Here is a 139,928-nt window from a genome sequence, read left to right as displayed (position 1 = left end):
GAGGGGAAAGTTGACTTGTGGGAATAATAGACATTCCTAGGGAACGATTTAACCTGGCAGGAAAAGAGGCGACTTCCAGCCTCTCACATCCCTGCGTGATATTGGAGATGACAATAGCAACAAGGCAAGGGGGGGACAGGGGACGTGGGGTGGGAGCGGTGCTGGAGAGCGATGCAGGACCCCGGTGCCTGGGCTGAGCCCCCATCCAGCCCCGTGTGCCCTCACCAGCCTGGGCACCCCACGATGGCATCGGCCAGAGCTCCGTGTCCCAGCCACATCCCAGGCTCCCACAGCAGCAGGATGCAAGAGCTTTGGTTGCTGCAGTGCCTGTGGAGGTGGAAGGAGCTTTCCAGCCCTTGTCCCCCTCCGGCAGCAAAGTGGGACATTGGCTGGTGTCCTGATGGTGGATGCTGGCTGGAGCTGAAGGTCAGTGTGTGACTCACAGGGTCCAAGGTGAGGGTTTAAACCAGTTCATGTCCCCAGCATGGGGACAATCTGGCCAGTGTTGGAAAGCCTGGACAAGCTGGCTGCTGCTCCTGCCTGGTGGCGAGCCCCAGCCACACTCCCTGCTCTTGCACCAGCCAGGAGCAGGTGGTTCCTTCTCTACTCTCCAGAGGGAAACAGAGCTTCCAGCCCTGCTCCTGTCACCCAAAATAAGGTGGGTGACATCCCTGGGCACTGTCCAGACCTCACAATCCAGAATTTGCTGAGGGGACAGGGATGGTGCTGGGAGAGGATCCTGGATGGGACAAGAGAATCTCTCTGGGAAAGAAGTGTTTCTGGGCTGGTGTCCTCATTGCCAGGGCAGCTCCCACAGCTTTCAGCCAGATGTGCTTGGCCAGGGTGCTGGGCACTCACTGAGCTGTGCAGAGGATGTTTCACCCAAGGGCTTGTGCACCAGGGACGGGGCTTGTTGGCAGGGCTGGCACGGTGCTGATGGTCCCAGGCAGCCAAGGTGAGGGTGGAGCCAGCAGGGACAGGCAGGTACCAGCCCCTCAGGGGGCTCTCCCCTGTGTCCTAAGCACCTGCCACATGCAGCTGTGCGATACTCGGGGTGTGGGTACCCCTTAGGTGCAGATGCAGCTCCCCCCAGATGCCCAGCTGTGGCCAGCCTGGCCGAGCATCTCCCCGTGCTTGGCACCACACGGGCACCAAATCCATGAGAACGTGTTCTCTGGCTGATAATGATCTGGCCAGTTTGGGTACCTGGATGTTTTTATAACCCTTCCTGGGCCCCTGGGTCGGCTGCAACACGTGTTTGGCTACCCTGGAAGCGCAGGCAGCTGACAAAATTCTCTCTCAAGGCACGGCCACGCTGCACCCCCGTGCCCTGGCCCAAATGCAGTTTTCCAAAGCTGGGAATGCCTCTGGCAGCACTGCCGGGTCAGGGCAGCCCTTTGGCGATGCTCCTTGGCACCCGCCCTCCCGCAGCATCCTTTGCCAGGGCGAGGAAGAGGAGGAGGCGTCTGCAGTTCCTCCCTCGGGTCAGAGGACACAGGAACTGTCACAGTGAGCTCATGGGCACTCTGTGCCCCCTTCCCCGGGACCCTGTGACTCTGATCAAGATATCGCTGGACCCTCCTTCCTGCCCCAACGGGAGAGCCAGGGAAGCCCACCCTGCCCAAAGTCTGTACAGACCCCTGACATTTCCTGTTCGTGCTCTTGTGCCCCGCTCTCCCCTTGGACACCACAGAATAAAGAGAGCCGAACCAACATATCTGGGGTAAGAGCCTCTTTTGGAAATCTTTGCCATCTCCTGATATTCCTCCCCTCACAGCCTCGGATCTCTGGGCCAGCTGATATTCAGGGGCTGTGCGAGGGGGGAACGTCAAGGAGCAGCCCCGGCAGCGCCGCTCGGAGCTCAGCCACATTCTGGTGGCGTTTGGTATTTGGGGTAACGGGAAGGAAGCTCCATTGTTCCTCTTTTATTGTTTAGTGTTTCCTAAGCGGGATCGGCACCCTCCTCCCACGCTCTGCCCGGCTGTGGAGCGGATCCAGCCCTGCCAAAGCCAAGGCTGCGCCGGAGGCCGCCGAGTCCCGGGCGAAGGGAAACGCGGGGACAATGCTCCTTGCTCCAGCACAGACACGTGCAGGGCTGCGAGATGATGCTTCTACCCCTCTCAGCCCCTAAATTATCAGGCTAGCCCAGAGATACGAGGCCTTGAGGGGAGGAACATCAGGAGATGGGCAAAGATTTCCAACAGAGGCTCTCAGCCCGATGTGGTTGTCCAGCTCTTTATTCCATGAGGTCTGGGGGAAAGAGTGAGCAGGAAATGTCGGGGGTTTATCCAGGCTCAGGACAGGGAGGGCTCTTCTGGGTCTCTGCCAACCCCGTTGGGGCATGAAGGAGGGGACCAGGGTTGTCTGATCAGAGTCACAGGGGTCTGGGGAATGGGGAAAAGCACAGCCCGAGCGCTCTGTAGCAGCGAGAGGCAGGGCCAGGGCTGATCCCAGCGCCCTCCTGCCCTGCTCTTGCCCTGCTCCCGGGTCTCGGGGTGCTTTTGGCAGCTCGCACCAGCTGCAGTGGTGGTGGAACTCAAAAGGTCCCTCAGACATTTTTGGATGTTCTGGATCCAGGTCAGAAGCATTTGAGACCCTGGCAGGCAGCTGGAAACAGCTGTGATTTTGGGTTTGAACCATGGAATGATTTACCAACCTTGCAGGAAGAGCAAGAAGTCACAAAAGTTTAGATGTTATAGTAGAAGTAGTCACAAAGTAGAGGGAAGAATTTTTTGGTATTGTACCAGGGGGTTTTAACAGCTGTACGGGGGAAGGTTTGTTCTGTACATTGGGGTCAGAGGTTTTAAGATGGAGGAATTTTGGCCAGTCCTGTCCTCCCTCTTTCTTCTTCCTTACCTCCATGTTCTTGGTGATGTTGACACTCACAGGTTGGTTTAGAGTAGAAAAGCACCATTTAATATAGGTAATAGGCACTGGGGAAAAACTGTAAACATGTAACACGTAATGTACCATATAAAAGATAGAAAGGCACCATTTAATATAGGTAATAGGCATTGGGGAAAAACTGTGAACATGTAACACGTAATGTACCATATAAAAGATAGAAAATCACCATTTAATATAGGTAATAGGCATTGGGGAAAACTGTAACCATGTAACACGTAATGTGCCATATAAAAGAGAGCAGCAGCCCTGGCGGGGAGAGAAGAAGCAGTCGGGGTCAGAGAGGATGTCAGGGTGTGTGTGTGCCTCTGCCTGAGCTGTGAGCAAACCACAGCAGCCCCAGAAGAAAATCTTTTAGATAACTTGCAATAAACTGCCTTGAGACCAAGCAACAGAGACTGCTGAGTTTTACTTTGAAGCTCGGGTTGGAGGAGGGATTTTTCCACCACATGGAGCCCCTGAACCAGGCCGGGGTTCCGGCACAGTGGGAAGGGCTGATCCAGTCCCAAGGAAGGAGGGTGACATTGGCCACGCCACCACTCCCAGCCCCACGGTGTGACATTCACATTCTCTAGACAGAGACATAATTCTATCTCTCAAGAGAAACATGTAAAGAAGAAAAGAATCTTTATCACTATTCCTTTGTTTTCCCCAAATAAAAATTATTTACCTAAAAGAATTACTTAATTAAATTCTAGTAAAAGTTGTTTAAGTTCAATAACCAATCCAACTGTATCTCAAACTCTCAACAATCACAAGTTTATTAGTTAGTTAATAAATAAATAAAAAGTAAATATGTAAAACAAGACAATTTCTCTTTAAATAATATAGTAATATAATATAATATAGTTTTAATAAAACTATCCTTCAACATTCTAATCTAAAACTAAACATGATAATTTTTTCCCAGTTTGGGGTCCCTTTTTTACTATACCATGGCACGACACAGTGAGAACACCAGTGCTTTCCCCGTGTGGGGCAGTCCAGTCTCCCATACCTCATTCCACCCCAAACCCCAATAACTCCAACCACAGCTCCACTGTCCCACCAGCAGCACCTTCATTCCCCTCTGAAGCCATCCCCAGCTGCTGGAGGTGCAGGATGTGAGATATGCTTGTTTTCTTTTAAAATAGTTTTAATTGTGGCTTCTGAGTAAGGGAGCCTCTGGAATGGTCTCTCTTTCCCTGAGCCTGTGGTGAATGAGGGATTTGGGGCTGAATCTCTGGTAAAAGCAGGTTTGATATCATTTTGTCACTCTATTTCTTATGGTGTAGATAAATCACACCAAGAAAAATACGATTTTAAAAAGTCTACAATGAATTAGGTGGAAATGGGAAGAGAAAAAGGAAGGGAGGAAAAAGTCAGGAATGCAAAGGGGTAAGGGACACTCCCAAGCTGAGTCACCAGGCACAGAGAGGATCCCCTTACTAATTTTAGCCTCAGATTGGATCAATGGATTAAGTCTAAAGGATTTACCAACACTTAATCATAACAATACCTCATTAACACAGCAATAGCAGCACTTGATTAATTGAATAATTTAACTCATACAAAATGACTCAAATGTGATTTTCTATAACTGTCAGTATAATTGAATTATAAATATAAAGTAGCAACATCCGTAACGTGCACACGGATATATCATGTGGCTATTAAGAGCCTGCACGAAGGAACAGGCCTGTGAGAAATTCCCCTCCAGATCAGCAGAATACTCACACTGATGCATCTTCTCAAGGGTGGAAGGTGGGGTGGGGGATACCAGCCCAGGCTCCATCATCATCATTGGTCCTCTGGGTGTCACAGGCAGGATGAGCTCCACGAGGAATTCTGCTCTGAGGGAGATCCTCTTGCTTTTTGACAAAATTCTGCTCTGAGGCACAGCTGCTGCAGCCCAGGAGAGCTCAAGGAGGTCACTCAGGACCACTGGCTGCAGGGTTGTGAGAGGACTGATTTCAGGCATCTGTGGATTCCCATCCTAGGCACAATCCCAATTGGTAGCTATGGGAATTTTCCTCGAAGTGTCCAATAACTAAAATATGATTCCACTCAGGCTGTTTTTCAGCAGAAAAAAAAAAAAAGTCTTGAGGCTGTTTGTGAGAGAAAACAGGAGCTCCTGAGAGATCAGGAATTCTGGGAGCAGAGTGGGTTTCTGATAAGCTTAAGGGGAGCCACCTGCCCAGAAAACATTAATTAAAATGGATACCTAATGAGCCAGGCTGTCCCTGATCCCATCCCACCCCCCAACCCAAATCCCATCCCCAGCCCCATCCTGTCCCTGCATGGCAAGTGGCTTACCACAAGCAGGACTGAACCAGATGCCTGGATGGCCAGGGATGGCTGCAGCCAAGACTTCCAAACAGTCCAGTTAATAGAGAAATGAGAAAACAATTTGAGAATTTAAAACCAATCCCCTCCCTGAATGAAGCAAAGCCCCAGACGTTCCTTGCCAGCCCCAGGATCCCGTTGGCTTCTCCCTGCCCGTCACACAGACACAGGAGCTGACTCGGGAAAAGTGCTCGCCAGAACAATGTCTCTTTTTTACAGCAAAAAAATATTGATTTTATTTTAATTAGCGCTAGCGCTGACACCCCAGAGCTCAGGGAGAAGCTGCCAGGCACTGGGCTGGCTCTGCCCTGGGCTGTGGCTCCTTGTCCCTGTCCCATGGCAGGCGCAGAGCCCGCACTGCTGCCCGCGTGCCCGGCTGGAGCCGGCGCCTGCCCGGGGCTGCCCCGGCGCTGTGGCTCTTGCCCAAGCTCTGTGCCAGGGCTGCCACTGCTCCCCCAGCCCCGCGGCGCCAAGCCATTGCTGGGAAAACTCTTGAGCAAGATGCCACCGAGGAGCTGGAGGGTGTTCCCTGCCGAGGGGAGAAATCCAGCGGCTTCCTCGAGCGTGGAACGCTGGAATGACCTGGTGGCACCTCTGCTTGCCTCGTGCTGAGGAGCCTGGAGGCGACACGAAGGCTGCCCCGGCCTCCCCTGCTCCTGCATCCTTCACTCCAGGGTTGAGCATCCCTCCGTGCCACACTCCTGCATCCCCAGGCTGTGCATCCCGGTCGGGCAGGGCGCACAGCCCGTGCCCTGGGTGCTGGCTGGCTGGGAGCCGGGGAACCGAGCGTTAACCGGGGCATTCCGGGGAGCAGAGCCCCAGGAATGAGGAAGTCGGAGCGGGTACCGTAGTGGAAAGGGCTTGGCACGGGCTGTGGAAAATGGAGGCCTAGAGAAATGTGACAGCAGGCTGGCCTGGCCGGCAGTACCACACAGGCGTAGTTAAGCCTTCAAGCCTGCCATTGTTCTCCCCTAATTATTCCCACTCCCTGAGTATTACACCCCATAATTCAGGAAAGCTGAGTAATGGAAGAAACAACAGCAATTTTAATCTCTCAGTACCGGTGGTCTCCACCAAAAAAATGCTTTCAAGAGCTCTGCGGTCGCGACTTCCTCGGTTTGGTGGGCAGTGCAGGGGAGGGGGAGCACGGCCACCGGCCTGAGGTGCTCGGCTGAGACCAGGAGCCAGCAGGGATGGCACCAGGGCTTGCTCCAGGTGATGGGAGGTAAAGGCAGAGGAACACGCTGGATGCTGGGAGCATCCCACCAGGTACCACAGGAGCCCCATGCTGGCAGCTGGGGTGATTCCAGCTGGGAATTCCAGCCCCTCGTCCCCTGCACGAGGGGTCCTGGTGTCCTTGGTGAGGAGCACCAGGGCTGGGCAAGGCACTCTCACTGCCGACACTGTGTCTTCTGTTCTCAGCTAAACCACACAGAACTGGGCATCAGTTTCTGGTCAAAACATGTTTTCCTTCCAGGGAGCTGGCTTTCAGGAAAGGAAATTCTGAACTCCCTAGAAATGCTCTTGCTTTTTGACAAAAGCCACCGTGGGTTTGTTCCCTAAGGAGCAAGTTCTGGGTAAACACATTCCCACTCCTGCAAAGAATGAGACCAGGAGTCAGCACTGGCAGCACCAGGGTGCTCTGGAGGCCCCCACATGGGCAGGAGGGACCCCCAACCCTGTCTGTGCCCCTCTGCCCACTCCAGCACCCCTGGCTGAGTCCAAGCACCTGCAGCATCTCTCCAGCCCTGTTCCCACTGTGACTCTGAGCATGAGTATGTGATTAGTGGGTCCAAATGAGCCTTTGTCTGATTTAGCATCACCTGCTCATCAGTTCTTGGGGAGCAGGAAGAGAAGGATGGGCAGCAGTGCCCTCAGTGGGGCCAGAACAGACACACTGAGCTGGGACCAGGCATCTCTCGGGAGCAACTCGAGGTCAGGGTGTCTGCAAGCCTCCATCTATCCTTCCATCCCTCCCTCCTCCTCTGAGATGCAGTAAAAGCACCAAAATAAGCAGAGATCTGCCCTGCTGCAGCTGCTGTAGGCACAGCATTCACCTGCTGTAACTACCATGGCCATTTTCCCTCCTCTTGGAAGTTTGGGCAATAGCAGTGCTCACTGAAACAGTGAAGTGACAGAGCCAGGCAGGGACCTGGCCCACTGAGGAGCCCCTCGGGGCTGTGCAGGGATTGTGCTGGAGCCCAGGGGACAAAGCCACTGGTTTTGAGACACGGTCCAGCATCACCTCCCAGCAGCTGCTCTGAACTTTGGCTGCAGGGTGCTCGGGTCTCTGTTAAATTCATCAAAACAGTGTCAGGCCACATCCCTCACCTCAGACACAAGCTGGGGCGATGTCAGTGCCACCCTGAGAGCCACATGAAAAGCCACCAGTCCTAGGGGACAGATCACCCCACTGCCACCCCTTAGGGTTGACCCTAATGACACTGCAGCTCAACCTGCCGTGGCCCCGAGTGCTGCCCCTCGGTCACCAGCCCCTGAGGGGACCAAGCAGGGCAGGAGGGGTGGGACAGGGTGGGACGGGGTGGGACAGGGTGGCTGAAGGTGGCGGTGGCGGTGGGTGCTGTGTCTGTGTGGTCTGAGCCATCTGGATGCACTTACAGCAAAGTGCAGCAATTGCAGAGAGATCAAAACTCTTCAGGCCGACCTTGATTCCCGGTGCATTTTTGGCATTTTTGAGGACTCAGAGTCTATAACCTGACAGCGGGAGGGGTGGTGCCTGCACAGCCCTGGAGCTCTCAGCACGCTGCTGCCACGTTCTGGGAGTGATGCCTGGGGGCAGATTCTGGGAGTGATGCCTGGGGCAGATTCTGGGAGTGATGCCTGGGGCAGATTTTGGGAATGATGCCTGGGGCAGAATCTAGGAGTGATGCCCGGGGCAGATTCTGGGAGTGATGCCTGGTTTGGGAGTGATGCCCTGGGCAGATTCTGGGAGTGATGCCTGGGGCAGATTTTGGGAATGATGCCTGGGGCAGAATCTAGGAGTGATGCCTGGTTTGGGAGTGATGCCCGGGGCAGATTCTGGGAGTGATCCCTGGGCTGCCCCAACACCGATCCCTGGGAATGTCCCTGACCAAATGGTGTTGGGTTTTTGGCCCTGGGAATGTCCCCGACCAAATGGTGTTGGGTTTTTGCCCACCCCCAGCACTCAGAGCAGGCACTGCCTCTGCTGAGGGGTCAAATCCCTGAGCAGGGCCCTGCTGAGCCCCACTGCACCCCAGGGTGCTCACAGTGACAGGAGGGGGCATTCCAGGTGTCCCCATCCATTCCTGGGGGCAGGGGAGATGCCAAGGAGCAAATGACACCCACACCTGGCTTGGAGAACAGGACAGTCCCATCCATCCCCACCTCCCTCCTGGGCTTCCCTTTGAGCTCAGAGGGGGAAACTTGACCCAACACCCAACATGGGGCATAAAGTGTTTGAGACTGTGACACCTTTGGGTGGTTTTGCTGTGCTGCTATGCCTGGGGATGTCCTGGGGACAGCCACGGGGAGTGGTTTGGGCACTGGTGCTGGCCTGGACATGCTGGAGCTCCACGGTCACCTCTGAGGCAGGGGATGCCCTGCAGCCCATGATGGAAGCCGTGCTGGGGCAGCCTGTGGCCCTGAGCAGCTCCTCTGAGAGCTGCCAGCCCTGCTAATTAATCATTAGCTGGGCCCTTAATGACCTGCCAGGGCAATGGAGAGGGCACAGGGGTGACAGAGGGGGCACAGGGGAGGCAGGTCCTGCTCCCATGCCAGTCCTGCCCGTGCTGACTGACTGCTTCACTCATTAGCAGCAGTGGGGCCGTTTGGCTTTTCCCTTCCCCTCCTGGAAAGGGGCCACTTACTGTTTTACAACTAAAATAACAAATTATTTCATAGAGGCCAGAGCTGCCGGGAGCTCTTGAGCCATGGTGCTGCACTGGGGCAGACACAGGCCCCCAGACCCCAGACATGCCACGTCCCAGGGTCCCCAAAATGGGCCTGTGTGAAGCACACAGCTCCCACCAGCACGGGCAAAGGGGGCACAGGGGATGGGGAATGGAAAAGGGAGCAGCAGGGCAACATCTGGCATGTCCCCAGGATTGTCTGTCACAGGTGATGCTCATCCTCATCCCTCCATGGGGACACCTGTCAGAATCTGAGGCATTGATGATCCCGAGATTGTAGAAAGTCTCTGTCTGTCAGCCCCCTGCCAAAGCAGAAGCCATAATTGGTCTGTGCTGGTTTCCAGGTTGTTTATTCTGTTTATCTCTCACATGTTCTGCTGCCCTGCCCAGCTCTGTCCTGCAGGGCAGCGTGTGGGGCTCTGCCCTCAGTGGGATGTGACAAACATTAAATACCAGAAACTCCCTGGGCTGCATTTACAAGAACGTGCCAATATCTGTCACCTACGTTGGACAGTGTGTCCCCAGCCTGAACCAACAGAAAAATGCCAACACCACAGTGAGACATGGAGGGCATGAAGAAGGAGAAAAAGGACAAGGCACACCAAATTTCCTCCATCTCGTCCCCTTTGGACCCCTCATCTAGAAACCTAAAATTTTACTTTTGCACCCGTGCCACACTTAATTATTACTGATATCAAACACTCAGAGCTGGTAATTCATCCTGTAAGATTGAAAACTCTTTTCCATGGGCAGAGATCACAGCCAGTGTCTCTGGGGGCTCTGTCCAGGGGGGTTCCTGACCCCTGCCAGGGTCCCAGACCTGCCAGGGCGGCCAGAGGGAAGCCCTGGATTCCCACAGCCACCGTTCCTGGAGGTGCCCAGGGACCCTCAGCCCTGCATTCAGCTCTCCAGCAGCACCCCAGCCCCCCAGGATGGCATCTGCATCCTGTGGCAAGGCCACATCCCAAGCCCTTGGCTTCCTCTGGGAAAGGGATGCTGGGCTGTGCCCCAGCTTCCTCTCCCAGGGAAGGAGGATGGGAACCAGCCCTGGTGCCCGCTCCCTGCCCTCCCCTCTGGCCCTGCACACAGATCTCAGGGTGCCTCAGGATGCAGCACCCATCAAACAGGGCCCCAAATGCCCGTCCCCAGGCGAGCTGCCGACAGCCCCAACAATAGCACAGCTGATAAAACCCCACAGCCACACCTTCCCTTCCCCTGTGGGCCCAGTGCCAGCCTGGTGCTGGGAGATGGATGGGGGCTGGAGGAGCTGGGCTGGGGGTGCCAGGAGCCTGGAGCCCACCAAGACCTGGCCTGATGTCTCTGCTCTGCCAGCCTGATCCCCTTAGAGAATGACCCCCATAAAATGAAGCAGCAGCTATTTGGTGGATAATAAAATGTTTTGGTTTTTTTTTTTTTTCTGTTTTACAGCTGCTTTACTGCCTGGATGTTTCAGCAGCTCAGCAGAGCACCAAGGCAGCAAATTTCCTCTGAGTGTTCTGGGCAGCTCCAAGACAGGCTGTAGGACCCTGCCCTCATCCCTTGGGTACTCAGGGGAGCACCCAGCCCAGCCACCAGTGCAGGAATGGCACAGGGAGGGGGGAAACAAACTGGGAGGGTGACAGCAGCTGGGTGAGCCTGCTCCTGACAGCCCCTTTCTTGAGCTCCCTCCTTTCAGAGACAGCTGGGGGCTGTGGGGTCACCCAGCTCCAGATTGGAGCAGCCCCCAGCACCCAGGGACTCCATTCATGCACCAGCTCTGGAGGCAGATTTACTAGCTCGCAGCCAGGGGTGTTTATGGTGGGCTGGAATGTGCGTCCCCAGCACGTGATGAATTTACAACGTGCCAACGAGTGGATTTATTCCAACCCCACTGTCAGTGAATTAATCACAGCAGCCACGGGAAGGCTGGAGGTGCAGGTGGGGAGAGATGCCCGGACAGGGGGGTGCTGGGGGCACATGGGGGCATCGCAGGGAGACGCTCCTGCCTCTGGTTGTGTTGAGCTGCGATGAGCTCCGGGGCTGCCCTGGGGAGAGATTGAAACTTCAGCTTCCAATTCCACGTGCCATTTCCAAACAGAGGTCCGGGGGCTGCCAGCTCCCACCTGGGCTGGTGCTCTGCAGACAGGGGAGCCCTGGAAACCGTAGGTGAGTGCAGTTTTTCCATGCATATGTATATAGGAGCAGAGTCAGCTGCCAAAGTAAATACAACCCTTCCCTTTCCAAAAATGTCCTCCAGGAATTGTAAAGGATCCTGGAGCAAGAATTCTGTCTCAGATCCTTTTTGCCTTCTGCTGGGGGAAGTGTATAAACTCGCTCCGACTCAGGCCGAGCAAAGGCAACGTGAGAGTGTTTTTTTATGGCATGCACCAAAGGTGCTGGGAGCCGGAGCCACCATGTGTACCCCGGGCAGGGCTCACGCAGGAAAACAATCCCAGTAAAGAGCTTTACAGCCACCGAGGAATGTGGAACCTCCACCAGCCCGGCCGAGCCTTGCAAAGCTAATTGCTTTGGGATTTGCTCTTTGGGGGGGTTGAGTCTCCATGGCTGCTGCCTCAAAGGGTCCCAGCTGCCCTTGCGGTTCATTAGGATGCTGAGCGGGGAACTGGAGATGCTTTTAGGAGGCTGCAGCGGTTGTGGGGTAAGGGAAGGAGCCCTGCGGTTCCCAGCTGCAGCCCTGCCTTCTCCCGTTACAGCCGGGGACCCTTCCTGCCCCACGGGCTCCGCGTGGCAGCCGGAGGTGGCACCCACAGCTGCTGGGCCGGGCGCTGTCCCCGAGCCCAGCGGGACCATCCCCTTCAGTCTGACCCAGCGGGACCCATCCCGGGCTGATTGCTCAGCAAGAGACACAGGGATGTTTTCTGAGCCATGCAGCCTCGTGTCTCCCAGGGTGAGGGCTGCAGTGGCTGCTGGTGGCGTGGCGCTGCCACCGCAGCCCGTCCCTTCAGGCCCCGTCTGCTCGCGTGTTTTCTTAGCTGATCTTTTCTTGCTCATTTAAGTGACTTTGGAAAATGGGATTTTGGCTCTTAAATCGTTCAGGGGCTTTTGAAAATTTGACTCTAAATATTTTCCGAAGTGCATTTGTATGAAGTAATTCTCTCCAACCTCCCACAGTGGTAGTCAGATTGCATTTAATCCATCACTGAATGTTCCCGAAGGCTGGGATCTGGCACCGTGCTCCACACGGAGCCGTGGCTCGCCCCTCACTGCTGCTCCCTGCCCGGTGTCCTCCTGCCCGGGCCACCTCTCACCTGCACATCACTGCTGGCACAGCCAGGGTGATGCCCCCAGCCCCTTTTCCGTCCTTGTCACCCCGTGCCAGTGCCCTCAGTGGGCACAGCAGCACACCCCGGCTCTGCTAGGCACTGCCAGTCCACCCCCATGGCACATTTTCCCACTGAGCACCAAGGGCTGCTTTTCTGAGCACAATTATCCATCTTTGTGGAAACATGGAAACGATATTCCAACGCACGGGGCTGATTCAATTATGTCCGTGACCCACTGAAATTAAGTTAAGGCATTTTTCAGCCCCAGATTGAATTATGTCTCCTCCCTCTCTCTTCTTCCTCCTGTGAGGAGCAGCTGGATGGCTGGGACGGGGATTTTGGGAAGCAGTGAGCAGGGATTTTGGAGCAGTGAGAATGTCCTGGGATTCTCCTGGGATTTTCTCTTTGGGACCCTGAGGTGCCAGCGGTGCCCAGGGCTGCTGTGGCACCAGAGCTTTCAGTGTGGCCCTGGCAGGGCCAGAGCAAAGCTGGGGACACCGCGGAGCCCTGGCACAGCAGTGGGTGCAGAGCTGCCAGGAGATAAAGGCAGCAGAGCCACTAAATCCCACTCCAAGCCTGGCTTCCCTCTCCCGCTGGGAAGGAAAACCACCAACAGTGGCACAGCACAGTGCTGAGAGGTATCAGTTGTTTAGCTCAAATAAATACATTTTAAGTAGGATGAGTTACTCAGAGTTATGGCACTGGGTGAGTTGGGATGTTGTTCTCTTTCCTTGCTCAGCTTGGGATTGCTGCAGCCTTGGGCTGAGAGATGGGACCTCACACCTGGAGATTTTTTGGGCTGGAACAGAACTAATTTGATAGAATTTTTCCCAACAGCTGGGGGAAAATTCTATGAAATTAAAAAAGAGGGAAAAGAAAGAAATCTCAGCACTGGTACAGAGACGGGTTTTGCCTCTAGTATAAGAATATTGATGGGTCAGGTGTTGCTTGGTAATGTTTATTCAAGTCCTACACAATTTTCAGTTCCTTGTTCTCTGACAGTGAACAGGTGCACCAACACCCAAACCAGAGGATCAGTCAGAAGCAACTATAACTCCACAAGATATAAAATAAAAGAAAGAACCCAGTGAGGGGTTAGGAGACTCCAGAGCAAAAACGACCCAAAAAATTACTGGGCAGCAGGAAGAAGCCTGTGCACGGCCAGAAGCAGCCTGAGTGGCACAGCACAGCCAAGGTGGCATGGCCAGGGTGCCACGGCTGCAGCCCAGGCTCCATCCTGGGGAAGGGACAGGCCTGGGGAGGAAGGAGCTGGCACAGGAGCGATGGCAGGAGGCAGAGGCCGGCACGGAGCGGGGCTGCAGCCGATGGTTTGCTCTGTGGGACAGAGGAATGTCTGTGCTGGCAAATGAGCCTCCGTGCAGAGGAAATGCTTTGCCAGTGAGAGCTGTGGTTAAACAAGGCTGGTTCGTTTCTGCGGGAGCTGCCGTGCCAATGGAGGCCCCTCCACGCTCTGCCCTGTGCCCGGGTGCTGCAGGTGGGACAAGGGCGTGGGCAGGAGAGCTGATACTGCCAGGGCACTGCTGTCGTGGTGCTGGGGAGGTGGCAGAGCAGTGGCTGCCAGCAGCCATCCTGCTGGCTCCCCGAGCAGTCCCCGTGTGCCGTGCTCCAGCCCCGGCCTGGAGCAGCCCTGGGGATGCTCTGCGCTGCTCACCCCGGGCTGCGGTGGGGACTGTGGTAAAGGACCAGCCGCGGGTGGACCCCCAGCCCCGGGCACGGGGGGGACCCCAGCCCCGTCTGCCCGCACCGGGCACAGCACATCAGCATTCCTGGGAGCAGGGTCCGGCCCCACGGCGGCTGCTCTCCGGGGGAAGGCATTGAGGGGGGATTAGCTGTCTGATGCCCCCCTTGCTCAGGCGCTTAATACAGAAAACAAACACCCTTGTGCACCCAGCGGCCTCCATCCCGACGGGCTTTCTCCGTGCCCGTTGCCTCAGCAACCCTAATCTGCCTCCCGGGGCACACCGGGGCCCTGCACCCCCGCGCACCCCGGCAGCTGCGGCGGTGCCGGCGGTGTCCCGGTGTGCCTGGCACGCGGCTGCCAGCGGGATGCCACTGGGATGCCAGGGATGCTCCTCCGCCCTGGCCATGGCCAGCACACGGGAAAGGCAGGAGGTGGGAGCTGCCGGCACCCCGATCTCCTGGGATTGGGGCACCTCTGTGCTGTGTGTGATTTAAAACTCTGCCAAGAGGCAGCAGGACCCGGCTGCGCTGGCACCACGTTTCCAAACTGTTCTGCTCAGGCCAACAAGATTTTTAGGGTGGCAGAGATGCCCCACCACGGAAGTGGGGATCATCTCCTGCTGTCCACAAAGGACATTGGGTGAGCATGGGGGCAACGCTGCTCCAGCCCTGGGCTGTCATACGGGCCAAGAAGGGGAAGGAAAGTTGAACCCCATTGCACCCCATCCCAGGGGCAGGCAGCACCCAGTCCTGGGGGCTCTGCAGATGGAGGCGGCTCTTTTCCCACCCTGCGGCTGCTATTGCTGGCATCAGCTTCCCCGGGGCACAGGGCATCCCTGCTGGGGTCTGGGGGGGCCGTGCCCACGGGCCCCTGTCCCGCGTGGGGTGGCGAGGAGGGGCCGGGGGGGCGGGCGCAGGGGCCGCGCTCTCGGGGTGCGGTGCGCGCAGTCTCCCTCCTGCGCCGGAGGAACGAGCAGCGCGGCCGGGCTGGGACCGCCGAGGGGAGAGAGGGAAAAAGAGGGAAAAGAGAGAAATCTCAGCAGCCGCTCCCTCGCGGCCCCGCTCCGCACCCCCGGTCCCGCTCTGCATCCCCCGCACCCCCGATCCCGCTCCGCATCCCTCTCTCCGCATCGCCCCGTCCCGCTTCGCATCTCCCCGCGCCCCCGGCCCCGCTCCGCATCCCCCGCACCTCCCGCGCCCCCGGCCCCGCTCCGCATCCCCCGCACCTCCCGCGCCCCCGGCCCCGCTCCGCATCCCCCCGCACCTCCCGCGCCCCCGGCCCCGCTCCGCATCCCCCCGCACCTCCCGCGCCCCCGGCCCCGCTCCGCCCTCCCGCCCGCCCCGCTCCGCCCCGCGGGGTGCCCGGCCCGGCCCGGCCCGGCCCGCCGCTCCCGCCAGCGGCCGCCCGTGCCCGCCGCTCCGCCGCGCTCCGCCGCGCTCCGCCGCGCCGACGGCAGCTGAGGTAAGGTCCGCGCCGCTCCGCCGGGACGGGGCCGGGGCTCCGCCGCTCCCGGGGCCGCTCCCGGTCCCGCTCGCCCGCGCGTCCCGCGGGTTGCGCCGGGCTTGGGCAGGAGTTGATCCCGTGGATTTCCCAGTCACGAGTCCCGCTGTTCTGGTGCCTTTTCCCCGAGGAACACCGCAGGACTCTCCAACCATCCCTCTTCGGGCAGGTCTGAGCCCGCTTTCCTCTACTTTACTTTTTCTCATCCTTTCTCCCTCCTCTGACCCACCTCGGTCACATCCCGTTCCCAGGGAATCCTCCTCAGAGCCTCTGCCGTCTCCCAGTGCCCAGCCCCTTCTTTCTGCTGCTAGGAAATGTTTGTGAGAACAAAAGTGTTTTGGGGAAAGTGCCGTGACCTTTGGGACAGCCACTGCTGGCGCTCGCTGCTCCAGCCCTGTCTGGAGTCTTGTCCCCTCCCGCAGCTCCAACATCTGCACCCGGGTACCGGCACCATTCCTGTGTACTGGCACTGTGATGCCTTCCACAAAAACCTTGGGAAACACCAGGTGCTTATTTTTTTGAGAGTGTTGCTGTTAACTGGCTCCTGAGCTACCAGGTTCTCCAGCTTTGAACATTCCCAATAAGCCAGGAAAGATCCCCCCTGTACGGTAGCCCCAGGCCAGGCAATAACCTACCGGAGATATTTCTCATCTATGGGCAGCTTTGCTATAAGGAACATGTTTAATAAATCATAAGGCCGGTGAATTCCTGGGATTTTTATTGCTTCTGTAAAAATGCAGTTTTGATCCGTCTGCGAGGGATATTGGGAAACAAAGCGGCTCCTTTCAGAGCCGGATCCTACGAATTTAGGACACAGATCTGGCAGCAGGGCTGGTGGCTGCGAGCTCCCTGGGCAGGGGCAGTGCTGTGGTGGGGCACAGGGGCTGTCCCGTCCCTGCTCTTTTAGGAACCAATGTGACCCAGGTGCCTGAAGCCCCATCTTGGCTTTCCTCACTCCTCTGGGGCTCTGGACACAACCGCGTGTGTGGAGCCGAGGCAGCGATGCCAGGGGAAATATCACAGCTGGAAACGCAGCGGGGCAGCTCCAGGCTTCCAGTTACATTTTTCCTCCTTGCCCTGTTGCCCAAAGGGAAAAGAAGCAGCAAAACCCAAAGTGCTAAAAAATGGGAGAGGTTCTTGCAGGAAGACTCGCCTGGTTTCCGTCAGCCCAGCTGACCCGATCTCCCAGCAGTGGGGATTGTCCCAGCTCCCAGATTGGGCAGAGGAATGGCAATAAAGCAATTTTCTTTGCCTGTTCCAATCTGAAAACTGGGGTTTAGAAGCCGGAGCAGAGCCAAAACGCAAACAGCACACAGAGATGTGAATCCAGCAGCTGTCAGGGGCTCACTGGGATTTCGGAAACCACGAGTGCTGTGGCCAGGGCAGTTGGTTGTGGGTTGAAATGGGTGGTGGAGGCTCTGCCCCACTGCATTGGGCCAAACTGAGAGGCCAGGCTGCCCTTGTCCAAGGAGGCAGCAGTTTGGTATCGGGATTTGTCCCGTCTCCTGCCATGCCTTTGTTTTAGGCTGTGCAGAGCCCGGCCGCAGAGGCGGGGAGGGAGCGTTTCTTTGTACAGGGAAGCATTTAAATTCTTTGCAGTGATTCATATATTCCATTCATATGAAACACAGTCCTGCCGAGTGTGAATGGGGACTGCGGGGGGAATTTTTTTAAGGCAATAAGCCCTAGAAGTGTCAAAAGTTATTCACACCTTGGTGAAATCAAGGATATTTCTGTCCGTGGCTCTTGGCAGGGGCTCAGCACAGCTCGCCTTGCGTTGGGTTTTTGGTTTCCCACTTGGACATGGAGCAGGGGGAGCATAGGGGCAGCGCTCCCATTCCCTGTGCCCAGTGCTGGAAGAGTTCCTGGTGCCTGGCATGGGCTGTGCCCGGGGGTTGTGGCTCAGACTCCCTGGGGTCACACACCCAGAAAGCCCCAGGCTGGTGAGCAGCCACCTTTCGGTGAGCCCATGGCTGGCTGAGGTGCTGTCCCTCACCCAGTGATGGTCACCAAGGCTGTGGCCACAGCTACAGAGCAGCTGTCCCCATCGGGGACAATGCCCTGCTTGTCCTCAGCACAGGGCACAGGAACAGCCCAGAGAGGGGGTGCTGCGACCTTGGTGGGGGGCTCCTGGGGTCAGGCATGACCCTGGGGTCACTGACCTGCTCTGGGGGGCTGCCAAGTCCTTTTTGAGGTAGTTTGGGGGGAATCAAGTGGAGTGGCTGGGGGCCAAGATATGGGGGCATCACCCCGATGCCACAAGGTGCCCCAGGTGTGGGGGCAGCACCCGCCGGGAGCTCTGGCCTCTGCCAGCTGCTCCAGGATGCTTTGAAGCACTGTAAATCGTCTCCGAAGGAACTGGGAAGACAGTTTTATGGCAGATTAGCAGGGTGTTGTTTTCAGTGCTGATCCATCACGGGACGCGGGCGCTGCGTGGTGCTGCTGGCGGGCGGCGCAGCCTCTCTCCCGGGGAGGTGGAGGTGAAACCACCTGCTTTTAATGCTCTGTCTGCTCTCTGGGTCTGTGATGTGAGGGACAAAACCTCCTCCTGGGCACCGGGCACCATGGCTGGCAGTGGCTGGGCTCCTCACACCCTGCCACAAGGGTGGATGAAGGGGATTTGGGCAGTGGCACCTGCAGAAGGCATTAGCCCGGTGGGGAGGGCGTGGGGCCGGTCCCGTCTGTCCCCACACACCCCTCTGTCATTGTCTCCTATTTCATCTTTGTCCACAGCCCAGGAAGGAGCAGAGTTTCCATTCCTCTGCACTAAAGAAAATATCTGTGACAATAAAATCTCATCGTGCAGAAGAGGGAGGGATAAAGACACCGAATTGCATTTGTCTTCCCTCAGTTTCCCAATCCCACGTTTTTCCCTCTGGGAGAGGGTGCAGGCCATCTACTCTGTTGGGCACGTGCTGGACTCTGAGCACCCCCAGTCCCCCATGTACTTTGTCACAGCTAATTAGACAGGGTAATTAACTGGTTTAACAAAGGCAGGGTGAGGAGGGGGGACACTGAGACATGCCCGTTCCCTCTTTTGCGCTCCCTGTGCTGGACATGTGGGGAGCAGGGCAGGGTGCTGCTGGAACCTGGCTGTGTCCTGGTGGGATTGGGACCCTCGGGGTGGCTGGTGAGGCAGGGGTGGCACCCCACCCCACCAGCCCCCAGCTCTCCCCTTCTCCTCAGGGCTCAGCTGCACATTGCTTCCCTGCGTTGGCGACTTGGACGCCGGCACAGACATAATAAACCGCTTTTCCTTTTCCCCCTGTCACCGGAGCCGTTCCTGAGTCACATCCCTGGCTGCCTGGCTCTTCCCCAGGGCTGTCTGCTCTGGCTGCATAACCCTGAGCATCGGCTGCAGACTTCAAAGCAACGGGATCCATCCCGGCCGGGAAGGGCTGGAGGGATGGCAGCACTCCGGGAAACATCTGCACGGGGCCGGGGGGCCAGGGGCTGGAGTGGCTGGTGGGATGTGATGCTCTGCTCCCCAAAAGCCTGGCTCACCCCTGGCCATTGCTTGTCTGCCCCAGAGAGCTTCAGGAGCTGGACTTCTCACCAAAACCACATCCTGCCTTGTTCTCCTGTGTTGTCACAGGAGCATCCCAGGAGCAGGAACCCCACAGCTCCTGATGGCTGCAATGCTGCCAAGCTTGGCTGGGGGATGCAGGTGGGAGATGGATCCTAAAATGTACCAAAGGTGGCAGTGTGAGGGTGTCTGCTGTCCCCTCAGCCCAGTGCTCCCATGGCCTCTGGCCCCAGTGTCAGCCGAGTTCACGGAGCGAAGCTCCAGCTCAGAGACAGCAACTGCAGCCAAAATCTGCAGTCTGGGCTCTGTGACCTTCCCTGGGGCTGAGCCGGTCCTGCTGGCCCATCTGGAGATGTTTGTCCTCAGAGGCTCTTCCAGGCGCCTCCATCCAGGACAGGGCTTGGCAGGGAGCAGTCAAGGAGGAGGACAACGACTTCAGTATCCACCTGCTGTGGATGCAGTGGCCGATGCAATGCCTTGCCCAGCTTGGCTGTTTTGCACCAAAAACCTGAGTACTTATTTCCTGCAGTACTCCCATCCCAAATTCTGCCTTCCCAGGCAGGATGTGGCCCCAGAAATTGCCCCAAGCCAGCAGATTTCTGCAAACCTGCTGCACACTGGAGCAGCCAGGCAATGCTGGACCCCTGGGAGCTCACAGCGCTCCTGTGCCTGCCCCACAGAGCTCTGGCTGTCGCTGAGAGCCTCTTTATTGTTCTGGTGCAGGGTTTTGTTTCACTGCTGCCTTCCAAGTTCCCAGGGATCTAAATTCTAAAGAGGGGTCTTGTAAAGAGCCCTGTCCAGATGGGCGAGATGATATTGCCATATCAGATGAGAACTATCCCTGTCTTTATCCACAGACAATGCAGCAGTGGGAGCAAACAAGGATAGAGCCTTTCTTCAGAGGCACATTAGCCAAATAAGAGCCTTCACTTTGTTCTGTACCGAAACCCAAGGCCCTTGAGGCCAGACCACCCCAGGGAACTGCCCCCAACCCTGCAGCCACATGAGGATTTGCCCCTTTCCCTGTGCCCATTTTCCTGGCAGGGCAGGGCAGGGCAGCAGGTCCTGCCCATCTCATTGCTGGGCTGTTCCCTGTCCTGTCCCCACTGTCAGAGTGGTGTCCGTGCCCCCAGGGCTGGGAAGGTCTCAGCAGTGCTGCAGGGATTGGGCAGCACTCAGGCCTCTCCTGTCCTTGGATAGCACAGAAGGTGGAAGATGGGGTTGTGTCCCATCATTGTGGGATAGTTGAACCCACTCAGACAAGACTCAGGGCAGCTGAGGCTTCTCTGTGCACTCACTTGTGCTGATGCACAAACCCTGTGGCCAATTCACCTGCTTTCAGATTTCATTACAAGACCCAGAATTCAGCCCAGGTTTGTTTTAAGAAGTTACCGGAGGCTGAGAGAGCCTGGGACTGATTTATGGCTTCCCATCAAAATCATGTGGTTTCACCATGAAACTTGGAAGCTCTGGCTGCATTTTTCCTTTGGAGATTTTGGCTTCATTCCAGGGCTGGGAGTGTGAATCCAGGGTGTGCATCAGGGCTGGAGCGTTTGGGTGCTGTGACTGAAATGGAGGAGATATGGATCACCACAAGGAGAATATTTAATGTCAGGACAACACAGCCATGGTTCTCAGGGAAGAACCGATAAGGCAGCGGGAGGCTTGGCACGGCACAGGGCTGCAGCAGGTCCTTTGCTCTCACTGTAGCTTTCATTTCAACACTCAACACTTATCACCCTCACATCCTGCTCCGTGGCAGTGGCCAGAGCAGCATCTCCCGAGCTGCTGTGCCCAGGCAGGCTGGAAAGTTCCTCTGCCCTCCCTGAAGCTCTGCTCCAGATTCACAGGGTGAGCTGCCAGTGCCCACCAGGGTTAAATGTGTGGGCTTTTGCCAGAGAAGCATATTTCCAGCCTCAAACATGCATTGTCAATGACTGCAGAAAGGTATTTCTCACTGCTCCCTGTACTGTGAGCCAGCGGACAAGAACAAGACGACTTTTATTGCTATTTCTTCATATTTCCTGATACTGCCAGTCTGGCACTCACAACCCACAGGCAGATCCTGACCTGGACCTGGGTTTGGATTACAGCAGCGATACCTTTGTCTTTGCTTTGCCTTTAATTTCAGCTGCTTTGGGCCCTGGAGGGCAGAGCTCACAGACCCAGGGAGGGCAGCTTGGGTCAAGGGCAGAACCCGAACCAAGCCCGTGCCCAGGCACACACAATCATTAAGACTGGAAAAGCCCTTCAAGACCATCAAGTCCAACCTTCAACCAAATACCCCATGCCCACTAAGCCGTGCTGTGAAGTGCCATGTCTGTTTTTTGAACTCTTTCAGGATTCTGACTCCATCACATCCCTGGGGAGCCTTTTCCAAAGTTGGACCCGGGCCAACCCCCTGCCCCTCACAGCAGCTCAAGGACCCCAAAGCCCAGTGATTGCCATGGGCCCACAGACCCCTGAGGGTCACATTGTGGGGGTGTCAGCCTCTGGCTCAGGGCAGTGCATGAACAGAGGAAAAAAGCCCTGTGTTACATAAATAACAAGGCCAAACCCTGCGAGCTGCTCCTGCCGCGCGCGTCCTGCCGAGCATCCCCCGGCGCGGGGGCCGGCGGGACAGCGGAGTCGCTTCAGGGCTTGGGTGCCTTTATGGTTTCAATTTAATGGCTTTTTAAAGTCAAGATGAAAGGGAGAGCCGGGCAGGGCCGCAGCAGTTCCCCTGTCTGCATCCGAAGGAAGCTGGTGGGGCCGCGCCGAGCGCCAGTGGCTCCGTGCCCGCTTCCCCATCCTCCTCTTGCTGCTTCCCACCGCCGGCACAGACACATCCTCACCACGAACAGACGCTGTCCCTGCCAACGCTGCGCCCTGCTGGGAAGTGCCAGCTCGTGTGGCAGCGTGAGATGACCCCTCAAGGTCTGGTGTGGCACACTCAGGTGTCCGGCGCTGCTCCGACAGCCTGGCACGGCTGGTGCTGATGGTCTCTTCCATTGCACCTCCCATAGCCACTCATTAAAGACCACACCTGATGTGGTCATCGCCAGCCATCAGCTACAGGCCAGGACAAGACCCCAGCGCTCCTCGAGCAGCCGTAAATTGAGCTGTACGAGGAGTCTGTAATTATTTTATGCCAAGCCTGGTATTTTCCTCCCCCCAGGGAGGCACTAGAGCGAACAAGAGCAGGCCTGTGCCAAACCATGCCCAGGCAGTGCTTTTATGAAATCTTGGGTTCGTCAGAATTAATTTCATTTAAAACATTCTTCTCGTTTTTCATAAAGCACAGCAAATCCGCGGTACTTAGGGCAGGAATGCAGCCAGAATTACCCGCGGCAGATGGGCCGTGACGGCGGGGTCGCCCACGGTCCGGAGCCGCACCGGCCTCTCTTCCTGGGGGCATCCAGCTGGGAAGAGATGCTGGACAAACAGCCAGGCATGGAGCTCCAGCTTCCCACCCCGTCCTGTGCTCCCGGGGGATGTGGCAGTCCAGGTGTTTTGTCCCCAGAGCTCCGTGAATGGTGTGGCTGTGGCCGTGACCATTCCCATGCCAGCGCTGTCCCTGCACCTGTGGGATGGGGGCATCACACACCGACTGCTTGAGTCCCCTGGCTGGTAGCAGCTGGCCCAGGGGTGGAACCTGGTCCAAAACCAGAGCAAAATTGCTCAGACTGTCAATAATTCAAGTGATTTTTGGGGCTGGGATACCTGACTGGGGCTGGGGGCAGAAGCAGTGTGGGAACAAGGGTTGGGAGCTGGTGCTCCTGCTTTGCATGAGAAAGTGTGAAGACCAGAGCCATGGGAGAAGCAAACTTCTGTCCACTACTGCTGGGACATGGCAGGGGCACCTTCCCAAAGGCAGGATCTCTGCAGGGCTGCTGCTGGAGGGCTCTTGGCTTGGGAGGGAGTTTAGTCCCTGGGGTCCAATCCCAACAGGAGAAATATCTCAAAAATCCCATAATTCTGGAGACCTGACCCACTGGGAAGGGCTGCAACTCCCCTCCCTTCAATCTTCCCCTTCTTGCAGCCTCCCAGGACAGGACCCGGGCAGCACTGGCAGAACAAGAGGACACAGTCTCAAGCTACATCAGGGAAGGTTTAGGTTGGATATTAGGAAAAAAAAATTCACTGAAAGAATAATAAAATACTGGAATTGTCTTCCTAGGGAGGTGGTGGAATCCCCATCTCTGGATATGTTTAAAAAAAGACTGGACTTGGCACTTGGTGCTATGCTCTCGTTGTGGTGTTAGGGCACAGGTTGGACTTGATGACCTTGGAGGTCTCTTCCAACCTCATTATTCTGGGATTCTGGGATTCTGGGATTCTGGGATTCTGGGATTCTGTGACCCAGGTGAGCACCTCAGCTGCTGTGTCCTCCTAGGATGTGAACGGGAGCTCGTGACCTTGGGTGACCCCGGGGCAATGAGAGGAGACACAGGACATCCCTGTGGGAGTTGGAAACCAGAGGGAGCCAGTGGGTCCATCCAGCTGGTCCTGCTGCAGGCTGGGATCATCCCTGCCATGCTGGGAACCTTGTTTGCTCCACACTTCCACCTCCTGCCAGGCCAGTGGGCTCCAGCCTGCCAGGAAGCTGGCAGGGGTGAGGGGAGGGATTCGAGGGTTTAGCAGGTGTCTACACTCACCTTTCATCCTGCTGCAGGAAATCCATGGCTTCGTCTTCCCTGTTCCTGCACGAGCCCTGCCCTTTCCCTCCATGCTAACTGGGATGGACTGGGAGATGGAACAGCCCCGGGGTCTGCACCATGGCCAGAGCTTTCTGAGCAGCAGCCAGCTCAGTTTTGGCTGGATGGCATCCCAGAGGAGTGGCCAGCAGCTCCAGCACCGTGTGGCACAGCCGGGTGCCCGGCCGATGGCGTTTGCCAGCGCAGGGTTGGGTTGATCCGTGTCACTCCGTAGTTTGCCGTGGAGCGTGAGAGCACAGGGCTGGGCGTGCTGTTTATTTTGGTTAAATTGAGTTTTCTCTGGGAGATTGGGGGGACGCGGGAGGCCTCCAGACAAGGGGCTTTTGTGAGCTGAGCTGCAAGCCGATCCCCTTTTGTGGTTTTGCTTTTTTGGATGATACAATTTGTTATTCCAAGAACTACCCAGCAAATGGACCCCATTAGCCGAGTCCCCAGAGCAGCTGGAGCTGGAGCTGGCGCTTGCAGTGCCTTTGTCTGCATCCACCTTGGGCCCACTAGGACAGTGGGGCCACGGCACTGCTGTGCCCCTGGATGGTGCCTGGGGGAGATGTGGGGGCAGGAGATGCTGTCTCTCCTTGCTGGCTGTGCTGCCAGGGCATCTCATGGGATTAGCCTGGGCTGGGACCAGCAGAAAGCACTGGGTTTGTTGAATTCCCTGTCACACTCATGTCCTTGGCACACGCTGACAATAACCCAGTTGTTGCCACGCTGATGGGGGTTGGAGCCAGTGCTGGGGCAATCCATCCAGGGGCAGCCCTTTTAGCCCCTCACACAGGGCTGGACCTCACCCTCATGCTTGATGGGAGCTGTGGGAATTCACATCCCTCTCTACCTTTGGGCACGAGCAGCATCCCCCGCACTGGGGGCAGCATTTGGGATCCCACTGGCATCCCTTCACCTGCTCCAAAGGGCAGCAGTGGGAATGCCATGGCAGCCTGTGCTGCTGGAGCCCGGCCCCGGGGCCGTGGTGCTGGGGCACCTCTGGCCACCAGGGCTGGAGCATCCTTGGCTGTGCAGGGATGATGCTGCCTCTGTTTGTCTTGGCTCTGTTGGGCTTTTTCCTGCATGTGAGAAGCTGGAGCTGCGCAGGCGCTGGTGGGTTTGTAAATAAAAGCGTCGGACACTGTTGCTAATAGGAATAAGTGTGGTTTTAGTAGCAGTACCCTGTATACCTCAGAGTGTGCAGAAAATAGTGGTCATCAATATTTAGTATCTCAAGTTGTTCAACAGAACGGGGGAGATGTTGGAAAGGATGGATAAATATAATTGCCTGGCAAAAGATTTACGATAGTACAGCCAGGATGAAAACAATCCCCCCTACTGGCTGGACAATGCCCTTACCTACAGATAAGTCCGAAAGTCAAATGGACTGTTTCATCTCACCCCAAATGGACTGTTTGATCTCACCCCAATGTATGGTTCATCCCACACCTGTAACCCTCCCCTGAAGCATCAGGTGTCTGTGACCCCATTGGCCCAAGTCTTGCTCCAGCCCACCTTGAAGCCCCCTGATAAGGGGTCTCTGAGGGACCAGACGCCCTCTTGGAACTTCCCCCCTCTTAGAACTTCCACCCTCTCCTGGAGCATCCTCTCTACCCCTTGTCTCTCCCCTCCCCATCCCCTCAAGCCTTGCCCCGTGCTGCGTCTAGCAGCTCCAAGCAAGGCCTTTCTCCATCCCTAATAAACCTGATATTCTAAGAGCAGCTTCAGAGATCTCTCATGTCCATCCATCAAAGCCATCCTGGAGCGCAGCTTTCCCTACAGGACACCTCAGTGGGTGGTGCTGAAAGCTCCTGAATTAGCCCCACCGCCTGACACAGGAAATGTGGCTGCTGCGTTCGGCACCCGCTCCCCGACCCCATCCCATGTCCCCCCCCAGCCCCACTTGCACCCACCCCTCCTGAAGTGCTGGGACACGCTGCCCTGGCCAGCTGGGATGGATCCCTGCTCCCTCCAACCTGCGAACAGGACCTGTTCCCCAGAGCTGGCTGCCCACAGCGAGGAGGGCTGCCCAGAGGCGCGCAGCAGACGCCAGCCATGCCCGGAGATGAGTTTGCCACAGGGGCCGGGTGCGGGAGCATCCCTGGGGCACGGCGTGTGCTGGCACCACAGAGGGGTCATTGGCTGCCACCGAGTAGCCCCTCGGCCATCCCTGATTGCTGAAGGACGGGAGGAGAGGAACAATTCCACCTCCCGCGCTGCCCGGCCGCACACGGTGTTGGCGCTGGGCGGGAGTGGCCAAAGGCCGTGGGACACCGGCCGTGCACAGAATTTGTGCACGGAATTTGTGCACGGAATTTGTGCACGGAATTTGCTTTCCATTGGCTCACCAGGGCCATGGTCCGGCCCTGGCAAAGCCCCGCGGGGGCCGTGGGAAGGGGCATCCCGAAGTTCCCAACAAAAGGAGCCCGGCAGTGGGCAGGAGACAGCGCCGGGAGCCAAGGGCAGGGGCAGGACCCCGTCCAGGGCTCCTGGAAGCAGCCGGGGGATGGAGGCAGCCCTGGTGCCTCCCTCGGGGCAAAGGCCAGCACAGACGGGGGCTCCTGGCACCCAGCCCCGACCACAGCCCTCCTCCCACCGCGCCCCCGCCATTCCACCCAGGGCCTGACATTTCAACGTGCCGAGCCTTCGGAAAACAGCATTTTAATGCTTTTGCTGTAAAAGCGCTGGAAAATGTCCGTGGGCTTGTGCAGGAAGGCTCCCGGGAGCTGGCCACGCCGTGGGCGTGCCGGGCGCTGGCTGAGCCCTGCCAGGGCTGCTGGGGTGGGGTGGGATCCTGGGGAGCCCCATGTCTCTCAGACACCCCAGCAATCGCAGCCAGCTCTGCTCACCCCGGTGATTTCTGCAGCAGGAGTGAGGCTGGTGCTGCCTGTCCCAGAGGGGACACGGAGGGGGTGTCACCTCACCCTCCCCAGTCATTCCCTCCTGCCATGCCTGCCCTCCTCCCTGTGCTCTTCCCACACCAACTCCAGGCTGAAGGCTCAAGGCTTCCTTGGGCATCTTTTCTGTATTTTGGGTTTTATTTATGACTGTCCTCTAGAAAAAAATGGACTGAATAGATCAATTTAATTTTCTCTCCATATTTCATTGCTCAGAAATGCCAGGCCAGTGTGGCAGTGTGGCACCTGCAGCAGATGCCCAGTGCCTGCCCAAACTGGGGCTCCTATGTGCCCACCACTTCCTAGAAGGCAACAACAAGCCCCAGGTTGGGTCTGATCCCTGGATCAGGTCTGATCCCCAGGTCTGGGTCTATTCCCAGCTCTGGGTCTGTTTCCAGGATCTGGGGCTGCTGCTAACACGGGGAAATGTTTGGCATAACACTTGGGGTCCCTTGGGCGCAGTAACTGTGCCAGCCCCCTCCTGAGCACCTTGGCAGCCTCCTGGCCCCTCTGCCCAAACAAGGGGGTTCTGCCAAGGCAGGGGGTTCTGGCCGGGCTCAGCAGCGTGCCACTGGCAGGGGGAGACCCTCTGGGCAGTGGGTCCCGAGTGGAGACTGAGGGAGGTTCCCACATGGCACAGCCTGGAGCAGAACTCGGAGGGAGCCGAGTGCTTTTCCAGCTCCAAGCCTAAACAAAAGGTTTTGTAATAAATGTCTCCCTGTCCCCGGGTTCAGGGCCCGGCTTTGTGCCCCGGTGCTTCCGAATGGGAACATTTGAATGCACCAGATGGGAGGGCAGGGGTGCAAAACCAGGGACTGACCCTGAGGGACCACACTTCATCCCATTCCCAGTCCCCTGGGACACTGCAGGGACACAGAGACAGCCCTGAGTGCCACTGGCTGCGTGTCCACCCAGGGCCAGCATCTCTTATAGAAACAAATGAGTCCTACTGAGAAAATATTCCATATATTCTGCACTGCTTTCCACTGGTGCTGGAGCTCCAAGTCCCCAGTTTTGCTTGGCAAAGGGTCAATGGTAACAGCGACGCCCAAGGCAGATGCTCTGGAGCCATGAAGGTCACCAGCTCCTCTGGGCCTTTCTTAGCAGTTCCCAGCACTGCCCCAGCTTCTCCTTTCTCCATCCTGGGTCCAGAAGTGGTTTTTCCTCTGGGATGATTTGGGATAAATGAAATCCATTCCATTTCCCTCTGGGCTGCCCTGTCCAGGTCTGGTTGCTCTGCAGGTGCTGCGTGCCCTGGGCAGAGCTGCCCCATGGTGTCACACTGGGAGGAGAGCAGTGGGAGATGAACACAATTTTGGGGGCAGGGGTCCAGGTAAGAGGTGTGGTCTGGAACCCTTTGAAGCAAAATCAACGGGATGCTTGATTGAACTGGAAATTTGGAGCCTGGAAATGAGAGTGTGGCTTTGGGTCATGGCAAGTTGGTGCTAAGTGATGTTGAAAGAGGGATAACAACAGTGATGGTGCACATGGGGACACTGAGTGGCACCTCATGGTCCCCAGGACATGTCACCCCCTGTCTGGGTGTAGTGCTGTCCTGTGGGACGCTGCTGCCTCTGCACGGGGTCCTGGGGCATGGGGTTGGTATGATCCTCAGAAAAGCAGGGCCACTGGAATTCCCTGTGAGGTTGTTGATGCCCAGACAAAAGAAATGTGGAAATTTAAAAAAAAAAAAAAAGAAAAATTAAAATTGAAAAATCAAAGCAGCTGATTCAGCAATGGTGAAACATCTTGTGACAGCATCAGGCACATTATTTCCAAACAAAATTCTGGGAAAAAATCAGCTTGATTTTGCACAACCCACAAGTGTCCCAATGGAAAGGCACGTGGGGGTTGTCCATTGGGATGGGGGCATGGAGAGTCACAGTGCTGTGGGGCACCAGGAGCACAGCCTGGCAGACAGGATGCCCCTAAAATGGGGATTATAGGGCACAGGGGAAATCTGAAATCCAGCCAGGAGCATGAGGCTGTGCCAGATGGGAGCATGGGATACAGGAGCGTCTTGTCAGAGTTTCCACTGAACACCTCGGGCTGGCTGGGGTCTCGCATCAGCTCACAGAAATTAAATTAAATTAAATAACATAAACACTGTCTGAAACGTGCACTCATCCCCTTCCCTGGGTGTGGAAATGGGGAAGCAGCTGCGCATGGCTGCCGTGCCAGGAGTGCTCCTTCATGGTGCATGGCTGTGGGGCAGCAGGGGACGGGGACGGGGATGGGGACGGGGATGGGGATGGGATGGGGATGGGGATGGGGATGGGGATGGGATGGGGATGGGATGGGATGGGGATGGGATGGGGATGGGATGGGGATGGGGATGGGGATGGGGATGGGGATGGGGGTGAGGATAGGGATGGGATGGGGATGGGATGGGGATGGGGATGGGATGGGGATGGGGATGGGATGGGGATGGGGATGGGGATGGGGATGGGGGTGAGGATAGGGATGGGATGGGGATGGGATGGGGATGGGGATGGGATGGGGATGGGGATGGGGATGGGGATGGGGATGGGGATGGGATGGGGATGGGGATGGGATGGGATGGGGATGGGATGGGGATGGGATGGGGATGGGGATGGGGATGGGGATGGGGATGGGGATGGGGATGGGGATGGGGATGGGGATGGGGATGGGGATGGGGATGGGGATGGGGATGGGGATGGAGAAGCCGATGCTGGCGGGGGCCGCGATTTACCGAGGCCATGCAGGACCGAGGCACCGCCCCGGCAGGTAACCCCATCCCCCAGCGCCGCCCGCCAGGGAGGGACGCAGCCCAGGCTCCTGCTCCTGAAATTTATTTTAATGTAAACCTAGCTGTAAGGCAGCTTTTTCTCATTTTTAAACTATTTCATATCAATCCTTGGCCTGACATTTGTTTTCTTTGAGTGCGGTGGGGAGCGCGGTCGGCATTGCTGAGGATATCTCCTCTGGAATCTTGGCAGAGGCGGCTCCTATCTTTGAAGAAACGGCAAATGCAAAACAGAAGGCCGATATTAGAGAAGCATAAACAATATTTTTTCCCCCCGTTAACCCCAGGAGCGGCGCAGGGGCCGGCTCGGCGACACGGCGGCGGGGGGACAGTGACCCTCCCCGGCCACAGCGGGCTGACCCCCGGCAGGGACACCCCAGCATCGCTCCGGGCAGGTTCTGTCACCCGCGGCCACGCCGCTGTCCCCAGGGGCTGGGACCGGGGTTGGCCGCACCGGGAGGGTTTTTGCAGTGGTTGGGGAGGGGCTGGTGCAGCCAGGGGTGCCCCAGCCGGGGTCTTGCCCCGTTGGGGGTCAGGAGCTGAGCTCTGGGGTGTCCCCCGAGGAGATGCAGCTCCGAGGGTGAAGCGGGTCCCACCGGGTGATTTGTCAGAGGGGTTTTGTGCGGGATAAACGCGCGGAGGATGTGCGGGAGCAGGGCAGGGCAGGCACAGGCAGCAGTGCTGGCACCAGCCAGGCTCACCTGGGGGGTTGCTAAAAAGCCGTAAGAGGAGAGGAAATGGAGATCAAAGGACCCAACAAAACCAAGGAGACAGAATTTCAAACTCTGACGTTAAAATAAAATTACTGTGAGGATAAACACTGCGAGGCAGGTTCCTGTCTGAGTATCTGGGGCAGGGATGGGGACGTTCCTGGTGTTTTAGACAGGAGGGGATGTTTTCACAGCAATTCACACATCTGCTGTCGTACCTGGGCAGGTGCTGAGGGAGGAGTGGAGAGCTCATGTGGGGATGCTGTGCCAGGGACTGAGCTGCTGACCAGTAGCACCGACTGTCCTGGGGCACTGGGAGCTTATGAGCTGTCTCGGTGCTCTGGAGCTTGTATTTACCATGGTGCAAGGCCAGCACGTCTTTTCCTTGGGAGGACAGGTGCTGCTGAGGCTCCTTGCTGCACCGGGGCCACTGTGGGCTCCCCAAGTGCTCCGACGGGCTCCCACTGCACCTCCCTTAGCAGGGGTCCCCTTCCCGTGGGATGGGTGGGCAGGGCTGGAACTGGCACAGCATTGCTGCCCCACATGTCCCACCCTGCAGCCCCCCAGAGGGAGCTGCCCTGAGCACCCTGCCCCAGAAGGCTCATTAGAATGAAGCCAGTGACCCCAGCACGAGGCTGGAAGTTTAAATGTCTGCGGTTGATGGCCTCTTGCCTGCAAATTCCCTGAGATGGGAATCGCTCTCTGCGGGTCCCTCCAGGCTTAGCAGATTTCTTTGCAAAACACTCGTTGCCTTAGAAAACATTATTTCTGCAAGGAGCAAGGTGGGTCTGACCTGCAGACCTCAAGAAAACTCCAACTGCTTCCCACTGCTCCCACCAGGACCTACCTGTCCCTGGCCCAGCCAGCGCAGGGTCCTTGCAGAGTGACCCCCAATGCTCCAGGAGCTCCCTGGGGCTCGCAGCCCCTGTCCTTCCCCACATCCCACACCAGGATCCGGGCACAAGTGTCTGTGCTTGATCACGGCGTGAGCCTGTGTTCACAGAGCAGTTTGGACCCTGCACAGCCCCTGTGCAGTCCCCTGAAAGAGCTCCAGCCGAGGGGATGGAGCCCTCCAACACCCTCAGCACCCTCATCCCTACTGCAGCCCAGCTCTGGCACTTGGCTACTGCTCTGCTCCTGCAGCCCTCAGGGACAGCAGGCCACCATCCCACTGGGAAGAGGAGGAGGAGGAGGAGGAGGAGAGGGGAAGAAGAAGGGAAGAAAAAATTGAATCCCCACAAAAATGTCTTCATAACAGGAAACGTCTCATAAAATACCTGTGGTTTGGCATGTGTGATTCGACTGGTCAAACTATGCACCTGGCAGGGAACCCTGCTATTAATGCTGCAGCTCTGGTATTTCGGTGGAGTAGAGGCTGGCTTGGGGGGGGGGGGGGACGGGAGATTTGGGGTGCAGAAACCCTCCACTGGGGCCAGAGAAAGGAGGGACATGTCCCTTGGGTCTCACTCACCTCTGTGGACGATTTCCCAGCTGTACATCGGTGAGAGAACTGCAGCAGCGCAGGGATGCGTGAGCCAGGCTGGCCCTTGCCCCAGGCAGGAGCTTGGTGTTCCTGCAGCTCCGGGCCAGGGTTTTCCACCCAGGGCTTCCAGTGCCCACCCGGGGGTGCCCGCCTGGCTCTTGGGTGCCCACCCTTTCTCAGGGACGGCCCCAGCCCTCGGGCAGCGAGGAGTTTTGACACTGGAGGTGAGGATTAAGCCCTGAGCACACGCCTGGGGTCACTAATCCGCTTGGGCCGAGCCTGACCCGGCGGCCGCGGGGTCGAGCAGTGCCACCGCCCCGGTGCTGGCACCGCTGCCGACCCCCGGCCCCGGCCCCGGGCAGCGTGAGCCACGGCAGCCTGCACCCACAGCTGTGCCGTGCCGTGCCGTGATGTACCGTGCCATGCTGTGCCATGCTGTGCCATGCTGTACCGTGCCATGCTGTGCCGTGCCATGCTGTGCCATGCCGTGTCATGATGTACCATGCCATGCCATGCCGTGATGTACCGTGCCATGCTGTGCCATGCCATGCCATGATGCCATGATGCACCATGCCATGCCGTGCCATGAAGTACCATGCCATGCCATGACGTGCCATGCTGCGCCATGATGTACTATGCCATGCTGTGCCATGCCATGCCATGATGCACCATGCAATGCCATGCCGTGCCATGCCATGCCATGCCATGCTGTGCCCATCCCGCTCCGTTCAGGGTGAGAGGGAGCAGGTCCCTGCAGATGGGGTGGGGTGTTTTTTCTTCGTCAAGGAAAATGTTTTCTTGTTCCCTGGGCTGCTGGCGGCCGAGGCTCCGGCTCCGGGTCCGGCAGCGCGTACAGCAGCCTTGGACGGGATCAGGTGTCATGCAGCTAAGGACAGGCTGGTGCCAAGTCTCCCCCGTGCTCCGGCGCTGCTCAGCCGAGCTGCTCCCTGATGCCTTTGGCTTTCGCAGCCCGGCCTGCGGAAACAACGTGCTGTTCTCCCCTCTTCATAGCTCGCTTTTCGTTTTTGACTCGGTTTATTATTATTTTTAAAGCATGTGTAACGCAAAGCAAATCATCGACCTCCCGCTGGACCCGGGCCAGCCCCGTGTTGGGCTTGGAAATCCTCCCTGCTTTATTTTTTATTGTAAATGACCGGAGGATGGAGCGGCTGGATGGGACACGGCGGCGGCCAAGCCTGCCTGCTCCAGCCCACCCACACGCTGCTCCCGGTGCTTCCCTTTCCCTGCGTCCCCCGGCCCGGGCGAGTGCGAGGAGCTTCCCACGGCTCCCCCAGCCCGGGGCCAGCTTCTGCCACGGCTTCCAGAGGTGGTGGCTGTGCCTTGTGATCCCCGGAGAATGGGGACGGGTTGGGCATGGGGAAGACGATGGGGATAGCAGTGGGCATGGGGACAGGGATCAGGATGGGATGAGGCTTCACCGGCGAGCCTGGGCGTGCAGTTGAAGTGCATCAAATCCCCCATCCTGCCTCATCCTTGAGCCCCTCTGTGGGGCTGGCGTAGCCTGGGATGGATGTGGGGCCGGAGCTGGGGTGAGTGCCAGAAAGCACATGCTGTGCCCCAAGCTGACCACGCTTTGACTGCCGGGTTTAAACAAGTTCCCCGTTGTGCCGACCTTCAGTCACAATGGCAGATCCCCCGTGGATCACATATATTGACTTAAAAAATAATTAGCCTCAAAGGGAGCAGGCACAGGGCCGGCCAGGCCCTTCATTAATATTTAAGTACCAGGGGCCATAAATCAGCTGCAGCTCAGCCAACAGCCCTGGCCGTGTCCGTGGGGAAGCGAGGCCATGGTGTTCACAGGAACATTGCCCAGTCCAGAGGCATGGGAGTGCTGACATGGGCTCTGTGGGGAGAGTGGGACAGTGTGGGGGGCAGCAGCCCTCTTCCACTGGGAATGGCCAGGAGCACGCCAGGAACACACTGGGAGCTCACCAGGCTGCCCAGCACAAGCCACGAGCGGTTCCGGAGCGACGGAGGCAGCACGGGCTGGTTGTTTTCCTGCGAGAACAAGGTGACATTTCTTGTCTCTTTTCTCATGGTTTAAGTGTGAGATTTTTTCCCTGTTCCCAGTGCTTTCATGGCGTGCCAAGGGTTTTTAACACGTCTGCTCGCCGCCTGCCAGGGGAGCCGACACTCGCACCGTCAGCGTGGCGGCGGCGGCTCTGAAGCCGTGCCAGGGGTCTCGGTGCTGGGTCGGGGCCCTGCTCCCCCCAGAGAAGAGCAGTGTGGGGTTGCTGGGCCCCATCCTGCTCCAGCATCCCCAGAGAACAGCATGCACCCCTCAAGTGCTGCCCCTGTATGAACCCTCGTGGCTCGGCAGCTCCTGCTGGGCTTGGCTTTGCGTCAAGGCATGGTTTTGGTTGTACTGGAGTGTGCCAGGGGGCTGCAGCTGCAGCAGTGCCCAGCCTGGTGGCTGCAGTGCCCAGGCAGAATGGAGTGAGCCAGGAGGGGCTACAATTGGGACCCCCCAAAGCATCTCCCCTGCTCCAAGTGGGAAAAAAAAAATAATCTCATGGGATTTCTTCTGGCCATACAAGAACAGGTTCTTAACCCCAGGCCCCAGGAGGACAGGCAGGTGACCCTCAGGAGGATGGGCAGGTGACCCCTGTCTGTCCGTAGCCACCCCCACACATGATGGATCTGCCACCATTCACGACCTGCCAGGCGAGGTGGGAGCGTCGTGTGGCTGCTCCGTGTGATTAATTATCAGTTCATAACACAGGAGATTTCAAGCATGAAAGAGCCTCTCCACAAGCACGTTGTGCACACTTTATCCATCATATGAGACTCCAGATGTTTCCATTTTATTGTTATTAAATCACTGCCTGGAGAGTGCGGGTAGCAGGAGGCCTCCTGCCCCAGCGCCGGGCACGGCTCGGGGGGACAGCACAGCAGCAGAGACCCCTTTGCTGAGGGACATGGACCTGGGGGGCTCAGGCCAGGCTCCCCCTGTTGCTCTGCAGAGACTGGGGCAGTTGGAATGACCCAGCTGGATCAAGGGGGTGCCAGGACACAGAGCAGGGAACTCGGTTTCACATCCAGCACACAATGAAACCGTGGTCAGATTCCCTTGTCCTCCCTCTCCCTTCCCTCTGGCTCTGCTTTCCCTGCATCCCACATCTCTCTGAGAGCTGAGGTCTCACAGAAGGACAATTGCAGTGCCCAGCAGCAAGGGGCTGAACCACCCCAGGGTGCTGCTATCATGGCAGCATCCTGAGAAAACAACCCAGTGGATGGGAGGAGCAGAGGGGAATCCAGCCCAGGTGGGAGAGGAGAGAGTCATGAAGGGAGGGAGGTAGAGACAGAGGCACAGGGGTCATACCAGGTAAGGAAAACAAGTAAATAGCTGATTCAGGGGTTTGTTCTCCTCTTTTATTTAACAGAAACTGTATTTTTACAGCTGCAATCCCTTAAAATGGGATTCTTTTCCCCTTAAACAAATCCTTGTAAAATAATGCTTCATAAAAAGAAGCGTTCCTCTCCTCGACCCTGAAGACAGAAAAACAATAATGCCAGCAAGGCCCTGGCTGTGCTGCCAAGGAGGCTGGGGGTGGCTGTCACCCGTGTCCCTGGCAGTGCCACCCGCCCCACGGCTGCGGGGGTCTCAGTGGGAATGGCACCGCCCCGGGCCCGTGGCTCTGCTGGGATGGGCAGAGCAGAGCTCCTCTCCCAGCATCTGCCACAGCCACCTGCATCCCCACTGGGTCCATCGTGCTGCTAATGGCAGGGCCATCCCTGTCCCCTCCAGCCCTCAGCTGACTCCCAGACCATTTTCCAGGCACAAGAGCAGCTGTCAAGGCTGCCTCGTCCCTGGAGATTCCAAAAACCTGCCAAGCCCTTGTGGCATCAGGAACAATCCTATGCCAGGGCTCCCCGCTCTCTTGACTTAATTTGCTTTAATTTTGTTTTAATTTGGGTTGTTTTTTCTCTAGGCTGCAGCTTTTTATTTCACTGCTGCTTCAGCAAAAGCGATTCAGGAAATTCCGATGAAATCCCGGCATGCAGCAGCCCTGCCCCTGTTCCCAGGCCGGACAGGCCAGGAGCTTAATTCTCATTAATAACCACCACAGGTCAATTATTGCAAGAAAGAGGAAAAGCAGCAAAAAGCACTTTGGCGTCACGTGTTGTTTAAGCTTCCGAAAATAAATGTTCTTTGCAAATCAATCTGTTTGCAGCTCCGCACGTGGAGCTGACAGGGAGAATTTCTGGAGGAAGAGAGTATTTATAAGGGGGGTTTATTTTAAATAAACAGGCACTTAAGGCTGAGGCTGCTGCTCTCGTGTCCCATCCCTCATCCTCTGCACGAGTTCCCGGCGCTGCCCGCGAAGCGCCGCAGCTGAGCCACAAACACGGCAGGTCTGGCTCCCACACCGTGGGCTTGGCCCTGCACCCACTCGGGAGGCTCAGCACCCACTCGGGAGGCTCAGCACCCACTCGGGAGGCTCAGCACCTGTGGGAACCCAGGGCTTCCCTCTGGCTGCCCCGGCAGGTCTGGGACCCTGGCAGGGGTCAGGAACCCCCCTGGACAGAGCCCCCAGAGACACTGGCTGTGATCTCTGCCCATGGAAAAGAGTTTTCAATCTTACAGGATGAATTACAAGCTCTGAGGGTTTGATATAAGTAATAATTAAGTGTGGCACGGGTGCAGAAGTAAAATTTTAGGATTCTAGATAAGGGGTCCAAAGGGGACAAGATGGAGGAAATTGGGTGTGCCTTGTCCTTTTTCTCCTTCTTCATGCCCTCCATGTCTCACTGTGGTGTTGGCATTTTTCTGTTGGTTCAGGCTGGGGACACACTGTCCAACGTAGGTGACAGATATTGGCACGTTCTTGTAAATGCAGCCCAGGGAGTTTCTGGTATTTTATGTTTGTCACATCCCACTGAGGGCAGAGCCCCACACGCTGCCCTGCAGGACAGAGCTGGGCAGGGCAGCAGAACATGTTAGAGATAAACAGAATAAACAACCTGGAAACCAGCACAGACCAATTCTGGCTTCTGCTTTGGCAGTGGGGCTGACAGACAGAGACTTTCTACAATCTTGGGATCATCAATACCACAGATTCCGACAAGCACCCACTCAGGAGGCTCAGCACCCACTCAGGAGGCTCAGCACCCACCAGCTGCCCCCAGGGAAAGGCAGGGCTTGGCATTGGCAGCCTGTGCCTCCTACAGGCTCTTGTGAGAGGAGCCCCACCTCACTTGAGGGATGTGACAGCAATGCTGGTCTCAGTGGGCTGCAGGTCTCATCTGCCCGTTTCCCCCCCTCTTATTGTTGTTAAAAATGTATAAGGGATGTGAGAGTTACCACAGACACTCAGGGCAGCTTCTGTAAGACTCCAGTGGGCACCCCTGTGGCTGGTTACAGTGCAAGATGAGAGAAGAGCCTAGAGTTGTGCCAGGGGAGGTTCAGCTTGGACATCAGAAAGAATTTCTCTTTGGAAAGAGCTGTCAGGCATTGGAAGGGGCTGCCAGGGAAGCGGTGGAGTCCCAATCCCTGGAGGTGTCTGAGGAACAACTGGACATGGCACTCAGTGCTCTGGGCTAGCGGCAAGGTGGGGATCAGTCACAGGTTGGGCTCAGTGGTCTTGGAGGTCCTTTCCAACCTCAGGAATTCTGGGATTCTATTCTATAAACTGTATTTCCCATGCATCTCCCAGCTGTGGTGCATCAGGACGGGCAAGATGCTCAGGATATCTGCTCCACAAAAAGCCAAATTCAAGGGAGGCCCACTCCCACGGGGATCGTTCTCAGGCTCCCAGCTGGTCCCTGTGAGGTGGGGTGTGTACCCAATGTCACTGTTGCTTTGTCTGCAGGAGCCGTGGGAGCAGGATGCTGCTGGACGTCGTGGCGCTGCTGCTGAAGCTGGGCACGGTGGTGATGGTGATGGGCCCGGGCTCGGCCGCGGGAGGCGGCGTGGGGGGCTACGCTCAAGTCAAGTACATGCAGCCCATGGTGAAGGGACCCCTGGGACCCCCGTTCCGTGAAGGCAAAGGGCAGTACCTGGGTAAGGGATGCACTCTGGGGGACTGTGTGAGGACACGGGGCAGTGGGAAGGGGACGTGGCATCTCACAGCCACTGGGGACCTGTCACCCTCTTCCCTTCAGGGTCAGAGCTCTCGGAAGCCGCCTGGCACAGCCGAGAGTGCTGCTGTCCAAAACACTTTTGGCCAAGCATGGCCAGCTCATTTGGGTCTCTAACCCAAGACAGGGTGGGCACGGGTAGAGGCTCAGCAGGGAAGTGAAGCCCTTTGCTAGGGCTAGGAGGGCACCTTGCTCTGGGAGCCAGGAGACACAGAACTATCCAGCTCTGGCTCCTACCCTCCTGCCCATCCCCAACAGCGGGAGGCACAGAAGCCTCAGCACTCACCATCTCTGCCTTTTCCTGCTGTTAAAACTGAGCTGTCCTGGCAAGGCTTTTTCCACTCCTCCACCTATTCCGTTTCCCTGTCTGCATTTTGCACCAGCTGGGAAAGGAAAGAGTGCCAAGGCTGGAACTGAGACCCAGCCTGGCGAGGGAAGAGCAGGAGAGAGACATTTCCTCTCTCAGAGAGCAGCGACCAGAAACTCCACACGTGTTAAATTGCTCCCCACTGAGTGATGTGCACCCAGAGGGGCAGAGGCACCAGGGTCACTGCTCTGTACAGCCAGTGCTCCAGCACCCCAGCCTTCTGTAATCCCTTGTCCCCAGCTGCCCTGCACCCATCCCACTGCTGGCACCACCATGGCATGGGTGCTGCTGGGCTCAGGTATCCAGACCTGCCAGGTTGGTGCTCTGCCCTTGGGAAGAGCCACCGGAGCCTCCCCACATGTTGTCATGGACCTGGACCCTCCCAGGAGCTGAAGTCTTGGCTCTGGGAGGAGAAACTGGAGAAGGCTGGGCCACTGGTGGCTGATTTACTGGAGGGCTGAATGGCTTATCAAGAGTTCAACTCAGCACATGTGTCAGAAAACACACAGAAAACCTGGAGCTGAAGTGTGCTTCGAGCCCCCCCTCCCTGCCCCCTTCCCAGCTGTTTTAAAGCTGCTCCCTGAATCCCAGCCAGAGCCAAAACCTTCCAGCGTAGCACAGGAACACTTCAGCTGCTGGTGGGACTGGATTCAAATCTCTCCCTGCTGTTCTCCCTTCTTTTTTTCCCTTCTTCCTATGCATAGCAACAGCTTGCTTTGCATCTGAGCAATGCTGCCTATGGTGGGGAGACCAGTGAGTGTGCCAGGCTGGGGCAAGGAGGCGTTTGGACAAGCTCTGCCAGGTTAGACCAGACAGAGGGGACACTGAGGCAGGGCAGAGCACAGAAATCCCTTGGACATTACTCCTCTAAACCCTTGGGAAGGAGAGGACAGGTGGGGGACAGGAGAGAGGGATGCAGGGACAGCTGCAGCCCGAGCCACCGGCTGTGGGGCCGCACAGAGCCAGCTGGGGAAGCCGGTGCCTCCTGGATCCCACCGAGCTCCCATCTCTGCTTAACCTCTAATTTGGCAAGGAAAATCCCTGCTGGCCTTCTGCCCTGCTCGGGGAGCTCAGCTGACTGGCCGCGACGGCGCAGGGCTGTGCCGTGCCCCCGCGGGTTACCCCGGCCCGGTGGGAGCTGAGCGGGGCCCCCCAGCCTGGCCGAGGGGCTGGGACCCCCGGCTGGGGGCGGGGGGTCCCTCCTGCCTCCAGGTGCCATCTGGTGTGTGACAGGTTTCCTCAGGGTGGCAGACACCTTTTCTCACCCAAAAATAGCTGCCTCAGAGCACAGTGGGAGCTCAGGGGAGGAGATGCTGCTAAATGCTGAAACGCTCAGAACATTGAAGCAGAGATCTGCACATTGGGGGTTTATTTTGGCTTAATTTAAACAATGTTGATGGTCCTGCAGACAGGTAAAGCCATGAGCGAGTGCTGGGGCACCCACTGCTGGGAGACAGTATGAGAGGTGCTAAAACACTGATCCCACACAACATCCCTGTGAGCCTGTGAAAGTCTCTCACGAGACAGAGCTTGGCAGCAGCTCTGGAACAAGCTCGGCCAGGCTCCGCCACAGAGCAGCCAACCTCTCCTTCCTGCAGTGTCATCTGGCTGTGCTGGCCAGACCTGCTGCTGGCTGCTCACGGCTGGGAACCACTTCCCATCCTGTTGGATTATTCCTCTGTGCTGCTGGGTCCCTTCTCTAGGCAGGAGGGCTCCTTAGCGGGATGAACACAGCTCCAGAGGGGCTGCAGCACCCACCTGGCCATGTCCATGCTCCTCAGGAGCTCCGTGGTGCCCAGGTGGGAGCTCCCAGGGTCATTCCTGCCCTGTCCCCTTCCCGCTGCCCCAGCTGGCTCTGCGTTAACATTCACGGCAGCTCAGTTCCTGTGTCGAGGGGAACACAGAACCCCACGCTGGTGCTGCAGAGCTCTGAGACATGTGTCTGTGGTAAGACATGGGCTTTTGAAATCGGACACCAGTGGGGCTGCAGTGTCCCAGTTTCTCTCCGCTGACGGCCCCGGTTTGGTTTTCCCCGTCTGCTTTTTTGGCCGCCTGCAAGCTGGCAGCTCCCGCCTGGCGTTTCTCTCCACTGCCTTGTGTGAAAGAGTGTGTGTGTGCTTTTTCCTTCCTTCGTGGGCTCAGCTGTAGATCCTTGTTCTGATTCCATGCAAAATGACCTAGAAAAATAATTCATTTCAAACCATTGCAAGAAAATAAAAAATTAAAAAGTGGGGGGAGAAAACACATTGAAATAATTTACTGGAGAATTTTTTTTCCAGAATCCAAACCCCAGAAATAGTGAAGCACTGCACAGCTCCCTTGCCCTCTTTTCCACACTGTTTTCTGGGGTGAGAAGCAGAAGTTTGCAGAAATCCAGTGGCAATGTCATGACAGACAAGTATTTCCTTCACCAAGAGAGCCAAGTAACCACAGCTACAGCTGAGGACGTGGGCCAGGCTTTGATTTATAGATAAGCTCTAAAAATGTTTCCATTACCCAAGGAAAACACAGTGGCACCAGGATGGGAAGGGCCAGAGCTAATTGCTGTGTTCAGGGCAGGCAAAGACACCTCTGATGCTCCGGGAGCTGTGCCTGCTGCTGCCACAGTTATTCTTTTCACGTGTCTCAAATCTCCCATAAGCTTTTCCCGTTGACTGAGGAAATCTCCGTGCTGGCGGATCCCAGCACCACGTGTGTCTGTGCTCCCAAAGCCCAGCTTGGCTCACTGAGGGCGCCAGACTGGCAGACCAGCCCAGGCAGGATCCATCCCCATCCCAGGAACTTGTTCATATAGATCTCTTCCCAACTGGAATGATCTCCCTCGGGCAGATTTGATTTAAATTCACCCAATATGTCATAGCCCTTTCCCCTGCCTTTCACATTTCTCATCATCGTCGCATGTACATGTGACTGTCGAGTATTTCCTTCATTTCAAACTGCCCAAAAAAGAGTTTGTCAGATTTATTCTTTCTCACCCTTTCCTGGTGTCACGTGGGAGGTGACACTCTGCCTGGGCCAGCCTCGAGGAGTTATTTATGCTCACGTCTGTGCTTTCCATGCTGAGCTGTGGTGGGCATGTCATCTGCCTCTCCTTGCCTTTGGAGTCTCTCAGCCCATTTGTTTCTTTCTTATATCCGTTTGCAAAAGACCTCAATAAATTCTTGAAATGTCAAGTGGTTGTGGCCTATTCCCAGCTGGGCTGACTCATTTGGACGGAGCTGAGGCTGCATTTCCCTCCCAGCTCTTGGCTTCTCCTCCATCCCCAGAGCTTTTTTGCTTTTTTGGTTTTTCACTGCCTTGCTGGACTCGGGAGCTGTGCCAGCAAGCACTGTAGGCATGGCCTAACCCATACATCCGTCGCCTCCTCAGGCTCTCGAGTACATGTCCAACAGTTTTCTTTTTAATCCAAAAGGATTAAAGGTCTCCCAAGGCCCTGGACTCGCGGGACGGGGTGAGGGATTATCCTCAGTCTTGGCTCACTCTGTCGCCATCCTCTCAGCTGAGCCCAGGCAGGAGCGACTGAATCCCACGGTGCTTTCGAGGCCGCTGGGAAGTGAGGCAGCAGGAGGTGTGAATCCAGCCCCAAAACCACCCTGCAGTAACTCATCACAAAATAGCCCTGCCAGAGCTGACAGCAAGCACTGGCACCTTCCATGGTGTCACCTGACATCATGGAGGGATGTGAAGCTGGAATGAGAACCCTGGCCTTTGGCCTTGCCTCAGGACACCCTCTGACGGGGGGGCTGGGAATGCTGTGGCCATGTTTCAGTGAAAGAGTGCCCTTCAAGCGCAGCCCGGCCACTCAGAGACCCGGGCTCCAACATGCCAAGGACACTCCTTGCCCACAGCCAGCTCTAGTGACACTCTGTGTCTCCTCTCTCCACAGACATGCCGCCTCTGCTGCCCATGGACCTCAAAGGGGAGCCAGGACCGCCAGGGAAGCCCGGCCCGCGTGGACCTCCCGGGCCCCCCGGCTACCCGGGAAAACCGGGCACCGGGAAGCCGGGAATGCACGGCCAGCCCGGGCCGGCCGGGCCCCCCGGCTTCTCGGGCATTGGAAAACCCGGCATCCCAGGTCTCCCCGGGAAGGCAGGCATGAAAGGGATGCCTGGAGCCAAGGGCGAGCCCGGCATGCGTGGGGAGCAGGGGCCGCGGGGACTGCCCGGCCCGCCGGGGCTGCCCGGGCCAGCCGGCCTCTCCGTCAATGGGAAGCCGGGTCCCCAGGGCGGCCCCGGCCTGCCCGGCTTTCGGGGAGAGCCTGGCCCCAAAGGAGAGCCGGGTCCCCGCGGAGAACGAGGGATGAAGGGCGAGAACGGCGTGGGGAAGCCAGGCCTACCGGGGCCGCGGGGCAACGGCGGCCCTCCCGGCCCCGCGGGGCCGCCGGGGCCCGCCGGCGTTGGGAAGCCTGGCCTCGACGGGCTGCCGGGCGCGCCCGGCGACAAGGGCGACGTGGGGCCCCCGGGCGGGCCGGGTGTCGCCGGGGAGCCCGGCCCTGTGGGGCCGCGGGGACCCCCCGGCATCGACGGGATCGGTGTCCCGGGGGTCGCGGGGGTGCCGGGGATGCAGGGCCCCATGGGACCCAAGGGAGAGCCCGGCATCCGCGGCCTCCCTGGCATGCCAGGCCCCACGGGCTATGGGAAGCCAGGCATGCCCGGCCTGAAAGGAGACCGCGGGCAGCCCGGGGCACAGGGCGCCATCGGCGATAAGGGGGAGCCCGGCGTCGATGGGGAGCCGGGCGAGCCAGGCCCTGCCGGCATCATCGGCCCGCCGGGCCCGCCGGGCTCCATGGGGCTGCCGGGCAAGCACGGGCTGCCCGGCCCCAAGGGGGACGTGGGGCCGAGCGGGCCCCCGGGAATGCCGGGGGTGCGCGGCGACCAGGGCCCGAACGGCTTCGCGGGGAAGCCGGGGGTGCCGGGAGAAAGGGGCCTGCCCGGCTCCCTGGGACCCCCCGGCCCGACGGGCCCCAAAGGTGAACCGGGGTTCATCGGCCTTCCGGGGGTGCCTGGGTTAACGGGCGGCCCCGGGCCCAAAGGGGACGGTGGGATCCCGGGGCAGCCGGGGCTGAGGGGCCCCTCCGGCATCCCCGGACTGCAGGGACCTGCTGGTCCCATGGGGCCACAGGGGTTACCAGGCCTGAAAGGGGAGCCCGGGCTCCCTGGCATTCCCGGCGAGGGGAAGACTGGCGAGCCTGGCATGGCCGGACCCATCGGCCCACCCGGAATGCCAGGAACGCCGGGGCTGAACGGGCCACCGGGGCCACCGGGGCCACCTGGGCCACCAGGAGCGCCGGGAGTGCTGGACGAGACGGGCATCGCGGGGCTGCACCTGCCGGACGGTGGCGTGGAGGGGGCTGTGCTGGGCAACGGGAAGCCGGGCAAGCCGCAGTATGGCCGAGGAGAGCTCGCTGCCCGCATCGCGCCGGCCTTCACTGCCATCCTCACCTCCCCCTTCCCCGCATCCGGCATGCCCGTCAAGTTTGACCGGACCTTGTATAACGGGCACAATGGCTACAACCCGGTCACTGGGATCTTCACCTGCCCTGTATCCGGAATCTACTACTTTGCCTACCATGTGCACGTCAAAGGGACCAACGTTTGGGTGGCCCTGTATAAGAACAACGTGCCGGCCACCTACACCTACGATGAGTACAAAAAGGGGTACCTGGACCAGGCCTCGGGCAGTGCTGTGCTTGAACTCAAGGAGAACGACCAGGTCTGGGTACAAATGCCCTCGGACCAGGCCAATGGACTGTACTCCACAGAATACATCCACTCCTCCTTCTCTGGGTTCCTGCTCTGCCCCACATAACAGCTGTTGGGCATGTTTCCTTTTCACCCACTTTAGCCATAAACTTTTTTTTTTTTTTTTTGATAAAAAAGTGTTTTAAAAATACAAAAAAGAAAAATCACTGGTAAGAACGAGCAAGACATTGTCATGGGACCTTGCTTCACACTGTTTGATCCATGAGTCAAGAGGGTAATCGGGAAGGAGACATCTATCCATCTATCTTTCTTTTTTGGGGGAGGGAGAAGGGAGGGAGGGGAGCGACTTCCTCAACAAAGCATATTTGGAATAAGTACCCCAGTGACTGGACATCAAACACAGGAACACGCTTGGGATGGCAAGGATCTGGCTCTGTGATCCAGAGAGGAAGACCAGACCCCTGTGGTGTGTATCAAGTGCCCTCATTTCCCATTTGGAATGCTAGATAAATAAATCCAGCTGTGCCATGGCTGATGTGTTGGTAACCAATGCAGGGACACAAACCCATACAGCAGCAGGGATCCACGCTGGATTGAGAAATTTCCTTCCAAACCATCAGATGCCCTAGTTCCAGGCTTGCTGACGCCTGTTTTTCCAGACTCTGCTTTGGGGCAGTCTCTCCGATTCACTCCAGATTCAGTGTGGTTGGATTTATAATCCTAAAGAGTGGAACACTTTGCATAAGCACCTTCTTCTAAGAAGTAAATATTATTTTTAACCCTCCCCCCAGCACCTTTAGGAATAAAATCATCCAGGCACTGGTACCTGGGAGGATGCCATGACCGGTTCCAAAGGCAGTGAGGGAAGCTGGGACCCCCCGTGATGAACAACGATCTGCTCTCTCCATTCACCTGCTGGGAAGTCCAAGGGCTGGTCCTGTCCCGTCTGTCTCTGCAGCCCAAAGACTTGCTTGGCCTCAGGAGCATCTCTGCCCACACAAGGATGGCAGTGCAAGCCCAACTCACGGTGCTTCCAGCTGGTGTGACATAAGGAAGTGCCACTGATGGACAACTTGCTTTTCCTGTCTCACTATTTTGGGATGTGTGAACTCTTGGTGTCCCCCCCCTTTCTCTGGGGATCTTGGAATTAAGAAAAAATAGTGCTGGTTCTAACTTTCCACACAGTGATTTCACCATGGTGCTATGACCCATTTAAGAACATCACAAGTGTAGTGCAATACCTGTGACAGAGCACCAGCCCCGGGGCCACTCTGTGACTTAGGTTAAAGAAATCAACATTCTCCTGTTGTTACCACTTTGTTTCTCAAATGCTTGGAGCATTCCTACCTGAGCATGAGCTGCAGGGCTCTGGGGCATGATGGCACTGCCTCGCATAGATCCTGTGGCTCTGCAGGTTTTCTCACAGTAGAACAGTCACTGCCACTTCCAGGACAGGGATGCTGCTCATCCCAGGCCAGGAGCATGCTGCTGAAGTCAATCCATGTGCATATCCCACTGCATGTCCTTCTGCAAAGGCACATCCCTGAGAAACAGCAACGATTTGGTCACCAGCTCTGACCTTTGCATTTTCCCAAAGCCTGTTCGATGGCCAAAGAAACGTAGCAAGACTGGGACTGGGCTTGTTTTCCAGATGGACTCTATGAGATATTTAAACAGCTTTTCCTATTTCTGTTTTGCTTGTTTGTTTTCTCCTCAAGCCTGTCCTGTGTTTCTGCCTCTTGCCATTCAGGACTTCCTATTAAAAACTCACCCATCCCTGAACTTAAGAAAGACAAGAAGGAAATTTGCAGTTGGAAGGCCAATGCTCTGGGCACTGCCTGTTGGGGCTGTGCGTCCCCTCCCTGGGATCTTTTCCGTGTGAATTTTTCTCCTTAAAGCTACAAGTTTCATGCAGAGATGGAACTCCTCAAGCTGGAAGGTGTCTGATCCCACTGGACCTTTTTAACTCCTGAGGGTGTGGTCAGGACCATTTCGGTTGTGATCCTAACAGGTTATTTCCCAGCAGGAACAGTCCCTTAAATTAAAAGTGGAAGCTCAGAAGATTTCTCCAAGCCCAGGTTTGGTAGGAGAGGATGCTGGGAGGGGACTTGTCTCCTTTCCTATGGAGAATAGAGGGATTTGAGCTGGTCCAGCCTCGTGCAGGGCCAGGAGCTGCCACACCTGGTGGGAGCTTCATCCTGCTCCTCAAAGCAACGTAATTTATACTGTGCCTAATCTACAGCCCATCTCTTGTTCTGTCTGCTTCATTCCAAACTTCTTGTTCGAGCTGGCAAAAAGCAACGACCAAACTCCTCACTGTAGCCACCCCCAGATTAAGTTTGTGCTGTAGATACTGTTTTGTAATTTCACTTTACTATCATGTGCAGAGCAAACCCATAATCACCCCTCGCAGCTATTTAACCTCTTACATTTACACACTAATGGAAAGCAAAGATATTACATGCACATAGTTAGGCTAAAAAGAAAAACGATGCACAGGATGAGGGAGGCTGTTCACTCTCCAGAAGGATTTTTTTTTTTTTCTGGAATACTGAGTACATATTAGCCAGCAGAAAGGATTATTTTCTGTCGTGTGTGTGAGCGCGTGGGATTTTGGTTTCAATCACAAGAATAAAAAAGGTTGGGTTGGATGAGGTATGTCTATTTTTAATGCTGAAAACTGCATTACGATGTGCATTTTTATATACAAATTCTTACTATTTTTTTTAAATTTGCCTCTAGTATCTTCATTTCTAACCTAGTATATAGAGGTTTTTAGTTTTGTAAATACTTACTACATGCACTGTCCTAGTAAAAGTTGGTTTAAAATGCACTCTTTGTGACCCAGAACTGACCTGCTCTTCACAACTAAAACTGCAGTACTTGATTGTATTGACAAACATCAATAAAACTTATTGTATAGAGGTGGGCTCAGCTGTGCTTTGTCCTGAGTCTTGCTCTGCCTCATACAGTTCTCTTACACTCTATTTCCACCTCAAATCATCTCACTCATTCCCAGCAGACTCCCTTACTAATATCCTTATGTAAAAAGCTATTGCATGTTTCTTGTGATTAAGGAAAAGACTCCTGTCTCCAGAAATTCAGTTTTAGAAAAGGTTGAAACTCAGATCCTTCCAGCCTGGTGATTATTAATTTTAGGGACTCAAGTTGAAGTCTTAAGGATTCCCTTTCCCTTCCGTGTTTTTTTTTTTTTCCCATGATTTTTTTATCCTACATCACACACCTTGTGCACAGCCAGCCTCCATCCTGCGGGAGTCAGGAACACTCAGGACTGGTGAATCACTTGCAAAGCACGTTCACAGATTCACAGTCCAAAGAGAAGAAAATGTGTTTTCCCACCTGATCTCACCTGGCAGAGGTGAAACATTTCCAGGGAAGCTTGGCTGACACACAGGCACCTTCAAAAGCTCATTGCAAGGAGCAAGCCATCCTCCTGCTGCCATTCACGAGGCTCCCAGTGAATTCCCTGGTCTCTGCACCATCCTCACATGCTGGTTTCCAGCACCTGAACTCCTTCCACAGGCTGAGAAGGAAAAGGGGCCTTTCCAAAGGCCCTCCCTGCAATGCTCAGTGTCAACTCACCCTTGTACCAAGAACCACTCCTGGTCCTCTTGGCACTGAGGATGCACAACTTCATGATTGAGTGAAAACACAGGAGCAGCGGCTACTTAACAAAGATAACTGAGGGACTTTACTTCTTTCCAAGGAAACTAAAGGGTTTAGTACACATCTAAAGTCAGGCACAAAGAGCTCCAGTCTTTTAACAAGAGCTCTTTGCTTGTCAGGAGTTCCAAACATTTAAAATTATAAAGTTGCTTTAAAAGAAAAATATTTTCTTTTAAATAATTACATGAATCTGGTTGTCCCTCTGGCAGAATAATATGGAAAACTGATATTTTACAGCTCAGATCTGCAGCACAATACAAAAATATACAACAGACCAAAATTCCACATGTTCCCAGGACAAGAATCCATTTATACAAGGAAAACCCATTATAGCATCACACAAAAGACTGGCACTTGAAGGGAGCAGACAACAGGGGAAAATGGAAGGACCTGTGGCAGCCAGATTCCCACATGTGCATGCAGCCTGACAGAGCCACCACGTGCTGACACCACTGGGGAGCACCACAACCACTTCCCGGTGTCACAAGACATACTGGAGAAATAACGAGTTACACTGCCACATTTAAGTTTATAAACATTTCCATATGACGACTTTTTGTTTTCAATTATTAAAAAACTTCAAACCCTTTCTAGATGTGCCATTCCCAAGCTGTTTCTGTCTTTTTGACCAGCTCCACTAGGAAAAGGTTTTAAATGTGAAGTTCTGGAACACAGCTGTGCTAGAATGTTCTTGGCCATCAGCAGCAGCTTCTTTTCAGTATTGATGTCCCCAATTAACCTACCTCTCCCTGTAATTCTGGGGCAATTTTTACCAAGTACAGAGGCTGAGACTGTGATAAATTAACTCCTGCATCCTGCTAAAGTCACTTTTGTGTATGACTGCAGTAGAACCAGGCATTCTATCCCTGTACTACTTCCACTCCCAGATCTGCACTCTACAGGAGCTGGACTCTCATGGTCCTTGTGGGTCCCTTTCAATTTGGGGTATTCTGTGATTAAAACAGGAACTTGGTGCTCTGGGCATATACAGGACTTTAAAAATATAGGATACATAGATTGGGAACACAGGAGCAGCCAGAGTGGCTGCAGCAGTGTGACAGCAGCTGTGCAAGGGGGCACAAAGTGCAGGAGGTGCCTGTTGGATCACAGGGCCAAGGACACAGGAGGAGCAGCAATTAGTGACACCCTCTCCCAGCAGGGACAATGAGGCAGCTGGGATTGTCTGCAGGCATCAAAAGTCTCTCACAGAGCCAACAGCAATGCAAAGAAATCCCTTCTCCCTTCTCTGGTCCTTCTCATTCTGCCTTTAAGGCAACAAACCTCCCTGGAAATCTGTGTTCCATTATCCTAATTCAGCAGAGGTGACAACCTGGGCCACCAGGCCTCTCTGGTGACTCCCATGACACCCCTTATCTGGCCAGCTGAGAATGACCTGCTGCTGTACCAGGGGACAAGCCACTGACCACCAAAACACAGCCCATGGACATGGGAGCAGAGGAAAACAGGGAGAAAGTCCACAGATTCAGACACCTGCCAGTGACTGCAGTGACAAATGGCACAATGGTGGACAAAGCAATCAGCAGAAATCCTATGGAAAATGAGACACTCATGTACACTCAGGGAGCTGCACCCACTGTCCAAGTGCAGCCACTTCCCAGCTGATCTGTGACTGAAGGGATGTCCTCTCTTTTCCAGGCTGGCTCCAGCTCCCAGCTGACAGCAGCAGGCGCCCTTCCCAGTGAGGCTCGCTGGCGTGGATCCACCGCTGGGCCTGACCACAGAAGCAGAGCTCACCATCCCTTTGCCTTCAGGAAAGCCCTGGAGCTGCCCCGGAGCTCAGAGCCGCTGGCAGTAGAGTTCATAGAGGCTCTTGGCCATCCTCTGGGTCTCCTGGAAAGCCTCACAGCTCTGCTCCCAGCTCGGGGGCACCTGCTCCTCCCCGTAATAGGCGCCGGCGATGGCCCCCGCCATGGTGGCGATGGTGTCCGTGTCCCCCCCCAGGGAGATGCAGTAGATGATGGTTCTCTGCAGGGCGTTGTAGTGGTCAGGAATGTCAGGATCAGCGTCCATGCAGCGCAGGAAGGAGTAGATGGCAGTGGGGACGGAGCGCAGCGCAGCGATGCCATTGCCTGGAACACACCCCGTCAGCACACTCTGGGCTTCCTTCCTTCTCCCTTCCTACTGCACCTTGCTGTTGCCAGTGACTTTCCATAATGATATCAAGCATTTTACCAGGATTTTACAAGGTGCAAAAGTTTGTGCTTCAGAAACCCCCCAGTTCCCCAGTAGCACTCACATCCTGCAGAGCAATTCCCAGTTAGCCCAGTATAGCCTGGCCATACACATCTATTCATTCCCACTCAACACGATGACCCAATAGCCCTTGAGAGATCCTGGAATGTTAAGAAACATTATGCAAGGTAAATTTCCCTTAGCAATACATTTTTTTCCTATCAATACTAGAGGAAATCACTGGGTTGAGACTTAGAATTCCTGACTGGTGAGCACAGGCTGCTTTTCCAGCATATTCCGTGCCTGACAGGCAGCACAGGCTGAAGAGGAATCTAGGGGGACACACATCTACCAGGCTTGCTGAGTTAGTCCTGCTTCCAGCTTTCCTAAGAAAGGTACTCACCCAACTCAGACAATACATCTGCTTTGGGAACACTGCTGAGCTCCAAAAATTCCTTGATTTTCTTTAGACGCCTGGAAAATGGTAAATCCTCAAATCCCAGCCTGCAAACAGAGAGTGCAGTGAAGAGGAGAGAACAAGAGCCAGAAGAAACCACTGCAGCAGGGTTGGGGCTTTCCCCAAGCTACTCACGTTCGGGCATCACTGAGAGACTTGTCATCTGCCTCCACGTGCTCCATGTGGCTGATGAGCTGCTCCAGGAAGGTTTCCCTACTGAGCCCTTCCTGCAGTGCCAGGTGCACAGCCAGGGCCTGCAGGATGGCCCCGTTGTAGCCCAGGGAGTTGGCGTGGGTCAGCTCTGCGCTCAGCTTCGCAAACTGCCAGAGAAACCTTGCTGTCAGCAAAGCTTCCTGGGACACTCCCCTGGCAGCAGGGATACCCAGAGGAGCCCAGAACGCTCCGTTACCTTCTTGACATCCTGGATGTCGGGATAGACAAGGGGGATGCCGGCCACCCTCATGGCCCCGCCGTTCCCGTAGGAGCCCTTCCCGTTGAACTGGGCCCTCGCGGGCTCAAACACATCGTTGCACTTGGGGCTCAGGAGCTTCTTGAAGACGTTGACCACGGCCATCCCATAGCCCCTGTTGGGCTCCTTCTTGTACTCCTCAGCAAACCTGGTGTGGCCAGGGGGGAAAACACCCAGAGGGTTTGGTCTGTTACTGGGGTTTGTGATTGGATGAAACCTCTTGCTAAAGTGAATTAATAACACACACATAAATCAGTGTCAGGGCTCAGTGATTCAGTTCTGCAGGGAAACATTCCCAAAGAACAGTGTGAAAGAGGGATGTATAAACATCACCTTCCATAACCCACTTGCTTCCCTCTCAACTCTGCCTCAAAATAGAAGCAAACTAGAAGCATTTCCGTGGGTCACAACCACAAGGAAAGTCTTTTGTTCAAGTTCAATGGAAGAGTTTTCTAAACAAAGAAATGCTTTCCCTTAAGTGGAACCAAATGCTTTCAGGGCTGGGGATTCAACAGGGAAACAGATCATAAACAGAGTCAAGCTGAGCTCACTCCTATTCCCTCAGTAAATTAAGGGCAGCACAAACATAAATAGCAACAAATAAACATAAAACAAAATGTTTCTGGAATCTCCAAACATTCTCCTCCTCAAAGGTGAACACACACAAGGCTGGCACACACGAAGCTGGCACACAGCAGTGCTGCCCTGTCAAGGCAGCTTCGGACTCCACACTGCTGCTGACACTGCTGCACAGTCCAAGGCACGGCAAAGCAACAACAATCTAAAGTATTAACCACCTCTTTCCTAACTATTTCCCCTCCTAAAATCAGTAATTAGAATTAGTCTGCCTCAGCCCCTGTCCCCTTGCACAGATGGTCACAGGGATGGTTACACCTTCAGGAAGCCTCATGCTCACCTCTTGGCCATGTCAACCTCATCGAACTCCTGCTTGGCCAGCAGTGACTGCACCACCGACCTGCTCATGGCCGTGTCGTCCGTGTACGGCAGCGACTCTGCAACGGGAGGGCAAAGAGTCACACCAGCAGCCAGGGACAAACTGCTCCTGCCCTTTGCCAGCACCACCCTCATCTCCAGGGCATGGCTGCCACAGGTTGCCTGGAACAGCTGTGGCTGCCCCTGGATCCCTGGAAATGTCCAAGGCCAGGTTGGAAAGGGCTTGGAGCAACCTGGGACAGTGGAAGGTGTCCCTGCCCATGGAAGATTTCTAAGGTGCCTTCCAACCCAAACCTGTCTGGAATTTAAGTTCCCCTGGCACTCTGAGGTTGACACTGCCATGGTTGTCAGAGTAAGGACACACAGCAAGGGAGTTGCATCCACAGTTATAATGACACAGAATATACTTCAAGATTAGTAAGAGCCAGGAGATGTCTGACATCCAGAGGTATATATGGACAAGAGAGTCAGCCCAACACAGAATCAAAGATTTCCAGGATGGTTGAGGTTGGAAGGGACCTTAACGCCCATCCTGTTCCATGGGCAGGGACACCTTCCATTATCCCAGGTTGCTCCAAGCCCCGTCCAACCCGGCCTTGGACACTACCAGCACTGGAGCAGCCACAGCTCCTCTGAGCAATCTGTGCCAGGGCATCACCACCCTGATGGGGAACAATTCCTTCCCAATATCCCATCTAACCCTGCTATCTGGCAGTGGGAACCCATTGCCATATCCTGTCATTCCAGGCCTTTGTCAACAGCCTCCATCTTTCCTGCAGACTCCCCTCAGGCACTGTAAGGCTGCAATCATTTCCTAAGAGTCAAACAACAACTCTGTGCTTCTCTCACTCTTCTCCTCCTCAAGTTTTGGTACCTCTGCTCTTGCTGACACCCCAGCACTGCCACACCCATTCACAGCACACTCCACCTCAGCTCCCTGAGTAGGAGCAGCAGGAGCCAGAAGAGCAAACCACGGGTCCCTCTGCATCAGCGGTGTCCCTAAGGAATCCCTAGGGAATCAGAACTGGCACCTGAAGGAAGCAGACAACAGGAAAACCCTGTTGAACCCCCACAGCACAGGGGCACAGAATAGAGCAGGCCAGGGGACAGCCAGGGTAGTCAGTCACAGCGGAGATGCTCCACAACCTGGTGAGGGGTAAGGACTGAGGGGGAGCAGAGGGGTTGGGGATTCTGCAGGTTGGGCACACCTCAAAGCACAGTCCTGAGGGTGCTAAGGGACGCGAACACGCACCCCGAAGCCCAGTCCTGGGGGTACTGAGGGGACACAAACACCGCAAAGCCCAGCCCTGGGGAGTGCTGGGGTCTAACCCGAATCTCTGGGGTGCCGAGTGCCGTGCACAGCGGGGTGTGCGAAGTGGGGGACCGGGCGATCTCCCCCGCTCCCCGCCGCGCTCCCCGCCACGCACCTCCACGTGCGCTCCCCGCCGCCTCCCCTCCCTCCTCAGGCAGCGCCGCTTCCAGCCCTTTGAGGAAACTCAGCAACTCCGGCAGCTTCACCACGCTCCTGCCTTCGAAAACAGCTCCCAGGCAATCCCCCAACAACGCTCCGGCTAAACAGCCTCGGAACCGAGCGAGGCCGGGCCGGGGACGAACCGGGAGCCGCCCGGGGCTTGAGGGCGGACCGGCCGCCGCCATTTTGCAGCGAGCGGCGCTTCATTCCTCCGGGCCGCTAGGGGGCAGTGTGCGCGGAAGCGCCGAAGGCGCTTCCGCGCACACTGCCCCCTAGCGGCCCGGAGGACCGAGGTGCCGACAGCGCACCCGCCTGTTCTTTCCATCAATCCCTCCTGGAATCCATCTGGATTTAATCACCGAGGATGACAACAGGCCCTTTTATTGTTTATAAATCTCCTCGGAGCGAGGGAGGCTGTAAACATCATCCAAGGGCCAGACGGTTATAAAACAAACTAAGAGGAGAATTCCATTCTCCCCAAACGCGACGCAGATGGTCTCTTTTCCTCGCTAGGGATCTGGATCACCAGGAGTTTTCCTCTCTCCCAGCGCTTGCACAATTCCCGGTGTGCTAAGCCAGCTCCAGCTGACTGTTCCTCGGCAGGTTCCTGGTGCGGTTGATGGCGTCGACCTCTGGGTCAAACTTCTCCACAGGGATCACGAGTTTTCTGCGGGTGTCCATGCACTTGTTGTCCAGCTGCAGAGAATTGGTTTTGTAACCAATATCGGTCTGAATGCGGTGAAGTTGTCTGTAAAGAGCATCCAAGGCATCCCTGGGAATGAGTAGAAAGGACAGGAGTTGGGATCAAATGTTGCATTGCTTTCCAGGAACAGACTCCCCAAGGAATAGTCCCCAGTCCCAACCCTGTCAGAGCTCAAGGAACAGGTGGAAAATGTTCTCAAGCACAGGGTGGGATTTTTGGGGTGTCCCATGCAGGGCCAGGAGTTTGGTCTCAGTGATCCTTGCATGTCTCTCCCAACTCAGGGTATTCCATGATTTAAAACTGGACAGGAAGCACCCAGCTTCCCACTTTCTGTTGGCCCTGTGCAAGGAGCAAACTCATCAGATACTCATTGTTTGGGGCAGTGAATATCCAGCCCACACACTGCTCTGGGAGGGCAGCAAGGGATGTGCACCCAGGGAGTTGCCAGCCCACAACAGCACTTCTGTTCCTTCCTTGTCACTCTCTTTTTTGTCCCTTTTGGATTAATTTAGAGTCAAGCAGGGGCTGTGGGAGTCCCATTCCCCTCCCAGCACAGACCCCTTACCCCACACCCACCAAGCCCAAACACTGCAGCCACTCATGAGCCCAAGTACCACGAGCACCAAATGCAGGTGCTGGAGGTGTGCCCAGAGCAGGGACACCCAGAGCCACATCCCCTCAGGGCAGCACTGGGCACTGCTGTTCCTGCACAGCAGGACACTCACTGTGACTCTGTCCGCTTCTGCTGGAGCGCACGGATTATCCCCTCCAGCTGCTGGACCTCGTCTGTCAGTCCATACTGAGCCTGCAGGGAAGAGAGGACAGCGCTGAACAGGGCTTTAAAAAGGCCACAGTTCCCTCTTTCCCCTCTCCCCAGCTCTGAAATTATTCCCTTGCTTTGCTGTGTCACTGTAGGATCCATTGCTCAGCTGCTCCAAAACTCATCCATGTTTTTCAGAGCCCCCATCCAGGTCAGTTCCCTGCAGGGACCATGCCAGGTGAGATACCTGATCCCGGCAGAGGTCCAGGTGGGGCCGGTACGTGCGCGTCTCCAGGCGGGTGTGAGCCACTTTCAGATCCAGTGTTCTCTTCCGGATGTCTTCCTCCAGCTGCCGGATCTCCTCCTCCATTTCATCAATTTCCTCCAAGGTCTGAGGACAGACATGTGTTGTGAGGAACAGCCTGGGATGCAGACTGGGAAACTGCCCCCGTGTCTCTGGGAATTCTGCTGTGCTGGGGATAGATTTTACTCAAGAGCTTCTGAGGACTGAATCCTCCGCTTTCACATGGACCAGGATGGTGCTGCTGAGACAAGGGGTGAAATAAAGAGGCTGAAACCTGGCGGTGCTGCTAAGCGGTGCCAGAGAAGCACTTGTGAGAGGTGGGATACTGCTGGGATTGTATGTGTGCCACTGAACAGCAAACTTGTGGAAACTACACTCAGGCTGAGTCACTTTCCATGTAACAGTCTTTGAGATTACATTCCCAGCCAGGATTGTAGTCAATGACCAAAGAAACAACACTTACGTTCTGCTCCTGCCATCTCAGCTCACTAAGGGCTCCTTCCATGTCTCTCATCCTCTTCCTCAGTGCAAACTCTGTAGCTATACGCTGAGCATCCAGCTCATTGTTTGTCTGAGGAGAGAACAGCTCCAGTCACACATGGCAGCAAAGTGTCTGTGTCCCCCCAAGCTGTGCCTAGAAGGGTGGGAAAAACCCAGGAGCAAAACCAACTGGGTTTGGCTGCTGCCACGTGTGCATGTCACACTTCTCCAGTAGCCAAAAGGTGGGGATTGATGGACAGGGACGTGTCCTCCAGCTTGCTGAGACTGCTGCCAGCTCTGCAGCATAACCAAGCTCCTACTTAAACCAGGAGGGCAGCTGCTCCCAGGCAGATTCAGAGACATGCCTGCCACTCTCCCACACGTGATCCAGAATGGCACCAGAGATTCCAGGCCAAGGGAGCAGTTTACCTGGGCAATGCTAAGTGTGATTGCTCCTCGGAGATCAACTGAGGCTTTCATTGCTGCCTCAGCACGCTCCTTGTTGCACTGGCTGTTCAGTTCCCACTCACGAAGTGCAGTTGATCTGTGAACAAATCAGTTACAAAAATAAATTGAGTGTTTGCAAGATATTTTAAAGGAAACACCTAGTGCAGGCCAGGATGGCAGCACAAAAGGATTCTGGAAAGCTGGAGGTCACATCTTTCCTGATCTCCTTAGAGACTGAACTCACCAGGCCTAACATCTGCTCCACCAGGGACACATCCAAACCATGGAAAGGAATGCCAGGCAAGTGAAAATATGCAGCAGGTCCCCCTGAGCTGTGCCAGAGGTGACACCATACTGCTGAGTGTCACATAGAGCTAGACAGGAGGGAGGCAGGGCACCTGGCCCCCACTGGGTTTGTGGTGACAATTTAGCTATTTCCCAAAAATCTGTAGCTTCCCCGTCACAATCAACTTCTGTTTGTTCTGAGTTCTCTCCAAAACTGTACCCATCAAGCCTGGACACAGGAGGGAAGGAAAAAGCATCCCAAGGGCTCTGGGCAGATTTGACCACAGAAGGGCAGATTCTTTCCTTACCCATCTGGGATCCGTGTTGGGTTGACCTTGAAGGAGATGTTGCCAGAGGTGGGATTGAAGGACATGCACTGCCGATCAAGTTCTAACGTTTCCACCTTGTGCCGGTGGTCAAGGCTCAGCTGCTGACGAGCTTCCTTTAAGAGGCTGCAGAGAGCCAGGCTGGAGTCAGTGGGGAGCAGGCCCAGGGTAGGGGGAGCTCAGAATTCCCAAAGCCTTCATCACCATGTCACTCATCTTAGTGAAATTAATGATAAGCTGTCACCCTCTCTGGGAACTGGGCCTGACCTGCCCAGCCCTGCCTGCCTGGCTGCCCGGGGCTGTGTGCTGGTGTTGCCCTGGAGAACGGAGCTGTGAAGGATTCCCACAGAGTATCAGGGCCTGGGAGCTTTAACACCTCATGGCCACTGACTCCTAAACCAAGGCAGGTGGCATGAGATCTGGGACAAAATTTCCAAATGGTGCTTGTGAAGTCACCCTTGACACACCCTTCGCTGTCAAATCCCAGACCCTGAAAATCATCCAGGGTTCCTGTGTGGTTCCCTGCCTGCCTGCCCATCTCAGCATGGCACTAGAGGCACATTAAGTATCTGGGGCCAAACAAGAAGAGCAGAATCACCAGCCAAAAGCTGTCACTCCTCACCAGAGCTGTTTGAAGGCATCGTCCACTCGCTTCTGCAGCTCTTTCTTGGTTTTCTCAATCACCTTCACCTCTTTGTGTAGCTCCCCTTCCACAGGATCCCTCACCACATCAATGTCACGACGGCTCTCACGGAACGTCAGACACTCAATGGCAACATCCAAACACAAGTTCTTTGCCTGGAGGGCATTTTCTGCTGCTTCCTTCACCTGGAAGAAGCAATCAGTCAGGTGTGTGGGGGATAATTTAGGGATTGGAGAGAGAAAGGAAAGGGAACCCACCCATGCCATCATTAAGAGAGACTCACACTGTCTTTGCAGTTCTGAAACCTTTTATCAAATCTGGAATAAAAATTGCTAGAGCCAAACACCTTAGTCCTCTACACCTGCCATTTGCATTGGGAATCACACTTTTCTGGGGGTTAACAACTCCAGAAACAGCAGCAACTTCTGGGTTTCAAACTCACACTATCAGAGATCTCCCACCACTATTCTCTATTTAAACCCAAACATTTTTGAAGGATGGTATTAGCATATTTTTTTAAATTATCTTTCAGAGCTTTATAAAAAGTCCAAATAACAAAATCCACCCAGAAATCCAAACAGGAGCGTGCAATATACAGCTGCATGACACGGCTTGGCTCAGCCAAGAACACAGGGGTTTGTTTTTTCCAGGAAGTCATTCCATCAAGTATGGATCTCAGTATAAAATATACACACACACACACACACACACACACACACACATACATATATATATATATAATTATCTAGTGAGAAGCCCCCCTTGAACTCCAGATGGGCTTGCCCATTGCACAAGACAAGCCTCAATTATTTCACATCCCATGTTGAGAGTGTAAGTTCATTTCCAGCCATCTGCCTTCCCAACATACTTTGGTTAAGGCATCAATTTCCAAATCTATGTCTGCGAGGCATTTGGCCAGGGCCTCTCTCCATCTGTCCACGCTGGTGATACGATCTTTGAGGCGGGTTTGGCTGTTGTGCTCATCCCATTTTGCCTGGAATTAGAGAGAAATGCCATTACTCTTTTTAAAATTGTAGTTGTGAATCCTGCTGAAGCCTTTCCCCATTTTCGGGACAGATTGAGCCTCTCACAGGAATACAACACGTTGCCATTTGGGATCACAGTCATTTACACAAACAGCACAGAGAACAACATGAGTGGCAATGAATGTTAAAAAACACACATGGGGATTTAGTGACAGTACAGATACATCATTGCAGGTGGGTTTACAGGGAGTAAATGTCCATACTTAGCATGTTCTGTACAGGTAAAGCCCTTTATTCCCTCATCCATACACCCAAATCTAGACACTCCCCGCAGCTCCTCAGCCCATTATCCTGACAAAGCTGTGAGCAGCCCCCTGGCAGAGGGCTCACCTGGTTGCCAGTTTCATTGCGGAGAGCTCGTCCTTCCTGACGGACATGATGGGAATTAAAACGCTGCTGTTCGGCGTTGGCCGAGATGAGGAGGGAGTTGTTCTGCCAGTCTGGCAAGGTGAAGCGCTGGCCCGGCTTTACACTCAGCGAGGCCATCTCACTGAACAGGTGACTGAAAGGGAGCGGAAGATTTATGTGTTTATTCATGGAAATACACCTGAAATGGAGCTGAAGCCAAAAACTGCAGAGTTTTTCAGGGGAAAAGCAGCAGCAAGCTGCAACCCAGCACCTGGCCTAATGCAGATACATGTCGTTAAAATAGGGGAGCACAAGGACAGGTGATGGGAGCCAACCTCTGCCCCACGCCAGGGGGAAAAGTGCTGTGCACCTGTCCCATCTGTCCCTCCCTAGGAATGTAACTGTTTGCAGGGACAAGAGCTGCTCACAGCACCAGCTTCCATATGGTATTTACTGAGCTTGCACAAAAACGAATGAGGATATGATTGATTCTGTTGTGTTACCACTGAAGGCTTAGCCCAAAGCTGTGACTCTCGGGACTCCAAGGCTTTCAAAGAACAGCAGAGCTTTTAGGCTTCTGTTTTACCCAGCAGAGCCTGCACAACGGGCAGAAAATGCAGACCCCACTCCAGAAGAGCTGCTGAGGGGGCTGCCAAAACCCACGGTCGGGGGCAGTTCTGGGACAGAATCCCTCGGCAGCGGGGTATCTCTGCCGTGGCTGTCCCAGCCCGGCAGGCACGGGGCGCTGGGCCGGAGCCCCCCGGGCACAGCACCGACACCACGGGCTGCCGGGGATGGGCAGCCCACGAGCTCCTGAAGGGAAGGAAGCCCGGGGAGAGGCACAAAGAGCCGTCAGGCGCCCGACCATAGGCGGAGGGGATACAGGGAAAGAGGGAAAAGGCTCGGACGGGGCCTCAGCCCGGGCGGTGTGAGGGCACTCGGCTCCTCCGGACCGACCGCGCTGCCGCCCCAGGCCGGGCCGGGCCGGGGCCGCTCCCTGCCCTCACCGTTACCGGCCCATTTCGCTTCTCTCACCGTCCCCAGCCGACCTCCACTCTGCCCTCACCTTTTCCGATCGATCCCCCCCCATCCCCCGTTTCCTTTCACCGCTCCCGGCCGATCCCGCTCTTCCCTCACCATTTGTGAACAACCCCCGCTGTCCCCTCCCTGTTCCGGGCCAGTCCCCCTCTCCCTTTCACCGTTCCCAGCTGATGCCCCGCTCTCCCCCTCACCGTTCCCCGCTGATCCCGCTCTCCCCTCACCGTTCCCCGCTGTCCCTTTCACCGTTCCCGCTCTCCCCTCACCGTTCCCCGCTGATCCCGCTCTCCCCTCACCGTTCCCCGCTGATCCCGCTCTCCCCTCACCGTTCCCCGCTGATCCCGCTCTCCCCTCACCGTTCCCCGCTGTCCCTTTCACCGTTCCCCGCTGTCCCTTTCACCGTTCCCCGCTGATCCCGCTCTCCCCTCACCGTCCCGGCCGTTCCCCGCTCTCGCCCCGGCCTCGCGCGGGGCCGTTGCGGGGCGGCCCCGGGGCGAGTATCGGTGACAGGGACACCGCGAACCGCAGCAAAGCGGCGCCCAAATCAGTGACAAATAATGTTATTTAAAAAAAAAAAATGCCCCATAAAGCAGTTAGGAGCCAGAGCTGCCCACTTCCAGAGCTCTTTCCCATTTCTACAGCAGCTATTCGGCCCCAGGATGGCTGTGAGCACTTCAACAACCTCTTGCATTTTAAAAATTATTAATAAAAAATTTAGTTAAACGGCATGAAAATACAAAAAAGACCAGAAGTAAATGGTTTTCTATCCTTGGATATGTCCTTGGTACCTCCCTCCACATCCCCCCACCCAGACCAACATCTACTCCTTGGTTTGGGGAATAAATCAAAATGATGCAAGTATAAATAAAGCCTCACACACGTGCATTTCAAAAAAAATTTATTTCTCAAATGAATACAGTTTGTTTACAATACACTCAAGTTGATGGTATCTATAGCCAGCAGAGATCGATGACTGCTGTGTCCTATACACAGTCGTACAGAGGTTACAGATGCCTACGAGAGGGAAGGAACAGTGAAAGAAGTCGACATTTTACTGTGCTGGAAGGAAAGCAACTCTTGCAACAGGTAGAAAATTTTGGCAAGAACAATTTGTCCAGAAAGGGAGAAGGGGCAGAGGACACGGCTTCTGCTTAGCAAGTACATCTCAAACACCGACACGTTCCCTCCCACCCCGCACGGCTGCAGCCCACGGTACAAAGAGGCACACATGGTCAAGATGGTTAAGTAAAAATAAAGGCTTTTACCAGTTTGTTTGCCATCCATCTACAATCTATTTGTGCAACGTCTCAAGTCACAGCTCTACTTTATTCTTGAAACATTTCCCTTTTGCTTCGAAAGCCCCCAGGACCTTTTCGGTGGGAACACATTCACGCTCCTGCTGAAGCAATGGGACACCAAAACAGAGGAGCAGTTACCAGCATATGAGAAAGAGCAGACACATGGGACAGGATCAATCCACCAGACTGGTTTATTAGAATTTTATTCAGCAAAGGAATACCAAACAGCATGACTTTTTTTTTTTTTTTTTGAACAATTTAAATCTGTGGTATTAAGTACGCAAAATTTCTATGTGTGACATTGCTTGCAGCACTCTCCAAAACTAACCCAGCTCACTGGCCAGTGAGCACACACAATGCCACCTGAGCCACCTTCTTCTGAAAATCCTTTAATGTTAGCTCGTAACCAAATGCTACCAATTACTGTGAAAGCTCTGAACTAACACCTGCTGACAGACAGTGTCCTTGTCCATGATCACACACCTCCAGCCAGGTGAACAGCCCATTTTTTCTTCCACCAAGCACTGTTGAACCATGAGGCTACCTGGGGAGCTGAACTGCTTATACCAAGGGAAGAGACAAGAGCAACAGGAAAGGTTTGTCCCCTGTGAGCTCAAAGCATCACTGCTCCCCTGGAATGCTGATCTCTACACCAGTGCCTGTAAAACCAACATTTCAGACCCAAAACTCGCTCTGCCCGCCCCACTGCTGTGCTGCAGCTCACTTTTCACACCTGCCTGCAAACAGACACCAAACACAATGAGCTAAAAGCAGGTTTTTCTACAGGAAAACAATGTGTAGCTGTCTCAAGGAGAGATTCAACACTGAAAACTGCAAAAATGAGAAGACTTCACTTAAAAACAGAAATCAAGTTAAAAAAAAAAAAGTAAACACTACAGCCACAGGAGAGGTGATGCACAAAAGCGAGTACCCAGAAGAAGCCATTCTGCACTACAAAGTTGCCAGAAGCCAAATTCCATCTCTGGCATTCTTCCTCTCTCCAAGTTTTGTTGATGTTCAATTATCCTCACTATTTCAGGAGCAATACTCAAGTTTTCACTTTGCTGGCACACCATCAGGTTCCAAAACCTCCGGAAGTTTTTTAAATTCAGCACTGCTCCAGCGGGCATCACTTTGCTATTACATCTGAGTGGACACTACCTACCAAGACACGTATTTTCTATCAAAGAAATTGGTTTTGAAGATATTTAAGAGATTTGCAAGTGTAAGCAAAATGAAAGTTTATTAGTAACTATTGTAAAAGCTAAGTTTTGCACACCTGTACTGAAATGGGTTGTGGATCTACGATTTATGGGCAAGCATGGCCCTAAACTCAACATACAGCCATATTTTTGTGTTGCTAGCTAGTGTTATAGCATTAATTTTCCAACTGCCAAATGCGTTTGAAAGACCTGTGTAGCTCTCAGCAATGAAAAAAAACCCTTTCATTTAAATAAACTTGCCCTCTGAGCACCTGTTTTACAACAAATGGGTTAAAGAAAGCAAGATGGCAAACACAGGACTGACCCCAGGGGGCTTCAGCCTCAGGCAGAGCTGCAATGGGATGGGAGGGAAGAGCTCTGGCTCCCAACAGGGACAGGCTCCAACAACTGGATTCACTGGAAGATGCAAATGTGCAAGAATTGCATGAGTTTGTATCACAGGGTTACCACTGTCACAACATGGTTCTCCCTCAGATCACCCAGTAACTCACTCTCACAAGGTGATGTGAATCATCACAAACATTTTCTAGATGAAAAATGAGGCAGAATCATTGTCCCAGGTCATAAAGGGAACCTGCTTCAGAGCCAGCTGGTTCCAAAGCGCCTGGCTGGACAGCTTGCCAATGTCTCAAAACAGCTTCAAATAGAACCTGTTGGAAAAGCTCTTCCATCTTGGTCTGAAAATCCACTTTTTTTAGCAGCTTCATGCCCAAACTGGCATCTAAGCACACGTGTGCTTACTTCTGCACAGTGCAGTGTCTACAATGGGGACCTGGTGCCACAGGATGGGGGATTGCTCCTCTTTCCACACCCAAGTGATCACACAATTCTGTCCCCAGACATCACCACCCCTGCTGCTGGCAAACATATTTTTTAACTCATCTGTGACATTTAATCCTCACCTCCACATCCCCACGAGTCAGAGCTTTGCACTGCTCCCCAACATTCACTGGACAACACTCCCCATGTCCCTGCAACCTCCAAATGGGTGGAGAGGGGAGAGGCAATGGAGTGTATGGAAAGCTGCAGGAGCACAGTAAAGAGCGAGGACATCACTGGACAGGCAACATTCAAATAAAGGCAGAATTAATGATTTGCATTAGATAAACATATCAAGGTTAAATTTTATTTTAAAAAATTGCAAGTCTACCAGGAAGTAGGTTTCTTTGATGACATTACTCTCCAGAAACCATTTATTTTAAAAGCTTCTGCTCTCTGGATAGTTCTAACTCACAAATAATTCAGGGCTCACTTTGATTAAGTAATTCAACACAAAACCAACTCCGACCAAGGATTTTGAGCTTTAAAAACAGTTCAAGAAAAATACTAACCATCCTACCAATGCAAATACTAGTTTTTCCAGCTCTGTTCCTGGTCAGAAAAAGGCACATACTTGCTCTCAGTGAGTTCAAGTCCAACACAAAAAGTTCAGGATACCCAATCTCATGTCTGATGTCCCTGAAAGGTGTGAGCTAATCACAGCTCACCTGACACCTACCCACCTCCTACCCAGTCCATTGTTTCTACAGGCTTTTGTCACTATCCCACCCCCACATCCAGAGCTGATCTGTGCTCCACGCAGCCACAGCATCCTCAACATGGCTAATTCCATACAGGCAGTGAGGGAGAGAGACCCTGGTCAGGGAATGGGGAGGTAGGTAAGAGCTGAGTAAGAGCAGAGCAACTGCAGTGCTACATCAAAATGACCTCTACACCTGCCTGCTGCTCTTCTGGGAGCCAGGCACACCTCCACGCAACCAGGAATCTCTCAGGGCATCTGTGTTGTACAGAAGGGCCACATTATTTCTCACAAAACCCCTTAAGTTGGTGCAGTCTGAACCAGCAGATCCACTGGAAGCTGCATGTGTTTCACCCAAGTAAGGGATTCCAAGGTTTGGATGAAACCACAGTTCCATTTCAGGGGGCAGCTGTCACAGGCACTGCTACCTGCTCACAGCACAGTCCTGGAGAAGAACAGCCACCCCTAAAAACATACAGGAACATGTTTTTCCCCCTCATATATTAGTTTTTGAATTAGCAGTCACAGAATAACAAAGTAGTCTGGGTTGGAAGGGATCTTTTAAAGCTCATCCAGACAAACCCCTCTGCTGTGACCTGGGACCTCTCCATCAGGTTGCTCCAAACCCCATCCAATCTGAGACCCTGGATGTTTTCAGGGATGGGGCAACCACAGCTTCTGGGCAACCTGTGCCTGTGTTTCATCACACACTAAATCTAATTTGAACCGACTTCCCTCAGTTTAAAACCATCACTCCAAATCCTCTGGCAACAAGCCCTCCTAAAAGTTCACCCCCATTGTTCTTACAGGCCTTTTCAAGCACTGAAAGGTACTGAAGGAAAACACCAGCTGTCAAGTTTTGCCTTTTTATTTACTACAGGAGGCAAACGAGGCTCTGCTGCTTCTTCGTTAGCTAGTCAATATCCTATTTTGATGTTCCCAACTTGTTAATTTTTACAGGAGTTTGAATAACTCCTACAGTGCTCTGTTACTTTGAGTCTGCCCTTTCTGCCTCTTCCAGCTGTTTTCTTTCCCTTGTTGAGCTATTCCAAAAGCCACAGGATCTCAATGCCCCACAGGTTCTCCATCTCCTGGAGGAAATCCTCCCTGTCCACCTGCAGCTGCTCCTTGTTGAGTTTTGGTTTGCTGTTGTTTTGGGTTTTTTTTAAAGTATTTTAATAATGTCTATTTTCAGTAGTTTATTAGCTCTTATTTAATTTGGATACTTTGAACCATCATGCACCCTCCAATGACTGCAACAGAAACATTTCTACTGGAATTAAACATCACATGTGGCAGCTCATGGACACCAAGGCAAGAGATTTGTGTCCAACAGATAACTGCTTCATTAGGTGCAAGTTCATTCCTTTTGATAGAAAAAAGAGGCAGCAACTTCCTTCTAAATCTCAACAGGTTCAGTATCAGCTAAATATAGAGAGAAACAAAGCAATTGGTTGACAGGCAGGGGAGGAGATGGAGGGTATTGCTGCAAACAAGCTCATGGTACAAGATTTTTGGCCCTTTTTAGTCTAAAAGATAGAAACAGCTACTACTAAAAGGGTCAGGAGACACATTTTTGGCTCAGAATTTAGACTGAAAAATGTTTTCTAAACCCCAGCCTAGTAACATTGAGAAATTGGAAATATAAAAGAACTGAACATCATGGCAAGCTTAATACCAACACAGTGGCATTGGGCACTGCAATAAGACAAGAAAGTTGGTACAAGCTACAAGAGACATTGGATCATGTCTCGAACTTGAATCAGAAGAAATTACAGAGCAAAGAGAGTCAACTTGTGCCTGGGGAGCTGCAGCATCCCCTCAACAACGAGGTGTGGGCAACTCAGCAAGGGCACTGCCCAGTGCTGGGACTCTGAACCCCACATATTTCATTGATGATGTCCAGAAGCTCTGCTTGCTCCTAGAAAAAGTCTGGACATGAACATATTCCTGCAAAGAGATCACTTGGAATTATTCAGCGAGTTCTGTGGTTAAGCTCCTGATATTCAAAAATATCCTGACATAAGTTATTCCACATCTTGAATGCCCAACACTATAAACAGTAATAAAATGCACAAAATCATTTTAGTTATAGATAAACAAGGTACTAATGAAGCACTTGTCTCTGGCAAGCGGGTTAATTGTCTCCTCTCAAACACAACTGGTTAAGCCAACTTTCTTTGGAGAAGAAAACCAAAACATTCAGAAACTTCTCCTGCCTAAAAATAAGTGTTAAAAGCAACACACAGAGCAGACACACAGACCTATGAGCTGCACACAGACCACCAATAAATATACAGAAACATCACAACAAAGGACAAGGCTCATCATAAAAGAAAAGTCCCATAACTGCTACTCAGACCGATACCAAAGGAAAGGGAAGTGTTTTTTGCAGGCATGTGCAAGCACATTACAGTGTCAAAGCACAACTTTGCTATTATTATTACTTTATGCAGCATTACAAGGTTACTGAGGTGCAGTGTTTAATAGTCTAGTCTACAGCTTTTCCTGACTGCAGGAACGCTCACCAAACTCACCACAGACCCACCCCCCTCGTGGCATCACCCAGCCACCAAGCTGCTCCCACGCAGAGCATCCAGCTCCCAGCTGGCAGTCAGAAGACACACTGATCCATCCCAAACACACACGAGCCATGTGAGGACCAACCATCTCCCAGGCCACCCTCCTAAGACACCCTGCAGTTTGTCTCCATCTTTGGGAACGTGCTTCCTCTAAGAGAAGACATCCTTCAGGAGCTATGGATTCCTTTCAGCACCAATCACGTCCCCATGGCTTCTCCCACACCCCAACCCCCAGTCCCCTCAATATGAAGAGGTAAGTCACATTGATCAAACCCAACCTAACCCCAGCCTACCAGCTGAATTTGGTGATCGCTCCTCAATGCCTCTCCCTCCAAAGGAAAACACCTTCCTGGTTATTCTTGGTCCTGACTCAGAGAAGCTGATGCTTGAAAGTACCTAAGAGATACCATCAAACACTTGGCATTTTCAATAATTTATCTTAAATTTGCAGCCACGTACAACTGGAAAATAAAAATCTACAGCACCATCTTCTAAAAAGGCACTTTCTGAGGACTGTCTTGCTTAAAAAAAATAAAAGTCACTCCAAGTTTTAAACAGTGGAACTGCTTTGTTTGAAAAGGACCCTACGGTAACAACCCGTGTCAGGTGAGGGGGTACCTCAGACAGATGTGAAAGGCCAGGGCACGTGGGATGGAAAGTGGATGGAGTCTCCCCAACACCCTCATTCCTGCCAAACCAATGCTTTGATATTTTCCCTCGCACGCCTCTCCCTTACAACTCCTTCCCCACCATATGCACACCTTTGTCTACTCAGGGGACAACAATTTGGGTTTTAGTGTCATGGAGATCTGGATTTTTGAGATTCTACTTGGGAGGTAAGATGTAGGATCCTGTATCCATCTTGCTCATACCTCAACTACAGAAAGTACAAAATCTTCTACCAGCAGAAAGCATCAACGAGCTCAAGCTCTAACCACAATATTTTACAAAAACAAGGAGTGAATTGGCTAAGTGAAGTTTGATTTCAACATGTGCCAAACTAAAAATGATATTCCAAATATGCAGCAACCTAAAGTACCATCTTTGGGTAGAAAAGACAGACAGAAATCTTTCCCTTTGACACCCCTATGGAATTTTTCACTAGATCCAAACAGCCTGCCAATAGCAGCCACGAAACTACACAGCACTGAAAGGGACAGAGCATCTGCCCAGCATGACCAGAGACCACAATGGCCATTTAGAAACAACCACTTTTGAAAACTGAATTTACAGGTCCAACACACATAATCTGAGCTTTTGATTCCTTGGTTATAAAAGTGCTTTGAGTAAGGTTCTAAACCCTCAGTTCACAAAACCGGGAAAATACCAAAAGTGGACAAGATATGAAGTGTAAGAAAAGGGAAGGAAAAGAAAAAAGAAACAGGCCTTAAGCTTGAGCTTGGAATTTCACCAGAGTGAACTTTAAGACTAGTAGAAAACCAGTATTTGTAGCTGGAATTTTTACAGCAGACTACATGGTATCTCATGTTGAGCATTTTATAGGACAAGTATTTGTACATGAAGAAGTGAAAATCATTTAGGACCAAGAGCATCTTGAAATAATTTGACTGACAACTTCCAGAAACCCATTTTACTCCTGAAAACCATTTCTGTGGCCAAACTCCCAAAAGAACACCGGAATGAATACTATAAAAATAACTTTTGGACACGTGTAACCAGATGACACATGGAACAGTGACACAGCGATCCTGAGTCAAATGGCCACGGCTCAAGTCCCTAGAAAGGGAGAAAGGAGCCACTCCTCCTGTTGGCAAATGTCGCGGGTTTAACGCCTCAACCACAAACATTCTCTGATTCTCTCCAGCTCTGGGTCTAGCAGTGGCCAGGTGGGAGGTTTGGGCAGGGCTGGCTGGGTGAGGAGGGGCTCGGGGATACCCTGGGCCTGTCCCCACCATGGGAGCACTTAGTGGCACTTGTTCAGTACAAGTGAGGTCTCGGTGCAGTGTCTGAGGAGATGGGAACTGCTTTTCTCCCCAGGCAGAAACCCGAGGCCAGTGTCTGCAAAGCAAGAAAAGCCATCAGCCTGTGCCCATATCCCTCTTTGGACTATCCACAGCCAGCTCTTGGCCAGAGAGGGGGATCTGCTGTGCCACTCAAGGTTTCCTCAAACAGCACATAAAATTTGAGATTTTTTTTTTTTTTTCTTTTTCAAGGAGAGCAGGTACAAAAATAAAAGAAATCCATATACTCTGAAAATATACTGGAAACTGCCACCACAGATGAGGTACCATTTATCCCGACCCCCCACCCCCAAACTGCAAACATCAAAATATATATGTTTTTAAACAAAAGAAGAATATCTGGCTATTTAATCTCAGTTAAAATGACAGCACCCTTTGTTACACTTGATATTTCACACCATTAATTCTCTTTTGAAAAAAAACCAAGATATCTAACTAACCTTGATTCCTTGCTTTTCTCCTCATTCCTTAGTGCAGTAATTGTCCATCTCCATTTAAATAAATATAGCAGCTACAGCATCATAAATGTGTGGCCCTCACAACGTCAGTAACTTGATATCGTAATACAAAGAAGTATCGGCACTTGACGTAGATATTTGCAAAACCGAGAAGAGAGATTAAAACTTCCAAATACTCTTCACATGAAAACCAGGTACAATGTTACCTTGACAACTGAAGTCACTTTGCCAATGAAGTTTCTTTAGTTTTTGGTGAAAGTAGTGAGCAAAAAAGCTTCTCAAATCCGAGTCACCAAGCGTGGGCAGGGCGAGAAGCAGCTTTGAAAGGAGAGCTAGAAGGCTTTGTAAAAAGGATTTTTCAGCTAAATGCCAGAAGTCCACAAGAACTCTTTGTAAAATAGTTAAAAAAAAAAAAAAGTTCTCTGTTTCAAAAGAAATTTCTGTATAAAGCTTAAGCTGAACCTTTTACAAACAGCATTGCTACTGAGAGAGTTTTAGGAGAAAAGTGTCAGGTCACAGACTGGGAAAAACATCTGAGAGACTCACTGAGAAACCACCTTGCTCAAAGGTCTCTGTCACACCTCCCTCCCTGCACCAGGTGTGCCCAAAGGCACTCACAGGGACAGGGCACTCCGAGCTGGGACCCCCTGGCTCGGGGGGTCCCAACCCCTCGGGGCCTGCTGAGCCCCCCAGCCACTCCCACCGAGCACCCTCAGCCATGCCCACCCCCAGCACTGTTTCCAGTGCAATTTTAGCTTTGCCAAGTTAGTCTTTTATATTATTTTCCTTGCTTTTGAGAGATAAAATAGGTATCTACACCAGCTGTTAGTAAAGCTCTTGCAGACAGTGTTGTGAACAGCACTACGGACATTCCCATACAATATACAAACGCACAAAATACAGTACTTGGTTTTTCTGGCAGAAAAAAAGGGGGGGGGGTCATGCCTGGTGAAGCAAAATGGGCTCAGATTTTAGGCTCAAAATACAGTATATTGGCAAACAGCAGATTTGGTGAGAACGAGGAGAGAAGCTACTTAGACCAACCAGGTTTTCATGTGAGAGCAGGTGGAGGTCAGGAGGGCTGGGATCACAGCAATGCCCATACAAACAGCTGCAGTAAATATACTATGAACCAGTGCAAATAAAAACAGTCAAAAATGCAGTTCACGAGTTTACAAAGTGCAAAACTCCCCAGTCCCCTCGTTGAATAAATGCTCTGACATCTTAAACATTGGTTTTAAAGTGGAATGAAAGAGTCCCATTGGTTTGTTTCACATTTCGGTGATTTAACATGTTAGAACTATCCCAGCCCTCTTTATTTGCAAAGTGAAATGAAGTTACCAATAACTTAATTTTAAAAGGAAAGTCACTATCAAAGAGGAAAAAAGCCTAAAAACTTTTATTAATTCCAGACATTTTACTGATGTCAAATAGGTTTAACTAAGCATGTAAAAACTGAGATCTTAATACAAAACCCTTTCCATTTAATTCAAATATGCTCCACATTTCAAAGCCAAAAATAAGGCCAATTCCTTTGTTAAATCAAAAGACTGCAGCGACAAGTAAAGCTTGCAGAAGTCTAGAAGCATTTTTTGTATTTTTTTTTGATTTAAAAAAGGAAAATTCAAGATTCCTTCTGACTATAAAACTTTCCTTTCAAAATTAAGGCTTTAACTTTGTCCTTTTAAAATCCTGGAGGTGTCCATTCTCCCACGGTCCGTGGTACAGACACTGCTTCAGTACAGCTCAATGGACACAGTTTTTCTTTAGAATGCTTATTGCACTAAAAGATAGCAAAACAAGTTGTCAGTTTCTTTTTTTAAAAATAAACATGATTACATTTCTAAAAAATAAAAGTTGATGTTGACCATATGTTCTGTAATAATTAAATTAAAGCATTATTATTACTCTAATAAATATAAAAGAAACAAAAGGAAGCTAAACTTCAAACACACATACATATGAATCACATTAAGGTGTGAGAGGCAGCAAGTAAAGTAGCAGGTTTCTTTTTTTTCCAAAAAGACCTTAGCTCTAAAGTTTCAGTTCTGGTGATTACCGCATGTCATCCCAGAAAACCCGGGACATCAGATCTCACGTGAAGCTTCAACAGATTTGACTTGCCAGATAGGAAAAATTGAAACTTTTGGACTAGGTAAAACAGCAGCTTTAGTAAATTCCCCCAGGGAGCAAGAAGAGTTGGGTCACTACTGCCTGCATATGAACCACGAGCTTCTTGGATTGCTTTTGAAAGGGAGCTCTTGGAGCTGAGAACTCCAAAGCTGTGAGAAAAGACACAAAGGCAGCCGTTGGCTAAATTAGGTTCAAATCATTGGATTAGTGTGCAAAACATCTTCCCCCCTCACTGTTACCTAGCTAGTGCTGTACATTCCAATGCACTTGGATATGTTCACATTCGATGGCAATACTGAAAGATTCCTCAATGCACGGGGGTTAAAAACTTATTTTCTTTTTTGCACACTTCCCTTCTCCAAACAATCACTGTGATTGTTTCTAAAAGGTGGTTTGTTTTTTCGTTTTAAATTACACAATAGATTTTAGTTTATTATTACTATCTTTTTTTTTTTTTTTTGCAACAATAGTTGTGCTGCCGAGCAACTTGAGGTAAAGGCAGAAGAGGGTTAAACTACGAGAAATAATAATTAAAAAAAAATGATGGCGGTGCTTCCCACAGGAGCCCGCCCCAAAAAAGCAGTTGGCTGGTTTCATATTGCATAATAGTGCTGTGTTCCTGGATGAAGTAAACAATCTTCCTCGTGTCAATTTAAGGGTGAGCCTCTCGCCCCTGCACAGCGTCAGCTCCAGCACGATGGGAGGCACAGCCCCTAAACCAACCCCCTGGAAACATACATTGTATGTGGCTTAAATTCTCAGTTCTCCTCTCGGTGAGTGTCTCCCGGGTCACTGACTTAAGCGAAGTACATCGTGCGTAAGGTGTCTTGGTGAATCTGTACAGCCTTCGCCAGGGCCTGCGGGTCTCGCCCGTTGCTCTGTCCTGACACGTGGCTCCCTTCAGCACTGCAGGGAACGAGGGAGAGACAGGCAGGGCTGTAAATTGTATTAATTTGGATCAAAAAGCTGCTTTCGCATCTCTTTGACAGAATCACTAAGGTTGGAAATGACCTCTAAAGGTCGAGTCCAACCTGTGATTGATCCCAACCTCATCACCCAGCCCGCAGCACTGAGTGCCATGTTCAGCTGTTCTTGAGCACCTGCAAGGATGGGGACTCCACCACCACCCCGGGCAGCCCCTTCCAATGCTTGACCACTCTTTCCATGGAGAATTCCTCCTGACATCCAACCTGACCCTCCACTAGCACAGCATGAAGCTGTTTCCCCTTGACTTGTCCCTTGCTCCCTGGGAGCCAAACCAGCCCTGGTTGGACCCTCCTGTCAGGGAGTTGTAGAGACTGAAAAGGTCCCACTTTTCACCATGCTCAGCACCCCCACAGGACTGAGTCTCCAGACCCCTCCCCAACACAGCATCAGTGACAGAACTGGACACTGAGAAATATCAATTCTCGTATTCACCCAGCAACCTTGAGGCTTTTGACAAATCTCTTCACTAATGCTGCTCAGCTTGCTCATCTAAAAATAAGCCTTTTATAAATACATTGATGGCTTGAAGGTTATAAAATATTTCTGATGTACAGATTAGATAAGTGGAAGCACTAAACATTCAGTTAATTCATGACTACTCTGATCCTAAAGCAAAAAAATTAAATTGGTGGCTTGATTGCCTCAGACCACATCAAAGTCATAACAAAATACTTCAGTAACTGAATTCTTTTAATCTGAGTGTTATTCAGTAGAATCCACCAACCCAGTCTGGTCTGATGTAGAGCAGCAGCTGCCAGAGTGATGATCTTTAGATCAGTCCTAGAGGCAACAAAAACTAAGCACAAGACCAGCAGGAATCCCCCGCAGTCAGGTGGCTTTAGGCCTGACAGCAGATGACAGCAGTGAGGACTAAACCCTGAGTGATGGAATCTGTGGTATTTAAATGATCCCGAGAGTGTAAAAAGTCTCTGTCTTTCTGCCCCACTGCCAAAGAAGCCATAATTGGTCTGTGCTGGTTCCAAGGTTGTTTATTCTGTTGATCTCTCACATGTTCTGCTGCCCTGCCCAGCTCTGTCCTGCAGGGCAGCGTGTGGGGCTCTGCCCTCAGTGGGATGTGACAAACATTCAATACCAGAAACTCCCTGGGCTGCATTTACAAGAACGTGCCAAGATCTGTCACCTACGTTGGACAGTGTGTCCCCAGCCTGAACCAACAGAAAAATGCCAACACCACAGTGAGACATGGAGGGCATGAAGAAGAAAAAGACAAGGCAAACCCAATTCCTCCATCTTGTCCCCTTTGAACCCCTTATCTAGAATCCTAAAATTCTACTTTTGCACCTGTGTCACACTAATTATTACTTATATCAAACACTCAGAGCTTGTAATTCATCCTGTAAGATTGAAAGCTCTTTTCCATGGACAGAGATCAGAGACAGTGTCTGTGGGGGCTCTGTCCAGGGAGGTCTTTGATCCTCTACCAGGATCCCAGACCTTCCAGGGCAGCCAGAGGGATGCTCTGGATTGCCACAGCTGAGCACAGCCTGTGATGTACCTGTCGTGTTCCTTGTCCACGAGGTGGTAGCGTGCTCTGAATGCCACCAGGTGAGCGTAGTAGGCGGGCGCGGGGATGGAGACGGAGCGGGTGCAGCGCACGTACGTGTGGCACAGCTGGTACGTCAGCAGCTGCAGCTCGTCTGCTGTGAAGCAGTTGTCATCCCACAGGACGTGGTAGTGGGAAGGACGGCTGGTTCCCTGCAGAGTTGGGGATGGAGGGTCACTTGTCTGGGTTTCCATAAACAAGTCAGGTTTTGATGTTCAGAAAGAGCCACACTACCTAATGTGAACGCCTACGTAATGGCAGCCGAATGCATTCAGTTTTATGTCGGGCCTAAATGTATTTAAAGATGAATAAGTCTAACATATACATGATTATATTGCTCTAAATGCTCTTGCTTGCGTAAAACCCCTTCTACATAACCCTCAGTGATCAACATCTGCTCCCAGCATGACTAAACCACAATTACAGCTCCTTTTGCCTACCTTCAATTAAACTGTTTCTCACTAAACATCCCAGAGAAACACCCAGTGCTTTTAAATCCTTCCAGTTCCTGCATACCCTAACTGCAAGTATGAGCACTAGAAACCCAAGTTAAATCTTACAGTGCACCTGAATTGGTTAAATAGTTGTGCTTTAGCCAAGCTACAAGTCTCTCCTTTTAAAACAAATATATCTGGAGTATCAATTTAGTTGAGGTTCTTTATGCCTTGCTATATTAAACACAATGAGCTGCAACTACACCCAGCATTTCTACCTCAACTTTGATACAAATCTTTTTCCACGGGTCCAGAAAGCAGCTTGTTTGGACACAGCGTAAAGGTTGACAAAAAAAACACTGAAATTATTCAAAACTGGAAAAGAACTCATGCCCAGCCAACCTAAACAAAACTGATGGCAATGCGGTCAGACTCACATGATAATAATTTAAAGAGTAATTTTTTTTTTTTTTTTACATTTTAAGCAATAGCATGATACAAGTTGAAATATTTTTTCAGAAATACTAATGTCACAAAATAAAGCGACCTCTTAAAAACAAACTTCAAAAAGCACCACTTACCATCAGTGCAAATTTAAATGTGCAGCAGAGACCACCTGTTAAGCAAATCATCCTCTAAGTCTCACAATAATGTTTTATCTCAGATAAAACCAAGATAAAAGAACATTTCCCTGCAAAGTAACTGTTTGTAAATAGGTGTCAGAAAAAGAAGAAAAACTATTTGTTCTAAATTCACATTTACTTACACAAAGCAACCATACCTGTATTCCAGCATGGCTACAGAGGTAAAAATCAAACTCGTAGGGGTGTGTAATGTCTGTATCTACAGTTGTCCCAGCTGGAATATTGCCACTTCGTCCAACCTAGAGAAGAGGTTTGGTAAGTGCGGCCTCAGCTGTTTATACAGCTCAACTGTAATGAAAAATACAAGTTTCTATTCACCACTGGCAAGGTTTCAGCACATCAAGTGCCACAGAACTGTTTGGAATGTGCCACTACATCGGCCTTGGAGGTTTGACAAGGACACTGGATGGCTCTCCAGCACCTTACACAACACTGCACCTCCAGCACATCAGAACTTTCCAGCTCAGACTGAGAAGCTGCAGACATTTGTCTTTAGAATTGTCAGCTTCAGTTTGGATTGACTACCTCAGAAAAAAGGTTCCACCATTTTGTACTTCCTTCTATTACTGCTGGAGATTGGTCCTGAGTAATCCTAAAACACGGATTTTAGCCCCAGTGTGATGTTGTGGGGGTTTTTAACAGACTTAAGGTCCATGATTTTTCAATTTGGGGACGCATTTTATCAAATCAACACTTCCCTGCATGCACATTCAACTAGATGGACAGAAGCCCATTCAGATATTTTCTCCAGCAGCCTAAGAGCTCCTCGTGAAGCTTTCCCAAAAGGCTCCTCAGAGGGCAGTGATTACCCTTTCTGTTCTGTCAGCACAGAACAGCCGTGTATGATGTCGCTTCTGCACCACAATGTAGGTTATTCCAGGCTGGTAATCCTTTTCCAAACTGATGCAAGCTTCTCTAATGGCCAGCAGCTCATAATACAAAACCTACAAGCACAAGAACAGAGGAGTTTAGGTTTTCCTTCCACTGTATACTACACACAACACCTACTAACTTGGTGCAGTTAACAGGTACATATTGTAAATGCAGGTGAACCCAAGGGGAAGAAATGACGATGTCTGACTCAATTCAGAAGGCTGAATGATTTCTTTATTATAACTATGCTAAAATACATTAATATACTATATAAAAGGAGGATACTAAAACTACATACTACTTTCTCTGACCCTATCTCTAACACAACTTGTGACCCTCTCTGAGAGTCCAGCCCCAGGTGGGTTGGATTGGCCACCAGGCTCAAACAATCCTCACCAGAATCCAACCAAGCACTCACCCCAGGGAAACAATTCTCCAAACACATTCCATATTGGAAAAACAAGGAGCAGAAATAGAAATTGTTTTCTCTTTCATTTCTCTCTGTGTACCTCTATGAAAAACCCTGAGAGGGAGAGAAATGTGCTTGCCACAGGTACAACTTTGGCACACATCTGGTAATCTCAGAAAGTACTTAGAGAGATATGATTTCCCAAATTTGAAGACTTCTCCTTCCCAGACAGGAAAAGAGCTGCAATTCTTCTTACCCAACAAGATGAAGAAATCCTCTCCTTAATTATTTTGTGTAAATGTAAACAACTCAAACAGTACAAAACAAGACCTGCAGCTACTATGGAGTAAGAGAATCTTTCAAGAAACCAACAACTGAACCAACCTGTCGGAACTGTCCCTCAGAGACCCCGTCCCTGTAGAAGATGATCCTGGTGGGCTTGAACCGTGTTGATTTGTAGAACTGGATGAGCAGCTCCCTGACCATGGAGGCCAGGTCCTGGATGATCTCCTGCCGGGGCCGCTGGACCCTCACCGTGGCACAGTACCGGCTGGGATGAGCATCCATGCTGCCTACAACCTGTGGGGAGAGTGCAGCAGGGGAGGTTTCAAGCTCTAATCTATGCCAAAACAATAAAAAAAAAATAAAAAAGCCAAGAGCGGCAAGTACAAGATGTTTGTGCTAAACAACCACCAAAGTAACACTTTCAACAGGAACTTGTACTTGCTAGGGGTTTCACACCTTTTGTCCCCAAGCATCCTGAAATGCACCTACAGAATTTGGCTTCTCACTAAGGCATATTTTTTAAATCCAGACAGACATTTTTCTGTGACATTTTCTCACCTTTTACACTGAGAAAAACCTCAGCTTCCCTTAGTTTCTTTAAACACAGATGCAGTTTCCATAACTGCAATCAATGACAACTAAAATACCAAGGGGAGGAAATAGGAGAGGTCTGACTAAGCCTCCAATCACCACCTTGAGTTCCTGGACTGTACCAACACAAAAGGTAAGAAATATCAAAAACATTTCTGCTAAACCAGGCCTTTAATGACATTTTTCTCCTTTAAAAAACAAAAAAATGTTACTAGCTAATTGTTGTAGTAAGGTAGAAAAATCATAAAGAAAGGCCTCATAAAATCAGGCCTGCTCTGGCTGGCCTGTCATTTCTTCTAAGTCAAGCTAGCATTTTGCAGGTTACCATGTGAAAGCAATCCTGGTCTGAGCAGTTTGTTAACATAATCTATTCCTGGGTAAAACACAACTAGCACCTGTATAAACTGTTTTTACACTGTTAGAGAATAGAGAAATGAAAACTCATCAACAGCTTTCTCTGCAGGTACACATGGCGAGTTTGAGTGACCAGTGAATACAGGGTACCAACTTGTTACTAACCAATAAAGTAATTGGCAAGAAAATTACTAACCAATTGGAGTCACACATGAGGTCTGTAAAACCATATAAAAAGGGGTTATGTGAATAAAGAATGGGCTTTTTCCACCATGAATAAAATGGTGTCCTGTGTGATTTAGTCCCATAGCTAATGTTACCAAGCTGTGTTATTTCCTTGAGAATATTTCTACCTAAATATATTATTTAACAATGCCATTTTACCTTGATTTCAAAATTAAAGAGCTAAGGAACTACTCTGAAGTATAAGGCTTATAAAAAAACTGAAGTAAGTTTTTTTTTCTTTTAAATACATGATTTTTAATATCATTGGGAATGTGTACAAAGAACTGGCATAAGCCCTGAAAGATATTTAATACAGATGTAGTCAAATGAGTTGCACTTACTATTCTAACATTTACCCACGATGAAAAAACACCATGTAAATTTAATAAAACTTACAGCAGCAATGGAAGGCTTCTTTCCATCTCCAGCTGGAGGGTGAGTGACATCAGCTCCCAAAAAGATCACTGGCTGCTGGAACACAGAAGGTCTTCAAAAAGAAAAAAGTGCTAAGTCACACTCGTAGCTGAAGAGCTGCCACAAGGTCATTGCTCACCGTGGGGGTTGTTTCTGTCTCAGCCTTATCAGGTACCCGGGCCAAGGCTCAACAATGGGATCTTTGTGCACAAGAGGTGAACTTGGAACCCTCCCCAGCAGAGTCCAAAACACACTGCAAAGACACTGCCAGAACTGGGGCGTGATTCTGGTGGGGAGCAGCCCCAGGGCTCCAGCAGGGTGACACAGCCAGGGGCTTCAGAGGCCCCATGTGGGCCTGGGGGTCCCCTGAGCACCACTGAGTTACAGCACCAGCATGCACATTATACTGTTCTCCAGGACTTGAGCAGCAGGATGGTCTTGTACTGCCTTTAAAATATTCTTCCTCACACAACTGTTCCTCATTTCAACTTTGATACTGATTAAACATGTGACAAGAACCTTGGCTGAAGACCTAACGCACAGGCCAGCCACCATTCTAAGACTGTGCTGGAAGGAATTTGATTCTACTTGAAATACCACATACTATTATCAGAAGACTATTTTAATTTAAAACTTGGCCACATTTAAATTTTGGGTGCTAAGTAACAAACATAACCACATCTGTTAAAAGAAAACCCAACGCAGTCTCCAGAGTCTTACCGTTGATGAGGTACAAGGATGTTGTTGATTCCTCCTAGCTTAACGTTAATCTTCAGGCACAGATTTGAGAGGGTCTGTGGAGATGTTTTAATGACATTCTTGACCTGAACACACTGTGTGGCCATTCCCAACAGTGTATCTCCCACACGCTTCACCTCCGCTGGGAAGCAAATACAAGGAGACAACCTGAGTCCATTTGAGATTATTGCTGTATTTTGATCTTAGATAAGTCACAATAATTCCAGTGTACACACTGTGCAGTAATGTCTAACTTATCTGCATACTCAGACCTGCTTCCAATTTATCTCGGAACAGATATCTCAAGACACAAAACAGCGATGTCTAATACCTAAAGGATGGGTCTGAGTAATTTTTAACATATGCTGGGCAGCGGATTTCTCCGAATGATACCTGACTGAACAGGTAAAGACAGAGGTGTGCCCTTACCATACACAGGTGTCTTCCCTGGCAGGATGACAATGATGAGCTGGAGCCCTGAGTAGGTGTTCTTGAGGTGTCGGAACATGGGCTCCACACTGTCTGCACCCTGGGCGTACTTGCAGAAGCAGGGCTGGCCCTGGATCGGCATGCCGGCGTCCTTGGAGATCTTGCGCAGCTGGTCTGTGAAACCCCTGCAGATGAGGAGATTTTTGGATTTTTGCAGTGGCAAGAGTACACAATAACCAAAGCACAAAGGGACAGAACTGTCAAAGAAGGATGATTCCAAATAGCTTTTAAAGCAGCATTTAAAAACTGTTCGTTATGTGAAGGCTGTACAGCTGTGAAACACCACAGGCCAGGATGGGCTAAAAAATAGTCTAGATACCTTCAGTACTTTGTTCAAGATGTCAGAAGAGACTATATACAGTGATGTCACCAGACAAACACCCACTGTACCCAGTACAGTGTTTTGATTGTAGCTTCCAGCATGGAAGAAAACCAGCCTGAATTCTCACCCTAACATCTCACATTAAACCCAGGTAAAACGCTCATTGTAATCTTACATTCAAGTTTCACTCCATTAAGAGAACAGTCCAAAGCCTGAACCACAACATGCCTTACTTCAGAATTTCTTCTCTGCACTGTCTCTGTGTTGCAAAGCAAGCTATGGCCCACATCTTGATCTCCACCCCAGTGTGGAACTGTTTCCCTCTCATGTCCCACACGCCGTGGCTTGGTGTTGCCACAGTTCGATTCTGGGGAAACAAAAGCAACAGACACACAAGTGACTAAAAAAGAAGCAACCGGTGCTATTTGCAGTTTCAGGATAACAAAGAAGAGTTTGTTATTCAAAGTCTGATCCCTGCAGAGTCAAGGTTCACAGGAAATCACTCCTTAAAATGGAAACCAGAGGATAAGCCAAAGCCTCACCCGTCCTCCGTACTGCAGCATCGGGGCTGGGAGCACACGTCCTGTCACATGGGCCATCTCATCCCGCACCTTGAACTGGAACTCTTGGACAAAGGGATCTGCATCATAATTTGCACTTCTCACCTAGGAGAGATTTTTCCATGTTACAGAAGTATCAAATTATAATCCATACAACAAAACATAGGCTAACAGGAACATTGCAGGAGTATTCTTACAATAATTTCACTGAAAAAGACTCAGACTTGACTGCTCAACACTATCAACCCATCCCCAGTGGAAACAATTACTACCATGAGATCTAATGGATGAGATGGTTTCTGTTCCCTTCATTACTCAAGTGCTCATTTTCAGTTTGTGGATTCAAAAGCACTTTCTTTCCTCACAGTAAATTAAGTGCAGAAATGATAATGCAAAGCCTGTACTATGGACTTATGTTATCATTGCAGGCCATTTAATAAATCCTATTTTAAAAAGTAGTTAAAATCTGTTAAGTTAAAGGATGAGGAGGAATGAAAAGACTAGAAGTTTGGCATGGATGTAATCCAGCCCCGTGCCCCACGGAGCTGGGATTGGGGCACTCACCAGTCTGCTGATCTCCTCCTGCCTGTCTGGAGCAGACCTGGCTGTAGCTTTTATCATGGTCGATGTCTGATTGTCTGTCAGCTTCTTGATGCACCTCTGGCCAGCCACGATGTTACACACCTGCAGGGGAAATCAGAAGCATTAATTCACACCAGGAGCATTCAGATCACACCACACTATACACACATGACACTATGCTGCCACTATAAATCACAACTCCAACATGTTCGAACAACTGCCTGTTCTTTCTTGTATTTCTACACTTCAAAGCACTGTAGGATGCAGAGAGTATTTAAGGAAATTAAAGAGGGATGAACATGTAAACCTGTAAACACACTTGTATTCCAAAGAGTATAGATTCTTAACGTTTTGCAAACTGACGGAACCCACCCAAACCCAGCTGATCTATCAGAGTAAGGCTCTTACTTCTAAAGGCAGGTAGGTGTGTTTTTGTTCCTGTCCCACTTGCAGACAAGGAAGGTGAGGGTATTTCAGCTGGAGGTTGTATTTCTCTCTGAAATACTGTGCTACTGTCCTCTCCACAGTCTGGCCATTTTCTAGCTGTAAAGGAAAGCTGAGAAGACAGACATTTTAGTAAAATATTACTTGTCAAATAACATCATCCCCAAATTAATGAAATATCAGGTCCTGTTACTCAGGGTGAAACTATCACACATTTCATGCTCTGACAAAAAGCCTCTTACGTTTGATGACTTGCAGGCCGTCTTGTTACGTTACAGACACGGTACTTCCTTCTCATTGTCCCACAGTGAGTCACTTCTACCTTTAGACCTGCAGAAAAGCATAAAAAAAAACGTATGCCATGACTACACAAACATGTACACAGGAGACACAAGATTTCAAATGATAGAACTTAACAGCTTTGGAGTCAGCGTCAAATAGCACAAAGAAATTATTATATTATTCACCAAATATTTATGCTTTCATTATAATTTGAGTTTTGGCTAATCCTTATTATTATCCTCACAAATAAATCATGATGTAAAATATTTAATGTTCAATGTCTTCTGAATTTAATTTCAAAGGAATTGGCTGAACTCAGGAAACAGTTTTCACCATATCCTTGTGTTTGCATTCTCAATCTCGTACATCTCTCCAAACTATCAGTTTCCAATGTAATTGAAATTAAAAGCACAAAACCAGGTTTGTACTTTATAATCTTCCCCCCATCTTTGTGTCCACATTCATCCTGTGGACATTTTCTTTAATTTCACTGACCAAGTTTAATTTTGCATTTTGAGAATCTTGTCTCAAAGCACCCAGCCTACACACCAGAGCCTCTCCAGACTTATCTCTGCCCACAATAATCATGACAGTGGCAGCTCCAGGAGGCTCTGGGGGCTGTTGCTGTGACTGTGCACACACTGTGCTGTTCACACAGAGCAGCCTCAACATCTGCTGGGAGCACTGAGCTCATCACATGAGGGCTGCACAGCATCCACACGCTGCTGTCCTTCCCCAGCTCCACAGGACAGAAAGCAGCTAAAAAAATAACCTGGCTATTCAAAGGATTCAATTCCAGTAGTAAAGTCTAATACTAATGAAGTTTGGTATTAAAGACCTTTGAGAGAGCATTGGATGGGTCATCCTCTTGAGGTTCATGTGGATTGTGGACCACTGACTGAACACCACCCAAAATCAAGCCCCAAGTACCAGACATCAGACTGTTTAGTTTACTGGGGACACATGCATCACAAAGAAGCAGTGACTGTACCTCCTTGCTCCCTGACAACACTAATTGCATCCAGAACATCAGTATTACGCAGAGGATGGCACAGTAAAAATAAACCACTGCTGTCCTGACACGGCATTAAGAGAAAATAGAGAAAAGAAACCATGGGGCACTGTGACCACAGACAAGGGCTGATGAACACAGAGATGTCTGGAACCCACTCCCTGCTCTGTCATTACTCTGCTGTGACACTACCAAGGCAGTGCCCTCCCCCAGTGCTGCTCACACACAGCCAGCTCTAATGCAGGGCTTGTTTTGCTCTACGTGCTCACATCTTGGCTGGAGCTCTCAGACCCTACAGCAGCAAAGATGAGTCTGAGAGCAAAGGGATAACTTTCAATATTTACTGACTATGGTAACAGAGCCTCTGAGGCACCTGAGATCAAGCAGAGGCAGTTTCTCAACCTCCAGTTACCTGCCCTACAGAATGAAGACAGACAGGCAGATGTAAAAGGAAGCATGTAAGGACTAGTAAAAAATAAATCCTGTGTTTTTTCAGTCATGACTTTTTTGTGAGCACATCCCTTTATGACTACAAATTTACTTTTTAGCTGCCCAGTATTTCAGCAGAGTCTAATCTTGCATCAAGTGTTTAAGAGCTGAACTCCTCCAAGGCTTTTCTCTCTGCAAATGACACTGGAATGAAGGATATGGGAAAATTCAAACCCCAGTAGCATATATGGAGTGAAACCACTCAAACCAGCAGCTTATGCAATTCCTTTGGAATGGAATTTGGCCTTCAGCTGCAAGTGGTACTTATTTTTCCACAAGGCAATAACTTATTAGAATTCACTATAACAACACTCTGTTAAAGAATCAATGTTAACCTTGAAATCAATGTTCACTTTGCCACAGCACTGAAACAACAGGAGCCCACACACAATGCCAGGTGGCCTCAGGGACCTTGGGTTAGGAGAGGTTGGCACCAGCCACTTACCTCTGCCCAGGCAATGAACATGATCCCTCTTTCCCTCTAAGCCACTGGGAATGTTTTTCAGCTCCCATTTCTGCAGAGCTCCATTGTTTCTCTCCGGATTAGAGCTACACACATGGATACTACAATTCTCTTGGCAGTTCCAGATCCTTCTGATCCATGTTAACCAGGCTCCCAGGTAAAACAATTCCCTTAGAATTAACTTTACTGGGTTACCTGGGACAAAATCAACCCATTTCTACTCACCCTTTATCTCTTTGGTGAATTTTACCCGATGAGAATCAGTCAGAGGTCTTGGTTGTTCATCAATATTATGAATGTCAAGGACTTCACACATGAACTGAATTACGGGTTGTGCTTTGTAGAAGGCAGTGGCAGAAACTACAAAGAGCAAAATATTTAGTGTAAAAAAACCCTAGTCAAGGTACTGTGAAGCAGTTCATACATCAGTATTTCTTAGAATTCCATGTAAACCTCAAGAACATTTAGAAACAGAACACTGAGTTCTGAAAGAGTAAAATATCAAAAAGCCAGCAGAAAGTCTACAGTGGCACATCTGTCTCCAGTACAGTCATCCTGCTAATACCTGGAATTTCAAGGGTTTGAAAGGGTTTTTCCCCCAGAGAATATTTATTTCTAGAAAGCTGCAACATCCCAAAGAGACATTCACTTTCACCTCTGTATGAAGCTGCAGAGACAGAATTAATATCTCTCTACCACAGACTTTTGAATATGAAAAGCTAACATAATTCAACATACAATATATTTTTGTCAATTATACAATCTGCTCAATTACTGAAGCAATATCTGGTGTAGACATGAGCACTATTTTGACTATGCACAAATTGTGTTGGTATAGGGGGAGTACAACCCTTGGTCTACTCAAGACTCTTACCCTCCCCACATGCTAATGACACAATCACTTTAAGGGACAATATACTGGTTTTAAGCAGGACAGCTGACTTATTCCATGCAAGAAGATCATAAATTATCTTCTTGACAAAGTTATAAGCAACTGAAACAACACCTTTGGCAGGAAAGGCGAGGTGGGACTCGACACAGCTTAGACACAAACTGTTCCACACATTTAAAACTTTAAATGTCAACAACAGAAAAGAAACACTCAACAAGCATTTATCAGTTTTCCAGATCTCATGTACCAAACCTGCCACACATCTGTGCTCAGACAACCCAACATTCTTCAGAAATGTGTCACTTGAGCAGCCTACCAACCTCACATGAGGCATCAACCAACACCTCCGGATTCCTGAGACTGCTCCAGATTCCTGAGTGACCCCAAATCCTCACTCTCCCCACCCTGGCAGTGTGTGGGTTGTCTCCCACAGCAACACTTTCATGGAGAACCTCATCCAACTAAACAACTGAAAAACCTCCAGTGATGGGATTTGAAGACAATTTCACAGCCTCAAATCAGGAAACAGAACAACAGCTCTGTGAATCACCACTTACTTACAGAGGGCTTAAAATTTCTCATTCACAGAAAGGACTGAAAAACTTCTACTCCAAGAGTTACTAGTACTACTCTTGCTAATGCTGGTTAGAAAAACTTGCCTCACAAAGTTAACAGCACAGTACATCATCAATTGGTGTAAATTCATCCTCTTCTATATAAACTGCAGTTCTTTCAGTTCTTTACTAGTACTACTCTTGCTAATGCTGGTTAGAAAAACTTGCCTCACAAAGTTAACAGCACAGTACATCATCAATTGGTGTAAATTCATCCTCTTCTATATAAACTGCAGTTCTTTCAGTACCTTGCATATAGGTATCAGCACTGGTTCTTTCTGGGACAGATTGAGATTTTTACCTTCATTTTTTTAAACCACAGCTGCTGTTAGAAAGGCAATTTTACAAGAACAAACTGTGTGACTTCAGTCACATGAGAATCACCCACAATTTATGTAAACCAGAACACATGGACTTGCAAATTTTCAGCAAGACAGCTCAACATCTGCAATATTTTATTATGCTCCAAGCACAACCTGACTTGAAGTGCTCAATGTAGAGCAAGACAATTTACCTTGGGTTTATAAAGCATTTCAAAGACAGTGAGAAGTGAATGCAAATCAGAGAAAACCTCAGGCAGCACCTGCATCTTCACCACTGACACTTTTCAATGAGGGTTTAACAACTAAATAGAGCTGAGTGCTCACAGGACGAGGGAGTCTGACACAGGCACCAGTTGATCTCAGATCTATTCATCTGGGACTCAATACAGAGCTACAGAGCTTATGCTTTTGCATAAGAAAGCCTGGCCCAATCAGCCCTATTCAGAGAAGTGTTTGGGGTATGTTTTACAGAGTTTTCTTGGAAGTACTGAGCACCACTCACTGTGTACAGCTGCACAGAGGCACAGTGCAGGCAACCTGCCTCTGTCACTGGGGATGCACCAATATTGAAATTGAGCAGGAAAACAAGCGCTGTGCAATTCCTTCTTATGTAGGGATACTGGTTTTTATATGGCAGCTAAATTTCTGCTCAAACATTGACATCATGACAAATGCAAGGAAAACAGACTAAGAATTTTTAGGTAGCCTTTGCCATACATGTCTGGTCTGAATCTCAGCCCCGAGCCTCCACTTACCATCAATGTTGAGCATCATTTTCCACATGGCAGGTCGGACAGACTGATGGAACCCAAACCAGACCTCCCTGCCTCCTCCCAGGGGGTGGTCATAGCCTTCTGGAGCTGAGAAGAAGGAGCGGCCCACAGGGGTGTACCTGGTGAAACAGGTGCCCACACATTTATGTTCTTGCTTTCCAAACATAAAATTCATGTAACAAAGATTGTAACACGCAGCATTATTATTTTTTGGCATTTTATGCACCAGCAATCTGTGCCAAGAAGCAAGTATAAACAAAATATCCTGAATGCTTCTGTTCCTAATGCAGTGCTTTTAAATTTAGACAAAAACATTTACTATTCTTAGTAATGCACAAACCACTTTCAGTTTTTACAACAAATCAAGAACTAAGTTAACTTACCCTTCCTGATCTGTTTCAAGAAAGTGGGATCTCCACCACAGCAGATGATGTACAACACCCTTGTCTATACTGGCCTGACCCTTAAATATAATTTTTCCTAATTCATAGGGAACTTTTGAATACAAGATACATTGAGAGAAGCAAAAACTATGGGGGAAACAAAGAGCTAGATTAAATTATGTTTCTCTCACAGGTAGAAAGCAGCTGCTCCTGAGTTTCCACACCTCCTGTTTTGCAGTGCACAGCATTAGTACAGAGGCTAACATCTTCAGATCTGGGGAAGCTGAGGAACACTGGATTCCACAAAACCAGAGGGCACTTGTTTTAGGAGTCAGCTACACACAATGAAACCTATCAGAGCTACCAGTGAAACCTATCAGAAATCTGCTCAGAGCAAAGTCCTTGTGCTGCCTAAAGCCAACAAACTTCAAAAGTAACTTTCATTGACCAAATCAAGCAAAATTAGCCTTCTCTAAATTTCAGGTCTCTGAGATAAAATAACCAATATGAGACTTTGTTAGGACAAGTACCTGGTCCCAGCCATGTATTTCAGACATGAGAAGCATGCACTGGTGACAGTGTATAAATGGATTAAAGAGATTTGTGCTTTTCACAGGCACTGCCATCACTTGGCTCAAGCTGAGCAGAACCAGGACAGCAGTGCACAAGCTCACTGGAACCTCTCAGCATTTCTATGAAGGCCTATTATAAATGCCTGATGTTTCTTGATCTTTTCCAACACACACATCACCTGCTCTGCCTACACAAACACTTGTACAGGACTGAGTGTAAGCTCCCTGTTCAGCTCACCAGCTGTGCTGCAGAGGGAAAATGAACAGTTTCTCTTTTCACCTGTGAAGAAATGGGGATGAAGGTCTCCCAGTGGGGATACTTCAGGTAAAGACAGACTGCAGGAAGACAGTGAACCTACTTCATGGAGGGGAGGTGTCGTAGCACCACATCGACAGCATGAACAGGGTTAGTGCTGATAGGTTTGTCTAGTTCCAGAGGCTCAGGCAAGGTTCTTCCTGTCAAAACTTCATGCAGCAAGTGCCAGCTCACCCGAGAAACAAACTTTATTGACACTTTGAAGGGACGATCTTTTCCACCTTCTCCGGGTAGTGTCACATCCAAATCCACCTGGGCAGGACAGAAAAGAAAGAAATAAAAAGCAGCTTTTTAACCTGGAGTCTGGTAGCCTTGAGATTCCACTTCTTCCCATAATTGGCCAACGACTCAAAAATTCAGATATTGAAGTCACAGCACATCTGATGAAAGTACATTATCAAATGCACAAAGAGAACTGGGCCCTGACCAAGCAGAAGAGGATAGAACAACTTTTTGTCACTTCATAAAATCATAAAGCAATACATTCTAGAAAAACTCTGGCTTGTTTTTTCAATTCATCACAAGATCATGTGTTACAGTCTGTAAAATGAAATGTTGTAATACATTTTGCTGTAGAAAGCAGCTACTAAATTATACAGGAAGTTCTGAATGCAACTATTTCATGAACATTTACACACACTGGAATTTGCAGGAAATATACTCAGTTTCAGTACAGATACTGTAAGATACTTCCAGCTTTTATGAAATCAACAATATTTCAAGTTGGGTTTTTTCCTTTGCTATGAAGCTGCTACCAATATAACATCTTCCCAGTTATCTTACCCCAGTAGTGGCCACAGGAAGTGGATTGGCTGTATAGAGGCTTCTTTTCCCATCATAAACTGGTCTACGGTCCCCAAATATTGTCACTTTAAAATGCTGCACCATAGAGTCCACCACGTCCCTGGAAAAGGGCATATTTACATTGAAGATGTTTCTGAGAAAGGATCAGACCAAAGCTGGCTCCCACTCCCAGGTGTTTTGCTGAAGTAGTTGCAATAAACAATACTTGAGTGAATTATAAACACCCACTGCTATTCCAAAAGGTGCTTCACATACTTTAACTAAATAAATAAACACAACAGAATAAAATCAGAATCAACACAAATGCTCAGATACTGGAAAATATTGGTACAGAAATAATTTCAGAAACTCCTAGAAATGACCAAGGCCCTTGTGTCATCTTCATGATGAAAAACAAGGACAGTGTTACCTTGAAAAAAAAAAAAACCACAAAATGGTATTGTGAAAAAAACAGCACAAACCCCCATCTGGAAGCTCTGCCAGTTCATTGTACTGTCTGCAGCAATGTTTATCTGCTTCTCAATGAGAGTTTTGAATTCTGCCTACACTGGTTATAAACATGAGATGCCCTAATAAAAAAAAGCTTGGCTTTAAGTCCTTAATAACCTGACTTTTTACAAAATCATGTAAAAGCCTAATCCAATTTGCACACAGTTACAGATTTGCCTCCCTTGCTTTATTATAAATTGATGGCAATAAATATTAACCTGACAGAAGCACTCAGATTACACTTGAAAAACCATGATGAAATTTTCAGTTTATACAAAAATGCTTCTTGATGTGAGTAGTAGATAAAACTTTTGTAACACACTAGACTTTTGGAACACCTCCAACTGTAACAGGCCTTCAGGATCTGAATTCTTTGGGAGGTTTTGGTGTTTCAGTGGCACAGAATGGAAACACTTTCCTTTCAGCAGGTGCAAACCAGCCTTCCTGCACAACAGTAGCTTCCAGGCACCACGTGCTGGCCAGGCAATATTAACCCAAAGTACTTCAGGAAGATGATAAAATATTGACTTCCTCTTCAAGCTGAATGAGCAGCAGGACTTTCACCTCTCAGCTGGGACGTGGAGAAAAAGGAAAGAAAGTCTCCCTTTCACAGCTCTTGATGTTACTCAACATTCCCATTGGTATAATTTACAAGACAAATGAATCTTCTCACCTGTTCACCCTCCGAGGACACTTATCTGGTTTGATATCCACCTCATAGAGGTAGACATCAATCTTTGGGATTTCAACTTGGAAGCAGTTGGCCAGCAGTTTAATGGGCTTGCCCATGGTGCCATAGCCGGGACGTCTGGGCACCATGAGCAGGGGCTGTGCCCCCACGGGTCCTGCAAAGGAAAAACCCCACAGGTTAGAAGAAAAGCACAACAGACAATCCCCTGAACCAACTCCCAGGACAACCAGGTGGGCACCAGGAAAGGAAATCAGCCATCTCCAACAGCACGCTGCCCATGAAATTCCAAACAAATGCTTGCCCATTATTAATCCTTAATCCTCCACCTACATCTAGACTGTTCTCTTACTCATGAGCTTCAGCAATCAGCATGAATAAAACCAGAAGGTTTTGTTTAGGAGATTTCCTAAAAAAAAAACCCCAACTACAATAAAAAACCCCAAAAACCAAACAAACAAACACAAAAACAAACAAACAAAAAAAACCACAAAAAAACAAACCCTTAAACAAAAACCACCCCAAAAATAATGCAGAAAGTTCTACAAGTTTTTTCTAAACACTCTGGTAATAACCAAGTGGCTGCAGAGTACAAAAATACAGAATAGCTTTGGACCAGTGCACAAGATTTGAGATAAACTCTTCATTTCAGTGCCAATATCAGCTTAGTCTGGGAAGACAGATTATTCTTGAACTTTGCTGGCTGAAAATGGATGAAGAATAAGAATAAGACCATTACCTCCCATCTAACTGCCCCCATAAAGCCAATTTGCCAGAAGAGTAAAGACTGAGATTAAGACAGGATTGTAAAACCCTTGATTACTTATAAGCTAGAGAAGAATATCCAGAACAGCTCAGAGAAACATCCAAATCTGCATTGAGATGGGTATTTTGAAAAGTAACTAAAATACCTGCCCAGATTTGCTCCATTCTCATCTATTTCATTTGCTTTGCATCATTTAGGTGAGAACCCTCCACTCAACATTTGCGTTACTCATGCCTTACAAACCAAACGCGGTAGTAAACAAAGTCCATTTCCCAGAATTTCTCCTGGTATTTCCACTTAAAAACACCTCTTTCCAGTCAACAAACAACAACAAACCCAAAATGCTTGGTCGCCTGAGTTTTAAGAAGTTACTCGTGGTACAAATGTCCTGATTTTCATGGCATTTGAGTGAGGCAAAGTTCTCCCCTCTCCTCCTACTCGGTGACGCAGGCAGCAATTCCAGCCCACTCATTTTCATAGCAGAGTTAAAATGTCAAGTGCTGGGAAAAATGTTTTTTATTTGCCTTTTGATTAATCTCCATCATTTCTGTAAAAAACCCTGTATTATCGTGCAGGAAATCACATCCTGAGAACAGGTGAACATCAAAGCCAAGTTCCTCTGTAACATTTGTCTGGCTCTACCCAGAAAACTACTGAAAAATTCTGAGTGGGGCTGGCTTGAAGCCACAAGATAAAACAAAACAGAAAGCAAGAAGCATAATTTAAAATCCGCTCACAGAGTCTGCTTATGCAAAACTTGTTCCAAGCATCTGCTCTCTTCAACTTTTCCTTCATTTTAATACTCTCACGTGAGTAAAAGCAGCCCTAAAATTTACTCCAGCTATATTTGCAGAACATAAGCATAAGCAAAAAAGTTACTACTAAACATTTGAGTGGCATAAACAAGTCAACAGTTTGTTTTAATATTCTGAAGACATACACACCACAGTTTATATTTAGTTCCTATCTATAGGAAAGACAAACAAAACCACTGAAATAAAGATAACATTAAAAAGGTTATTTTAATCTGGTCAGCCTTGCGTGTCCCACTCACCCTGAAAGAAGTTAGAACCCAGATTTTGGCAAGCAGGAGTTAAGTGACCAATAAATGAATAAGAAGTGCAGGTCTGCACACTGTTCAGGTGTTATTTTTTAAAAATTCAACTATTTTGCTATTATTGTGTGCATCATATGCTCCCTTGGACAAATGAACTTAAAAACATGAGTATACCCAAATACAGGAGCACCCACTCAGAAGACCCTGCTTTGAAGAGACACTGACTTGCCAGATGCTGTTGTGAAAATCTTGTCAGTGGCCTCAAAGCTGTGACTCAAACCCCAATAAAACACAAATAACCAGCGACACTCTGGGGATGGTTCTGCCACCAATTTATCGGTGACTCACTCAACCTCATGCCTAAGTCCTGTGTCAAACCCATGAAAATAAACACACAGACCAAAAATATTCAAAGTACTATTATTCTACAGAGCACAGGATGCCCGAGTGGCAGATCCTTTCCTTCAAGTCCTTTAACCATTGCAAAAACAAAGTGGGTCAAGGCTCAAAAACCTTTCTGAAAGCGGCAGCACTGTGAGGCCTCCTCAACAGAGAACGGAGCAGCTCCTCAGTGCTTCCAGAGAGTTCTGTGCTGCTCAGCTGCCCACAGATTTGAGAGGAGAAACTTCTTGGTGTTAAAGAAACCAATACTCTGCCATTACAGCACCAGGTATGTATTTGCAATAGAATCACAGAATGGTTTGGGTTGGAAGGCACCTTAAAGATCACCTCATTCCCACCCATGCCACAGCAGGGACATCTTCCACTACCCCAGGTTGCTCCAAGCCCCATCCAACCTGGCCTTGGACACTTCCAGGGATGGGGCAGCCACAGCTTCTCTGGGCAACCTGTGCCAGGGACCCTCCACCCTCACAGGGAGGAATTTTTGCTCAATATCCCATCTAAACCTGCCCTCTGGCAATGGCAAACCATCCCCCTGTCACTGAAGGCCTTGTAAATAGTCCCTCTCCATCTTTCTTGTAGGTTCCATTCAGATATATGCCTTGGATGTTCTTAAAAATCCAAGTAAAACCCCCTAAACCAAGTCTGTTCAATGTGCTGAAGCAGAGTTCAATTCATAAAACCAGCCCAGTAAGGTCCCCAGCACTAAAGCTCAACTGATTTATAACAGAAAACAATGAACACACAAAAAGGAACAAAAACTGATGTCTCAAGACAGATTCTTGGAAGGCTGTTGTGCAGCAAGGGAACACGTCTCAAGATCATGCAATGGTTTACTTGGAAGGGATCTTAAAGCTCCCCCAGCTGCACTGTGGAAGTCCCTCTAACGGTTCCAACGAGCTGGGAGTGAGAATCTTTTCTTCCATGGAAGTATCGATGTTCCAATCAAGCTTAAACACAGCCAAAAGGGACGGCGATTCCTCGGCAGCCCAGCCAGCACACGGACAAGTCTGGCCTGCATCCAAACCCTGGCTGCACCTACCTAGCAACCAGAGAAGCCCTGTCAGAATAAAGCCTGAACACAAGGAGCAGGAGCTCAGAAACCTGCAAATGCTTCCAAGACACCATTGTACAAAAAGCTGCAGCTTCTGGCACACGCAACGTTTTTACAGAATGAAGAAAAACTCTGATCTCCAGCAGGATGCTAATAGGAAATGCAGATTTCCTTACAGAAAGGGCCATCCCCACCAAGCTTCCAGAAAAAAATGATCCTCTTTCCCACCGTGGCTTCAGAATTATAAAGCCACACTCCAATAAAAGAGATAACTTAATTTTGTTTATACAACAGCTCTAAATCCAACTGGATGGGTGCTGGAACAGCCCAAAACACATCATCAAAGCCTGAGCAGGTAAATACAACTTACTCTGGCTCAGGAACACAAGGCAGATTTGTGGAACCAATCCCAGCCTCAGGCTGGAGCTGCAATGGAGAGAGCTACAGCTCTCCATGGAGGGGGAAAAAATAAAATACTCCCTTTTACAGGGCCCCTGGCCTCTACTCAGAGGCCCACCCTGTGAAGCACTAAGAAAATCTTATCACTAGCAAAATATAACCTAATTCTGGATTTAAAAAAATACATAGAGAAGATGTGATTCAAACGTCGGTTTCAATGATCGAGCTCTGTCTGCCAGAAAACATGAATTGCCTCATTTCTGTCACTCGGCCTTGCTGGGTGGCATTACATTATTTATGAGTAATGGAATCCATGTTTTCTAAACATTCCTCCTTGCAATTTAGAGTTTGGTTTCTTTCAAGGTTTCAGATACTAAGTCATGTTCAAACTCATCAAAAGCCAACATTTTGATGCTGTGCTCTGTGACTGCCAACTGTACAAACAAATACTGGTGTGGTAACTCATTCTGCTCTAATGGACTTAGAGAAAATGTACTGGAGTGTTTTGGGATAATTTAAAAGACAATCAATGGTTCTGAACCATTAAAAAAATCTAAATACAAAAAGCTTTAAGCCCAAAAATGCAGCTTATGTGCACATAGTGAAGTTAATATCCAACTGCTCTGGGAGAAGAGAATTTTTTGTGCCAGCCCACACAAACCCTTCGAGAGTTTTCCCTGGAAGGTATTTTCACAGACCAAAATCAGGAAGGTAAAAATGAGCTCAAGAAATACTCTTTGACACCTTCACCCCTGAGGAAGCAAAGCTCTGAGGATGAAACAATCTGTGAGGTTCATACTATGAGTCAAACAACTTCCACAGCAACTCCAGAGGAAATCTGCCACTGTATCTCACAGCAGAATAACTTCTGAAGGCAACTATGAATCACCCCCTTCCCTACTGTACCACACCCACAAAAACGGGACTTTTAATGGGCCTCCCAAATCACTACTCTGAATCAGAGAGAGAAAAGCCACTTAGGATTTTCTCTGCCCAAAGTTTGTATGGAAAATAAACAGAACATTAAGGATGCCTGCAGTGCCTCATTAAAGACTGAAATTAAAAAAACCTAAGCCAACACAAGTTAACACTTTTAGCACAAAACTCTGTGAGCTTTGAAAGAACAATGTAGGGCATGGAAATGAAGACAATGGCACTGACACAACTTGGTTACACGACGGAACATCCTCTGCTGGTTGAGCCTCCCTGCCTTTTGGAATTTTACTGAACGTTCTCCTGGTGGAAGTACAATGTGCCGACAGCAACTTTTCCTTCACTTCACTTTCCCCACCAAACATTTTATTGCTGTTCCACAATTTGGTTTCACCACAACCCAAGCAGCCACCTTCCATCCTGCTCCTACTTTCAGTGATGTTCAAATTCCATGGACCAGGGGAGCCACAGTACCACCCAGATTCCTTAGCCTAAGCCTCTCACACAAACAGGACATCACCTCCAGCACTGCTTCACCCAAGATGTCCTGGCACACACTTCCACACTTTACTCCAGGGATACTCACACACCAATCTTTGTTCCCCTCTCTGCTTATTTTATCCCACGTTTTCCCTTCGTGCACATCTCAGTGTCTTTCTCTTTCATGACAGAGCTTAAACCCTCAGCTGCTCCACCAAGGATGGTTTGTGTCCTCCTGCTCCAACATCCCAGGACTCGGAACCTGAACACTGCACTTAACACCTCCCTCATGACAGAGCAGACATAGGAAGAACCATCCTTTGTGCTGGACACTGCCTGAGCCCGCAGCAGCTTTGCTAAAAGCCATCAAATTGCAGCCTAACACCAGGTAAATCCACTCCAAAGGAAAAATAAACCGTTTAAGGGTTCCTCTTGCAAATCTGTTTATCAGGAGACAACTTCAATTGCACCAGGTTATAATTAGAGCTTATTTAACACCGCGTAAGAGAGCATCATATGAACTCCACCAGATCGTTAAAATCCTGCACCTTTAAATATTCTCCACCCATCACAACCTCAAGCCAGGCAACAGCTGAGGTAGGGAGTTCTTCCAGCCAAATCCATCATTGTCCTTAAATCTCCAAGTATGTTAGAAAAGGATTTCCACATGGAGATGGGAAGGCACGTTTTGTGTTGACACCTTCAGTCTCAGTCTTGTATTTGTACCTGTGATACCTATTCAAGTGAGAGACATGTAACTCCAGGTGGCTTTGGACATTCTCTTTGCCATCGAGGTACAACCAGGCAACTGCTGATTAAACACTGCCCAACCCTGAACCCTCCTCCATTGTTCTGCCAAATTTGGAATAAGTTACCTTGAAAAATTGAATCATATTTTCTCCAACTCTCAAAATCCATTTAAACCACAAAGTTGATAAAATACCGAGCACGTGCTTTCATAACAGAAGGATCAAACAGCCAAAATGTGAAGATTTTCATAGAATCACAGAATGATTCAGGTTGGAAAATACCTTAAAGCCCATCCCATTCCATGGGCAGGGACACCTTCCACTAGCCCAGGTTGTTGCAAGCTCCATCCAACCTGGCCTTGAACAGTGCCCAGGGATGGGGCAGCCACAGCTTCTCCGGGCACAAACCACCTCGGAATGATTACTGTGAAGCAGCACACCCAAAGGCACAGGAATTCGCCCCAAAACTCAGCCTGCTGACACACAGGGGCCAAACACCCGGCGTGAGCCCGGCAGGAGCTGCTCGAGGGAGCGCTGCCCGGTTCCGCCGGGCTCTGCGGGTCCGTCCCCCGGGCACCGGCACGCCGCGGGTTACGCAAGCCGGGCACACCGGTTATGAAATACCGACAATTCCTCCTCCACCTCCGGCACGGCAAGCAGGGCACGGAGAGGCTCGGCCCCGGCTCTGCCCGGTACCGGGGCCCTCCCGCCCGATCCCCCCGGGGATGGGCTCGGCCCCGCGGCACCGGGCCGGGCACCAGGACCTGGGGAGGGGGGGGGATGGCGCGGGGCGCCCGTTCCCCGACCCCGGCAGGCCCCGGCGGGCCCGCGCTCACCTGCGCTGCCGATTTCCATTCATGGAGCTGGGGCGCAGCCGCTCGGGGCTGCGGCGGCCGGCGCGGGGCTGCGCTAGGCGGCGGCTCCTCCGCCGCGCTCCCGGCTGGGCCGCTCCCGGAATTCCCGGCGCTGCTCCCGGAGCCGCTCCCGGCGGTCGCGGCCCCTCACGCGGCGGCGGAGGCGGAAGTGGCGTGGCCGCCCCGCAGCCCCGGCTCGCGCGGCCGCTCCCGCCCCGCCGCGCGCGCGCGCGCCCCGCACGCCGGAAATCCCGCCCGCGCTGCCCGGCCCCCGCGCGCGCGCCCCTGCCTTTCCGGGGGAACGGGAAGCGGCGCCGGAAGCGGGCGGGGCGCGAGCCGGCGCCGTTACCGCGGCAACCGCGGGGGGTGGGGGGAGGGCGAGGCGGGAAAGGCGGCGGGAACCGGAGGGGCCCTCAGGGACGGGGCAGCGCGGGGAGAGCCCCGCGGGCACCGGCGGCTGCCCCGCAGCGGGAGTGGCGGGGCTGCGACACCGGGGGGAGCCCCGCAGGCACCGGCGGCTGCCCCGCAGCGGGAATGCCCGGGCTGCGACACCGGCACCGCGGAAGCTCAGCACGAGCCCGTCGGGAGCGAGCGCGGAAGCACCGGGGCTATTCCCGGCCCCGCGGTGCGGTGCTGTTTCCGTCCAACGCGTTATGTCTGCGGCGCTCTCTCCCTGCCGCAGCAGCTGCCGTGTGCGGCGGCTTCCAGGGCTTCCAGCCCGGTGGTCACGGAACTCGGCCGATGTCTTCCTAACCCTCACTAAAGCCGCCGGGAGAAGCCCCGGGGCGCCCCGGTGTTCCCGTGCGCGGGACACGGACACGCTGGGAGGGAGCCGCCGGCACGGCCCGCTCGCTGTCCCCGCTCCGGCGGGACTGCAGCACACGGAACGAGTCCGGCTGCGGGAGCCAGAGGGTGGCCGGGCACTGCCCAGGCTCCGCAGGGGATGGTCACGGCCCCGACCCTGCCAGAGCTCCAGGAGCCTTTGGATAACGCTCCCAGCGCAGGGTGGGATTGTTGGGGCGGCTGTGCAGGGCCAGGCATCGGGCTGGATGATCCTTGTGGATCCCTTCCAATTTAAGGATATTCCATGATTCATGACTCGATGATTCACTGTATCAACATAAATTCAGAGCTTATGCTTGCCCTGTTTTCATTTTTTGAGATATTTTAGCAGTGTTCAGTATCGCTGTGTTAGGGATATTTTACACAAACTGGCACCAAGCATGCAGAGGGACGAAAGAGGCAAATGGCATATGGGCAAGAGATTTGAATGTGACAGATGCAACAGGCTCAGTGCTGGGTCAGGCAGTGACACCTTTATCTCTATTTCCTCTGCCCTTAAAAGTTTGTGGGGTTTTTTGGATGAATTTTATATTGGGTCTTACTCAAGTGAGTTTGAACCTGCTACTCATTGTGAAGACACAATGTCACTTTTTCTGGTAGTGAGAGGGCCCTGCCCCTGGGAAACAACAGTGAAAGTACTGCAGAACTGGAATTTTGGGCCAACAAAAGTTAAAGATCCATAATCCAAATGTCAGGGTCATTATTAAGAATTACCATCCTTAAGATTCCCAGCTGAATTAGTCTTTAAGAGCATAAATTTAGTTTTCAGGCAAGTGACACAGTAAGGATTTTAAACCCATGCAAATTAAAGGCAACCTACTGGAATATTTCCAAATGGGGAGTGGGAAATGTGATCTCCAGGATGAAGCAGATACGTGAGAGGCATCTCTGCAAACACACAACCCTCAGGGGCAGCACATCTGGTCCCACAGCTAGGGCATTGTAATCAGCACCAGGGCTGGCCTCAAATGCTAATCTAACACTTGAAACCACTTTTCTGACCCGTTTTCTAGGACTCCAGACCCAGCTGCACAAGGCACGATTTGTTGTTGTACCTCACACAGAAAAAGCCACCCTAAAGCTGATAAAGGTTTTTTTTTTTTTTTTTAATAGGTGATAGACCCCACAAAGCAGCTGGATCTGTGCAGGATCTGTACAGGTGCCCAGCTGGGACAGAATTTTCTGGTGCTGCAGTTAGGTAAATTAACTGACAAGTGCCTGCATGCCATTAGCACTTCCTTAAAATTCCTTGGCATTATTCAAAAACCTAGTTACAGCTCAACTGCTAAATCATTCATTGGCTTAAGGTCTGCCCCTGCACCTTTGTAAGGCAAAACAAAGAACTCCTCCAAAAAATAACTCAGAGGATGGCAAAAAGCCTCCAGTTCTGGACCCTAAAACTCAACCATAGGCTGCTGGCATTTGGAGAAGACTAGGATGTTTGCAAGAATTGCAAAGCTGGGAAATGTAAAACATGATGGGAAATGCAAAAGGTGAGGCAGTGCAGAAACCCAGAGGATCAAGTCTAACTTCAATCCAAAAAGAGTCTGAAATCTGTCCTTAAAGCACCTCAGAGCCAAGAGCCCCTGGAGTACTCGGTGAGGCTGGAGGAACAGCAGATTTTGATGTACATTTCTGTTATCTAATAACCCAGGAGCCCAAAATCAGTCACTTCTCAGCTGACATTAAGCATGTATTTATTTGCCTAAGTGTTTCTCTCATTGAAATGAGATCTGGACAGTGAGGAGTGCTGGATCCTCTGCAGTGTGTGATGCAATTCAGCTCCAGTCAGCGTTTCTCTCTTTGTCCCCCAGCCTTTCCCAAGGGAATGGCTGGGATGCACATGTCCCTTCCCCACGAGATGTGACTCAGGAGTGTCACCCCGAAATATTCACATTGCTTTTATTTAGGTCTTCTGCAAACAGTTACAGGGTAACAGACACTTGGGACTGCAAAGTCGAAGTTGCAAGCAAAAATCAGGACCAAGGCAAAAAAAAAAAAAAATCCACAAAGGCAATTAAATCAAATCCAATATAAATACAATGTTCTGGAGCTCTTTAATCACACTGCTTTCTTTAATAAAGAGGTGGTTAGGATCTTACAGTATTTTGGCCTAATCCAAGGATTTTGTTATTCTTCACCAGTCTCAATTCCACACATACAAAAAAAAATTGATATTCAACCTTTAAAATATAAGCCATATTTTCTTAATAAAATAAGTTTTGTGCTGCTGCTTGTTTAGTAAGTACTGTACATCAACTATTCACGGCTATTTAACAAATGGACCATACAGAGTTCAAGCTAGAGCAAAAAAAAAACCCACAAGAAAAATAACAACCCAAACGGAGCGTCCTGTAAACACCCTATGTACAGTCCCACACTTGCTCATAGAAAGGAGGTACGAAAGGGGCTGGAAATTGAACACAAAAGCACTGGAGTCCTGGAAATTTTCTTTCACAACTATTGAAGTGCAAATCACTCAGGCAAGATATGAATTTCACTTGTTTATTGCTCTCCTGCTGTCTGGCTTCCCTTCCTGAAACAATCACATTCTTTTATTTCACACTGATTTTCCAAGAAGAAAACCTTCCACGAGGCAACGCTTGGATGCTTGGGCTGTTTGAGACATCGTGTGTGATCCCAGAACACCCCGACTACCCTGGAAGCTGCAGGGAGAGTGCAGAGCAGCTCTCCCACCCCGTTCTGTTCAGATATGAGATAAGGGAAACAACAGCATTCTACAGGTAAATGAAAGCTACTCCTCTTCCCACAGAACTGCATGCACTCGGCAACACTTCCAGGCGCAGGTGGAACTCATGCGCGTTGGAGAAGGCAGAGACTCGGAGCTGATCTCGATGCCCGTGTGGGGTTTGTGGCTAACTACAGATCCTGGTATGTACCTGGGGTAACACCTATCTGCTACAGGCAGCAAAACGCACCTCAGCATGCAGCTACTCGTTTGTGTCTCAGACAAGAGAGGGGGAGAAATGCCGATGCCGGAGCGCGGAGAGGGTACGGTGCATAGTCCTGTATAGAAAACATGCGGGTCACTCCAACCTCTCTAAACTTCTTCGAAGTGGAAACAGGGTTTAAAGGGCACAGCAGCTACTGAGTTTGGCTTTTTTGTTTATCCAAAACCATGAAAACCCAACGCAGAGGGTGAAATAAGGGCAGAACACGATCTGCAAGTCAACAGCTGAGAGTTTCAGAAGCTGTGAAGCTTTTGTGTAGTTAAAATTGCTGTTAAAAGTAGGTGCTACATCAGCAAGTCTTCATTCATAGTTTTCTATGAACAGCCACCTTACAAATGAGTGCAAATCTTAAAGGTCCATTTTACATTTCAAGTCTCAAGGTTAAAAAAAATTGTTACAGAGCAACAAGCTGTTTCTGTAAATGCCCACACTATCTCTTTTCAAATGGTTAAAAATGGCACGTGCTATGCCACAGCTACTAAAAGACATTTCAGAATTCTAGACCCAACTAAAACACTAAAATTAAAACGAGGAACCAAAATACCTTTGCCCCTCACTGCAGAGCAGCAGCCAGGTGCGTTCCGGTGTAATGCTGGTGAACAAACTGATTTGCAGAGAGAACCTTGACCTTGACCCCGATTTTATTCTTAATGAGGAGCTTTCTAACACCAGGTGAGCGGGAACAGCCCCTCTGAGATTGTTTTGCTTTCAATGAACATAAGTCAGAGTTCAGAGGATGAGATGGAGGTGCTGATTGGTGTCACTATGCAGGCACTTGTGTAGAGGAATGTAGGCTTCTCATGTTGACACTTAGTGTTGATGTGTTCCCTACGCTCTAAAAGCCTTCCTAAGAGTTCCCTACCTACTGACCACGGATAGGTCCTGGTCTCCTCCCCGTCACCTTGAGGATATACAGCAGTGGAGGTTGACACAAGGTGCAAAGGAGGATATGAACCAAACAGTGTGGTCTTGAGGAAAACAGGACTGTGCTAAACGTAGGATCTTCACCAAACGTGACATCAGTGGGCTCAGCACTTAGTTTGCATAGCATAGTGATGTTGTCACTGTTCACAAACACGTTGCCCCAAAAGAAAATGGGAAGAGTGAATTCCCGGGATTAGGACAGCTCAATGGGCCAACATGACCGGTGTGGTTTTCATGAAGGCAAGGCAAGTTTCAACGTCAGAAAGTACAAACCAAAGAGGTGTAGATGTGCTTCTGTCTGCGCGCGGGCCAGGGGCAGCGCTCGCGTGGGGCCGCCTGGGAAACGCGTTCGGCAGGAAAATGATACCAGAGCTCTTCCCCTCAGAACGTGGCAGGAGCGTGCGCCTCGTTTGTCTCTTGAAGGAAGCGCTGTGAACACTTTCATAGAAAAAAACCCAGATAATGTGCCCGGATGATATTGGTACTGAGCTGCCACCATGGCCCCGCCACCGTGCGTACGGTCACTGTGCAGCAAAACGGGTCTGAAAAGCAGTGACCAGGTTCCTGTGGGGAAAAAGGCTGTTTTCCTGGTACAAGCACAAATCAGGAGTTTCCCCCCTGACAACAACAGGGATATTTCATCATTCTAAGGAACAATCTGGTGTGCTTTCAGAATAAAAACCCTGGGCATGAGAGCAGCGATACCATGACACAAAGAGCAGCAAAACCTAGCAGCAGAGAGGGTGAGAGCCTGGAGGTGCTGGAGGTGGGGATGTGGTAGGTGGGAAAGCAGCCGGCCTGGGCAGACACGTGCCAAATGCACATGGGCAATGGGCACTGTGGAGCACCTGGCACAGCACGGGCTGCAGTCAGCAGCACTCATTGGACAGAAATGTTGGAGAGCTGTGGCGTGAGCAGACAGCCTCAGGAAGTGTGGGGATGTAAACTCTGAGAATGTTAATGACTTGTGGATTTTGGCAACAGACTCAGTATCATATAAAAATAATGTTTAGTAAAAAAATCCCGGTGTCCATCATAAAAATTCGGGGGGGGAGGGGGTAGAAAGAAAAACATGGATAGCGCTTCCTGTCCTAATGGGATGGAGATGCCCCCATTTGTCAGAAACAGTTTTAAATAACAAGTAGTACATTGGAAACAAAAATGGGTCAGCAGCCATTAAACATGTCCTGTATGAAAGTGCACATCTTTCAATGGGGTTTAACCACCGTGAGGTTGTGATCTGACACAAACTGCAACTGAGGACCATAGAAATTAACTCCTTCTGATGGAAATATGGACCACCATCAAGACAAGATTACTAGTTTCCTTACAAGATTAAAAACATTGAAATTTTGCAGCATCATAGTAAGGCACTCACCCATGGAAAAGTCTGTGACTGTTGCTTTGAGCGGCAGCAGCTGACTAGCTTGTAACATGAGGAAGACAGTTTTCAGTTCTGAGCTAAGTGCTAGGGTGCCTTACATTATCCGGGGGGAATTACTCGGGGGTGGGGAACTGTTAGTGTTACAATTCTCCTATAAACTAGTTGGTTTGTATTTTTTTTTTCCCTCAACCCATTAAAGCATCTCATAATCTAAAATATTAGTTTTATAAATCTAGTTTTCTGTTTTAAGGCTCTAAAAATCCCCTCCCCCAACCCCCACAAAAAATACCTACCAGCGCCTGGTGGGCAACGGAGGACCAAAGCCGCCAGTTCACAGTCAGGAGTCTCTAGTATTGCATCTTAAAAATGAAAACCTGCTTCCGCCTCCCGGGAGTTTTATCCCTTCCCTTGAATGCCTTCATGTGTTTGGTCAGGTCAAAATTTTGCAAAGCCAGAAAAAAATTAAAAAAATAATCATCATCGTCATCAGTCTCTTCCAATCCTACAAAGGTGTTGGATCATTCTGTCCCATGGTGCTGGTCTCCTGCCTCAAGTCGACACTGCCTGCCCTGCAGTGATTTCTCATTGGAAAAAAAAACAAGGTGTCCCAATGCTTCCTTTTTTGTATGGCTCCTACAAATCTGAAAGCTTTCTTGAGTGAGGTAACAAAAGTTAGGCTTTCAAGCAAAGTACATGGTACGTAAAGTGTCCTGATGAACCTGCACAGCCTTCGCCAAGGCCTGGGGGTCTCTGCCGTTGCTCTGTCCAGATATATGGCTGCCCTCGCCACTGAAAATCAAGGAAATCACTGCATAATTATTTCATATTTTCCCCCCAGGAACACTGAGAAACTTCCCTGGAGATGGGGATCAGCTGAGTGCTGGCAGCACAGGAGGTCACTTACTGCAGTGCACAGGGATGCTGTGCATGCTGGTGACTGTGCCTGTACTGCAGATTCCAGAACCTTGAGGCAGCTGGAAATGCTCAGACACCCCAGGAATGCTCAACAAGCATGGGATGAGCTCAGGATAGGATTTAACTCTCCTTTATCCCCATTCCCCCTGTGCTGGGCCTTAAGCAGATGCAGCTACATGCAGGTCTTCCCCTAGAAGGGCTCTGCTGCAGCACTCTCAGACATAGGCACTTTCAAACATCAAGGTCCCCTGCCCACGCCAGGCTCTGCCCTCCCAGGGCCACGGGCTGTGCCCCTCACCTGTCGTGCTCCTTATCCACGAGGTGGTAGCGTGCCCGGAACGCCACCAGCCGGGCGTAATAGGCTGGGGCTGGGATGGACACGGAGCGGGTGCAGCGCACGTAGGTATGGCACAGCTGGTACGTGAGGATCTGCAGCTCGTCCGCCGTGAACCGGTTGTCATCCCAGAGCACATAGTAGTGGGATGGCCGGCTCGTGCCCTGGGAAAGAGGAGGTCGGTGTGAGAGATGCTGCTTGCACCCGGATGCAGCTGCCTCGAACTCCCATCAGCCCCTCCCTGATCTAAATGATCTGTCAGCCAGCCTAGGCAGGAGGGATGCCTGCGCTTCCCTGCTGTGAGAACCCTACATGGCAGCGAGGCAGGAAAGCCCTTAGCACCGAGGTGCAAAGCAGTACCAATGCTGCTGCCTGGTGCTTGTTCCCTCTGTGCCACACAGCCTACTGCATCCCCATTGCATCCCCACTGACCCGGGCCAGCTCCTGCTGTTTGCGCAGAGGAGGGGAAGATGAGCAGTCTCCCTTCTGGAAGCAGCTGCAGATTACACGAGTGCAGTTCTTCCAGTCTGGTTTCTGACTAAACTTGGCTGCCTGCAGCCAGGCAGCTGCAGAGCAGGCAGGGATGGCTGGCCTGGGTCTCCCACCCACGGCCAGACAGCAGGTCCCTGCTGATGACCAGGCACCCCAGCGAGCCCAGCACGCACAGACACCAGCTGACAAGCTGCTGAATTGGCTGCTCTGAAGGAAGAAAATCTCTTAGGAGAGACCCTTGGCTCCAGGAGAGAAACCAAGTAGGTGCTACACGATGCAGCAGTAGCACAGACCCTGCACCTGCTTGCCAAACCACCGCAGTGGCAGCTCAGATCCAACTATCCCCAAATCCAACTGCCCACGTCTCCATGCTAAAGAGAGGCTGTGACAGAGCCAGGACAAATGCATGAGAAAAATCTGCAACAGCTGCAACAGCAGCCAAAAAAACCCAGCAGCATCCCAAGAGCCAGCACTGGAGCATGGTACCTGAATGCCTGCATGACTGCACAGGTAGAAGTCAAACTCAAAGGGGTGGGTGATGTTGGTATCCACTGTTGTTCCTGCTGGGATGTTCCCACTCTTTCCAATCTGCAGGGAATAGAAAGAGATCCAAGCACTGCAGAGTTTGGTTATTTCCAGTTGCCAAGAGCACTGTCCTTAAGACAGCTGCCCTGTCCCAGGACCATGGTGGAGCATCCCCATCTCCCTTTGAGATGTAGAGATGGTCTCCAAGTGCCCATTTAGGGGGGACAGAAGCAGCTCATCCTACTCTGCCCCCTGCCCAAATAGGCCTGCTGGCATTTTTTGCAGGCATCAACACCAGGCATGACATGGGGACATAACCAATAAGCATGGGAAAGAGAGCAGCAGGGTAAGGGCTGGGCAGGGGCCCATCCTACTTCAGAGATGAGGAAAACACCAGGGATCTCTGTAGAGCAGGTACTGGAGTCTGTGCCACAAGATACTTGGGCTTTTACATCCTGATTAAAAACTGTCCTTAGTTCCCAAGATTAAATCTTCCTGCTCGTGTGGAGCAGTCTGGTTAGACTCAATCTGACGATTAAATTCAGATGAAATCTAGGAACAGTGACAGCAATCAATGCTACTGCAGAGCACACATGAACAAGCTGTGAGCAAGCAAGGGGTTATTCAGACTGTCACGTCAGCAACTCCAGCTATCACCAAAACAACAGATGTTTTCAAGCTGACAGAGGCTATTTCAAGACTCATCAGGATCATCAGCACCCAGTAACTTATAATAACAGCAAACAGCTGGCTGGGCTTCTAGAAGCAGACTAATCCATGTGGCTGTAGGAGTCCACTGAGCAGCACGTTTCATTCAGAACAAGCTCTCCCTGCCAGTGGTGAAATTTCCTCTAGGAGAGCCAGGGCTGGCTCTTCCATCAGACAGGGATGAATCAGCCGCCTCCAGCCCTGGCACCCTGCAGCACTCACCCTCTCGTTCTTGTCTGCACAGAAGAGACGGGTGTGATGCCTCTTCTGGACAACGATGTAGGTGATGCCAGGCTGGTAATCCTTTTCCAGTTTGATGCAGGCGTCTCGGATTGCCAGGAGCTCATAGTGAAGGATCTGGAGAGACAAGGGCACACAGAATGAGGGGACACACCAGCACCCAGCTGTCCCTGAGCACCCTTAAGGAACCTCATGGGAGCTGGTGGAGCCCTGCTGGCCACTGGGGATCTGAGGGTTCCTCACCTGTGGGAGCTGCCCCTCAGGAACACCATCGCGGTAGAAGATGATCCTGGTAGGTTTGAAGCGTGTGGATTTGTAGAACTGGATGAGGAGCTCCCTCACCATGTAGGACAAGTCCTCAATGATCTCTTGGCGAGGACGCTGCACGCGCACCGTGGCACAGTACCGGCTCGGGTGGGCGTCCATGCTGCCCACAACCTGCAGCGACAGACAGGCCAGGCCATGTCTTACACCAGGAAGGACAGAGGGGATGTGGGACATTCCCAGCTTCCACATCCTTCCCACATGAACTGGCCATAGACAGGGCACCTGAACTCACACATCAGATGGGACAGCAAATATAGGCAATCAGTGCCCAAAAGGGACATCTCTGGTCATGGCCACATCCTGATGTCACACTCTGCCATGCCCTTCTAAACATCTGTGGGAATTTCCAGTGAGAAAACTTTGGTGGGTGCCACTGAATGCCGTGGCTGTGGGGGACTGCTGCTGCTCTGCCCTTGCTTCACTTCTCCTGCCTGGCAGTGAGAGGGAGTGGGGCTGCCCAAGACAACCAAGGGCTGCCCCAGACAGCCATGGGCTGCCCAAGGACATGGTAGGTCGAGTCACTGTATGACAGCCATTGAGCAGGGAGTTCCCACGGCAGTGCAGGAAGACCTCAGACACGTCAGAGCAACAGCTCAGGGCCAGCTGGGCTTGGCTGTGACATAGGGCTGCTGGCACAGTATGAATCAAGTGCTGGCCCGTGGTGGGGAGAAGACAACCAGCTGCCTCACTCACCACGTTCAGCAGTGACTGTGCCGTGTGCCCCACATCCCCTGAGCAGAGGGAAAGCACCACAGACTCTGCATCCTCATCAGTGTGAATCTGCTGCCCCTGCCCTCCCCAACACTTTCACTTTCACTTTTGCAAGCAGAGCTCTGGGGTTGGGGCTCCCCCATTAGAGTCAATGTGTGCAATAGAAACTGTTCCTTTAGTTTCAGCCACAGATCCACTACTATTGTCCAACCAACAACACATGAAGGACATTGTCAAGTTACTTCAAAGGCTCTACCCTTCTTCTCCCCTGCAGCTTAAAAAAACGTTTCATGAAAATTAAGAAAAAAACCCCAGTGGTCCTGCACAAACCACAAAAGATATTTTCAGAGGGGAAGCTCTGCCGCCAGGAAACAGACTGTTCTGTCCCACCCACACCTACAGCAAACAGCCCAAAGCCTTTCCCAACCCCTTCTAATTAAGAAAAAAAATGCTCCTCCAAAGACGCATTTGCATGCCAAGGAAAACCTGAGCTGTGAGTCCTGGAAAGTTAAGAACTGAATAGGAAAATGCTGACGTACTTATCCTGCATGGCAACTAGCACAGGGCAGTGTCTCCCAGCCCTATGGAGGGCACAAGCTGTACCTGGCACTTCGCTCCATGGATGCTCATTTTTAATTTGAGAAAAAGGCAAATCCTCCTCCACTCAGAAGCCCAGTTGCCTCAGTTGCCTCTATGCCCCAAACCCCAACTCTGCAGTAGGGGGAAGGTCCCTGAAGGGCTGCAGCTGGACAGGGATGCCCCAGAATGACTGTACAACACCAAGCTCCCGGCACTCTCAGGGCCAGCACACCACGAGCCCCATCTGGTGGCAGCTGCCAGTCTCCCTGCATCTCCCAAAAACTGCAGCTTTCCTGCCCGGAGAGGCAGGAAAGGGTTGGGATGAAATCTCCCAAGACTGGGATAAAAACACCTGACAGGCTACACGCCCACCCTAAGAAGTGTCATAATGGGGACACATGGACACGTGAATCCCATTCCAGCTCCTGCATCCTGCAGGGTTTTTGGGCACCAAGCTGTGAACTTACAGCTGTTATGGAGGGTTTCTTCCCATCTCCTGCTGGCGGGTGAGTGACATCAGCTCCGAGGAAGATCACTGGCTGCTGAAAGACGGCAGAGCTGGTGGGAAAGAAGAGAAAACAAGCAGTCAGCCTTTGGGCCAATCTCAGGGTGATGTACAACCCATGGAGATGAGCAGATGATATCAAGGATATCCCATGACCTCCAACTCTGGCCTGGACACATCAACACCTCATTATCAACAAGGTGAAACAAGTTACAAACCCCCATTTCAAAGAGCTACTTTATGAAAGCCCCCTCTTCACCACATAAAGCCAGGCAGGCAGCACCGTGAGGGACTTGGGGTACAACCCCAAAACTATGAGAGGCAGAGGCCATACAAACCGCTGGTGAGGCACAAGGATGTTGTTGATCCCGCCAAGCTTGACGTTGATCTTGAGGCAGAGGTTGGAAAGGGTCTGGGGGGAGGTTTTCACCACATTCTTGACCTGGACACACTGTGTGGCCATTCCCAGGAGAGTGTCCCCAACACGCTTCACTTCGGCTGTGGGCAGAGGAAGCAGGTGAGCACAACGCAATCAGCCCTGCACCACTTCCAGCAGCACCCTCAGGAATGGGGAGAGACAGCCCTGCAGGAGCCAGCCCTGCTGAGCCAGCCCAAAGCCCTTCTCTCTGAGCTCGCCCCAGACACACCGTACACCGGCGTCTTCCCTGGCAGGATGACAATGATGAGCTGGAGCCCTGAGTAGGTGTTCTTGAGGTGTCGGAACATGGGCTCCACACTGTCTGCTCCCTGGGCGTACTTGCAGAAGCAGGGCTGGCCCTGGATCGGCATGCCGGCGTCCTTGGAGATCTTGCGCAGCTGGTCTGTGAAGTTCCTGTGCCGGGAGGAGAAGCCCTGAGCCCTCCTGCACGCCAGCTGTGCCACCGAGCACGGAGCCCCACAGCTGAGTGCTGCAGCACAGCACAGAGACAGGGCCATCACATCACCCATTGGTGGCTCTGTGGCACCTAGCACATGCATGGCACAGGGAATACAAGAGCAGCACATGTCAGGGCTGAACTGTCCCCTCTCAGTGCCCTCTTACCCACATACTGACACTTCCTAATGCAATGGATCTGAGCCCTTCTCCCGTAGGAAGCTGAAGCAGCAGGGAACAAACTTGCTGCCTGCAACAGCTGATTTCCAGATGACTGCAAAGCTGATGCCAGCCTGCACTTACCACAGCTCAGCTACACTCTGGATTTTTGGAATGCCAAGGAGAACCAGAGGAACACAAGGCTCACAGCTCTGCTGCAAAGTGATCGTGGGAGGAGTGCAGTGTCACTCCCACCTGCACCCAGGTACTACAGACATGGACACTCCAAGTTCTTCCAAACCCCAAACGCTGACCACGCCAAACACCCAGAAGAGACACACAATGCGCTCACCTCAGTGCATCCACTCTCAGTCAGGAGAAACCTAAGGCCCCAGAAGAATTCAAAACCAAAGTGACCATTTCCCTAAATCAACCTGCTCTGTGTCACTTTGCTAGAGAAATATATTCTCTAAACTACTGAAGCTTTTCAGAAAGCTCAAAACTTCTCTGTAATAACTTATGGGAAGTTACGATGCTTCCTACATGAATTACATAATTTCAGAAAATTGGGGAAAGGGAAACTTTTAATCCTCCAAACCCCTCTCTTTGGGGAGATTCAGGCTAGGAGAGTTCAATACAGCTTTAAAGCTAGCAGTTTCATCTCCCAATACTGCACTCCCTGATACAAAGAGTAGATCGAGGAGAGCCTGACTGACAACTCACAGGTACTCACTCCAACCTGGCAGCTTTGTGATGGCTTAGGGACCATTTGCATCTGGGACAAACAGTTAGGATCTCCGGATAAACCAAAAACAACAGGAACTGGACACCCCACATCAGATTGCTACCACAAGCAGTGGAGCTCCCTGGAGCTCCAGCAGTGGTGGTGGAGACACGCAGTCCCCAGCTGCGAGCAGCAGTATGGCTCTGGAGCCACAGCCCCTCTGGCTTCCCCCACCCGCATGGGCTGCCCCTTTCCTTACTTCAGCACCTCCTCTCGACACTGCTTCTGCGGGGCAAAGCAGGCAATGGCCCAGACTTTGATCTCAATGCCGTTGTAGAACTGCTTCCCTCGCATGTCCCACACGCCCTGGTTGGGAGTTGCAATGGCCCGGTTCTGCAAGGCAAACAGAGGGTCAGAGCGCAGCCGCAGCCTGCCCGGCCCCGCAGCCCCAGAGCCCTGCATGGGCTGGGGCTGTGCTGCCTGTCCCAGTGCTGGGGCTGGAGCTGACTCCCTGGCAATGGGCAATCCACAGCCTCAGCTCCTCAGCAGTGAGAGAAAATTCACCCGAGCTGCCCTATGCTGAGCATCCTTCTCCTCTTCATCTCATCACCAATGACTCTTGTATTACAACTTTCAGAACCAGTTATATTGCAAAAACCTCAAAGCCAAGGCACTTTGATAAAACATTCCAGCTCTAACATGAAGGTAACACAATTTTTTTGCTCAGAAACAGTGTTTCCAGGAGTTGACAGCATCTCCCTGCACAGTGCAGCCCATCCCAGGCAGCCCCACTTACCCGGCCTCCATACTGTAGGATGGGAGCCGGCAGGACCCGCCCTGTCACCTCTGTCATATCATCCTTCACCTTGATCCCAAACTCCTGAATGTATGGATCCAGGTTGTAGCTGGCATTCTTCATCTGCAGAGGGAAGGAAGGGCCATGGGACTGAGTAAACCAACTGCTGCATCACAGGCAGCTGCAGCTGGCCAGGAAATACGGACACCTGAAGCCCTATTCTCCACAGAGCTGCAGGTGGAGCACCTCTGACAGGGGAGGTCGAGCAGATCAACACTGAGGCCCAAACCCTCTCAGCAAACTGACCCACAGAGACCTGATTGTAAAACACATTAACCAATGCAACTAACAGCACAGCCTGCTCCTGAGATTTAAGACTTCAACAGGATGGTTCAGACTGGCAAGGAACTCATCAAGAGTTCCAGAAAAGATATCAAATGTCTCTGGCTTCAAAAGCCCAGATGTATGCATTTGGGGAACAACAGCCCTGTTAACCAGTGACCAGTCACAGAGTTCCTGTACTGCAGCCCCACCACACACAGCCCCACATACACCACAGCCAGAGACGTGTCTCTAATCTGTTTCCCATTTTTAGTTCCAGCTCCCTTTGGATCAGGTTCCATCAGTGCAAGGGCCTGGATTTTCTGCAAGTGCATTTGCATGGTCTCTTTGAGCCAGGCTCACTTGTGCCACTGTCCATTACATACACACAGGCACCTCTGCGCAGGGATTCAGTGGGAAGAGGGGGATAAAACCCCACCATTAACATCCCCAACACCTTCTCAGCAACTCACAGCTCTCCACCACAGAGCATCTGAGGAGCAGGACCATGGCAAAGTCCATCATGGACACAATGCCATAGCCTGCCACTGGTGCCAAGCCCCAACCCTGCCTCCAGGGACTTGTGTCACATACCAGGCGACTGATTTCCTCTTGCCTGTCTGGGGCAGACCTGGCTGTTGCTTTTATCATGGTTGAGGTTTGATTGTCCGTGAGCTTCTTGATACACCGCTGGCCTGCCACGATGTTACACACCTGCACGGGGAGGGGACAGATAGCAGCCACGTGTTGTGGACAGGTAAGACACAAGGGGACCACAGCTGAGCACAGCCCCAAGCCACAGGTGCCAGCACTAACCTCCAAGGGAAGGTATGTGTGTTTCTGTTCCTGGCCAACCTGGAGACAGGGCAGGTGAGGGTATTTCAGCTGCAGGTTGTATTTCTGCTTGAAGTACTGAGCCACTGTGCACTCCACTGTCTGACCACTCTCCAGCTGCAGTGGGAACCTGGCAGAGGCAGGACACAAGGGGTGCACCCACTCAGAACAGACACTTCCAGACCTCAGGCACTACGTACTGTGGCTGGGAAAAGGGAGCTGCCAGGCTCCCACCCTGAGCTGTCATACAACAAAATAAAAAGCACAACAGTGGTATTTTTAGAAATGGAGTCAGGAATACTGTTACCCCAGTGTGGGACTGAGGTCCCTAAATAAAGCTCTCCCTCACTAATCCAGTTAATCAGGGCAGATGTTTATTGCAGGACTTGTCACACGTGCTGTGGTTGGGAAAAAAGGACAACACTGGCACTCAGGAGGGCTTCTGTGCCTGGTGTCCCCTCTGGGACCTGAACTGAACCCCAGGGAAAGGCTAACTGGCCTCTCCAGGTACAGGACAGCAGTTGCAGGGTGGGCAGAGGGAGGCAGGAGGAGAAGGTTTCCCTTCAGAAAAAGGGAAAAAAAAAAAAATCCTGGCTGTGGGGCTGAGAGGCACCACGACACTTGCAGCTGGGAGTGCAAGCACCAGCCAGCACCAGCTGCTCCCAGCCCCATAAAGAGCTCCATGAAAATGCAGAATTGACCTGATATTCTGTAGACCAAAATTACAGGAGAGACAGGCTGACTACATCAGTGAGGTGCCACATTCCTCCTGCACTTGCCAAGTCCCAAGGCTGCGACCCATGGATGCTGCTGCACAGGAGATACGGAGGGATGTCCAGGCCCAGCCTGCTTCCAGGCACACACAAAAAATCCAAGGCAGGCACTTGTGCTAGCCCCTGACAAAGTCTCTGCTCTGGCAGTGAGTATTTTAAGAATGAAGAAAACTAAACCCGGAGGTAAAAAGTAGGACAATTCCTGGCATGTCAGCTCCCGCCCACTGCCGCGCTCTGCCTGCCAGACACAGCATCCTCTGAGCTCCCATCTCCCTCATCCCACTCCACACATGGCACAGGGCTGCAGAGCCCCAGACACGTCTCCTTTTGCCATCAAAGACTGGAGCTTCCTGTTCAGCTCTCCCTAACGACACCAGCAGCTGTTAACATGGAGAACGGCGTGGATTTTTCCAAGGGCATCTGCCCACCCGCCTTACGTCTGGTGGCTGGCTGGCCGTCGGGTAACGTTACACACACGGTATTTCCTCTTCATCTGCCCACAGTGGGTCACCTCCACCTTCAGACCTGATGTGAGACAGGGAGACAAAGCACAGCCATGGTGAAGATTGGAGCAATTTCCCTTAGCCTGACTTCTCCAGGACACTGTCAACAGCTTCCTTAACTAATTTCCTGCTTGCAGATACCCCAACAATAGCATGAGGGAGGCAGTGGTGCCCCAGAAGACATTTAAAGTGTGCAACCTCTGTACCCCCACCTCACTGCAGGACCTGGGTGAGACACAGACCACAGCCAGTGTCAGGGGACAGGTTCCAGAGCTCCCTGGGGGCTCTACCTTTGATCTCCTTGGTGAAACGCACTCTCTGCGAGTCCGTCAGGGGCTTGGGCTGCTCGTCGATGTTCCGGATGTCCAGCACCTCACACATGAACTCAATGACAGGCTGGGCTTTGTAGAAGGCAGTGGCTGACACTGTGGGACAGACATCAGAATGTGTCTCTGCTCTCAATCAGCCTTCTCAAATACACCCAGCCCTCCCACTGCAGCTCCCCAGCATGAGCAATAACGTCACCATCAATGTTGAGCATCATCTTCCACATGGCAGGCCGGACTGACTGGTGGAAGCCGAACCAGACCTCCCTGCCCCCTCCCAGGGGGTGGTAGTAGCCTTCAGGGGGGGAGAAGAAAGAGCGGCCGACGGGAGTGTACCTGTGAACGGGGCACACCATGTCAGTGGCACACACTGGGCACGCAGCAGCACCCCCAGACCCCCGAGCTGGCACCCACCCTGCCAGCTGCATCACCCCCTCTATTTCTTTTACAGGAGTACCCAAGGACATGGCTGGCACAGCTGCCTCCTCCAATGACTGTCAAGGCCAGTCCCAGCCACAGCAGCCTGCCAAGGGCAGCAGTCCCCTCCCCTCCCTGGTACAGCCCCATTGTCCCTCAGCACAGGTACCTCATGGAAGCCAGGTGCCTCATGGCAACATCCAGAGCCTGGACAGACTCCAGTGGGACAGGAATCTGCCCGCTGACCAGGGCCTCGTGCAGCATGCGCCAGCTCACAATGGCCATCCATTTGATAGAGACTTTAAAGATCCTGTCCTTGCCTTCCCCCGGGATCGTCACCTCAAAGTCAACCTGGGTGCAGGAGGGAAGGGACAGTGACCATGGCATCCCTGCAGGAATGAGGGGGGGTAGTTTTCTGCTGGTCTTTCCCAGGCAGGAGGGAGGTCACAGTGCCCACATGGGGCTCACTGCCCACTCTTACCCGCTCGTTCCCAATGGGTAAGGCCGTGACAGTGTAGATGTTCTTCTTCCCATCATAGACTGGTTTTCGGTCACCAAAGATCTGTGGTTTGAAGTGCTGCACCATGTACTCCACAACTTCCCTATACAGGCAAGATAGAGGAGCAGAAGAGAAGGGAGAGGTTTGTTTTGTCACTTTCTTTACACCCTGATACCTTCTGCAACCTGTCCAGTTGACCCCAGTCTCCCTCCCTGGGGCAACTGACAGCAGAGTCCCCAGGAAAGCCACTGTACAAGCAGCCACGTGCCTTGTCCCACAGCTCAGTTCATTGGCTTTGGCAGAAGGAGTGCACATGGCACTGGGGGGGAAGAAGGAGTGTACATGGCACAGGGGAACATACAGTGGCTGGAGCTGCCAGTATGACTCACTGCCTAAAGCACATGCAGTATCTGCTTGCTGGCCCCTGGGGCACATAGCTCCCCAGGCTGCAAGGGCAGGAGGGGACAGGCAGTGAAGAGCAGATCAAAAAGGAAAACAAAGAAAAGTACATGATGGCCCAAGCTCTGGGCTCGCTATTTTTAAATCAGGGATTGTTGCCAAAATAGCACAGCTGCTTCAGAGCAGCAGGGACTGTGCTGAGGCACTAGACCCCTGAGGCTCCCAGGCCAGGAAGCAGCACTGCTGCACAAACATGGCTGGGGGATCCAGCCACCTGTGGGCATCATGCAGTGCCATGACCCCTGCCACTGCTGTGTCCTCTGCCATAATGGTCACCCTAATGGCTTCTACTGCAAAGACAGAGACAGGCACTTATAGAGTCTCCACTAGGAAACTGTAAGCAGGGAACAAGTGCCAGACCTCTAATACTTGCCTTACCTGTTGACTCTGCGTGGACATTTATCGGGTTTGATATCCACTTCATAATGATACACATCGATCTTGGGAATGTCCACTTCAAAGTAGTTGGCCAGGAGCTTGATGGGCTTCCCGACAGTTCCTATCCCGGGCCGACGTGGCGCTTGAAACACCTGCTGCAAGGGGGGCAGGTATGCGCCTGCAGCTGTGGAAGAGAGCACAGGTCAGGAGGGCTGCCAGGGACCCCAGACTCAGACAGACAGACAGATCTCACAGAGTCACAGCACTCTCCATTACCACATCCTGAACTAGAAGGTGCCCCACCACCCCTCCTCTTGGCAGGAGGTGGCAGTGGTACAATTCAGAGCAGCACAGCAGGAAGCAGTTTCCCTGGGCACCATCTGGGGAGCACTGATGCCAGCCGAGCTGTTGAAGGGCAGTGCCAGGGCACAGGGGCCCCACCAACCCCCTTGGCACAGGCTCTAGCACTGCCACCTGCTATGGGAGAGCAGCACCAGCTCCATCACAGTGCCCCTTTCCAAGGGGACACAATTCCCTGGATACTCTATCAGCAGGCACATACAGACACATGTGTTTCCCCTCCATTCCCCAGCAAATTCCAACTCACTGCTGGAGGGAGGATGCCACAAGAAACAGGAAACGCATTATTCCATCTGAACTACACAATTGTTGAACTGCTGGGTTTTGCACAAAAAAAAAACCCAAACAAATTCAAACCGATCCCAAATCTCCACTTGAAGCAGAGTGGGGACCGGTAAAGAGGGAAATACCAGTTTTTCCACAATTCCCATTACACAGACTCACTTATGAAGTTTGGGAGATGCAGAATGGCACCAGCACATGGCTACAGGACTGAGCTTCATTTCTAAATCAACAGCACGCTCAGACTCAAAAGTATCTGAAAATATTGCCAAGGAATTATTCCACACCACTGCTCTCTGAGGTGAGCTCTGCCCTTCCTGCCCCATTCCCACTTTGCCCATCTCCACTCCTCCTATTTTGCACCTTCTATTTGTTCCTCAAACACTGTGAGGTCTGAGCCAGCTGGGCCGGAGCAGGGATCAAGTGTGGGGGCATTCGGAGCGCTCCATCTGCGCGGCCAACTGTCCATGTCGGCCCACAGACAGCAACCCAGCTCCAATTCAAGCTCCTGAACACATGGTGCTTTTAGCACCCCTTTCTCCCATCCACTTTCTTTTTAAATCTAAATTTCCATTCCAGGCTAAAAATACCAGAAGCAGAAAAACAGTAGAGCAGCAATCTAAGCTTCAAATTTGCCTTTTACTTTTGCACCCAAACTTAGCAAGACTTTTCCTGCCCATGGAAGGCCACCAGTGCTGCAGGACACTGAGGGGATGGGAAAACTCTTGTGAGCATCCAGGGGCTGAACTGCAGAAGTTAATTTTCCAAAACCAACCTCTGTTCCTGCTTCTGCCCTGCAACAGGAGCTCAAAAGCCCCCAAATCTGCTGGGAGCCCCAAGCCTGGGCTCACCTGGCCCCAGCACCTCCTCAGACAAGGCACACAGAACTTGGAGCAAGGTGGGGATCCCTGAGTGCACTGCGGCACTCAGACCCTGCAGGCACCCACAGCTGCTCCAGGACCGGGTGACTGCCAGCCGCCCCCGAAAAACATCTGCGCTGCACTTTGGAAGAAGCTCGTTTGAAGGAACTGATTTTCAGATGAGCTGCTCTCGATCTAAGTCATGTCTCCACATGATTAACATTTCTTGGCAGTGGCCAGCTCCCTGGCTGTGAGCTGATGCATTTTTAAATCATGGCTCATAAGCAAAGAGGTATTTGCCAGTGCTGCTGGAGCCTCCCAGTCCCTGGGTTTGAGTGAGGAACCATACTGCCCACCTGTAAGATCTGTCAGGGGACAGCAGCTCCCTGCTGCCTTCCCTGCAGCCATGTGAAGTCCAGCTCCTCCTCTGGATCAGCTCACTCCCCAGACAATCCTGGCAGCCATGTGTGAGCAGGACCACACACAACTCCATGTGCCATGGTAACCCCACAGATGCAGGGAACACAGGGCAGTGGCCACCGTTTGTCAGCTGCTCAGTGGCACTTGGGTGCCCAAGAAGAGCTGAAGTTAGGGGCTGGCAGGAGTTGCAGAGGCGTGACCAATTGCCCCACAGCAATCCCACACTTGGCACTGCTTTGGTCACTCCAAAACTAAGGCTGATCCATGCAAACCCTTTTACCAGAGTATCCCCAGATGCTTCATGAACATAACACCCCACAATTAGGCTCATGAATCATAGCTGAAGGAAGGAGACACCCTCCAGCAACACAAAAGTTGGCTCAGAATTTTGATTGGACACAGAAGATACAGCAAACTCAGGGTAAGAAAAATGGGCAGAGTGGCCAGAGAGCAGCACCTGATGGCACAGGAGATGCTCTGCAAAGACCAGGGCAGGACCATGACCAGCATTGAGGATGGGTAAGTTCACCCTGGTCTGACTCACAGAGTTTTATTTTGGTGACCACAATAGTCCCTGAATGTGACAAGCCAAAGCAGCTGCCCAGGCAGCACGTCCAGCATGTGGGCCAGGCTCTCATCCAAGCTTGGCTGCTTCAGCCCAGGTGGGAGAGACCCCAAAACCCTCTGCTCAACATGCAGGCTTGGCTCATTCTTTCACATTCTACTTTCCTGCCCTGAAGCACTCAGGGTCTCTCGGTGATTTGCCTCAGTGAAAGCCACCCTTCTCCTGGCTCAGAGGATGCTGCCAGGGGATCCCGGACATCTCGACTGTCATCCCCAGGCACCTCATGCCTGAAGCTGGCTCAGGCACCAGAAAAGGAGCCAACAAGAAGAAGCCTCGTTAAAAAGCTACCCAGAGTGCATGGAAACAGGGGGGCTCCAGCACACAGTGTAGCTCCTGCATACCTCGACTCTCCATGGCGAAGCTGCACAAGCTCCCACTTTGTCATGTAAATGCGGGCGCCGGGGCCAGGGGCTGCAGGGCGAGTGTTGTTCCTGCAGCACAATGCGGCCAGTGAGCGGGATGAAATCCGCTGCCATTAGAAATTCCGCGGCCCGGGAGGAATCACAGACTTTCGCACACAAAGCCATGTCCTGGGGACGCGCCGGCGGCGGAGCATCGACGCCCTTCCGCCGGGTACCGCGGGCAGAGACGGCGGAGAGGGCAGAGCCACCGAAGTGAGAGCAAGTTTGAGGTAATTAGCGCTGGAATACGCTTTGTTTCTGTTATTTATTGTAACAGCTGGGGAACACGACCCGCTGCCCAACAGCTGCCTGCGTCGGGCGAAGCCGCCGGTGGGACGGCATGAAATTACCATGTCATTGAAATCCTCTCCAGCGCTGCATTCAGCCGAGGGGCCGCGGGAACGGGGCCCAGACAAAAGGGAGTTTTATTGCGGCGGCGGCGGGTCCGTGCCGGCCCCCTCTCCGCACACCCACTCGCCAAAATACAGCCAGGAATCAGAGAGGTGCAGACGGGGCCGCGGCACAACAAATGCCACCGGACAGGCAGCGTGGTCTATCCTCACCCTGAGACATCTCCGTCCTAAACCACCCCAGAATCCCCTCGGGAAATGAAATCCCCCGTCGGGGAGCAAAGCAAGGGGCAGCACCAGTGGGAAAGGCAGCTGCTGGGGAGGATGAGCAATTGGTGTTCCAGATCTCCAGGCTGGACACCTTAAAAACCACTGGCTCTAAGCAGTGACCAACACCATTCCACATAGTCCAGACTTCAAAAAGCCCCAACTCAGCTCTGCCAATGCAGAAACCACTGCCTGTTCCTTCTTGAGTGACCTGAGCACTGCCAGGGTCACGCAGCTGTGAGTGCTTTTAGGTTTGACACCAAACTGAGTTTCAGCAGGTGATGCACACATGGGACAGCGGCTCCATCTGCAGCTGTCAGAGCCCAGCATTAAACTGTCCATGCACCAGAGCCTGGCTGCTGAGGGAAGGCTGAGCCGCCCAAGCTCTGGTCCTGCCCTGCACTGGGGTGGCTTCACCCAAAAAATGAGCCAAAACGGGTTCTAAACTGTTTTACTACAGGACTGACATCTGAAAGTGCTGAGTTCTTCATAACCTCACATTAAACATTGCTAAGGACACTGCTGTGCTTCCCACCTGGAAATTACGGGTGACACCCTGAAGTGCAAGCTGTCTGGTTGAATGGGTGCATCCTGGGACATGCAGTCCCACAAGTTGAGCTGAGCAAGAGTGTCAAGCTGCAGGTGCTGCACTCCAGCTGCTCTGGCTCTGGAGAGCAGTGTGGTGATGCCAGTGGTGTGGTGATGCTGCCAGTGTGGACACAGCTCAATCATGAGCTGACATGTGAGGGTTCTGCCAAGCTGGCCTCAGCTGTCCAGCAGCTCTGTTTTCCATCCCTCTGACGGAGTTTGAGAAACACCGGCACAGCAAGTGCCAGCTCCCCTGCTGAGCACACTCGGTGGCACATCCAGGCTGCGTGACTCCGCTCAGTGACCCTGGGGTCCCAGCTAATGGTGCCTGGGCTGGGTGGAGGCTGACATCTCCTGCCCAGCCCCGTGAGGTCTCCCGCTGCTCCTGCACTGCCCAGGCAGCAGCCAGGGATGCGCAGAGCCGAGAGTCGCAGACAAAGGCGGTCCCCAGTGCCAGAGGGACAGGACAAAAGCGACGTCGGCTCCTCTCCATGTCCCATCGCGACCCCGCAGTGCCACCGGCTCTGGGAGCGGAGGTTGAACCCGCCCGTGGCTCTGCATGGATCACCCTGCCGAAGGAGCAGCTTCTCTGCCTAATTTGGCTTCCTCCTCGCGTCTGCCATCTTAATAACTTGCCTGTGTTTTGTTCTTCCCAGGGTTTAGGGAGAGGCTGCAAAGAGTGTTTAGAGATAAACCATCCATGCTGTGTCTCCAGGCAAGGTGCTTCTCCTGGCTTTGTTTCTCGGCTTAATCCTGTCCCAGAACCAGGCATACGCAATTTCATGTTTCCTGAAGATAAAGAGCCCCAACAGACGGAGCAGCTTTGGGGTTTTTGCAAGATTCAGCACAGGAAGACAACGGTTGAGATTAACAGCCTTTAGGAAATTTGCAAGGGATAAACTAAAAGTTGTGGGACAATAGTTTTTAAAACCACTGCATGCGTGTGTCTTCCTGAGTGCTGCCTGTGGGTCCCATGTCCTAGGTTTTTCCTCTCCCTTTCCAGACATCTCCATGTTGGGCACATCCAGGCACATGCCAGTTTTTGCTTTATTGCCACAGCATCATCAGAGCTCGCGTGTGAGGCTCAGCCCATACTCAGGGTCTGGCACAAGCACAGGGGTGCCACAGCAGGGCAGGATTCACAGCAGGTCTGATGACACGGGGTGCATGAGTCCCCTGTTCAAGGGGTGAAGAGCAGGCATCCCCCAGCCAAATTTGGGGACAGAAGGGGAAACTCCCAAGGCTGCAGCAGCAGAGCCCTGCTCCCAGTGCAGCCCTCACAGGCCCACGGACTGAAACCCAAACCTGTCTACCAAGTGCATCCCCATCCCAAAACAAGAGATTCTTTTATCGCACCTTAAGAGCATCATTTCAGGCTGGGGTAGGAGGGTGCCCAGCAACGTTATCTTTGTGGCCCTGAGGCAGCAGCACTGCTGTCGCCCCAAGGCGCTGGCAAAGCCCGTGGTGCTGCCAAATCACTGCTTCCAGAGGCCATAAATCAGCCAAAACACAAAGCACCCAGTAGCCAGAAGGTAACGCAGACACAGGGAGATTTCTGTGCCACACTTAAAGTAAATATCACACCGAAGGACTGAAGTTTACAAACACTCAGCAGGTTTATGTCAAAATCTCATCAGGCTGATGTGTTGTGGAGGGTGGCAAACCCACCAGCACAAGAGAGGTGGCAGGGCAGTGACTGCCAATCCCCTCGTCTTGCTCCTCGGAAGGGCAGTAGCTCTCCATCCCCATCGCCCCGTGCCTCAGCAGGGCAGTGACCTGCATCTCCATCACCCCATCCCTCCCTCTGCCTTATTCTAGGCACCAAAATCCTTCTGGGACTCAGCAGCGCAAGTTGGCGATGCTCAGGCCAGGCACAGGAGCGAGCAGCAACCGATGCTACGGCCTAGGGAACAGACCTCCAAACCCTCGCCGAGCTGCCCGGCACGAAGGGCACTGCCAGCTGCTCCCATCCATACCGGGGTGGAGGTTGCGGCAGGGGACACGGGGGTACAGGGTGGCTCTGGCCCCGCGGGGCCATGCTCAGCCCTGGCTCCGCGCATGCCCTGGCACGGGCGGAGGAGACGCTTGGTGCTGTCACGGCACACGGCATCGCCGGCCCCGCGCCAGCTGCAGCCTGCGCCCCGCTCCCCGAACTCGGGGAACGGGGAGCTGGGCGATGGATGGGGAGCTGGGGGATTAAATGGCAGCTGGGGGGTGGGAGGGAATGGCAGGGAGGGGAGTGGAATGGCAGCCGGGGGGATGGATGGAGTGGGAGGTAGGGGGAAAGGAATGGGAGCTGGGAGAAAGGTTGGAAAGCTGGGGGGATGCTGCTGCTGCTGCTTTGTGCAGAGCAGGCCCCTTGAGCAGGGCTCGCTCCGCGCTGTGGGGACCTGCGGCTGGACGTGACCCCGGCCCTGTGCCCCCTCCTGCGAGGTTCCTGCGGGTCCCTCCATCGCCCCTTGCCCAGCGCCCGCACCGCTGCTGCTCTCGGGGCACCCTGGGGACGCGCCGGCCCGGCGGCCCGCAGCCCCCCCGCACCCCGCTGCTCAGACATCCTCCGATCCCCGGCATCGCCCCCGCACATCCCGCGCCGCCGCCACATCCATCGCCACCCGCCGCGGTCCCCTCCGCACACCCCTCCACCGCGCTCACCCGCCCCGGCGCCCACAGGTCCCCTAGCCCCCGCCGCACACCCGTCCCCCGTTCCGCCGGCCTCATCCCTTTCGCCCCCCGTCGCCTTCACGGCGCTCCCCGGCGCGCAGCGCTCCGACCTCCCCATCCCCGCCGGCGGTACCTGCTCCCGAGGGTCCCGCTTCCATCCCATCCACGCGGGCGCCGCTCCGAGCCGGGGGCCGGGGCAGGGCCGTGCCGGGGGCCGGGGCCGGGCAGGGCCGGGGCCGGTGCCGCAGCCGCCTCACGCCCCTCACGCCGCGCGCACGCGCCGCCGCCGCCCGGCCCCGCGCGCAACAAAGGCGGCGCCCGCCGGCCCCGCCGCCATCTTGGGGCCCGCGGGACCGGGGGGACCCGGGGGACCGGGGAGCTCCGCTCGGGACGGCGAGGGGTGCCCGGCCGGGGCCTCGCTGCAGCCGGGGAGCGGCGAGCGCTGTCCGCCCGCCGGTGCCCGGGCCGCCCGCTGCGCGGTTGACACAAATATTTATTTCGTGGTTTTCTTTTTTTTTTTTTTTTTTTTTTTTTTTTTTTTTTTTCTCGTAGGCTTCCCGTCGGGGCAGCAGTAGTTTGAGGTGGGGGCAGCTTGGGTCTGGGACACAGCCTTCACTGTTCGGATTTTTTGCAGGTGGCCACCCCCTCAGGGCCACCGGCCCCTGAGCACAATTAATGCCACTTTTCCCTGTGAAGGAAAACTCGCCAGCCCAGGTTCCTGATGTGTTTGTAGGGTTCCTTTGGGACTGTCAGGCCAGCAGTAGTTTGAGGTGGGGGCAGCTTGGGTCTGGGACACATCCTTCGCCGTTCGGATTTTTTGCAGGTAGCTGCCTCCTCAGGGCCACAGGCCCCTGAGCACCAGCAGCGGCAGGGCAGGAATTCCCTGTGGCCCTGCTCCATCTAAATCCACAGAACTGGGCACAGCGGCCCCCTTTCCATCCTGTTTCCCACCACGTCCCAGACCTGACCTTCCCAGGAAGCGCAAATCCCTGACCCTGTGCATTGACTTCCTCAACAACATCATAAACCCCAGGAGCATCATTCCCACAATGAGCCCAGGTGTGTGTTCCTAGCTGGGCCGTTCCAGGAAACGTGGAAAAGCTACAGGAATTCAGGCTGTCAAAGCATTCCCATCTTGTGTTCTCCCAAAGTATGAGGAGCAGCTCCTGCTGTCCCGAGGGAGTGGCTGGAGCAGGACCCAGCAGGGATTTTGGAATTGGAGCTGCACAGACAGCAAGGCTGTGGCACTGAATCCCAGACATCGCTCAACCCTGAGTTCCTGAGGTTTGGTCCAAGAGGTCTTTACATCATGTTTGGAAGACACTAGGATGAGCAAACCTCGAGGCTTGAGCTCCTCAGGTTTCCATGAGGCTGAGCAACCGCAGTGGCAAAGCCCCAGGATGTGCCCTGCAAACGGAACTGACACCTAAGCGGGGCTGCAGGAGGTGCCGGGCATTTCAGACAATCCTGTCCTGGTTTCAGCCACAGCTCCCACACTCTGGCCTTCTCCAAAAGCTTTTCCTGTCCTTCCTGCAGTATTTATAGTGCAGCACAGCTGTCTAAGGAGACAAACCCTCGCCTCACATAAAGATGAAGCAGCCAACAGCTCTTGTATTTATTCATTGCATCTCTCTGATATAGAATCCCCTCTCTCCATGCAGGTACAGTCCATCAACACCAAATTTTCTCTGTAATTTCCCAAACATTATAAAAACAGGCCCATTCTGAACCCTGCCCCTGGGGATTGCAATTTCAGCTTCCCTTCAGGTTTAGGATTCTGGGAGATGTCACCCATATGTATTTCTTTAACTTGCTAACTTTTAATGCATCAGAAATAGATATATTGTGGTAATGAGTTCCACAGGTGACACATTCTGTACAAGTTTTAATTAAAAGTTAAATAGTTTAAGACATTTGTATACAGGCAACAGTATTGGTTGCTCACTCTGTACATTGCATTTATTGGACAGCAATAATGAAAAACAGAACATTTGGCACGAGAATGCCAATTTTTTTTATTATTATTATTATTTTTGGACACATGAACACAAAATATCCCTGCAGGCTAAAAAAAAAAAAAATACAATTCAATTGTACACGACCAGCATCTTATCTCGACACGGGGCTGTGAGCCCCAGGACAGTTTAGAAAGTACCTCGTATTGCTAGAGACATACATCCAGTCCAAAGTTAATAAAATACCATTTGAAACATTACAAGTCTAACAATATAGAAACCAAAAAATTACATCAGAAGTCAAACTGAACAAATGCAAACATTTTACATTGAAGTTGCAGCCTCTAGACATAGAAATATGAAAATGTCAATAGCAAGGTCTAAGAAAATCTGTAAGTGATATTTAGTGCAAGATCTTTCCTCCAGTGCACAGGGAAAGAGCCTTGCAGTGGATCAGGATTGGGATGGAGCCAATGCCCTCTGGCCCTGCCTTCTGAAAATGAAAGCAGAGTCACTCCCTCGCTATTGAGCAAGAAAACTCCTACAGCACATCCACAAAGGGGTCGGGGCTGTCAGATGCCAGCTCTGAGCCAGGGCCCTGCCCCATCCGAAGGGCCAAGCGAGGCTGGACACGGCACAGCCCGTGCACCCACCTCTGCAGTGCCCTTCGGATGGAGCTCCGGGCACCCGGGGAACTCACAGCAATACAAGAGCCAGACTGCTGGAGACAGGCTAACTAGGGATTGCCAGAGCTTCTTCAGAACTCAGCAGGGACAAAGCAAGCAGAACCAGGTGGAAAACAGGATTTCTGCCCCCTCCCCCCACCCTTTTTTAAAATATTTTTTAATATATATCAACCACCCCCTTCCCCAACTCTTTGAACTTTGCTACATTTAAAATCTTTCACACCACAGAGCTAAACAGTGGCCAACAGGCTTTATTTATAAAAAAAACCCCAAAAAACAAAAATCAAAACACCCTAAAACTACAGCTACAGAATGCACATCTTCCCATTGATTGACACATGCAGAACGAGTCACTCAGGCCCACAGGGCTCACTCAGGTCCTCAAGTCATCCAGACTTGGGCTCAGACCTACCTAGGGCAGCACTGCTGCAACTTGGATCCTGAACTTCAGTGCTTTCCCCCCAAAACTCCAGCCCTGTGCCCGGGGTGGGCTCACACCAGCCCCGCTCGGGTGCTGGCCCAGGGCTCACCAGGGGCTGATGCTCCACCTGGTCTGAGGTCAAATATCCAGTCACAGGCAAACCAAGGAGAGGCTCTCCCTTCCCTCAGTCTCAACCAGGAGTGCTTGGCACTGGACAACTAATTGGTGATAAAGTTCATTTTTTATGCACCCTTGTTAAACCAGCCCCATTCCTAGTGCACAAACTCAAATCAGGGATCTTGGATCCTACCACCTCCAACAGGTGCTCAGGTGCTTTTCAAGGTGCCAAGGTTCTCCGTGTGTGTTGGGTCAGTCAGAGTTCACTCTAAAAAGGGTTTTTGTGTCTTCTCCCTGAACGAGTACTGAGAAAAGCAGCGGTCAGTCTCCCACCCACATGTCCTGATTTTATTACACAAGTGAGGTATTCTTTAAAAAAAAAGTTAAAAAATGTAAAAGAATCTTTTTGTTTTTTTCAATCTAAACCTGTCTTGGCACATGCCAGGAGCAGGATTCACTTCAGTCCCATTTTTAACAGAAATGAAAAGAGGTTAAACTTAATTTATGAGACATAGTACTGGTAAGGAGGTTATAAAACTGTTTGAAGATGTTCAGTGTACTCTGGTACAACTGAAAACAACAGCATTTAGAAATGTAAACTTTCATTTATTTACAAGCTTAAAGACTGAAGGAAACAGCATTTCCTATTGCTGAAATTTGGAGGGGGCTGGTTCCTAAGCTTTGGGACAGCAGACAACTTAGCAGCAAACCCCACACAAGTATCAGAGACCACAGTGCAATCCTTGGGCTTCTTAAACTCCTCCTCAGTTTAGGAATAAGCTTTAATCTGCACTAACTCAGGTATACAATAAGGAATCTAGTCTTAAATTACTACGTTCATGGATTACAGGAATATACCAGGGAAACCAGGTCCCTGTTCTGGATTACAGGTTGCAGCTGAAAAAAGCCAAGCAGATTAAAAACCCTAATTTCTAGGCTAGGACAGAATCAGCATTTGAGACTCACACGGGTTCAACATGCCGTAAATGCAGTTGTGTGGGCAACCCAAATTCCCAGGAAAAAAACAGTTCAAAATGCTGGTACAAGTCCTCAGGTTGCCTGCCACACAATACATTTCAACTGCACACGTTGGCCTTTCCTACACGGAACACCCAGTTTCCAAGCTTATAAAAAATGTTCTAGACAGGACACCAACAGTGAATATAAAACAGTTAAAAATAATCCTTAAAAAAAGCATGGAAATGTGTCTTTTCTAATTTGTTTCAGAAACTGCCAAATTGTGTGTTCAGAAAACGACACGAGAATGTTGGTTAAACTCATGCACAATCCTCAGCTAGAAAATTACACTGTTTGGGGGGCTTAAAAAACAAAGATTTATTGCCAAAGTTAAACCTTCTATGAGAAAAAAGTTTTAAAATCACTTAGATTTATCAAACCACACAGCAGCATAAAGTGGGCACTTTTGTAAAAGTTTGCAAAATACCTAAAAGCTAAATTTTTTTTTTTTTGTTTTATCATTTTTAGAGGGGGGAAATGATGGTTCAGTACTTGTTACGATACCATGGCAGTATTATTTATAACCATTATCATTAAAATCTACTGACAGGCATCACTATTGGTTATATTACACATTCACAGAACAAGAACCACCTATTAACTCGCAGTATAGTGCAATTGCTTTGCAGCCCAAGTCTGCAGAGATTAAAAAGATAATTAGTAAAACTGACAAAAAACTGCAATACCTGTGAAAGTTATGTTTGTTAAAAGGCATTTACAGTAGTGAAGTCTAAAATCTCCATAAAAAAATTTATGGCCCCACACGACAGAAGGATTACAGCGAGCTGGATAAAACATTTTGCCATCACATCATACTCACGAAGCAGGGCACGGAGACAGAGCAGCAGTCACCGTCAGCTCATGGGATGAGGAGAACTGAAAAAAACCACAGCTAGCAAAAGATTTGATAGAAACCTTTCGTGCCAACTCCTTGAAAAATTTCAGGATGATCGGCCTTTGCGCTTTGAGGTAAAAATTCAGTCCAATGCATCAGAAAAGACAAGTCTATGGATTTCTAGTACAGAAAACAATGAAACAAATGGCTCAATTGTGTTGGTGCATCAGACGTTGCAGTGAAGAACAGATTCAGTGCGACTGTCCGGAGCTGCTGGTAGTGGGCAGTCCGAAATCCCCCGGCCCTGGGTAGAGCAGGAGATTTCCAAACACTTCAGGACTGCATGGGTAGTTGTTTTGCCTCATCTTCCCAGGTGCTCTCAAGCGAAATACATGGTGTGCTGGGTGTCGTGGTGGATCTGCACAGCCTTGGCCAGCGCCTGCGGATCGCGGCCGTTGCTCTGCCCCGACACGTGGCTGCCCTCAGCGCTGTGAGCAGACACACACCCATGAGCAACTTGGGACAAGCAGCAGAGCTCAGCTTCACTACCTGCTTACCAGGATGATGATGCCATTCCTTACCTGTCGTGATCCTTGTCCACAAGATGGTACCTGGCCCGAAAGGCCACCAGCCTGGCGTAGTAGGCGGGCGCGGGGATGGAGACAGAGCGGGTGCAGCGCACGTACGTGTGGCACAGCTGGTACGTCAGCAGCTGCAGCTCGTCTGCTGTGAAACAGTTGTCATCCCACAACACCTGGTAGTGGGAGGGCCGGCTGGTTCCCTGCAGAGAACAGGTGAGCAGTCAGCTGGAGAGCAACAGCAAGGACAGAGATGGTAGCTGCAGGCTGCACCTTCCAGCAGGCACTGAGAAGTCAGTGCCAAGCAGGCACCGACAAACTCTGAGTCTGCCAAGCGACAAACAGAAATTACTTTTCCCATGGGGACAACTACAAAGATTTAGTTGCACAGCCTGAGCACAGCAGAGCTGACATTACCTGAATTCCTGCATGGCTACAGAGGTAAAAGTCAAATTCAGAAGGATGTGTGATGGTGCTGTCCACAGTAGTGCCTGCTGGTACGTTGCCACTTTTACCCACCTAGTGAGAAAGGTTTATTATTAGTCCATGGGCTTTTTTGGAAGTGACCCGAAAATGCTTTCAAAGATAGGCTCTATTGAAAGCTGCTGGAGAATTTACTGCTCAGAAAGGTGAAAAAATATTAAGGTCGTTTACACAGGAGGAATGAAAATGTTCTCTGTGAATTCATTTTTAGAAACTTTGCCAAATCCAGCTGGTGTGTCATCAGAGGAAAATAAAACCCTTGCCAGTACCATTAAAACTGCAGAGTGGGATAAAGCCTACACAAGTAATTCAGGATCTGAAAATGCAGGTTCCTGAGATAAATTTATTTCATACCCTTGTTTGCTCTCACACCCTGGAGATCTGGGTTTTTAAGCAAATCTCAGATCAAGCACTTCCCTAAAGAAGGTTCCTCAGCTGACCTGTGGATTTGTGCCACAGGCACATCTTAGATGCACACGGAGACAGAACAGGGAACAGAGTGAACAGCCAGGTTAGCTCATCATCAGGAATCCTGGGCTATAAAAACCCAGGATACATCTCCAGGTACACAAATACTGGGATACTGAGCACACCTATTCCAAAAGGGGGAACAAGCTGTTCTAGCTGATGTAGAGCAATAAAAAAAGGAGGAACTGGTTATTTTGGTAGAGAAAGCCTGTCACCACCCAGTACTGCTGCTGCTTTACAGCTTTAGTGGGCAAGACAGATCCCACCCCACTGAATCAAACAATCCCACTTTCCTGTGCCATCACCTCCCCCTCACGGAGTCAGTACTTGCCCTTTCAGTTTTGTCAGCACAGAACAGCCTGGTGTGATGCCTTTTCTGCACAACAATGTAGGTTATTCCAGGTCTATAATCTTCTTCCAAACTAATGCAGGCCTTCCGGATGGCGATCAGCTCTGGCCAAGCAACCTACAAGCAGACAATAATTTAATTATTATGCGATGAATTCAGTAAGTATTTGATTATTTTGTCACCTGTGTACCGCATGGTAAGGACACTACCAGACTGGTAAATTGTGCTTGCCCAGGACAATTGTGCTTGTCCAGGACAATTTAAGGAAACTTAATTTTTGGAATAAAAAATATAATCCACACATAAATAAATACATTTTTTCAATGGTCAATCTGTTATAATCCACATAACTGTATACCAATCCCTTTCTCATGAGCAACAAAAAATTATCAGGCAACACCTGTTTCATCTGTCCTTCCGACACTCCCCCTCTGTAGTAAATGATCCTCGTGGGCTTGAAACGAGTGGATTTGTAGAACTGGATCAACAGCTCCCGCACCATGTTGGTCAGGTCCTGGATCACCTCCTGGCTGTAGAGCAGCTCCTGGGAGGTCTCCTGGCGCGAGGTCTGCACGCGCACCGTGGCGCAGTAGCGGCTGGGGTGCCCGTCCATGCTGCCCACCACAGCCGCGATGGACGGCTTCTTCCCGTCCCCGGCGGGAGGGTGAGTGACATCTGCTCCCAAAAAGATCACTGGCTGCTGGAACACCGAGGGCCTGTTTGATAACATCAAGGTTTATTAGTTAGAATAACAGAATTACGGAAGGGTTAGGGTTGGAAAAGACCTTAAAGCCCAGCCACTTCCACCCACCCCACCCTAACCTCAGTTGCTCCAAGCCCTGTCCAACCTGGCTTTGAACACTTCCAGGGATGGTGCAGCCACAGCTTCTCTAGGCACCTTGTGTCAGGGCCTCACCACCCTCACAGGGAACAATTCCTTCCTAATCTCTAATCTAGACATACTCTCTTTTAGTTTGAAGCCATTACTACAGTCCCTCTCTGGCCTCCTTGTTGACCCTTTCGGACACTGGAAGGTGCTGTGAGGTTTTCACACAACCTTCTCTTCTCCAGGCTAAATAACCCCAACTTCCTCACCCTGACTTGAGAGGAGAGATGGCCTGTTATCAACTCATAATAATAAATAACAGCAAAAAGAAAGAGGGCCAGGAACAAAACACCATTACAGCTGAAGAAGGTGCATCCAAACACTGAACGGAAATAAAACCTGTGAGAGTCTTTAAGGGCAAAATTCTCTGCCTCCAGCACTTACAGTCCAGAAAGAAAAGAGAGTGACAAGGACAGGATCAAAGGCAGACCAAGTTACAAGCATTGATTCCCAATCACTCCTCCTCACTCCTCTTTCAATTTGAATGCAAATACAGGATGCTTTTGGAGGTGGCAAGAGGAAAAGGTACACTAAGTGAAACTGAGTGAAACAGCAGGAAAGAGACAGGAAAAAACTTTGGTGAGTTTGATGGCTCTGACTTCCCTTGGCTCAGGTCTTATGCAGGATATGCAGACATATCCTCCACTGTCCACTCTAGACTGTGGAAATTTCTAAAGCACGTTTTATTTTGGAAAGTATAATTTTAGCAAACACAACAAAATAACACCATTTTCCTTGACAATGCAGACATTATGAAGAGCTTTTAATTGAATCTCACCTTTGATGAGGTACCAGCACATTGTTGATTCCTCCGAGCTTGGCATTGATCTTCAGACACAGGTTGGACAGCGTTTGTGGAGAGGTTTTGACCACGTTCTTTACTTGAACACACTGTGTGGCCATGCCTAGAAGAGTATCTCCAACCCGCTTGACTTCAGCTGGGACAGAAAATAAGGCAGTGGTTCCTGCTTGCTCTTATTTTTTTCAAATGTTACTGTAATTCAGATCCTTGAAACTTCACTGACAAAGGTTCAGTTTGCTCTTTGGTAATATACAACTTCTCCAACCAGGCCTGACAAACCAGCTCCAATCTTTTTTAAAGAGAACCCACTGCCTCCTCTGCCTCCTTCCTGCCACCCACTCGCAGTACAACTCCTGATCACTTTACAGCCCCTTCTCCATACCGTACACAGGCGTCTTCCCAGGCAGAATCACGACGATGAGCTGCAGGCCAACATAAGTCAGCTTTAAGTGTTTGAACATGGGCTCCACACTGTCTGCACCCTGGGCGTACTTGCAGAAGCAGGGCTGGCCCTGGATCGGCATGCCGGCGTCCTTGGAGATCTTGCGCAGCTGGTCTGTGAAACTCCTGAAATAGAAGTGGGTTTGTGCTGGCCTTCTCACTATGGTTCACTCATCAGTTTTATCAACCAGATCTACACTGTTTCTGCTATTTCACAGCACTACAGTAACTATTTTTTGGCAATTCTATTCCCATCAGAAATTCACTAATATAATTCTAATCCTCTCTGAGGAAGGTCATCAGTTTTACAAGTTTTAGTTTTACAAGCCATACAGAAACAGACATTTGAGATAAACATCCTCAGGCAGACTCCCAAACTAATACTGATGCTCTGGAATTTTTCACCTATTCACCTAATTTATCTGAGCATTATTGCAACCACGATTTTTAACAATCAGTGGTCCACAGAATCTCTTTAGGATTCTGTAGAGTAATTTGAAGGGCAGGGGAAAATCAATTTATACCACACATCACCTTTCAGAAACATGAGAAAAATACACCTTGAAATGGAATCCTGAATAAATAGGAAAATACTTACTTCAGCAAGTCTTCCCTGCATTGTTTTTGAGGAGCAAAACAGGCAACAGCCCAAACTTTAATCTCAATGCCAGCATAGAACTGTTTCCCTCTCATGTCCCACACACCTTGGTTTGGTGTGGCCACAGTCTTGTTCTAGGTAAAAATCAAAGGCAAATTAGAAATCAAATGCTGCTGCATTTTGACTGTAGCCCACCAGAGTAAGCCTCATGAGAAGATACCCAAAATACCTCACAAATTTCAGTAACCTTAGGATAAGGAGTTTTACAAGACATGGAAACTCACCCTGCCTCCATACTGCAGCATTGGGGCTGGCAGAACTCTGCCTGTCAGCTCTGTCATTTCATTATGAACAACAATTCCAAACTCCTTCAGATACGGATCAGGCCCACCAACCATACTGTTACTCTTCACCTGGGGACAAGAAAAGTACTGATGGCACTACACTAAAGCTTCAAGTGACTCTGTCCTCTTTGTCATCAACAGCCTTTCTGTTTAGAAGTATTTGCTTTAACCAAGACAGATTTTTTAACTTCTCTCTTGGTCATGCTCCTAAACATCACCTGCTCCAATGCTCTGGAAAAGCCATGAGAAGTGACAAACACAGACTGTGCAGCTGGAAAAATACTCACTAGTCTGCTGATCTCCTCCTGCCTGTCTGGAGCAGACCTGGCTGTTGCTTTTATCATGGTCGAGGTCTGATTGTCTGTCAGCTTCTTGATGCACCTCTGGCCTGCCACGATGTTACACACCTGCACAGGAGCAGGGAGAGGTGCTGTGACACCATTGAACAGAGGACACCCCACAGTGCAGGACTTGGATCCTTACCTCCAGTGGCAGGTATGTGTGCTTCTGCTCCTGTCCCACTTGGAGACAAGGCAGGTGAGGGTATTTCAGCTGCAGACTGTATTTCTGCTTAAAATACTGAGCTACTGTGCACTCCATGGCTTGCCCATTCTCCAGCTGCAGAGGGAACCTAGAAATGACATTTGTTCTGGTTAGACTTTGTCAGACATTTTAAAAGGAAAAAATGGTACAAAAAACCTATTCCAGACTACTTTTAGCAAATCTCTATTTTCCTTAGTTATGGGATCTCTTCTATGAAAAGATTTTAGACAATATACCAAATTTCTCATATTTTAGCTATTTTAAAAATAGGAGCTTTTTATGATAACTGTATTTAAAAGCCAGGATATAGCTCAGTTTTCCTGGGTGGAAGGAAATAAAAAAGTAGTCAAAACTCACACTGTTCCTCTACTGCACTAAGATTAAGCATTCCTGTAAAGCCACACAGCTGCTTCACCTCCACAATCAACTATTCCTGCATAAACAATATACCAAATATATTCCAGATATATTTAATAGGTTGGAGATTTTAAGAACTGTCAGGCAGTGCTTGATACATACGTCTGGTGGCTGGCTGGTCGCCGGGTAACATTGCAAACTCGGTATTTTCTCTTCATCTGGCCACAGTGGGTCACCTCTACTTTTAGACCTGAAAATACAACACAAAACAAATTCAGGGATCGCCTTTGAAGAGGATGAAGGAAAAAAGGGAACAGCCCAGCTCTCCATGTGCCTTGCATATTTTCATTACAACATATTATGAGTAGGTTTCAATATTTTCTTGCAGCAGCTTTAGGACAAGCTTTTACCTCTGATTTCTTTGGTAAACTTGACACGCTGGGAGTCTGTCAGAGGTTTGCTTTGTTCACTGATGTTCTGGATGTCCAAGACCTCGCACATGAACTCAATGATAGGCTGGGCACGATAGAAAGCAGTCGCTGACACTGAGATAAAAAGACAGGGCAATTAACTGGGAAGCATAAAGAACTCTGTTAGATGAGTGAGACAGAATCTCCTACACACCATCGATGTTGAGCATCATGTTCCACATGGCAGGACGGACCGACTGGTGGAAGCCAAACCAGACCTCCCTGCCCCCTCCCAGGGGGTGGTAATAACCTTCAGGAGGGGAGAAAAAGGAGCGACCCACAGGGGTGTACCTGGAAAAAAAAGGAAAATAAATACTCCGATCATTTTTTTCTGATATACTTTTTAAACTATAGTGTGTAAAACACATTTCTACACATGTTATAACTGTCAGAGCTGATTTATGGCAAGCACACAAAGCCTTGTCTGATAGGGCAGCTGGAAAGGGTACAGCAAATTCCTGTCAGAAACATGACCAGCAGACACAAGTCTAGTTCAGATCACATTTCCCTATTCTAGTGCAAATTTGTAAGGCAGGTGTTGAATTACATGGCTGTATCCCTCATCCCTTCTACCACAGGAGTGTAATGGGCAGCAGAGCAGCATCATGGAATAACAAAAACAAAGGTTAAGATGGATAGAAGACATATCCAGTCGGGAAGGCCCCACAAGTACCCACCTCATGGAGGGAAGGTGCCGGGTGATTACATCCAGTGCCTGTACAGAATCTTCAGGAACTTCATTCAAGTGCCCTGCCAGAGCTTCCAGCAGCATCTGAAGGCTGACAACTGACACCCACTGAATGGAAACCTTAAATGTCTGGTCCTTCCCCTCTCCTGGAAGTGTAACCTCCATATCCACCTACCACAGGCACAAGAAAATTAAGCACAAGCTTTTGTTATGGATTGCAGACAGACACAACACTCAGCAACGGTACAATATCCTCCTAGGTGTCCTTTGAATCTGTTATTTTTGATTATTAGTTTGTGTAATGATCTTAAAATATTACAATTGGTTCCCTCAGGACTTTGAAAGTTTGTCATTTATTCATTTGAGAAATTGCACTGAAGTATCTTTAAATGTAAATTTTAAGCAGTGATTAGTATGGTGACATCAAAGCTCTGGAGAACAGTGAGTCATTTTAAGTCAGCCAATTATTAGCAAGATGTTTTGTGAACCAAATGGCAAGGCAAGAAAACCTTTTGGTCATAAAGCAGACTCGCTGAGAAACACAAATCTCAGAGTTCTGGCGCAGCACTTGGGATGATTCTCACACCTCACAGCCCAGAGAGTAACTGTGAACTCATTCTGGACATCCTCCAAAGCACAACAATGACCAGACCCCTTGGGAGGATCAGTAGTTGGGGAGAAGTTTTGTTTAGAGCTGGGGTGCACATGCAAGGCAGGAACAGCTGATCTGGTTGTTCCAGGAGCACAAGGATGTATCTCCACAGCACAAACAAACCCAACCAGAGTCATCATCAGCTACAATGACTTTATCATTCAGCAACAGAACAAGGGTCAGGGAAAAGGAAGTTCCCACCAGGGTGAAAGAAAAATAGTCTCCTTGCAGCTATAAGAGCAAAATGTAGTTCTCATGTCTTGTGATATTCTGCAGCTGAAGAACTGGGAATTAGAAATCCAAAGACACAAACTTCAGTAAAACGCCAGCAAGCTCCTAGAGTCCCTGACTGGTCCTGATTGTAATTTCCAAGACTTCACCAATAGGTGTGACAGTATTTTGGGTTTATGTCAACAAAAGAACACTTTTCCAATGACACTGTAACAGTTTTCCTGTGGAAGAGTTAAAGCAACACTTACTCTGTCCCTGCCAATGGGTAAGGGGTGTGCTGTGTACATGTTCCGCTTCCCATCGTACCCAGGCTGCCGATCCCCAAATATCTGCATCTTGAAGTGCCTCACCATCGTATCCACCACCTCCCTAGGCAGTGATTCATTGAGTTAAGTGGAAGAACAGAAAATTCAGTACTGGGCTTACACAATTTAAAATTATTTTTTCACTTTTTCTTAAAGGAGCAAGATATAGAAAACAGTAATGCACGAAAGCACCCCGAGGTCACACCAGAAGCTGTGAATGTCACCTCCAGGTTAAGACACCCAAGTGGCACACACAGGTGTCTGTACAGGTATCTGTGCTGTCAGCAGAGCTACAGCCAAAACAAGCAGAGGAACCTGGAGAGATGTTCTCACATAGGAGCAGGCAACTCATACGACTTGGGGTGAATGGGAGCACTCCATGGATTGATCCAAATCTGAACTCCAAAATCTACAAACTGAAATGCCTCCCCTCAGCTGCTACAAGTTTGTGTAACAGACTGAGGAACAATTACCAGGGACATTGACTTGTAGGCTGTAAAATAAAACCAGCTGGAGGTCAATGCTCAGTACATTTCCCAGAGCCTTCCAGATTACAGGCCAGTTGCAAGAATATTACAGTTCACTGAAAAGCAACAGTACAAACACAGAAAGGCCTTTAGCAGATGGAGAACTCCTAGGATGCACAGATTCCTTACATCAGGTAAGTACACTTAATTTAAATCAATAAACCTTTATTAAGTAACTCCTACCTGTTGACTCTTCGGGGGCGTTTCTCTGGTTTGATATCTACATCATAGTGATAAACATCAATCTTGGGGATCTGAACCTGGAAGTGGTTGGCCAGGAGCCGGATGGGTTTCCCAACAGTGCCCAGGCCTGGGCGACGGGGAGGCTGGAAAAGGCTGGTTGGGGGCCCTAGGAAAGTCAAATAAATACGTGTGAGATGTGATGGCTCACCCCATGCACCTCTCTGGTGTGCTATGGGTGACCTTTTGACTGGGCAGGAAAAAATCTTAAGCTTTTTGAGGCTGAAAACAGAGGTGTTCAAAGAGGCTCGACCTTCCAGCTGCTCAGAACTTCAAGGTAAAAAATGTGTTCCTTAAAGTATGTACAGGTAGGTGCAACAAACCATTCTTAAAATTGTAGTGGCATTTATTCATGACTGTGGTTAAGAACTTCACAGAGTCCTGAGAGGGAATGAAACCATACCAATATTATGTATTTTCACGTAATGCAAAAATAAATACATCCCTACCTCTATTTCTAAAACAAACCAACAGCCACAGAAGCCACATTTTGTCACTGTTTTCACTACAAGCTTAAAGTTCAGACATCAACGATCCAATTTAAAATTCCAATGTAAAGACAATAGTGAGGAAAGGTTTAGGCTTTCCTCTAAGTAGAAGGATAAGAGAGAAAGCATTAGACAGGTATGGACTCCTACAGACATGGAAGAGAGATTTTATTGGGACAAAAGAAGAGCTTCAGGAACAGATCTAAGGAGGAAATTATTAGAGGCCTGGAAGCATTACTCACACGCAAGCTGGTCACTAGGGAAGCCTTTAGTTACCCTCCTCAAAGTGTTAAGATCTGAGATACCATGTTAACGAGATTAAACTGACTATTTTTTAAATCGATCAGAGCCTCAGCTGACACCGCACATAAAGCAAATGACATTGGTATATTTTCATGGGTTTGTCTATATCTGAGCAAGGCTCAGTGTGATCAAAGTGTCTTCCCTCTGCTGTAGAGTAGCAAAGGAGAGGGCAAGCACTCACTAGAATGCAATAATAAACCTATCATAAAACTTAGGGCAAATTTAGCATTATAACCTGATAGCATCCATGTATGACAAAATCTCAGAGTTTGTACCAGGAGAAAGGAGAGCTACATGACTCCTATTTGGGTACACTTCAGGCTGCAGTAATAAACTTTAACACAACCATAAACTAAACCCAGGACCAAGTCCCAGGAGATTCCATACTGGATTTAAAAGCCAGCCATTGGCTACTGCATAATCGAAAAAAATTACCAACCTAAGGACTCCAGCCCTGGAATATTTTTAAGCAGATGGAACACAGAGCAGCTGAAGCCCACTGCAGTGTCAGCTCTGCCAAGTTGCAGTGGCAGGGGGTTACTGGGGACAGATATCCCACAGGACACATGCCTGGCTCCACACCCACCTGACGGATCACGCTCCGTCACGGTCAGACCAGTTGTAGGGTACAGTTAGTGTTTAAAAAAGTTACAGTTTATTGTTTAAAAAAACTACAGCTGTCTTGACAAGCATGAATCATTGAGGGCAATCAAAGTTTGCTGTGCTTATTTGGATACGAGAGATGATCCATTAATCCCATGCTAATTAGTCTGAAGGAAGTGCAGGCACTGACCTCCTGCAAGAGATTAAATGACAACTATATTTACCCATTTTCCTCCCTTGCTATTGACATGTTGTTCAGACAAGCACAGCAATGCTGCCCTCTGTTCTGATCAAAGGAAATAAAACTTACATCTCCTCCTTCCTAAAGTTATTTCTTAAAGGATTCTAGAGAATCAGCTACAAATTGTTTTCCCATTTGAAGCCAGGCTGCCCTGGTGTCACAGGATTTTTATCTTATCAGCCTGACTAGTGTTGTATGTGCTGTTATATTTTAATTTCTCTCACCCTACAACCATTATGTACTAAGCACCTCAACTGAATTGCTTCAGACAGGAAGCAGTTTTCAAAACTGAAAGAGAATCTGCTTCTCCAGCTGGAACTCAGGGAGGCCACGATACATCACACACATACAGCAGGCTCTGAGTCAGCCCTCACTACCTCAAACTCTGGATTCTTCTGGAATTGCACCTTTGTGTCAATAAACGTTTTCTATCACACCAAAATTAGTATCACTTCGCTTATACCAATGGGAACGTGATGGGTCAGGTGTACAGGCCACTGAGGGCTAGAAATACATCCTGCAGGCATTTGACGGGAGAATAATCATGGAATAGGACACAAGCAGGAAAGCACCACATGCAAAAACCCACCAATATTTAAGCGAAGTTTGTTAAAGAAATAAACAGCTGGATTTTCAGACAGCATCACCTTAAACTCTCCGAAATAGCTCAATGTCAAATACAAAACTTGTCACTGCACAGGTTGCAGGGCGCGCATCGCTGTGACACTACAGCCCTGCCCGGCCCCGTCCCCTCGCTGTGGCTGTCCCGCTCCCAGCCCGTCCCGTTCTCCCCGCCGAGGGCGAGGCGCATCCCCGGTGTCCCCGGCAGCAGTGAGGCCGTGAGGGCCCCCGCACCCACCGCGCAAAGTTTCGCGCCCCGCTGCGGCTCCTCCGCGCCGGGCGGGCTGGGAGCGGGCCCCGCCGCTGCCGGGGAGCCCCGCCGGAGCCGGGGAGCCCCGCCGGGCCCGCGGCCTCCTTCCCCCGCCGTCACGGCCCGGCAGGCCGCGGCCCCCGCGCCCCCCCGCGCCTCTCACCGGGTCCCAGCGCCTCCATGGCGGCGGTGGCGGCCTCGCTGCTCTCGCCGCCGGCCCCGCCGCCCGCCCCGGGCCCCGCCGCCGGCCCCGCCGCCGCCGCGTAGCGCTTGATCTCGGGAATATTGGCGGCGGGGTGGGGGTCCGGCGCGGACACGGGGGCGGCGGGGCGGGAGGCGGCGGCGGCCGAGGAGGAGGATGAGGAGGAGGCAGCGGGGGCGCGGCGGGGAGCGCTCCCCGCGTTCCGCTTCCCCGAGCGGCGGCGCGAACAATCCCCGCGCTGCGCCCCCGCCGAGCCCGCGCGCGCCCCCGCCGCCGCCAGCACGCGCCCGAGCGCGCTCCCGGGCCGGGGATGAGGAGGAGGAGGAGGAGGAGGAGGAGGAAGAGGAGGAAGAGGAGGAAAAGGAGGAGGAGAAGGGAGGGAGGAAGAGGCCGCTCCGCGCTGCCCGGCGCCGCCGGCTCGCGCACGCGCGCCGCCCCCCCCGCGGGAGCGCGCACGCCGCCCGCGCGACCCCGCAGCCGCAACAGGTGACAGCTCTGAACCACGGAACCCCAAATATTGCGGGTTCGAAGGCAGCTCTAGAGATCGGCCACTGACAGCTCTGAACCACGGAACCCCAAATATTGTGGGTTCGAAGGCAGCTCTAGAGATTGGCCACTGACAGCTCTGAACCACGGAACCCCAAATATTGCGGGTTCGAAGGCAGCTCTAGAGATCGGCCACTGACAGCTCTGAACCACGGAACCCCAAATATTGCGGGTTCGAAGGCAGCTCTAGAGATTGGACACTGACAGCTCTGAATCACGGAACCCCAAATATTGCGGGTTCGAAGGCACCTCTAGAGATCGGCCACTGACAGCTCTGAATCACAGAACCCCAAATATTGCGGGTTCAAAGGCAGCTCTGCAGATCGGCCACTGACAGCTCTGAACCACGGAACCCCAAATATTGCGGGTTCAAAGGCACCTCTGCAGATCGGCCACTGACAGCTCTGAACCACGGAACCCCAAATATTGCGGGTTCGAAGGCAGCTCTAGAGATCGGCCACTGACAGCTCTGAACCACGGAACCCCAAGTATTGCGGGTTCAAAGGCAGCTCTAGAGATCGGCCACTGACAGCTCTGAACCACGGAACCCCAAATATTTCGGGTTCAAAGGCACCTCTGCAGATCGGCCACTCCCAACCCCCTGCCAAGGCAGGGTCAGCAGAGCAGGTGACAGGGACACGTCCATTTGGAATGTCTCCGGATAGGGAGACTCCATGCCTGCCCTGGACACCTGTTCCCGTGCTCAGCCACCCTCAACATAAAGAAGTTCTTCCTCATGTTAGGGTGAAACACTGTGATGGGCACCAGTGAAAAGATCCTTTCCAGTGGTGCCCAGCAACAGGGTGAGGAGCAATGGCCATAAACTAAAATACTTCCTCAGCATCAAGATGAACTTTCTATGAGGGTGGCCAAGCACTGGAACAGGATACCTGGGGAGATTATGGAGTCTCCTTGTCTGGAGAGGTTCCAAACTCACCTGGACACATTCATGTGTCACCTGCTCTGGGTGACCCTGCCTTGGTAGGGGCATTGCACTGGATGATCTGCAGAGGTCCCACTCCAACCCCAACAATTTTGTGATTTGGTGAAGTCTGGCACCATTCTCTTGGCACCTGCCTTTCAGATGTTGCTGTGGATTGATGGGATCCCCTCTCAACCATCCCTTCTCCAGAATAACCAGGCCCAGCTCCCAAAGTCTCTCCTCAACAGAGAGATCTCCAGACCTCCCATCATCTTTGTGGCCTCTGCTGGACCCCCTCCAGTATCTCCTTGTCTTTCTTGTCCTGAGGAGCCCAGAACTGGACACAGCACTCCAGATGTCCCTCACTAGGGCTGGGTGTCAGGATTCCCTCCCTGACCTGCTGGCTCTTCCCAGGGTGCATTTCATGCATGAGGCTCTTCCAGAGCCACCTCAGTAGAGGTGAGAGCTGCTGCCCCTCAGGCACCAGGAAGGAGGGGATTGTCTGTCTGTACCTCCCCTGTTCTGTCCCAAAACCCAACACCTGTTTGCAGGTTTGATAATTAACCCAGAACTCCAGCACACTCTGTGACAGCTACCCTGCCTGCCCACAGTGATGCTGCTCCAGCTTCACCAGTCCTCCACTGCTCCCCAAAACCAGGGAATTCTCCCTGCTCAATTGATGACACCCCGAATAACTCCCAGTACCAGCTAAACAGCCTCAGTGGGGTTTAAGACACCTGACAAAACAGGATTTGTACAAGACAGGTGAGCCACAGCACTGAACCTCTCAGGGTTGTGACCACCAGCCCCTGAGGCGCTCTGTGGCCACAGAATAGCTCAGGATCCATGAGGGCTGGAGATCCATGGCACAATCTTGGTCATCACCCAGGAGATGCCTGGGAAGCGTCAGGGGTGGGAACCCGTGGTGTTCCACTGACCAGGGCGTTCAGCTCCCGGGGAGAACCTTGCCATGGCCATGTCCTTTTATCCTCACAGACAATAAATTTGTCCTCTGTTAAAGAGACAACACTTCCAGCCATGTGCCATTAAATAAAGAGCCTAGGGACTTTTAGCCTTTTTAAGCAGTT

The 139,928-nt window shown here is 51.1% G+C and overlaps 6 protein-coding genes across 10 annotated transcripts; 1 reads left to right on the top strand and 5 right to left on the bottom strand.

The window, feature by feature from the left end:
* The first annotated feature begins 42,004 nt into the window (after positions 1-42,004).
* On the top strand, positions 42,005-46,744 carry COL8A2 (collagen type VIII alpha 2 chain). Its single transcript, XM_021554786.3, has one exon. The coding sequence runs from the start codon at positions 42,007-42,009 to the stop codon at positions 43,924-43,926; it is 1,920 nt and encodes a 639-aa protein (XP_021410461.2). The 5' UTR covers positions 42,005-42,006; the 3' UTR covers positions 43,927-46,744.
* ADPRS (ADP-ribosylserine hydrolase) lies at positions 44,976-53,247 on the bottom strand. 2 transcript variants are annotated; one of them, XR_002467717.3, is made up of 7 exons: positions 53,008-53,247; positions 51,543-51,639; positions 50,567-50,774; positions 50,293-50,477; positions 50,104-50,204; positions 49,083-49,597; positions 44,976-45,363 (listed from the first exon to the last, which is right to left on the bottom strand). XR_002467717.3 is itself a non-coding variant. In XM_021554788.2 (6 exons), exons 1-6 carry the CDS (start codon positions 53,234-53,236, stop codon positions 49,305-49,307), a joined length of 1,113 nt encoding a protein of 370 aa, XP_021410463.2. In that variant the 5' UTR covers positions 53,237-53,247; the 3' UTR covers positions 47,507-49,304. The 2 variants fall into 2 exon arrangements, 1 of the variants encoding a protein (XP_021410463.2); XM_021554788.2 differs by lacking the exon at positions 44,976-45,363 and having other exon boundaries at positions 47,507-49,597.
* A 374-nt stretch (positions 53,248-53,621) lies between these two features.
* Positions 53,622-58,547, bottom strand: TEKT2 (tektin 2). The gene is made up of 9 exons (XM_021554837.3): positions 58,376-58,547; positions 57,868-57,993; positions 56,979-57,184; positions 56,339-56,482; positions 55,728-55,842; positions 55,282-55,389; positions 54,762-54,905; positions 54,480-54,559; positions 53,622-53,823 (listed from the first exon to the last, which is right to left on the bottom strand). Exons 1-9 carry the CDS (start codon positions 58,529-58,531, stop codon positions 53,622-53,624), a joined length of 1,281 nt encoding a protein of 426 aa, XP_021410512.2. The 5' UTR covers positions 58,532-58,547.
* Positions 58,548-60,312: 1,765 nt separating this feature from the next.
* On the bottom strand, positions 60,313-95,430 carry LOC110484309 (argonaute RISC catalytic component 3). Its single transcript, XM_021554863.2, has 19 exons — positions 95,318-95,430; positions 88,627-88,798; positions 87,444-87,564; positions 86,704-86,912; positions 85,372-85,508; positions 83,013-83,147; positions 80,784-80,871; positions 80,506-80,653; positions 80,080-80,199; positions 79,498-79,620; positions 79,189-79,322; positions 78,574-78,758; positions 78,127-78,286; positions 77,389-77,479; positions 75,922-76,116; positions 75,065-75,199; positions 74,393-74,494; positions 73,130-73,329; positions 60,313-71,532 (listed from the first exon to the last, which is right to left on the bottom strand). Exons 1-19 carry the CDS (start codon positions 95,334-95,336, stop codon positions 71,424-71,426), a joined length of 2,583 nt encoding a protein of 860 aa, XP_021410538.1. The 5' UTR covers positions 95,337-95,430; the 3' UTR covers positions 60,313-71,423.
* A 2,636-nt stretch (positions 95,431-98,066) lies between these two features.
* On the bottom strand, positions 98,067-120,908 carry LOC110484315 (protein argonaute-1). Of its 3 annotated transcripts, XR_002467723.3 has the most exons (20): positions 120,805-120,908; positions 113,858-114,041; positions 113,003-113,123; positions 112,691-112,872; positions 112,304-112,440; positions 112,069-112,203; positions 111,713-111,800; positions 110,485-110,632; positions 110,263-110,382; positions 109,348-109,470; positions 108,811-108,944; positions 107,442-107,626; positions 107,133-107,292; positions 106,757-106,847; positions 104,916-105,110; positions 104,655-104,789; positions 103,686-103,787; positions 102,672-102,871; positions 101,752-102,247; positions 98,067-100,512 (listed from the first exon to the last, which is right to left on the bottom strand). XR_002467723.3 is itself a non-coding variant. In XM_021554889.3 (19 exons), exons 1-19 carry the CDS (start codon positions 120,827-120,829, stop codon positions 102,139-102,141), a joined length of 2,574 nt encoding a protein of 857 aa, XP_021410564.1. In that variant the 5' UTR covers positions 120,830-120,908; the 3' UTR covers positions 98,067-102,138. The 3 variants fall into 3 exon arrangements, 2 of the variants coding, with proteins under 2 accessions (XP_021410564.1, XP_021410565.1); XM_021554889.3 differs by having other exon boundaries at positions 98,067-102,247; XM_021554890.3 differs by lacking the exon at positions 120,805-120,908 and having other exon boundaries at positions 98,067-102,247; positions 113,853-113,981.
* Positions 120,909-122,543: 1,635 nt separating this feature from the next.
* On the bottom strand, positions 122,544-137,409 carry LOC110484233 (argonaute RISC component 4). 2 transcript variants are annotated; one of them, XM_021554752.3, is made up of 18 exons: positions 137,334-137,409; positions 134,608-134,773; positions 133,841-133,961; positions 132,699-132,880; positions 132,176-132,312; positions 131,962-132,096; positions 131,714-131,801; positions 131,135-131,282; positions 130,939-131,058; positions 130,592-130,720; positions 130,308-130,441; positions 129,651-129,835; positions 129,245-129,404; positions 127,981-128,296; positions 127,563-127,697; positions 126,698-126,799; positions 126,284-126,483; positions 122,544-126,190 (listed from the first exon to the last, which is right to left on the bottom strand). In XM_021554752.3, the coding sequence occupies exons 1-18, from the start codon at positions 137,350-137,352 to the stop codon at positions 126,082-126,084; spliced, it is 2,586 nt and encodes an 861-aa protein (XP_021410427.1). In that variant the 5' UTR covers positions 137,353-137,409; the 3' UTR covers positions 122,544-126,081. The 2 variants fall into 2 exon arrangements, with proteins under 2 accessions (XP_021410427.1, XP_021410429.1); XM_021554754.3 differs by lacking the exons at positions 133,841-133,961; positions 137,334-137,409 and having other exon boundaries at positions 134,608-134,691.
* Between the last annotated feature and the right edge of the window lie 2,519 nt (positions 137,410-139,928).

The sequence above is a fragment of the Lonchura striata genome, chromosome 26, assembly GCF_046129695.1.
Source record: "Lonchura striata isolate bLonStr1 chromosome 26, bLonStr1.mat, whole genome shotgun sequence".
NCBI lineage: Eukaryota > Metazoa > Chordata > Aves > Passeriformes > Estrildidae > Lonchura > Lonchura striata.
The sequence above is the reverse complement of the archived record's forward strand: the minus strand, read 5'-3'. Positions and strand labels throughout refer to the sequence as shown.

Bases quoted from the DNA above. Each gene is read 5' to 3' on its own strand.
- COL8A2 (XM_021554786.3), top strand. From the start codon at position 42,007: ATGCCGCCTCTGCTGCCCATGGACCTCAAAGGGGAGCCAGGACCGCCA.
- ADPRS (XM_021554788.2), bottom strand. From the start codon at position 53,236: ATGGCGGCGGCCGGTCCGCCCTCAAGCCCCGGGCGGCTCCCGGTTCGT. The intron at 50,478-50,566 runs GTAACGGAGCGT...TTTCTCTGGCAG, and splicing joins ACATCCAGGATGTCAAGAAG to TTTGCGAAGCTGAGCGCAGA. The intron at 49,598-50,103 runs GTGAGTACCTTT...GGTGTGTTCCAG, and splicing joins AGATGTATTGTCTGAGTTGG to GCAATGGCATCGCTGCGCTG.
- TEKT2 (XM_021554837.3), bottom strand. From the start codon at position 58,531: ATGGCCTCGCTGAGTGTAAAGCCGGGCCAGCGCTTCACCTTGCCAGAC. The intron at 57,185-57,867 runs GTATGTTGGGAA...TGCTTCTTCCAG, and splicing joins AAATTGATGCCTTAACCAAA to GTGAAGGAAGCAGCAGAAAA. The intron at 54,560-54,761 runs GTATCTCACCTG...TCTTCCCTGCAG, and splicing joins TGGACCTCTGCCGGGATCAG to GCTCAGTATGGACTGACAGA.
- LOC110484309 (XM_021554863.2), bottom strand. The intron at 85,509-86,703 runs GTAGGTTCACTG...CTGTTTCACCAG, and splicing joins CGACACCTCCCCTCCATGAA to GTACACCCCTGTGGGCCGCT. The intron at 76,117-77,388 runs GTAAGTTTTATT...CTCTCCCCACAG, and splicing joins AGAAGCCTTCCATTGCTGCT to GTTGTAGGCAGCATGGATGC.
- LOC110484315 (XM_021554889.3), bottom strand. From the start codon at position 120,829: ATGGAAGCGGGACCCTCGGGAGCAG. The intron at 110,633-111,712 runs GTAAGGCGGGTG...TGCCTCTGCCAG, and splicing joins CGGCCAGCCAGCCACCAGAC to GTTCCCACTGCAGCTGGAGA. The intron at 102,872-103,685 runs GTACCATGCTCC...CCTCTTTCCCAG, and splicing joins GCAGTCATGCAGGCATTCAG to GGCACGAGCCGGCCATCCCA.
- LOC110484233 (XM_021554752.3), bottom strand. The intron at 129,405-129,650 runs GTATGGAGAAGG...TTTCTGTCCCAG, and splicing joins TGGGAAGACGCCTGTGTACG to CTGAAGTCAAGCGGGTTGGA. The intron at 127,698-127,980 runs GTGTTGCCTGAT...GTCTGCTTGTAG, and splicing joins CGGAAGGACAGATGAAACAG to GTTGCTTGGCCAGAGCTGAT.